General features: G+C 37.6%; 1 protein-coding gene across 3 annotated transcripts; it reads right to left on the bottom strand.

Moving 5' to 3' along the window:
• Positions 1-76531: 76531 nt before the first annotated feature.
• On the bottom strand, positions 76532-140262 carry GRB14 (growth factor receptor bound protein 14). Of its 3 annotated transcripts, XM_030487861.1 has the most exons (14): positions 139690-140262; positions 137942-138074; positions 105669-105825; positions 99404-99525; positions 97404-97478; positions 91376-91513; positions 90223-90333; positions 89939-90034; positions 89275-89355; positions 87001-87117; positions 86820-86877; positions 86641-86728; positions 82782-82875; positions 76532-78762 (listed from the first exon to the last, which is right to left on the bottom strand). In XM_030487861.1, the coding sequence occupies exons 1-14, from the start codon at positions 140193-140195 to the stop codon at positions 78616-78618; spliced, it is 1923 nt and encodes a 640-aa protein (XP_030343721.1). In that variant the 5' UTR covers positions 140196-140262; the 3' UTR covers positions 76532-78615. The 3 variants fall into 3 exon arrangements, 2 of the variants coding, with proteins under 2 accessions (XP_030343721.1, XP_030343722.1); XR_003991635.1 differs by lacking the exon at positions 86820-86877; XM_030487862.1 differs by lacking the exons at positions 137942-138074; positions 139690-140262 and adding an exon at positions 123995-124016 and having other exon boundaries at positions 78301-78762.
• Positions 140263-144179: the final 3917 nt, after the last annotated feature.

Here is a 144179-nt window from a genome sequence, read left to right as displayed (position 1 = left end):
AATAAATCAAATGCAGAGATGAAAACACACAAAAGATAGTAAGACTAAACTTGAAAGAGTTATCAAAAAAATATCTCCAGAAAATGGAAAGGGAGCAAGTGCTCTACATTTCTGTAAATGGATGCTAGCAGCAAACTTGGCTAGGAGTACTTTTGTCAGTGCTATGTATAACAAGTAGTGGAACAAGACAGAATAATGGAATATTAAAAAGAACAAAATATCTACATAAGACTTAATTATTTTTATTCCCATTATATCCAGTCTTCCAAAGAAACTCAAGGAACTGTGAACTGAGTTTATATTCTCTTTCTTAAAGCTGATTACTGGTTTGGTGCTGGTAAATCATGATTTTAAGATTACTTAATAGATATATAAATTTTTAAGTACAACATCCCCCAGCAGTCTGCATCTTCTTTAACGAGGATATTAATCTGTACACAAAGATCTGGTAAAAGCTCTCTCTCTCATTTTGGTCCACCAACTCAGGCATAAATACAGAACAAACTTATTGTGGAATTGCTTCACAGACATAAATGTCCCCTATAGAATCTATGTCTACCTAGCGTTTAGCTGAACATCACCTCTTTTTCATTTTTCTTACTTCCATAAATTAGAAGAAATTACTTTGGAAAAAAAATAGAAAGAGATTAAAAAAAAAAAAAAAAAAAAACTATAAGAGAAAATTCCAGCCCGATTGTGCTGAAAACTTAGAAATCAAGTTCAACTAAATTAGAATGAGCTCTAAGGCATGAGAGGTGAAACAGTTTATTCCACTAAATCCAGGATGACAGGAAAAGAATCATGAGGATAGACAAGATGAGTAGAATCATTTTTCTGTTGGAGCAAGGCACAGATGAAATGATTTCTTTAAAGGACTTTTTTTTTTTTTTTTTTAAAGTTGTAAGTTTCTTCTTAAAAGTTTCTTCTTATTCTTTCCTTTAGATTAATCAAGCTTCTCTAAATTAAACCTTAAGTGTACTAATATATTGGGGGAAGAAAAAGGTTTTTGATGCTCACTGTCAGGAACAACACAAGATACGCTACAAGATCTCCTGTCTGTACCAAGTCCTCTCTTGTTTCTTTGAATTGCCAAGCTATTTTCCTTACTTATGAGCATCCAAATCCTGGGAGCACAATACCTCAAGAACGCAGAATATATAAACTGTGGCATTCATCTGGGAATGCATCTTCAGGATACTGTTGCTATACAGTATCATGGAAATTTTGAAGGTCGCGAAAAACAGTCTCTTTTGTTCCCAACCTCTGCCTAAATCTGGAAATTTTTAGGAAGAACTGAAGAACCCTCTTCGCAAAATTAAATTTCACTATTTCTTTAAAGCATGTTTACTATACAATTTAGCTGGCTCACATAAGGTACATTTAGGGATATTTATCAACTAAATAACTTCAAATTACTTACATTTTAATAGCAATGTAGTTATGTATGAAGGGAACAGCACTGCACTACACTTAAGAGCCAGAGGGAAAATATGGACCACTAACAGGAAGCTTTCTAGCAATGTAAACCAACAGTAAAGCCAGCTACATGCAGCTCAGAAGCACTACTTGCACTGGACTTCTACAAAAGGGGGAAAACTGTGGATCCCTCAACAGAAAAGGAAAAGTTCATACCATCTCTATTCCTTGTAATGAAGGTGATACAGTACATTGTAAAGGATTAACAATATATATGGATACCAAATCCAGATTTTTATGGAAACTCTATTTTTTTAAACAGAGCCTTACTAGACATAAACAAAACTACTAGACATGAGCATCTTGTGAGAGTCAACAATTCAAAGTTTTCAATCATGCACACCCAGGTAGTCTAGATGCAGGAATTAAGGCCTAAGGCTATATCTTTCAAAATGTAGACTGTGTGATGTGTTGCACATTACTAAAATCCAAGATAAATATTTTAAATAACACTTCAAATACTCTCCCTGATTATTTGGAGATGAAATCATTGTTTACAGAACTTGTGGCTCAACTCTTCCTAAAACCCTTTTCCAAGAGGAAAGGCAAAAAAGATAGATTTTTCTTTTCGTTATCAAAATTCCTCATTTTTCTTGTACCCTAATATTTCTAGTAAAGGATCACATCAGCAATCCAGTACTATTTCTACAGTAAGAGAGAGCGAGCATCATTTTCTGCTCTTGACAAGCTCCCCCTTAAATGTGCCTCTTAGATGTGATGCCCTATGTCACTGCCTAGCTCTGTGCAGCCTCTGTTTCCATGGCTGCTTTTAAAGGTTTTAAAGCTGCCTTTTCACCTGGAAATGTAAATTGGGAAACTCTATCAGGAGGATTGCCTAGTAAGTATTTTTAATCAAAAACTAAATTTTAGGGGATACATTTAGAGAAAGCTTCCCTTAATACAACCCACAAAAGTTGCAAGCACATCAGTTTTTCACACATAAAAACTGCATTTGTGCAAATAAACAGGGCAATTTGCAAACGTTAACTTGATCAGTCATCTGTTTTGTGTGTACAAATGCAGATTTGCTGTGTGTGTAAGCCTGAGCTAGCAAATTTCCACCCAGAAGTATAGAAACATCAGTAGTTCTGTACTCAGATTGTTCAGTAAAAGCAAAAACATTTTAAAACTGGCCTTTAACATTAAAAACAAAAACTTCTCACAAAAAATTACATAAGGTTCAATAGGATTTATCACTTTGACAATACCCTATTGTGAACCCATATCTTCCAGAACTTAGGATCTTAAGCAAGACTTGAAATGAACACATTCAACAATACAAAAAGAAAAAAAAAAAAAAAGTTAAAATAAGTAATGCTGCAAAAGATCATCTATCCTGTTGGCTGAAAAATGCCTTTAAACTCTGACATGTTTAATGGATAATCGGTTTGTAGTGCAGGATGTAGCATAAATTTACAGGCTATGGTATGAAACCAGCACTGAAATTGTTATGCCTATGGAATACCAAAGTAGAAGAAAACCTGGATTTGTTTCCAGCCCTGAGCTGAAACAAAGAGGGCTAACAATCCAGAATGGGTATTTTGTGAGGGGTTTTCTAGATAGCTTTTAGATGGCTGGTACAGACCTGCAAAGCCCTGTGTGACTTGTGACATAGTTATATCCTGAGGATCCCAAGCTTGAGCAACTGCACTAGTTACACTTGTGAAAACAGTACTGAGGGGCAGCTTGACACATACTGGCTTTCACAGTGCCTTCAAGCACTCGGTCTCCAACTTTAACCAAATCAACAGGGATAGATCACTCTTGCAGCACTCATCCTTCAGTAGTAATACATGCATCGCTCATACATCCAGGGCCCATGTGCTGCTGGTACACAGGGGGATAAAAAAGTAAAAACGAACACAAACAACATACCACCACACATAAAAACAACAAACACACACACCCTTGAAAAAAACACCCCAACAATATCACATATAAGAGCAAGGTACAATCATGAAAGATTTCTTTAAGTCTCCAAAAAGCCTCTGAACCCTGGACCTGCACCAAAACATATAATCTTCTGTCCGTAATTGTTACACTGATAAGCTGCTTGGGTAATAGCAGCAGTTTGCGTTTGTCCCAAGTCATACAGCATCAGTTGGAAGGACTGGTTCTAGAGGAGAGCTGTGCCTTAAAGAGCTGATGGAGCTTTTGATGCACTCACTGAGCATCAACTGTTCAGATGCCCTCAAAGGATGTGCTCCTGAGTCTCGTGGCATTTGGCCAAAAGCAGCAGGGTTCTCCATCGGCAGCAATGAGAGAGAGTAAACTTTTCTCCAACATGGGCACTGATGTCAAAAACCAGCCAGTCCTCCAGGATGAGACAGATAATTTCAGTGGCATATGTCTTGGCTAATTCTGATCTTTCAAACACTGGCCAAAGTTATGGGGCAATATCTGTGGAAATCTAACCTCTCAAGGACACATGCACAGGGAAACAGATGGCTTGCAACAGACTGTTTAATCCCAAATCAAATAACAGAATCAGCACTTCAGAATGACTGCTTATATAGACACTTCTGTTACAGTGTGGCCTACAGACAGGCAGCTTACTCAACAAGACCCCCAGAAAAGATTATGTGATACATTAAAAAAAACCCCAGAATCTTAAAAAACAATTCTCCGAAAGTATGCTATAGATAAATAATAAACTTTCCTGAGACAAATTACTTCACTTCAAACAATAACTTTTCTTTGTGTAATAATATTTTTAAATATATGAGAAATTCACATTTTACTTTTTCCTACTTCCTCCATAAATAATGATTATGCCTCAAAACTTGTCATTTTTTTCATCTTCTGAAACCAGTAAAAAACAGCTGATAGAAAGTGATCAAATAACAAAACAAAGAAATAAAGAGAAGTTTTCTTAACATTTAAAAGAATTTCATGTCACAACACGGCACACTGGGAAGCCCAGAAACCACAGAGCATAAGAATAGCTGAAGAAGCGATAAGCTCTTGAGAACATACTCGAGAAAAACAACAGCTTCACTACTGTGTGAAACGCAGCATCTCTGATGTTACTGAATGTAATCTTTGAAACAAACAGAAAGTATTAGCTGATTGTTCACATGAATATCAGAGGGAAAAAAAAGTGTTCGTTTTACATCCTACTATTCCATATTTATATTGAAATGTTTAAAAATATTTGATTTACTTGACTACTGAAATAATCATCAAATCCTCAAAGACCCCAGGCCACCCACCTGCCTGCTGTATAACTGCTCACCAGTGAAGCCAACTTGCCCTGGGAGGTGCACATACCTCTCCAGCAGCAGACAATTGAACCAGGTTCTGTACCTTCCTCCACTAAATGTACCTTCAGTTCTAAATCCTCACCATTACGAGGAGCATCTCATACTTTAAGTATTGCCACTCTTACCACAACTCGTATCTTCTAAGATATGAAGTCAGCCTGTTGCCTAGTAGAAATCCTGAGAAATTAAGAAACATTTTAAAAGCTGGTCTATGGAACCAACTGCAAAATGCTGTTGTTGAATTTCAAGTTGTTTGGTGTTGAGCACAATGAAGGAATTGATCTTACCCCCAGAACCCTATACCTTCAATTTAGGGGCAAGGATTTGCTTTGTTTATCTCAAGATCAGGACCATAATCTATTGTGTTAGAAGGCACAAGGTAGAAGTGTGTGATTCATGTCTGGGATGACCTTTTTTTTTATTCAACAAGAAGTTGTAATCTAAATATCTTTAAAACGGTTTAGTGCACAAGGAATCCTGTGACTGGCAGCACCAAGCAAAGTGAATCCCAGATGCTTCTGAATAACCACTGGACCAATTTTTGCAGATGCAGTGATTCTATGATGGCAACAAACTGTTGTAGCATGCCATGTGTACATTGGACATCCACTCATAATTTTTGGAGATTGTATCATTACCAGCAAGGTCTAACTCCTGAATTGTGGAAACCTTTTATTGATCTAAATCTCCTCTTCTAAGGGTTATATTTTCTTTTTCCAGTTCCTTCCTGATAATTATTGCACTGTGTTACTGAGTCATCTCAAAAGCAGGAACACTTCAGCAGTGAACAAGTCATATATAAATAATATAGATCAATAATTTTGAACATGTGGTCTGCAGACTCTTTGGGTTCACACAACCTTGCTTTGAAAAGGAAGGCTACTGCAGTAAGTTAACCTTTGCTGCACAGAGATACATGCCTCCACTGAAAAGTACTTGGGGAGCCACAAATCAAAAAGGTTATAAGCCACTGATGTATGTAATCTGTAAGCAGTTTTAATGCTTTGTAGATTATAAATGCCATTTCCCTTTACTATTTAAACAAACTGCAGAAATTTAAGGCCTCACAAGTTTATACAATGGAACTACTGAATATTCAGAGTATGATTGTACCAAACTGTCATCTGAAGAAACATCAAATATTTAGCCAAATAATATTTGATTAAGTAAAAACCTTAAATTTTGCATCTCTTCTAGTTTTGCGCAGCCCTTCGAAACTTAGCTCCCTTGATATATTAGTTTTTCATTCTTGTTACTGACAAACAAAAGCAGCAGAGAAAAAAAAAATTGTACAGCTAGGAGAAAGAGATTATCTTTGAAAAATCAGTACAATTAAACTCTGACAAAAAGCATACAAAATCAGTAAGCCTGTTAAATATAGACAACACTGATAAACAGTCTATATTTGTTTGAAGAGCTTATGGTTACACACACACACACACACACACACCCCAGCACTATTGAAACGATGTCCTTATCTCAAGTACTTTCCACATATCAGAGAAGTGGTAAATTCCACAAAGCCTGCACTACTACTGTTTTGTATTTCCATTCCAAGTGAAATGCACTTCAGTAAGCAAACATGAGTATTCAATAAAACTGTTGCTAGAGACAATGGAAAAAAAAACCAAACCATCCTGTTTCAAAATGCGTTGATAAGTAAATCATTATAAAAGCAGTGGATAATATTGTGAAACACTGAAGAGCCAAGTTACTCAAAGCTGAGAAGAGGTTTAGTACAATTTTTAGCACTCTGGTTTGGGGTTTATTGGGGTATTTTTTTTGTTGTGTTTTTAGGGATTTTTTTCCCCCAAATTGTTTCCCCCCAATTGTTTTCCCCCAATTGTGCTTGACAAATCTAAACCAAATTGTTTGTGCTGTACTATTTTATAATTCTGTAGATACTTAAATGCATCAGTTGAGAATAATCACATCTCTCTTAAGGACTGAGAGCATGCTAAACAGCATGCACATATTCCTTTCACACAGTTGGGGTGCGTGGGGTGGGAGAGGCGTGGGGGGGTGACTTGCTTAAGAAATGTTTGCATGATTTTGAAAGCCCTGAAATTCATAGTGGGGTGGATTTGAGCACCTCAGGATTTCTATATCCAGAACTTATCAGAAATTCATAGACAAAGTAACTTCTCTTACTGGAGTACAACACACGGGGTCACCATCAAGAACCACAGCCTCCATATTCTAGTCACTAATTTAAAAATATGTCATGACTTCGCAAATGGTGTATGCACATGCCTAACTTCACATGCTACCAGATAGTCTCATTGGATTCAGCAAGGCCATCTACAATAAGTTAAAAGCAAGCAAGTTTTTAAGGCTTGGTGCTGTAAAGATCTATTTATTTTCTAAGATGATGTAAATGAGGAAACAAAGTGAAGAGTGTTAATTCATTCATTAGAATATTACTTCATCTTCTAACTTATTTCTACCCTTTCTTTGCCAAGATTCACCTGCCAAATCTGCAAAAAAATTACACAATGAATACTTTTAAATGAAATTAGTTGAAAAGCTCTGCATAATCTTTCCATACTGATGCATTTCACACAAATCTTCTGAGATAGCAATTGTTTTACATAAAGTTTATAAAAATTGGAAAGGTATTTGTGATAGTGGAGGAAGCGCTTCTGATGGCAGAGTGGCTCACCAGAGTCAAAGAACAACATGCGCTGGTTTAGTGTTGATGGGTTGTTTTCTGGAACAAGCATTTAGATCCTGGGTCTCATTTCTAATCCATCCCTCTGATAAGGACTGTTATTCTTTACCTTTTCACTGTAGAATTCCTAATAAATTATATGTGGTGGGTAGGCAGAAGAGCCCTTGGAGTAAGATTTATCTTAAACATATAAAAACAAAAGAAAAAAAATAAATCTACAAGCAAGGAAATTATAAATGCAGTTCACTGAGCACTAACCTATGTTGTTCTCTCCAATAGTCATGTTCCACATCACACTTCTGCATGCTGCCCTAGCTACTGCTTGTGAGACACAACCATATTCAGCCCTTGGCAAAATGATACATTGCAGCGGTCTGTATTTGTATCTCAGTAGCAAGGTCCTCAACTATAAAAATCCTGATTAATCAAAAATAATAAAACCAAGATGTAATATGTGTCCTGGGGTAGAGAGAATTCGACCAGGACGCCATTGTTTCACAGTATCTTAAAAACCAGTAGTCAGATGCCCTCAATCAAGGCAGAGGTCAGTCTTCCAGCAAGTTTGACTCTTCATCTTGTCTCTCTAATTTTTCATTTCTTCTATTTCCCTGATTTAAAGTTTGAGCCAGTTGGTTTTCATCCTTTTACCTACTTCTTCCAGACAATCTACATTTTTACAGACGAACTTATTCAGTGTAATCAGTTGTATGTTTATCAAACAAAACCTTCTAAATACACTAGCCAGTAATCTACGCTGTGGTCTGCCAGTCAAATTCAGTCTCAAAAAAAAGATGTTTTCAATTTCTCTTCAGCACTCCCATTACCTTATGTTTGAATGGACTTTGCAGGTCATATGGACTAAGTTGAGCCATATGTCAGAAGCAAGAAAAAGGCGGGTAGTTTTTCTAATGTCACTCTTCCAGGTAAAGAAGGGGTGCATTTGAAAATGATCCAGCAATCTACAACTGCTGAAAATGTCCTTATTCCATAAAAAGCTTTAAAATGTTCGCAAATTAAAAAAAAATAAGTGCTAAGTTACTCTTATTTTGCCAAATCAATGAGACTCACCAACATAGGCTGATTATAAATGCATCCAAATTGTAGCTTGTCTTGTTTCTTGGGGCTGAATAACCAGGGGAAATGACTCTAAGAATATTTAACACAAAAGCCTATGGACTAAGATACTTTACCCAAAATTTCTTACCTTACAAATACTTCTGTAATGTTCAATATAATTCTACTTTCTGCAAAAGTTGCTTTCAAATCTTTTCTTTCATATAACTGAATTTTGGTTCTATTAAAGGATGATTGGTAAAATTCTCTATGGCCATACTGTTTATGCCTGTAGCATAATTATCATCCTACCTATTCTAGATTGTTCCAATACATTTACTTTCTGCATTGATAAAACTGACTTCTGTGTACTCTTGTCAGGTACCTGGAACTATGGCTGCTGTAGGCTTTCAGCTTCCTCAGAAATTACATTCTCCTTCTTCGGCCTCTGCTATAGTAATTTTATTTGTTTGCTTTGAATGTAAACATGTGGGTTTCCTTTTTTTTTTTTTAATACTAAAAATAATAAAAAAATTTTATCATAAAGCTCTGGTTACTGGTATGTCTTAAAATAGAAGGAATAAAAAATAATTTTTTTGCTAGCTTTATCCTCTTAAATAGCAATGTACTTTGGGGGACAGAAAGATAATAGGAATAACACAGAAATGCTTGGCATTCGGGTTGCTTGTTTTTCTAAAATTGTTTACTTAATGCTTCCTCCACACCCCTTGGGTATAGTTCTTGCCGAGACGTATAGATTTATATTCACTCTCTTTTCCAGTGCAACTTTTGGAAAGCTAACAGGTACAGTATGCACTAAGAGCAACTTCTAAGCTGCAGGCAGAATAAAACAGATCCAAAAAGTAAATGTACTTTTGCAGAAAATTGTCGAGTGGATTTAAGTTACAACAATAAACAATAAATAATAAAGTCTTTCTGAAAGCTAGAAAAGCACATGTGTCCTCTTCATTGATTTTATCACTTCATCACACACAACAAATCTGTGTCAACATGAGTGGCAAGTCTCTGAGGTAAAAAATGTACAAGTCAAGGCCATAAAAGCAGACCACATGCTTAGGAATTTGTTTATTGTAACCATAATGAGGCGGCCCGCTGTCTCTAAGGAGACAATTCATGATACAGCATATGCCCAGAGAGAAGTGAAAGACTATTTTATGAGTCCGATACAGTCAGCTGTAAGTCAATGAAGATTCAATTTCTTAAAGAGACAGAGAGAAAGAAAGCATTCATGTGAGGAGTAGTTGCAAATAACATATTTATATGTAACTAGATATTGCCCTGCAACAATACTATAACCTACTGGAATCAGCATAGCTATTCATGTAAGTAAAAATTAATCATGTAGTCCTTCAAGAAGAGGCCTTTGATGCATAACATGATCTACCCTATTTATGTAAATAGCATTTTTCAGCACTCTATTAATCTTGACAGTGCTAAGAAAGTTGGGGCTGTTCAGCCAGGAGAGGAGAAGGCTGTGTGGAGACCTCATAGCAGCCTGCCAGTATCTGAAGGGGGCCTACAAGAATGCTGGAGAGGGACTCTTCATCAGCGACTGTAGCAGTAGGACAAGGAGTAACAGGTTTAAATTTAAACAATGGAGATTCAGGCCAGATATAAGGAAGAAGTTCTTTACTGTGAGGGTGGTGAGGCACTGAAAAAGGTTGCCCAAAGCAGTAGTAAATGCTACATCCCTCGCAGTGTTCAAAGGCCAGGTTGGACAGAGCCTTGGGCCACATGGTCTAGGGTGAGGTGTCCCTGCCCATGGCAGGGGGGTTGGAACTAGATGATCCTAAGGTCCTTTCCAACCCAAACCATTCTGTGATTCAGAGGGGTTACCAGTATTAAAACCCATTTTCTGGAACGCACTGAGGAATAAAAAGGCAAAGCAATTTCTTTATGTTCATACTGTGCCTTACTACTCTCCTACAACACAAAGCTCACTTTGGACAACCAAGCTATGCTACGAGACCACTGTACAAACACATAGCATTAAAATGCAAAAGGAAGTTACAACCTCAAAACTGCTGAAAATTAGGGTGGTCTTTGACTGCTGCCTAAAGTATTATTTACAGAAGTCTGCTCAGAGAGGTGTAAGCTGCCACATTTCACCACTATCATTGCTAATAATGAAGAAAAAAAAAAATCTTTATGGAGAATTGCCAATCATCTGAAATGCCATTTCATATATTTAATGAGGTGGGAGGGGGACAGAGAACTAAATGTTCTGTTTTAACAAACCTTTTACTTTGGACACAGGAGAACAGGAAGGGAAGAAGAGCTGACTTTAGAAAGCAAGAACTGCAGGACAAAGAACGGAAAAGCGTGGGGTGCTTGAATGTCCTATGGGAGGTGAACCTATAGCAGAAAACAACATAGCTTCTTACTTTCTGACCTTTAACAGACAAAAGGAGATCTCTTTTAAAGACAGGTAATGCTGAAACGGGTTTCTAATCTTTTTTTTCTACAGAAAGTTATGCAGTAATGAAACAAGTTTTTGTGCTCACATTTGGAGACTTTGTTTCAAATCCTGTGAATAGAGTTCATGGGTACAGAAGACTCTCCCGAAAGTTTATATAAAGTATCCAGTACCTTTAGTCAGCTCCCTACTTTCCTTTTTGTCCCTATTGGTGGAGTGTTATGTGAAATATTTCAGACTTTCCAGTAGCCACTCATGCAAGCACATTGAGTCAAAAAGGTTATTTCCAAATGCTTCCTCTCTCACATGGAGTTGGGAGAAGCCATACCAATATCAACTGAGCAGTTGATTATGGTTTTATAGCCTCTAAATTTGAGGGCATATGGTAAGACTCCAAAATGGATATCAAATGTTCACACAGCCTCACACAGATCATGAAGTGAAGTGTAAAATAGGACACCAGTGACTCAGATACAGTCATTTAGCATCTGCTCCAGCTGTATTAATTCAGGTTGGACATTACACAGTAGCATGATACAGGCATAGACAAGCAACTGCACACATAAGACAGCTTGATTATGTCCTACCCAAAAATCCATTATCATGCAGGAGATCTAGGTTACCAGACAGACCTTCCCTCTCCATTATGCTAGTATTAGGTGGAGCAAAAGTGTGTCTTATAACCCTATCACTCCTGAATGTTATACATAGTCTTTTATCTTTACTTCCTTACAAGTAGGAGAAAAGCTGTTTTCCAGTCATCACATCTAGTTCAATGCATTCATCAACAGTAACTCAATGGACTTCTTGTTGAGAGGTACAGTTGATCGTAAAATGTAAATCAAAGCGAAGCCAAGAGGAGGCACCTTAAACCCTTGAAGTTATCTTCACCTAGACACAAAAAGCTGTGTCTTTGACAAGCATAATCACTCTCTTGGAAAAGAATGCATTGACAGCATATCCAATTTAAAGATCTAGAGCCTTCATGTCAGAAACAATCATCACTCAAAATATAAAGTGAAGGGGAGGGAGATGCTGCTTTCTGATGCAGTTTTACCTTAAGGCTCATTACAAGCAAACTAGAAGCAAAGTAAAAAATTGATTACACAAAGCAAAGGTAGCAGCATCAGTACTCTTCTTGGCAGAGAGTGGAGAGTAATAATTAACATAATTTATATGAACTGTCTGGGGGAAGTCAGAATTTCCGTAGCTTACAAAACTGGATGGCACACAATAATGCTAAATAGAAGTGCTGGTTCTTGAGGGATTGTGGGGAGCACTTAGTATGCTGCACGTTTGTTCACATTAGTCTCTGTAGTCCAAGCAGATGGATGTCAGTCTGTCTCTCTCTCTCTCACACACACCCCCACATTAGCAAGGCAGACAAAAAAAAAGGGAATATTTTAATTTAGTGCTGCAAGTTTACTCTTGCCACCTGTTTTTACTTTTACCAATTAAAATTGATTGTCATCATATCACAGGTAGTTAATAATTTGGTTGCTTTGGATCTACTCTCTCAAATCATCAAAACTCAGGGGCTGAGGTATTCATTTAGTCAAAATGAGTACCAGTAAGATGTTGAGCAAGAATTCAGGGGACTACAGAATGCAGGACCAGTACTGCTAGGCTTGACTGAAAAAATCCTTTTCTTGTGGTAACAAGTTTTTGCTTTGCTTCTTCAGGCTCTTTTCATCTCCTGTACTTTTGTTTCACTGTTTTTAAATTTTCTCCTTTTTTGGTTCTATTCCTTTATTTTTTGAATAGTTGCGTGTTCTCACTTTGTAGTTCCCACTCCTGTTTCTTCATCCAGCAGAAGTTAAATAGTTTAGTTTTTCAGAACTAAATGAGCTGATACAAAGTCAGTTCAGGATGTTGTCACAGTTTACAGGATTAGTAACAAAGCAAATGACAGAAGCCTGGTCACGCGTTATGCTGCCCAGCCCTGTGGTTATATGGTAGCTCCTTGCAAACATCACTGTCAGCTTTAAAACCCAAAGAGCCATTATTAATCTGGGTCACAAGAACATATTGTTGAAAAAAATGCTATCATCCTCACCTATTTTTGTCTGCTCTTTGTGCTGTTCTGACTAATATTGGCCAAGCTGCAGGAAACATCATCTTCTGCAGAATCCAAATATAAGGTAACTGATTCATAATTCTTTGGCTATGACCTAACACATAGAACTCAATCCTCAGCTGTCTCCAGCCTTTAACAAAGGTTTTCATAGAGCTATTAGAACAAAATAACTGAAATTTAGGTCTGAGGGACCAATCTAAACAGAGTTTTATTGAACGTTAATGAAAACAGCAAGTTTTCAAAAAAGAATTAGCAATATCAGAAGATTTTCTACTATCTTACAGGTTGTTCTTGAGTATTTAGGTGACTGAAGGATATTAAAACTTTGAATTGCAGAAGTTTCATGACATCATGAATTAAATTTTATTCCATTAAAATAACTTCATTTACTATTTGTTATATTGGTGTTCAAACATTTCAAACTAGTATATTACAGAGCAGGTGTCACGACTTCGATGAATAATTATGCAATATGAAAAAGAGCATAAGGCTGATGTGAACAATTTACAAAAAAGCATAGAAGTTTGTTCACATAGTCACTATTTTCCTACTCACCAGTCCATCTGCAAATACTCTGTTAATTTACTGACTGCATACTTTTAGAATACTTCGATTATGCTTCTGTAAACTTAATCATCTTGGTTAACAGATTAACATTTAAGTATGTAAAGCATTTTTTCTCCTCCATACAGTAATTTTATTAAAAGACAAGTAGAGTTGGAGTGCCATGGATTTTACATTACAAAATGAAGTTGGAAGCTTCAATGCTGTTTGCTTAGAAGTACATCTTCATTATATCCAATATTGTTAAAAGCAAGTTCTGCTCTGATGAAGCTTGATCCTTGGTTGTCCGACTGCTTTTGCTCATGGACACATACCAATTTGTATATTATAGAGAATCTTCTATTGATTCTATAAAGTTGACAATTTGCCTAATGGAGGGCAAGAATAATTTGCAACTGTGACTTCCCTTCCTTTCCAAAGTGTGCCTCTACCAAATTTACAGATGACGTATGGTCAGTGCACATTAGGTTCAGAATGAAAACATTTGTCAGCTAGATATCTAATGGCCCATTCACAGTGAATAGATGACGTTCAAAATCTGCCAATTTTCATGGGTCTTTTAATTACAGCTTTGATGGATATGGTTTGGTTTACCTCATATATTTACCTAACAGGTACGAAAGGCCTGAAGTCTTTTTTACTTGCATGCTCACCTTGCAAAGTTTAAATTTGAGGAAGCTAATCAAGCATATTTCCTTTCAAATGAGACTGAGAGCTATAGGTCTGAGGCAGAACTTTAATACCTAAAACTTGAAATACTAGACTGAATTGAATACCTAAAACTCAAAGGACTGGAATAAATGAAAAGATGGTTTAGCAATTTTTCTTTCACCTGTTTAGAAAGGCAGAAAGCCTGCACCCACTCAATTTTCAACACCCCTGAGTACAGTATTAAAAAAACCACACTTTATTTCTGGTGACTTTTTTCACCACATATTGTCATATATGAAGAGGATTTAAAATGGATGCAACACTGTAGTACAATTTCCTGTTTTCAATGCCATTTATTAATAGCAGAAAACAGCATGCTGAAAAATTCTTTTTAGAGGTAAGAAGGCAATTTGCAACCCTCACCCCATCTTTTAATTGAGCACAATTAAGCTGCTATATTGCTTAAGAAAACTTAAAATCTCAGCATTTAATTATTTATGAAGTATCATCACAAAGATTCAACCATTTGTGTTTCTCTGCCTTACAGAAAATGTTTCAAAAATGGGAACACAGAGGCAGAGATTTCATGTTGCTTTAGATGCTGTCAAAGAGGTCTCTCTTTCTCTCCCTTTCTCTGTTGTTTCCAGCCATCCTTCTCTCCATTCTCCTTTGTTTGCTAAAGTAGCTTACTGACTGTAATAAAGGGAGCCCAAGTGTCAGCTTGAGACTGCCATGAAAACTAACATTCACATAAACCATTTTTTCCACTTTTGTTCAGCTTCTTATCAAAAGAACTCTCCCTCTCTCTTTCTCTTTTAGTCTCTCTCGTCTTCTGTCCTTTTTAGGATATCTTTCTAATTTTATTGAGACTCCTCTGTTAAGGTACAGCACTATAGTTCAGTAACTATAGGAAAGTGAACCCAAAAGAGCCAGCTTGAGACTACCACAAACCATTTTCACTTCTTATGTTAACATTTCATCTCAAAGGACTCTTTTCTCTCTCTGCCAGTTGCAAGGCATCTCTTTGTCTCTATTGTGCTTACTGAGCTAAGGTGCCTCATTGACTGGAGTGTAGTGAACTCAAGCGTGCCAACTTGAGGCTGGCACACATTTTTTAATTTGGTTGAAGTTGACACCCTAAAGGACTCAGTTTCCAAGCAGCAACGCTCCTCTCCCCTTCACCCCATGCCTACTTCATTGAGGTAACTAACATATATATTCACTATAAAAATGTTTTCTAGATTATATATTTAATTTGACAGAATTTAAGAGACCATAACCCTGCATGTCATTCAAGGATATTTCTTTTATTCCTCACCACATTGTAGAGAACCTGGGATACTGAAGTGAATATCAAATTGGCAAACACACACAACTCCACACCTGCCAAATATGCTAAGAAAACTTAACAGTAAGGCCTGATTTTAAGAGAAATACCTCTGAAAATAAGAGGCCCAAACTTTTGCTGGGAAAAAAACCCACCCAAAAAAATCCCACTTCAGCCTGTGAAGTTTCATGTCAACTGAAATAACCAGCATACATTTCAAAGCTAAGTCCTAACCACTTTGGCTTGACCCTTTTATAATATCCATCATTCCCTTGAGGATTTACTTTTGGTGAAAACCTAATGGTTAAATATAAACAACTAGGATAAAATGAATTATGGCAACCAATCTCTGAGTGGAAAGATGCAAGTCTAAAGATGAGGACCAAGACTGACCAGACTACAAATTCGCAGGACATAGTTTAAGTCAGCTGCTGTCGACATTTATAACCAGCAATCCTTCCGTACCCAAATGTTTCAATGGAATAACACCACAGAAGGAATCCAGTACGCAGTACTTGCCATCTTTTTTTGTTTGCTTCCAGTGATGCCCTTAACCTACTTTCCATGTCTTTAACAATTTCTGACAATGTTCAGTTAGCTCAATTTAACATTTTTCTTGCTTTTCTGTACTGCTAAAACAAGTCATTCAATTTTGAATTGGAAAACAAGAAAGGAAGCTTTTGATAACATGAGGTGTATCTTTCAGTTTATTGCAGCCAAAACCCTACACGTTGCTGGCAAGAAAAATCTATGTGCCTCAATTCCAGAATGCAGCAAAAAGAAACTTATTTTTGCACAAGCCTGAGATTAGCAATGAAGTTACTCTATGCAAAATTAAAACCCAATCACGTTACTCAGAAAAATCTGTGCTGCTTATTTTCCTTCTCTCTCTCCTTCCCTTCCTCCCCCTCCCCCCGCCCCCTCCTTTTTTAAATGTCTGTAGATCACACTAGAATTTCAGGAAAATGCATAACGTTAACAACAACCACTGCAAGTAACAAGGGATTATAAAAACATGTCACTTAATTGTGACCACAACAGAAATTTTGCTTAGATGTTTTACAAGCTTTTATACCCAGTTTTTCTCCAATTAAAGAAAGCCACAACAAAAAAAACAAACAACAAATAGCTTTCTAAAAAAATCCTTTGCTTTAGAGAAAATATTATGATTTCAGGGCATACAGAAGTTAATACTAGTTCTTGTCCACTATATCCGAAAGCAGCATTGAGTACAAAAGTTATTTCCTTTTTAAGTCATTACCAGTAAAATCCTTAATTGTTGTTGCTGCAGTAGGGGCTTTTGCCTATATCCTGCTCCTGAGTATACTACCATGCAATGGTGCTAGATTCACTGATGATCACCCCAAGGGAGCAGCATTCAAAAAGGTAGGTCCTTCCATATCAAAGGCCTTGTTTTTCCATAGCACATTTGGAATTCATTCTATTTGTCTTCTAGTTTCCAAAGCTTTAGAGTTCAGTCAAGTCTATATTTTCAGGTTTTACTCTTCCACCATTTAAAAGAAAAAAATAAAATAAAATAAAAATAAAAATAAAAAAGAAATAAAGCAAGCTGATTGTTCTCATATAAACCCATTGTTATAGAAGTTGAGGAAAAAAAAAAAATAATCCTCCTCTGCCTTTCCTCACCCTCCCAAAAAAGCCCCCCAAAAAAACAGAACTCAAATATTGCGAGACCTGTGAAACAAACAGAAGATCAGAAGAAAGAATGGAAGTCAGACATGTCATCTACGAACAACAGTATAGCAGCCCATTTCCACTTCTACAACTAAGAGATGGAAAACATGCAAGTGACCCTAAAGCAAAAGGGTCAGGAGAAAGGTGTAAGCTTAGAACACCAAATCTAAAAAAATTAATAAAGGAGAAGGGAATAAATGTCTTGTAAACTTTCAGAAAGCTTGAATTCCTCATCAGGCTCTAATTGAAAACATTTAGTAACAAAACTGAGAACTATAATTTCCTGACTAGTCCAGGGACACTGGAAACAAAACCCTAGAAAATACACCCATGACCAAGAAGTGAATAACGACAAAATTTATTTCCTACAAAAGCTAACATGATCCAGATACATAAAAACACAGTACAGAGTTAAAAGTATCTAGCTAATGTCGCCAACAACCACTTGCAAATAGAAAACTGACTCTAAAACAAACCGCATCATCTGACTGCAAGCAGAACAGTTGTTTTATATAGATACTTCATGAATTTTAATAATCAGCTTAAACCTAATTCTCATACTACAACCAAAGTAGTCACTAGTCCTCTGAAAATTCTTAAGGGGAAAAAAATATATATGTATAGATATATAGATATAGATAGATACAGATATAAATAAAAGCATCACAGTTCCTGTTAAGTCCATGGGCATTCTGTCATTGTTCTCAGTAGAATTACCTTGTCATTAGCGTTCTGAGAGGCTTTTGGAAGCAGAGACAGGTGTTTTCTGATTTTGGAGTGAAGGAAAGTTTACCTTGCATTGCACCAGCAGAAAAGTCAAATTTCACAAGCTGTGACCAGATAAACCAACTACAATGTTTTTTCCTTGTGACAAAGCAAATCAATCTCCTGGGTGAAATGATTGGTTGTGCTCTTTAAGTAATATCTGGCACAGATTCACGGGACACAAAAACCTGAGAACTTTTTGAGCCCACTTCACTCTCAAAAATAGTTAATTCACTATTTACCTGCAGAAAATAAAATGTTTAAAACGATCTAAGCCTCCAAACCTGTCTCTAGCAAACAGCAAAATAAATACAACCGGCCAATTTCAATCAGATTTCTTTGTCAATTTTTCAAAGGCAGGAAGAAGCATGACACAAGTACTCTGCCAGGCCTCATGTGTCTCTGTGAATATTCTGTAAACAAAAGCACTCAGCACATCCCCAATCAAAGTCATACCAGCTCTTGTTCTTCCTGCACTTATTCTCTGCAGAGAAACAGAAGACAAAAATCATACTGCCTGAACAAGAAAGAAGGAAAAAGGAAAAAAAAAAAAAAGTGCACAACACACAACAATAAGAGGGATATTAGTGTGTATTTCAAGAAGAAAAATTTTGCTTTTCGGCAGGCATAGATTTGTGTAAATTTCACAGCATTTCAAGAAACAAATGAAAGACATTAACTCTACAGTAGTTCATAGAAACTTTCTATGAGATAGGAAATGTATTCATTTTGAAAATATTGAGTCACTAAGCCCTCAGACTGCATTCCAAAGGTCTACCAGAAACATTTCAATCAAGAGCGCGACTATGTGACAGCCAGGCTATTTGGGCTAAAAAGCATTGTGCAGAATTATGTTGGGCAAATCCAGTGCCCTTTAAATGACCTCATATTATGGCCATGTTGTTAAGTCATGGAGAAACCTGTAAGTAAGATGAATACCTTTTCCCCCCAGAAGGAAAAAAAAAGGGGGGGGGGGGGGGGGGCAAAAAAACCAACTCTCAAGTTCCCAGTAAGAATGTTAGATTACCCCCTCTCCCAATGGAATGCTTCACTTTCATTTCCAAGTAGCAGTAAGCCTATTGACCCCCATGGTGTTATCCTTTTCATTGCTCTTACAGTACTTTCTTTAATCTCTTGGATCAAAGATTGGTCAATAAAAATCATCTCTGTTTTTGTGGGGAGCAAACAAACTGCACCGAGTCCTATGATAATTGTAAATCTTCACACCTTAGGTATCAAATCTAATGAGAATTTCAGCCAGAGGGGAAAAAAAAAAAAAAAAAAAAAACAAAAAAAAAACCAAAAAAAACCAAACCCAAACCCAAAACCAAAGACCCCAATAGAATGTTGTTTTGGTTTGGTTTTTTTTGGGGGGGGACGGGACGGGGAAAGGGGGAGGAAGGGAGGGAGAGTGGGGAAGTCATCCAGAGGTATTATCTCCCTGCTACTTCAGCTTAGAACCTAACTCATTTTTTAATTCTCTTTCAAATTTAACTTATGCCTCCTACATGCAGCATCCATATCCTGAAGTTAATATTCCAGAGTATTTCTAGTATCCGTCAGCATCCTTGTCATCTAAACAGAAATGAAGGGATTCTGTTTAGCAGAAACTCCTTGAAGTCACTCATAATCACTGATCACTGTAGCTTCATCTGCTCTGACCAGTACAGAGCATTCCCCTTCTCCTAACTGCCAAGAAAAACACAGACTGTGGATGGTTCTGGTGATCTGGCTGTGACAGGTATAATTCTGAATTTCCCCCAGGTCCCCCATCCCAAGACACAGTGCTTGAAAGTCTTGACGTGACTTGCATCATGCCTTGCAGACAATCTCTTGCTATCGCATTTATACTGCCATCCTCAAACTGCCCTCTTACTTCACCTATGAGCTGCTCAAACCCACACTGCTACCAAGAAGTCTCCTCATTTCACCCACTGTATTTGCCTGGCCCTCAGACAGGTTGTCTGCAAAGCTGCTAACAGATTCTCACTCAAGCATTCTTCACTAGTAACTCTAATAAAAAACAATGCATGTATATGCCCAGAACATGTTAGCCATAAGAGAGAAATTCCAGCATGCTGGGCTACATCTTCTCTGAGTAGAGATCTTAGATTTGGACCTTGATTTCAGGGAGACTTAAGCCAGATCTTAACTGTGTTATAAGTCATGCCCTTGTTTAGCAGCAATTTCCTACTTTATTTTTGAGCTCTACACCATGTTTTGGCTCACACTGAAAATAATCAGAAGATTCAATGGTGAAGGGGAATGTTTTCTTACTTGTTCTATGTGGTACCTTGTATGCACTCTAGAGTGATGTAAAATACCACTCATAAATACTGCACTGTAATTATTTTCTCACACGTTCATTGCAAGGTCAAAAGTTATTCTACTAGTGCACTAATTTGAAAAAACCAGAACCTTACTTCCAAATCCAAATCCCTCAATTCAAGATGCCAAGGCAGAGAGAACAGTGTGTGTCCACACATCATACCCCTGCATTAAGGATCATGGAAATGTACTCTGCAAATCAGGGTTGGCCCTTTGGTTCCCAGGGAGAGCCAAAGGTGTTTGGAGGACAGGTAAAACTTAGGTGAATCCAAATTAGCCTAAAACAGAAAGAGCAATCTTGCATTTGCTGCATGAACAAATTCCCCATAATTTAAAACTTTGAACATGCAAGCAATATGCAGCTAGGTTTCTTGCCCAAACCCTGAACAGTTTTTCCCCCTCTCTACCAAGGGAAAACATTGTCACTTGGAAAAAGAAATGAAAAAAGTAATTTTTAAGCACTTAATAGGTTGCTACTGAAGAAACAACCTTTTGTTCTCAGATGTAGAAAGGGAGCCCGCTGGATGTTTCCACAATAGTGTCAGTGATATTAGTGCACAGAGAAGCTAACAAAAGGCAGCCATGCTGTCTGCTGCAGCCCTAGAAATGGAGCAAAATAAAGGGGGGGGTGGGGAGAGGTAGAACAAGCTAATTTCAAGATCAATTTTAAAAACAGATTTAAAAATATGAAAGCAGAAGTTGATACTTTAATGATACACTAAGGTGACACTGATTTAGTTACACTGTTACAGTAACCTCAGAAAAACATTTCTTTGTTTAGAAGGACGTCATCATGATTCAAAACCTGTACATAATGTATATTTTTTTCCCCTGAATCTCAGTGCATATGACATATCACACACTGCACAAAGCATAGACAAACACGCATTTATCGATATATTCTTACTGTTACACCGTTTATAAGATTTCCCATACATGATAATAGCAACTCATCTAAAATATCATGGTTTGATTTTGTTTTTTAAATAAAGCACTCAGATACTAAAAATGGAATACTTCATATAGAAAATAGGTTGCTATTCTCTAAAATTGCCTCTAATGTTAGCTGAATATTAATAAAATCCATAAACCATCAGTACATTATAGCTGCTTTGTTCTGAAGTACACAGACCTTTTATGTTTATTCCTCAGTGAAAATGCATTAAAAAAAATTGAAATCCTCTCTAATTGTGCTCTCTGAAGATAGTTGGTAAAATAATTTCTAGCAGCAATAAATCAATTGTAGTATTAAAATGACCTGCCAGGTGCATCTTCTGGGTATCAGACTAATTAAGGGAATGTATTAATTGCAACTATTCATCAACACCACCAGTGTTGTTAGGTAATCCTTGCAATGAATATTTCTACCATATTATCCAGCAATGAAACTGCAGTTTGACCAAATTCAAGGGATTAAAAAAAAAAAAAAAAAAAAAAAAGAAAACCAACCAAATACAAGAAGAGATAATTACATGTGTATATAAATTACTTATACACACCTATTTCAGCAGCGAATTTTACCAGGTTGCAGACCGATTTGGGTTTTTTCCCCTGTCCCCCAAAATCTAGTTCTGATACAAATTCACATACATTTTCTGTAGCTGTGAGCCAAACTTGACAAAACTGGAATTGTACAGAATCAGATAGGCCTTCACTGGAAAAGACCATTTACTTCTGAAAGTAGGTTTACTGGTATCTTCATTATTTTCCACCAGGACTTCTTTATCACTTTATACATTCTTATAAATTCAGATACCATAATTCCAGTCAGTTGTTTTGAATGGCTTGCTGGCTCCCCCAGTGTTATTTTCCCTGCTAAAAATAAAAGCTGTTCTTCAAAACTTCTGATATGTTTTATCACCACCTTCTAGAAGCAAAAATTCTGGATTCACAATAACCTCATACATTTCAGACAAAATGCTGGGAGTCCCAGGATGCAGTAAAACTTTACCATAACAATTTCTCTGCCATAACTTTTAGATTAGAAGATTAGGAAAGGGATATGATTATAGACTATGGGGAGGGGGGGCTGGGGCAGGGGAGAGGAGGGGAAAGACACGTGTCTGAGTTCAGTTAGCAAAATACACAGACAGTAGTAAATACACAGTCCAAATCTAAAAGACACAAGGGCAAAGTTCGGCCTACTATATCAAAGTTCACATTCCTCTCCCTACTGTGCCATAAACACTCATATCTAGGAGACTGGTTCTTGACTCACTCTACACATTTTAGGTATTTCTAACTCACCCTCCTATCAAGTACTAAAATCAGTTAGATATAAGTATGGATTTTCCATTGCCATCCCCATGACTAACAAATCATTCTCTGTCCCAGGTGAACCAGAGATTAAGAGCACCTGTAGATGCATAGGAAGTCATTCTTGTACCCAGACAAAACTTAGCCCTCTCTTCTGGCTGTATATCCCTACATGGGCAGTGAGATAGTGAAACAAGTCATACTTCACACATTTGGTCATTTAGTTGTAAACTAGTGCATGCACACCTATATTAGAACAAGTGTGTCTCTGTTTTATTCAAGAAAGGAGGGGCTGGGGGAGACTTTATAACCCTATGGCTACTGCTTGTGCTTTTGCAAAATTACTTGAGTACTACTTCTGCAGAAAAACCAGAGAACTAGATGGTACTAGATACTGGTAATCAAAGCTAGGAAGTAAGATCCAGAAACATCAGCATTTCATTGCAGATGCCCTGGTAACAGTTTCCCAGATGAGTTTAACCCAAGTGCTCAGTGCCAAGCAGAGGGCGTGCCAGGTACTGGGGCTCACGGCAGCCAGCCTGTTCAGTGCCTACGGCCACGCACAGCACGGTCAGGACACTCCTCTTCACACACAGCTCTGCAAACATGCCGCAGTCCTGACCTCCAGCACTGCTTATTGTGGTTTTGAATGTTTCTTGAACAGCTACTGCCAGAATTGTCAAAATGAATGAAATAAAAAATAGACCCACAGTGAAAACCACACTTTATTTTTTATTTATGACTCAAAATAAGAATATATACCTTCCTACTTTTAAAGTATGCCAAATAATGTGATTTTAAAATTATGTAGATAATTCACAATCAGCAATGAATTTTAAAGCCAGCCACATGTCTCCAGTTTGTGTCAATACGTCTGAAGAAATGCTCTCAATCGCCTTTGGTATTCAAAGAGTTAGAAATAGAAGTTCACAAGCAAGATATTGTTCCTGTCTTTCCCTTCACTACCCAGACTGCTTTCTGATCTTCCTTTTGTCCTCAATCCATTCCTTATCCCTTTCACCTCTCTTTCTCACTTTCACTCCGTCCCCTTGATCCATCAGACATAGCCAAGCTATCTGACACCTATGCCTTAAAGTAATTTTGGACAGAAGCAAAATGCCCTAGAATCCTTAGTAATCCTCCTCAGATCCATGTACTGAGCCCTGGGTTGGCTCTTTTATAGCCACAAACAGTCTTTCAGCTAGCTAGCCTGGAAACTGAAAGCTGTTTCAGTAACAGAGGAAGGACAACAAGTCCTAAAAGAAAATGAGCTTGCTCGAAAAGAAGGGGGAAAAAAAGCAAACAAAAAAAACCTTCTCTTTTCCAGTGTTAACATTAATATAAGCTAGAATGAATGAACCAATCAATAAATGAAAGTTAAGGAACTTTCTAACTATAGGAGGTAAGTGGGGAGACAGCGAGTTCATGGGGGCAGGATCTGTCTTTTCCTTGCAGTTGTATACACTCCATATCCTGGTACAAGACAACGGTTTATAAACATTGGTGGTTTTGTGAATTATTGAAACAGCTACAGCATTCTGTAAGCCCACAGAAAAATGTCTTTCAACCCTTATCATTCCCTATTGAGTCAAAGTGTAGTTTTTGACATACCAGAGTGGGATTTTTCTTTGTCCTTTTCCAGTACAACTAAATTGAAAGCCATATGGAATTCAGAGAGGTAAATAAAAAATAAAACACACACATACACCAAAAAAAAAAAAAAAAAAAAAAAAAAAAATCAATAGACTACTGCCAAAACCCTGTGGATCTTACTATGGTTAGAGTTAAATTACATTTCATGACTAAGCAAGAATTTAGAAAAACTGAAAAGACTACTTGTACCACACTGAGTTACAGAGCTGCTCTCCCCCAGGTTCAGGGTGTCTCAGCACTCACACACCTTTGGTACAAAAGGTAGGTTTCAGTGACAGGCTGCGGGTCTTAAAGTTATCTCATCTTTGAGAGGAAAAAGTATTTTACAAACTTATAGTTACCAGTGTGGGAATTTAACAGATCCTTCTCTTTGCAAGCTAATATAAAAGGTTTGTTGTCCCTCCACCGTCTAATATTTTCATAGAATCACTCAGGTTGGAAAAGACCCTTCATGAGCCAACCCTTCCTATCAAAACAAAATAGTTGGGTATATCCAGGGAGCATAATATGTGACAAAAAGCAATTAAGGATTACCTCGGAATTATAAGTATTTGTACTGAAAGAATGTGGTGATTTTTGGAAGGGGGGATGAAGGAGGAAAGAGAAGGAAGAGGAGGAAACTGAGGAGCCAGAAGCTGCTTCTTTCTACCAAGGCCCACCAGACTTCTCACAAAGTAGCAGGACGTGGATCCAGATACCACACGTGAACTACCTCAGGGTAAAGGCTTAATTCTTCCTCAGCTCTCACTTGTCATTTCCTGGTAAATCCCTAGGGATGATGGATGTTAGAAAATTCACATCAGACTTACTCTAGCGTAACAAGGAGGAGAACCTGGCATCGAGCTGTAGCAAATACAGTCAGATTAACTAATTCCCATTGCCGATGATGTTAGATTAGATTTTTGCAAGTTTAAAACAAAAGCTTACCCATTCTCTGCAATTTAAGTGATCAGCCATTTCCAAATCTACTAATTGGTAGACAACCAAACGAAACAAAGAAAAAAGGTACTGTACAAGACTTCTTTTTAAAGAAAAAAAAAAAATAGTCATCATTGAAGGAAGTGGAACACACCTGTTACTAAGAGCTACAACACAGACATGGCCAGCCCCTTACCTTCCCCCAGAGAAGCAATTTACAACAGTGAGAGGGATGTAAGTCAGGGGATCAAACACAACAGAAGTTTAAAAGCAGGTTTTGGCTGCAGTACTGATGCAACCTAATGGGGGCAAGAACAACTTAATGCCACACAAATCCATTTTTCTGGTAGAGCCATAAGGCTCTGAGACAGCCTGACAGCTGATTCCACCTCTCCGGGATGTCAGTAGGCAATGCTCTTTAGAAAAGCACAGCCCAGACTTAAGAAGCTTTACTCACTCTTACTTCTTCATGATGAATTGCAGTATGTGCCACATTAAGAGGCAAAGACTTTCAGCATTGCCATGTCCAGTGCTCCTAGCATTAAGCTCTTGAAACAGACCTTTTTTTTTTCCTGAAAATCCTGCTTCACTTTTGTCTACAACAGCAGCAGATTCACTACAAAATGACCAAAAAATCCATACCCATAATCTGCATTTTCTCTGAGTGTATTGGTACACCAGCTTCCAGCCATTAGCAATAATTGAGTTCACTAGTTTCTTTCTCTTCCTCTACCTTAGTTGGGGGGGGGAAGTGTTGGGGTTTCCCCCCCCCCCCAAAACCTATCTATTGATTCCAAAAGCATTTCTTCCTTACCATGTTTGTTCCAATAGACTACTGTTCTCTTCACTGCACTATTCTTCTCTTATGCAGTTATACCTTAAAAGGAGCAGTTGTTTTCTTCTACATTTTATATGGATTTTTAAAGTCAGCACTTATGACAGTGCTTTATCCTTAATATAGCTGTAGAATCTACCACATATTGCCTTATTTTTACATTTTTATTTTGTAGCTGCTCTTTTTTCTGAAAAGTGTCACCCTTCATAGAAAATTTTTTTTAAAACAAATATATGCAATCTAACAAACAGCTCATTAACAAATGCAATTAACGGATATCACATGCAATACAGGTACAAGACAACTGTCAATCTGAAAAAAAAAGCCTAATAATAGCATTAAACAATTGTTCATTAACTGAAAAATTTTAAACAAACATTTTATTTAAGCATATTTAAGATGGCTGAACCTCATTTAGCAAAATAGCCATCTGTCTTCCATTGCACACGTAGGTAAAAAAAGCAATTTTTCAGGACTTCAGTGGCCTTGCCCAGTGCAGGAGACAAGCTGATTTTTGCTGAATCAGGGTCTTAGTTCTAAATTATACCAATTTTTCTTTTCACACTTCAGATTTCCTCTCTTTTTTTAGAAAAAAAAGGGGGGCGTGTGGTGTGGAGGGAAGCTTGTTTACTATTCCAAAACACTGGAATAGCAGAACCTCTGCCACTGATTTTTTTCTTTTCTTTTTTAAGAGGAATTAAATGTTTTTATCAGAGATTTCCAGTAGACTTACTCTGATTAAAAGTCATTAGTCTTAAAAAAATAAATAATTTCCATGCTGAAAAAGCCAACAATTAGATTAGCAGCATTGCTACTTCCATATGCTAGAAAAAATTCCCAGCATCATCCTGTACTGTTTTCACTGCTATGATAACAGGAAATTATCTGCAAGAGGGCACAAATTCATATTATTTTTCACTTTGGAGAAAAGTACATCAGAATAATCACGTCAGACAACTAAGTTTCTGTCATTTTGAAATATTCTGGACCACAGAAGCTAAGAAAGTATGGCAATTTTGAATAATCTTTATTTTCTTACTAAATCCTAGACGACTGTTGGTGTTCGTATTTTCCAATTCCTATGGAAGTATTCTTTTATCATTAAAACAATTAATATTTTGCCAAAAGAAAAGTTTACAACAATAATGGTAGTATTCCATTTTATAGAAATTTAACTGTACCCAGTATGTTCTATTACTAAAAAAAACATATCGCCACTGAAGTAAATTATTATTCTCTCATTTCTTTTCAGTTGTCAAGAAACTGTCATTAGAAATGTAGCTTCAAAAAATTTATCACTAGAGATACAGGTATCTCTTCATGTAAGTTGTAGGTACACTTATATCCATACATTTCATTCAAACTACAACTAAACATAAATACTTGTATTCTTGCCTTTTGTCCTTTCTATCCTCATTTTCCTCAGTAGTCCAAACAATCAAGAATTGCACGTTTCATCTGTTGCCAGCACCTCAATAATTATGATGGAGCTATAAAGGAAGTGATACACTCCGTGGATAATTAAAATCAGCCAAAACATTCTAGTCTCAGGATTCATGGTGGTATGAATGAAGACACCATATTTTTGCCGTATGTCTGTCCAGCTAATTTTTCTTAGCTTTCTTTTTTTTTTTTTTTTTTTTTTTGCCTTTTATCTTTGACCCTTCTTTTGCTTCTCCCCTGTCATCTGTCTGTCTTTTTTTCTTCTAATTAGGACACTTCTGGTTTTTTCTGTCCTCCTTGCTCCAGGTATACTTCTGTCCCTGCTCTCGCCTTTTTTCCAGGTTATGCCTTTCTAAGCACAATACCAATACCACATTTTTTTCCCTTTCTGATTTGTAAAAGTCTTTCTTTCCTCTGTCCCTGCCCAGGCTTCCTACCCCCTGCCTAAGCTTTTCCTTTCTCCTCTATTATGAGGTATGGTCTCTCTTGTATTTCTAGCTCTAAAGTTCACTGAGCTTTTGGGAAGAGAAAACTACAGCTGAGGTGAAACAACATAGGTTTGTCCAAAACTACTGCTGGCAATTCAATTCAGTTATTGGCTTTATTTGTTCAGCTTTTATTGCCTACATTTAGAAGTTAAATTAAATAAATAAAAAACACACCAAGACAAACCTCTTTGACAACTACACTTGAAGAAATCCTTTCGCCAGGATTTTCACAGGCAGCCTAAGCTGTGCGGTTGCTTTTTAGACGATTATAACATAGTGAAGCTCAACAGAAATTGCTAGACTCAGGCGATGTAGATTGAAGCATCTCTACTAACAACAAAACGTCACTAACATAATCCACGTGGATAGCTAGTTCTTAAAGTATATAGTTGTATGGTTATAACCCTTGTGTAATATACACCCTCTACATCTATTCAGTTCAGCTTTTCTGACACCTAATATTTCAAATCAAGAAGAATTTTATTATTTTGTTTGCGGTAGTACGTAAAGTGTAAGAAGACTGAGTAAAGTGATGATCAATTGGCAGTCATTTGCCAAGACCTTAGATAAAAGCACACGAAGAAAGAAATGCCATAATTGTATATTCAGCCTCATACTTAGCCTGTCTTGAAGCATGCTGCGTTAAGGCTGTTGTAACATTACCAGTACTTACATTCTTTTGTAAACCAAAATTACACACCTGCACAATTCTCCTTACAAAACACCCTCTTTTTCAAGAAAACTCTTTAAATTAAACATAGGCACTTCTATAAATCTTTCCTGATTTGGGTCCTACATTTTAATTTTCTTGTAGCCTTCTCATTTACATTTTATGAAGACATTCCTATTTCTACTTCCATATTGAGAATATTATCTTCTATCTATACATCTTTTCAGCAGGAACACCCATTGCCACAATACCTTCTACTGCCTTATCTCTTGCTACAAAACAAAAAGATTCTTCTGGAAAACTAAGTAATCATAAATTACTATTAGATTAATGGATTCTTTTAAATGTTGCCTTTAGTATTTTTTTTTTCCCTCCAAAAGGAAAAAGTCAAAAAAAGGCTTTGAAAAATAATCTGTAAATTCAAATGCAGTTTTGTTGGATTAATAGCTTCAGAATTTAGTATCTTTTCCTTCTTGACTAAAAATATATCATGGCAATATTTCAAAAACTAGGCATTTGTATATCCAAACACAAGTGGCAATGTTTAGAACTATTAAACACCTAAAGAAATCTTAACAATTACATGGAATACATTGAAAAGAGGCTAGCACTTCCTAAGGCATAAAAGGTTTACTTGGGCATCTAACTTTAGGCATCTGATATTAGATGTTTTGTGATGTAGAAGTTATGGTAAACATAACCAGGAAAACATACTTGTGCATAAATATAGTAACAACTGCACAGAAACTATTACAGTCAATTTATGGTCTGCCAATCTTCATATGCAGTAGAAACATACTCAAAAACCATTCAAAAGAGCTAAACTGTAAAATGTGACAAAGAATGAAGAATTCAGCCTTACTAAAAGATGGCATAAGTGTTAATGAAGACATAATATCTAACATATAAAATCTGGAAGGACTTTAACAAAGGCTGAGAGCAAGTACATAGAATGTTTGACTGATTATGAATGCTATACACCAGATGAAGTTTTGCCTTCACCCGTAAATGAGAAACAGAATTTGAAATCTTCCTCTGCAGTAAGTCTAGTTGATGCAATTCTACATCCCACTTTAGGAAAACACTTAGTACAAGCTCTAAAAAAAAATTATATTCCACTCACTGCCCCTATACATTTTAGAGTCACTTTAAGACAAATAGTACTGTGATAAGGGGCGGGGGGGGAAGGGGGGAAGGAAAAAAAGCATTAGCACTAGCAGTTCAGCAAAACTATTTTATTCTGAAGAGTTCTGCAGAAATTACGCTATGCCAGTGATATTTAATTGTGACATAAAAATGAAACACCATTTACTTGATATAAAATTGGGATAGTATGTAAATTAAGCAAGTTTCAACTCATGTCTTCTTACTCACATCTGTTGGCAGTTTAAATAGTTTTAGTGTCATTAATTGTTATAAAAGTGCAAGATTTGCTGTATGCTTGCCACTTAGGACCAAAGGCACAAAAGTCTAATTGAACTAAGTAATTAGTAATTTGTCATTTCCTATTGTCAGCAATTACTTTCCATTAGAAATCCTCACTGAAAATTCTAATTTGAAGTGAGGTTTGCATTTTATTGCTGTCCATCCAAATTAGTTTAAAATTGACAGCTACATTTTCATTTAAAAAATTAAAGATATTAAATATGCTTGAAGACACTGAGGCATATTCCACCACATGTGCAGTTGTGATAATATATCTTGACTCAAAAGAATGAGAAGGAAAAACCAAAATGCTTCTTTCTTTTCTTCAATTACGAAGTATGTACCAGCATTACATAGCAGGCCATTCACACTCTTGCTCATGCGAATAGTCTCCTTAATTGACAATTCAAATAGGTCACACAGAGTATGACACAAAATTATATAAGGATTCATAGGATTTCTTATTTGCTTTTACACAGAGAACCAGAAATAAATATTACAATTGCAGGTGTAACAGGAATGAAACTGTATTTTCATGGCTTGTCCTAGAGGCTTTTCCTTGCGGTTTTACTGCAAGAGCAGTTTTTCTTTTGTTATTTTTCAGACTTGTTAAAGCAATCAGTACTGTCCAGTTGTGAATGCTCGGCATGCAGCACGAGGCAGCACTTGGGAGGGCAGGAGTGCTGCAGGTTCCTCAGAAACGCACAGGGCTGATTAGCTGTGAGGAAGTAAGAGTTTTTTAATTAAGAGTTGTCAAACTGATATGTACTATCATTTCAGGTCTCATAACATGGAATTGCCTAGCAAGCAGCAACTTGGTGCTTGATAAAATGCTTCTGCTGCCCAGTGTGACCCACTCCCAAAACTAGGGGAGGACAACTAGATGTTCCAAGGGACAAACTAGTTCAACTTCGATGGCAGAAAGGCAAAAATAATAATCATATAAATTGACTGCTGTCCCAGAGCTCTTTTGCAAGCAAATACAAATCTGAATGCAAAGAGCATGAGGTTTTATTGTTTTTAACATAAAAAAATCCTCAAAACCTGAAATAAGATCACGCTTAGTGCTGGTTGGCAAATGTTTCAACAGTAAAGCTAACAGTTTAGCAGTTTCATACTGAATATGTTCAGAAGATACCAGCTGAATATCAGTTGCTATCCACTTGTAAGTAGGCCTCTCAGAAACACATACAGAAGAGAAAATGTGTATGATAAATTATCATAAAATGCAGAGAGGCAATTTGATGTATAGAGTTGGCCAAGTGCATAGTGATATTTTAATGTATTAATTTATAGAATTAGAAAACTATTAAGACCAGAAGACAACAGAATTGCACAATTGTATGTCTAACAATGGAACAGTTATTAGAGGTAGTGTCAAGCACATTCACACTTCAACTGCAGTTCTACAGTATACTGCCATCTTTCTTTCTCTTAATTTATGTGATATGATAATTAACCTTTAAATCTGGCAATGGTGATGAATTCCCCTTAAATAGTTATTCATATATACATTCATGTTTCCTGAAAGCACACATCTTTCACTGAAACTCTCCCTGATAACTAGTTAATACACATCGCAGATCACTAGCACTCTATATTAAGCACACATTAATTACTGTTAATTTAGAACATAATTCCTATGAAGGAACATATCCACATGCTTGCAAAAAAGCTCATCACAATTAATGCCATGATAAAGAAAAGTGAAGAATTCTAATGATTCACCACTAAAAAATAACACACATTGTCCACAATACTTTTCATAGATGAAGTAGGCTGTAACAGGGAATCTCTCAAACAGACAGTAACAGAGGCCTCTTCCCTTAAACTGATTCAAGCACTACATTCACTCCACACACACCACACACCCCTCCCCCCCGAAGGGGGATCAGGGGTGTGGAAGGGTACAAAATAAAACAGAAGGGGAAAAGGCCAACTGGACTCTCAACACAAGCCCACTGGACTGGCAGAAACCTCACTCCAACCCCCCACCCCCAATCCACTGCAATCAGTTTTACTTCATACTGTATTGGTAGAAGCTGATTATAATTAGATGTTTGATATGTGTTAAAGAAAAAAATTATCACCAAATGCATAGACTGCTTCCTAATTATGTGTTTTCTAATTCCATGGGGTGTTCAAAGCTAAGGTTTTGTTCAAAGAGTAATAAAGATAGTAGGTATACTGCGAACCATTATTCTGCCATTTCTGCAGCTGCGTTTAATTGCCAATAAGGCACTGAACAAAACAGAGAATTAAATTAAAAGTTCAATAAACACTGATCAATATTCTTGTAAATACCAAGTCTATAAAATGATCTTATCTTTAAATGTAGTTATATTACAGGTACTATGTAGATGGTCCGCATTTGAATTTCACGTGTTGCTTGAAAGCATAGTTAAATTTCTTTCCAGTAAAATCATTCAGAATCTAGGAATGCTGTCAGAAAAGATTATAAACCTGCCTTTACTTTTAAACTGTTGCTGTCTTCTGATTTTGCATTAGCTCCCAATCAGCTGAATAAAGAAGTCATCTTCTGTCTAACATGTAAATAAATCATCAGCTTCAGTTACTTTACCACTAGCTGTTTGTCATTCAGAAAAATAATGGTTAATCAATGACTAATCAATGAAGATGTGTAACGTATTAGTTTGCAGTCCTTCATCATCCTATTTCCCTCAATTGCCTGGGGGTTTGTGTTCAGTACTTACAGAATCGATTACAATTGTGAGTGATCATTCAGCTCATGTTGAGAGCTGTCAGCTGTGCTTTCTGCTAGGAGTTTTTACCTTCTTGCTTAATACAAGATGCTAATATTTAGCTGCATCTGACAAGCTAGATACCGCAGTAGAAAATTTTATAAGAAGCGCTTAAGTAACTAATTGCAACACTACATGTCACTTGATGAAACTAAACTTTTCCTGACTTAACAATAATCATAAGCATTACTGGCTTGCTGTGGAAAATTAAAGGAAAATAGCTGTCTGCTTGAGTCTGATCATGCCTGCAGGGAAGGCCTAAGAAAGGCAACTGACAACGATGCCTTTGTGCATAACTGCAGGGGGAAAACAGATAATTCTTCAATTTTCATATAAACTGACATTTTTCACCATATGACATTCAGCGTGTGTGCTCAATTTCCTACCAGAGCCACTAGAAAAGTTGGACCCACAGACTTTTCATACACAACAACATAAATGAGTAATAAAGGTTTCTAAAAAGAAAGTAATGTTTCACTGTTTGACAAGACTGTTTGCTTTGAAGCAGATTTACGCTTGTCACCAACATACGGAGAAAAGATTGGCTGTTATTCCCCCACACACGCCAAATATATTACTGTCAATGTATAGGTTTATTCACTTTAATTATTGTTTTCATACTTCGCTTAGAAAATGCATGTCAGTGGTAGTCATAGGGTGTGATGGTGGAAACTAATAATTGTTAATGTATTTCATTAAATATTTAGGACTGAGCAGTATTGATTAAAACGGCAATGCGTAAGTGCACATTTCTGGTAGTTTTAGCTCCAACAGCTCCCTCTTGTGATTGAAATGTCAAAGCTCCCATGCCTAAACTGTGCTTCGTTTGGATGTCATGCAAGCTTACCGGCACTCTTTTCATAACTTATATTAAGAAAAAGAGGGAGAGCGAAGTCCCCTCACAAGAAGATCATGCTAATATAGCTTTTTAACTTAAAACACTGCCATGCAATTCAATAATCAAGGTTAATATCCAAATTTAACCTAGAAAAGTAAAAAGAGTAATTTCTCCATTAATTTAAGCAATCTAACTCACCTAAGATTTTTTATATATACATATATATATATATAGAGAGAGAGAGAGAGAGAGTACGGTTCAGTTGCCTTCTTTTTAGCTGATGTAACAGGGAAGATAGCAATAGATTTCAGGAAACAAGCACTTTCCTACTATAGAGGCCAAAAGCTGCAGTGATACAAATGGTACTGAAAATAATCAGTGCCTGGTTTTCACATAGTGCACAGAAACAGTCCAAATACATCCTCTAATTCAAAACAATAAGTGACCCATTAAATATAGCTACAAAGCAGTATTACCTTGCTATAGAGAAGAGTATTCCCAGTATTAACTCTTATTTTGTTTTTATGTTTTTGTCCCTCATCTGTATTGGAAATAAAATTGCCTTTTGTAAAGAAGCTGATATTCAGAACTTCTGGGGTTTATATGCAGACATATTGATATAAACCACCGATTTCTAACATACCCAGAGAAACCGCTAGTGTATTTAGTATTACTTCATACAGCAAAAATAAAAGCAATTAGCTATTGGTTACATGACTAGTACTAGACAAAAAAAGATATAAGGACTACAAAGAAATACATATAGCAATAATACCCCTTCAATCAAGTAACAAGAAAATATTTTACAGGAGTAAAACTTCATGTAGCTATGTAGTCATATTATCCACAACAGCTGTAAAAGCACGACAACAATCAGTATATTTATTTAGCCTCCATTTAGGAAGAAATTGGTGTTTTAATTTTAAATCACAGGGCAAGCTGCCCCCAAGGATCTGAATAAAATTCCTAATGATAGCATGGCTGTTTTCTCCCTAAAGTTTCCTATAGCACACAGAAATATTTAGACATGGTCAATTCATCTTAACAACAACTTGAACACCCACCCCAGCTCCCAGCCCTTCGGAATGACAACACAAATAATTGCTCTGAAATCACAAAGTAAAGGAAACAACACTTTGAATCACGGATGGCATTTTTAGTGCAAACTCCTATTGTTTCTCTTTTCCCAAGTTTCTGCTGAAGACTCAAAGAACATAAATAGGCAAAACCAGATCCATTCCCTCTTAGTTATTTGTTGTTTACAGTAGAGCCATATTTTGTTTGGCCAGTCAAGATAAAAACAGAAATAATTGTCTGTTTACATCAAGTTCATTCTCTGAGTTACCTTGCTTTTTCAGCTGACACTTTCTTTTTTGGTCTGGAAGGCCCCAGTTCATGGCAATACTATTATCAATAAGAGCCAGAGTCTGGTGACTATGTGGTACTAAAATCTTCTCATTTATGACTTTGCCAGCCAAAGTGTATTCTGACATTTCATGAAAATGAATTTCTACATCTCAAGTGAAACTGCTAATCTTTGTTTAAAATGAAACATTTACACCAAAACATCTAAGTAAATTATATTACATAAGAATAACAGAAATGCTAATTTTATCCAAACAATTGATAAGAAAAGTCTTATGAGCTATGTTACAATTCCTGATGCACAGAACACTTTTTTTTTCCCCCCAAGATATAATCTTCAAAACTATGACAAATGAAAGACTCAGAAAAGGTTATGACTTGACAAAGCAACATTTTTAAAACTTGGACACCAATCAAATTGATATAAGCATCAGTGATGCAACACTTTCTGACACTAAAGTCTTTACCACTGTCTAAAATATATAGAATAGCCTATTGTGATTGCTTAATGTCAACTTTTGTTCATAAGCTCCTTCATAAAAGTGAAACAGGGAAAAATGATTTAAAGCAGTTCAATTTGTCTATTTACCTTAATCTTTAACTATTCCCATATGTCTCAGCTACATGATGTATGACTCGCCATAAACCAATTTTTCAAAGATATACAAGACAGGAGAAAGTCAGGCTCCTAACATTTTATGCACTGAACTTTCATAGACAGCTGGCAAAACAAAACACTTCTAGACTTCAGAAAAAGCTGAAAGATTATTTTGCTCTCTTGCTTTTACAAAACATTTGCATCCGTTAAATAAGATACAGTTGAAATCTCATTGTGGCAAACAATCTCAAGGGAGCAAGTCTCTTTAAAAATCTGAATTAAAAAAAAAGTTGATGTCTGCTATTTTAATAGAACAATTGGACTTCCAAACACTAGAGTTGTGTGCTCTTTTTTGAAAACCAGCTTGTGGCACCATACAAATTCTGACGTTAAGAATTGCAAGTGGTGTAATCTCACTTTACGGTCATATGCATAACTCAAGGCATTAAGTCTAATGAACATTTTTTTAAGCATTTAATAGTAACACTCAATTTAATATGCATCACACTGAAGCACAGGGCAATGCAATACACACTTTTGCTTTAGTTTAGGCAAGACCTTCAATGGCAATTTAGAAAATAAGAAACAGCATAGAATAAAAGTGTCTGACTTACCTAGAGCAGTCAGTAGACTAGAGCAAGTGAAGATGTTTTCATTCCATCCAACAATTCACAGCATAGGAACCATTTGGGCATTAGGAGTAAGCAGAAACTTATTACTCCTACTCTATAAAAAATTAAAAACAAAAACAGGAAATAAAAATATGCACAGATGCAATTGGGTTTAAGTTTTCTTTTATACAATAAAAGATATTCATAATTGTGTGCTGTGCTAGACTAATTAGAAATATAAACTTCAACCAATATTAAAAAAATGTTCTTCTTGTTTCAATCTGAAATATTTAAATAAACTTCTATATTAAAGAACAGAATCTGTGAACTTCATACCTCAGGACAGCTTCTTATATCACTGAAAAGCTTTAGCTCCTGTTAAGTCTAGCAACATACCTATTGTCTGTGATTTGGTATCACTATGCATTTCAAAAACATTTGATGTCAGCGACTCACCAGGTAGAGATATTCTGACAACGGCAGGGGAGGGGGAACAGACGACACACATGACACGACTGTGTGTAAATTTTCTAAGACTGTATTTTCAGAAACCTCCCTGTCATAAAATTCTTTTGTGCTAAAAACAAAACAATAAGAAGGTATATATACAGAAGGCGGGAGCGGAAGAATGCCTCTTAAACTTACAACTTTAGAGAAAGAAAAACAGTTTAATTCAAAAATTTTTTTTTTTTTTTTTTGAATCCTAGAATTAAAATGGCTGTTTTATAAACTTCAAGTAAGCTTGAGAAACTGACTGCAGATCACGTATACAATGTAGGGTCAATGCTGTATTGAATTTCTAGACCATTTTCAGACTACCTTCTGGCAATGGAAGCATTTTGACCACTGACACTCCCTATGGGTATATCTGACTATCCTGGTACAATGCACCATTCCCCATTATTGAATCTACAACAAACTGCTGTAGGTTATTCATTGATTGAGTGTTTAAGTGTATTCTTTGGGAGCAAATGGAGAACGAAATCTGTAAACAATCACTCACACAAAATCAGCAGAATTCTTTACAGAGATGGTTTTCAGTTTCAGCACTTAATTATCTATATTCTTTGATAAAAGCTCTGTCACTTTAAATAAAGATGTACCAGAATTTTGCTTTTAAAAGATACACCAAGCTGCAACGTGGAGCTGCACATTTTATCTCAAAGAAAAATTAAGCCATCATCGGCCAATATGACTACATAGGGACATAAGGTTTAAGAACATCTGCCATACTTTATGCTAACATCTTTATCCAGATCAATTACAATACGCACTATCACTGTTAAATAACCAATATAGATGCAGACTGCAGCTCTATAATATTCCTAATGGAGGTTAGAACAGATATTAAGAGCCACACTTTCATAAGCTGAAGTAGTAATTGTGCATGCTTGTACGTCTGTGCATGCCTTCAATCAAGCTGTATTTTGGTATCACAGAATAATGTTCCTTTTTCCACTTTAACCAGCGCAAAAAACCTCTTTTTCTCATATATATATATAGCTCATAGTTCATTTGCACAGTTTGTCTGCCACTATGTATTTATAGCTATTGCCTGAATAAGTGGTTCATACAGTACTAGGGAGAGTTTTTAAAAAAAAAAAAAAAAAAAACACAAAAAAAAAAACCAAAAACAAACAAACAAACAAAAAAAAACCAAAAAAACCCCACCACACAACCACCAAATAAGACATTTGAAGCTTACTTCATCCTAATTTCCACCTTTGATTTAACAAAAAGTAAGAAAAGGGGTCATCCTAAGAATATATACAAATTATTTGTCTTCAGCTTGAGAAAACTGCATTTTTATGTGTCATTGCAAAAGCACAACAGAAAGTTTACATCTCTTGTAGTTAAATCTTTAAGGTTTATTATTCCCTCCCATTTTCACTGAAGGACTGTAACTACAATGGCATTACTTTCTGTTTCAAAATAGTACCCAAATGCCAGGGATGTAGGAGTCTTCATCTTGTGAAGTCCTTTCCATATATGTAGCAAAGATTTGACTGTGCTCCAAAGAGCTCAAAGCTGAGTAGCTTGGAGAAAAACACATAACATGTTAAAAGTAACTTTTTTGCTTAATGAGCCAAACTTCAAAATACATTATGACCCTGTTATACTAAAGTATTGAAGAACCTGCATCCCCTGTGCACGAAGACATTGCTGTGTAAGCTGAGCATAGACTAGGTAAAAAGTGTCTGACCTATCTATAAGCAACATAGGTATGCGTATTTACAGACAAGAAAAATATTAGGGCGCAGCTCAGCAGGGCTCTACAGGTATCATAATTCAAGCACTTTAGCTGCGCATGCACTGCAAGACAAAGTTCCCCTGTGCTTGCTGGCACCAAGACGTGTGTGGCTGTGTTCAGACTGCAGATTCAAGTGAGATCTTCAGTAGGGTCCCCCTGGAGCAGTGCTGTCAGAGAAAACCTTAAGGTCACAGTCAATCCAGAAGGGTTCAGTTTAGGCTATCAGGGAGTAAGACCGCAAGTTGCACTATGAGAGCATCTGTTCTGCAAGTTAGACACTCCCAGTAGGTGCTTTTGAGCGGATACTCAAGTGTGTTATTAAATTGTGGTAAGGTATCAATTTTCTCTGCTGTCTGACAAGGTTCAAATCCATACCTCCTACTTCCCCATGGGGCAGCTCAGCCATCTGCTAGAACCCCAGCCTATGCTTTCCCTTCCACTTTAGTGAAATCACGGGTACATAGTTGACAGACTAGCGTGGTACTGGGCAGCTTCATATTCAGAAATCTAACAGTACTAGTCTCTAGATGCTTGCTTAATCCCATAGATGTCCAAAGCTCTACCCAGGAATGGGATTCAGTTACATCTCATTACACTTGCAGGAATTCTAGAATATTTTGTCTGTTCTCCAGCTGCTACTTCAGAAACACGCAGGTTTCCCATAGTACATCTTCTGGCCACACGCAGATATATTGACTGCTCCAAGACTGTCTGAAATAGCACAAAGTATTTACATTTTGACACAGCAATAGCCCATAAGTTTCCCAGGGCATTTCAGATACCAGGAGCAGTCTAACCATATTAGCTTTCTTGCGATGTGAGGATTAGCATAGCTAGGGTAGCCACAGTTAATACAGTTTGGGTTTTGGTGGGTTTTTTTAGCCTGTAATTCAGGCATTTCTTCACAACACTCATTTGACTATAGAGACTTACTCTTTTGTTCTGCCTCTAAATATAGCTAGAATAAGAAGCATCTTATTCTTGAACACTGAAAAAACATGTATTCATATAGCCCATTAAGAAGCTGTATTTTGTATGAAACAGTTAACAGGTAAAACACAGTCACTGGAACAAACAGCAGAGCACAGATCCTCCATTCCTAGCAGGCTACTCCCAGCCAAGAGTCCCGCTTGTTGCCTTCAGGCCAACACATCTTTCCTGAAACGGAGGGGGAGAGCAACCTAGATATAGTGTAAGGTAGTAAGGCCTTACACAGAAAAGGAGATGGGTTTAAACCTGATGAAGGTTCAAGTCTACCAGCCTGACCAAAGGTCCTTCTGCTGAACACTTCATAATGTTCAGCAGTGTTCATAGTGTTCACCAGTGAAGAAAAATCCCTTTCAGGAAAGGAACATCCTGTTTTGCTTTTCTGTAAAGAAACAGCTTCTAGGATCAAACACTAAGAGACAACTTAAGGTTATAAATATCACATAAAGATAGATGTTTAAGCTCTAAAAAATTAATGCAGTGCTTTAGTACCACTTGTAATCATGATTTCTTATTGACTAATTTAGATGGTTGCCTTGTAAGTGTCTTTGCATAGAAGAGATCAGTAAATCTGATGGTTTATGCTATCAGTAAATCTCTGTCAGTCAAAGAAGCCAAAGTAGAGGTTTCATATTGCAAATGAGGCCCCTAAATGTCAGGTATTGCTGCATTCAGTGTCATAACAGCTGTCCTGTGACCCTTAAGGGCATTTATACCTGCAGGCCCAAACACACAACTAAATCTGTAGGCTCTACAGAGGAGTTGGAAGCACTTTAAACGTCACCATGAATCTTGTGACTAACTCAATGTTAATTCTGTTACATCATAGGGCTTCCTTTGGAAAAGGGGGCTTATGTCATCATGGGAATTTTCATAATTCTTCAAAGCAAGACAATCACAAACCAGATATAACAAGGAGCGGTGGTGGGTGGTCAGGGTTTTCTTATAATCAATAAAGTTCTACAGCACTGGTAACTATGCTTTCTTTATAAGCTCATCTTGTAAGGTTGAGTAAACCTAGTAACAGCAGTATTAAAAAGTCACTCTAGAGTTTTGTATTCTTGTATTTTTACTGATAGGTAAAGAAGAGAAAAAGGAATTTCTTCCTCTGCATACTAAACATGTACAACAAAGCAAACTATCTTCATAAAGAATTTTTCATTTGGGACATACCTATCTTTAAATTATATTAACATGAAAAAACTAGGGCATTCAGCACCTTTCTGCACAAAAAACTATGTTCTATTTCCCATACTGAGGAAGACATCAAGACTGCATGTAATCACCTTGTCACTGTTCCAATTTAAGTGTGGTCAAAACTTGTCTGGGTCAGAACTCCCTGAAGTGGGGCTTAGTCATTTGACAGCAGATATTTCACTCCCCAAGTCAAGTTTGTTGATTTGTTGAAAGAAATTGGCCCTGCTGCAGTATTCATTTCGAAGTTGTTTTGTTTTAAACATAGGGATCACCTTCTGTGTGATTACATCAAAAGGGCCGTATGAAAGAAGTCTGAGCCCGTTTAGGTGAACAAGTTGAAGTCTAGCAGGGATGCAGCACTTTCCATTAAGGCTGTGCTGGAAAGACCTTACAATCAGGAAGCGACAAGGCTTGAGACTGCACACACCACACAAACTTTGCTCCCTGATGCATACGTACTACGACACAGTCTTAAAATATATGGTTACTTCCCTTTTCAGTCATAATATGTTCTTTCTATAGGTAAACACATGCAGCATCCTATGTTACATATTCCAGGCAGAGAAACTCTTCTAGAACACCCACAATATACACGTACAATAAGGAATATCACACTAGAGTATAGCAAACCAAGTGCAAACAACTGGTTTATGTTTTCATTCTGCCAAATGCCTAGTTACCTGCTCCCACCTTTTTTGTTGCACATAAGGGAGCCCTCAGTGACAGCTGAAAAGAAATTTGTACCATGGCTGCTGCTTAAGTCCATAAGTTTCCCACAGGAGAGAAAGACTTACATCTTTAGGGCATACCCACTGTCACTGCTAAAAATACATTAGTAGGATCATCCCAGGTTTTACCAAGCATGTGTTAGTAGGCACTGTTTTAGGAACCATGAGGTAAAACAGATTAAGTTTACTTTTCAAACAGTCACAGTCAAGAGGGATAACTATTATTATTTTTCTTTCTTTTGTTGGGACAAGAAAAGCGCATGACACAGAAAAATTCTTTGACGATTATTAAGAAGTCCAGCTTGACTCCCTAGTACCTGGAAGTTATCCCCACCTTCTTATTCTCATCAAGGAAACCTTCTTCAGTTCCAATTATGATGACACAGTATTTATCTATTCTGTAAAAGTCTGTAGTAAGGAAGGCTGAAGGAACAAGTTTTTAAAATGACATCATATTACTGCTTCTACTATGAAACTTAAGGGGAATGGCAGAAGCGGGCACAAATCTGGCAGGCAGCTTGCCAGAGTCTTCATGAATCGTTGACTCACCTAGGTTGGAAAAGACCCTTAAGATAATTGAGTTCAACTGTTCACGTAATGCTAGCAAGTCCACCACTAAACATGGGGATATATGTATAGCCTGGTTCTCTGCCTGGACAACTTAAAGTATTACGTTTGGAGATAAGACCTGAGAATTAAGTAAAAGTAAGAATAACCTCGGAGTCCTATACCAGGAAATCTGAAGATCAAAACACCTCAAACAGCTTTCTGAAATATAATCTGATCCACCCCAACCCCAATAAGAACAATTTCCTTCTTAGGAAACTATTTGAAGAAGAAAAAAAGTAGTAGTTAGAGGGAAGAGTTCTATATTTTTGAAACTTTATTACTTGCAATTAGTAGATTTTTCTGGGTACAAGATAGTCTCTTAATAATTTGAGACTCTCTTCTACATTAAAGGTTTGTTGGTCTTGCACCTTGATGGATTCAAAAGGCCCAAATTAGAAGCAATACAAACATATATCTTTAAGTGTTATGTGCTACTAAAGAACAAAAGTGATTTTAGAAACTAGACTTCCACACTTGAATATAATCAACTTCTGAAGGTGCTACATTTCTTTTGTATAGAGTATAAATGAGACAAGTGCTTTTGATTTCCTGAGCTGTGATGTAAAAAGTGTTGATCTAGAACAGCTGGAAAAAATTAGTTATTGGCACATTGCTTTAGAAAAGGCTTAATGCAGAAGGACAGGGAAAGGGTTGCATGTTTAACATTAGCATAACAGAGTGACACTTACTGCAAATTTAATCACCTAATATACATATTTGAAAGTTGTCTGAAAATAATCACTGATGACTTATTGTAGTTACTGAAAAATTACCAGCTCCAACTGCTGAGGACGCTAGAGGCTGACAGACACAATGCTTGCTCCTGTCAGAACAAAGGGAGAAGCTGGTGGGAGCGTAAATACATTTTGTAAGGTAGTATTTATTATCACTAAGGTACCTAGTGCAGATGGTGGGCAAATAGTCATAGAATAGTCAGGGTTAGAAAGGACCTTAAGATCATCTAGTTCCAACCTCCCTGCCATGCGCAGGCTCTGTCCAACCTGGCCTTTGAATACTGCAAGGGATGTAGCATTTACTACTGCTTTGGGCAACCTGTTCCAGTGCCTCACCACCCTCACAGTAAAGAACTTCTTCCTTATACCTAACCTGAACTTCCCCTGAATTGGGGGGAAGCCTCCCAGACCAGACTGGGAGGAAAGCTGTATAAATTTTATCCCATGCCTTTTGATGAGAAACGGCTCTGATGATGGTGTATCTACCTTGTTGTCACAGAGAGGTATCTCCCACGTAAGCACCATCAGCCACCAAATTCACTTGGTCAAGGCCAAAAGGCAACATAAAAACTCAGCAAGAGCTATGTTAGTCTCCCCACAGAATACTTGAGTACTTCTGCATTGGTGTCAGCTAAAATACCACTGAGAAATTAAACATAAACATGAAATTATACACATGCTACTAAGCAACAGAAGTCAAGTTTAATTACATTTGGCTGCTTGGTTCGGATATTGCTTCCAACATCAGAGAGCATAATTCAGAAATCAGGAAGTTTGGATTGTGATATTTACCCCATATAAATACCTGCAAAGATTTTACTAGGTCTATTTAAATGGAAGAGTGATTGCTACTACAGTAATTTATTCTTATCTATTTCTTTCATTATCTAATACTTGCCAAGTACCAAGGCATAAGGTAACATCTAGACAGTCATACAACAGGGTTGTCTTGCCCTCCTTTCCATTGACTAGGATATATGTTTGTCCATACTAGGATAAGAGAAACGAACAAGGGTTGCATGACGCAATCTTACTTTACCTTATTTTTTCAAATGTAGTATAAATAAGGTTGTCTCCTCTGTAACAGAGACTGAACAGGAAAAAGAGCCCATCTGAGAGTTTTCCTTAATTCAGGAAATTAAATTGGGGCCCTTTATCCCACCACTCTTCAGCAAAAGGGAGCCCAGAAAGGAAGACTGGTGAATTTGCAAATCAGATTAAAAACATGCTTGATTTCTTCAGGATCTGAGCTAGACACTGTCACTTAGTAGGAAAAAAATTGCTTGTGAGTGATCTACTGCACAGCAGGACTTTGGTTGTGGTTACTTGCAACCTGCTCCCTGACAGCTACTCATCCATTCTGAGCCCAGTAAGTCCCAGAGCAGAAGGAAACGCTGTCCTGAGCACTTGCTGTTAAAATTAAACTGCTCTTAACAAAATAAGAGGACATCAAGCATCCAGCCTTATTAAAACATACGCAAGAGTCACTTGGCACCTTCAAATGGTATTTGAAACACACTGAATTTCTGATCAACAGAAGATTGGTTTTCTTCATACAGGCACAACTGCAAATGGAGCATTTGTTCGAAATTGATCTCCCAGTGCAAGTTTTAATGTGTTGTTAAACTTGACCATTTAAACCAGAACCAGTGAAATAAAACTCTGATGACTCTTCAAGAATTTAAGATTAATGCAGGAGGAAATTACCTTGCCTAGTCATGCCTACTTTTATTAGTACCCTGCAGTTGTGTTTTATTTTGGATGTGGCAAAAGTATGATCTGAAAGTCAAGAAGGCAATTTCTTGAATTTTGTATTTAATTATTGAACACAGAACAGCGCTAAAGCTGCATTCCCAAAGTTTGTGGTGTTGCATTTTGGAAGTTTTACTTAACAAAACTGCAGTCATGGCAGTAAGAAATTATGTCTTCCCAGGATCATGCTGAGAAATGGCAAATGTATTTTTGAATACATATATCCAGCAATCATTATACCAGTACTGCAGAATTTGACAATTTGCTTTTTCTTTTCTTATTTTTAGACTGAGTTTTTTTTGGTTTTTTGGTTGTTGGGGTTTTTTTGTTTGGTTTTTGTTTGGTTTTTTTGGGGGGGGGGGGGAGGGGTTTGGTTTTTTTTTTACATTGAAACAGATGCAGTCTTGAAACATCTCAGTAGGTTCCACTGATTACATACATGGGGTACAAACTTTGAGATTATTCCCAGTATGTTACTTTCAATTTTTACGGTGGTTTTAAGGAGAGCACCAATTTTAATTTATGGTGAAGTTGGTTTTATTTATAAAGCTACTGTGTACAGGGAATTCATTAGCAAAATGGAAAAACAAACCAGACCAAGCAGGTTAGAGAAGTTCTAAAACATTTACTAAGTTCTTCAGATGAACTGTACTCCTCTTGGCACATCCCAGCACACTATGCGGACTTCTCCCCAAGCCTCTGCACACAAAAACTACACAGCTATACTCCTGTGCAAATGTTTCAGTGCTTAATCATTAGCTACATAGCTCAAAAGCTATTCAATATATTAATTCAATTAAATTAATATAATCTGCTATTTACTTAGGCCTGCCTTTAAATGCAAAGCTGAGCTGAAGGAATGAATTTTATCACCTCCCTTATATTCTTATCTTTTCCTTACCCACAAAAATAAGCCTCCAGAAAAAGCTTTATCGAAACACATGTATACTAAATAGCAACAGGCTGATGGAAGGCAGTATACTGGTGAGAAACACTGTGGAACAACAATTTTTGTTTTAGCATTGGTCAATACAAGAATGGCATTTGGTGCTCTGTGATTATATTTTGATGGTTGTTCACATAACCAAGAAAGAACTGAAAAAAACACACCAAGTAGTAGTATTAGATTTCTAAATATTTCCTAAATATTCTTTTCTTCTTTTCCTGGCCATAAGAGAGAACGGGGAAAGAAAAAAAAAAAAAGGAGAAGAAACTTTACAGAAAGAGTAGCAAACATTCTTAAAAGTGCTTTGAACACTTCATAGAGAAACATGAGACAAATAGTAAAAAGCCTCTGAGGTACAAATGCTTTCATCATGAAAGCAGCTATTACATGCTGAGATTCAAACTTCAACTATGAATTACGCAGAACTCTTTAGCTAGTTGTGTGTGTGTGCAAGTGTTTAGCACAAGGTCAACAGCTCTATAGAGAGTTAAGCAAACAGTGACTGCCTGAGTCTATGCTTAAACCTGTCTGGTCCACACTGAAGGTCTTACAGCACTCATCATCACCAGACAATATTTTTAGGAAGAAAATGTAGATTTTTCCATTTGAAAACAGCAAAGATATTTTTAGGAAGGTAGAATGTAGTTACCAAAGCTGGAATTTGGCCAGGTTATTGGCATTAACTTTCCTCGTTTCAGGGCGGGGGGGAAGTTTCATGAAGTTTTTAATGACCATAGGTGGTCAGGACCTCAAATTTGCATCTTGTCTGAAAGACCTGAAGTGTGTTATACAAGTATGTACGGGAAAGTAAAGTCTTGAGCTGGTAAAAGGGTAGTTCTTCTGGTTAAATTCAAATGTCAAGAAAGATTTAAAATAAAAAAACCTAATACAATCTGATCCCTGAGCCCCTAAACTCAGCAAACACTTTTCATTCAGTCATATGTGAAAAGAATAAACAAAAACAAATTTTAGAGGTTTTAATTTTATGTCATAGAAAATTTACATGCCTTCACTGCAGACGGTACTTTCTTATCTTGGGAGTGGGAAGGGAGGACAGGGACAGAGGCCGGAGGTGTGGAGATTGACATACCACTAGCACTTGAACATATACTAAGCACGCCAAGAAGGAAGACAGCTGACCATGCCAATAAAATGTATTTTTATATTCAGAGCCATTCATTTGAAGGGAAAGGGGAGGGAGAAGCTGTGGAGGTTTTTCAGTTGCTTTATTCAACACATCACAAGGTATAACTGAGCATGACACATCATTACAATACCCAGGCAACCTCTAAATGATAAACCAATCCAGCCTCAGAGTTAGAAGAGACTCAAACTCTTGAAAACAGATTTTGAACAAGAGCAAGCCTGATCCTCAGTCTTTTTTTCCTGCCTCACCTGGAAGACATCTAACAAAATTTAACATTTTCTAGTACACCACAGTCCTGAGCTCAAAAAGGCCAATAGATCAGTAACTAGCACTCAGACTTTAACAAGGGATCTGTCACACCACAACTGTTTGAAAGCATTAGAGGTATAAAAAAGTTTGTCACCACAAGCCACCCTCAACCTGTTTGTGCTGGAGAAGACAACAGTCAGCAATTCCAGGTCACTCCACAACAGTCGTCTTGTTCTCAAAGAGAGGAGACAACGTACACTGGAGTGCTCATCTCAAGAAGCAGCTGTCACACACCAAAGCAATTCCTGTCCCAAAATCTGGCAGTAGTAGGGACAAGAAAGTTTTCTACCCCACAGCTCCCTTTGGTATCAACCCTTCCTCTCCCTGTAAGAAAAGCTAACTCTGTCTGTCCATCTCAGCAGTACAAGAAGGTGCCAGAACTTCAAAGTGAAGAGGTGCTTACAAAGTGAATGTAGAAGTGGAGGTAAGCAGGTGTCTGGCTGAAAAATAGTTAATACACATTCTGAGGACACAGTGAGGGATAGCTTCAGATATCCTGGGGGGATGCAAAGAGAAGAAACCTGTTCCCCCAACAACTGCATCCATCTCAGGACCTCAAAACAGCCCTTCTCCCCTACTCTCCCTCAAAACCTGTCCATAGTATTGCCAAAATTAGTTAAGTAGATTATACCACTACTTTCACCTGAGTAATTAGATGATTCTTAGGTTCTTGAAGATAACTTCTTTACTTCTCTTTCTGATGATTTCTGGTCATATTCTTTTTCTTAACAGCCAGCAGGCTTATTACACAGAACATAATCCCATCTCTGAACACAGCAGGACAAAATCAGACAAGGAAAGTTTATCTCTTCATAGTGGAAAGAAGGAAGTGGAAGGAAGACTTTCTAGTCACATCTAAACAGAAAATTGTCCCAGTTTAGCTGATAGAAACAGGCTATGCTGTTGCATCTGTAGATTCAGATTTTCCTCCTGCATTTACACACTACTACATATAGCTGCAATAAAACTGAATTTGTACTGCTTACCTATGGCATGAGAAAAACCTCATTACACCACAGTTCATGCACAATCCTGAAAAGCAGCTGATTTGTTTGGCCAATGGTTACACCTCCCTTCAGACACCATTAAATAAGCATTTAATCATTCCCTCCTGCAGCCTGTCATAAGACAGCTTGCACAACCAATAACTCTGAGGAGATGTTAACATTGTATTGCCAAAGGCTGGGCAACACTGATGTGAAACTGCTAAACTTTGTGGTGTTTCTGCTTATCTGTGTGATATCGAAGTATCTCTAGGGTTCTCGCCATTGCTATGTGTAAGCCTACACTTAAAAGCTCTCTCTGTACTCTGAAAAATCATATTCACTCTACAATGAGCAGGAAACAGCTGAAAGCAGTGAAAGCACAGTAGGACAGGGTTGGGGACATCAAAGGAGGAACAGTTGTGTCACCAGCCAGGTTAGCAGAGCCAGCAGGGAAGCTGCACAGAGGATAGAGGACATTAGATGTAATGTATTTCAAATTTTGACAAGTGCTATAAAAATTCAAAATCAGTCAGAAATAGTACAGTGTAAGGAAAAAGTGGGGAAAAAAAGAAAAAATAAATCACCACCACACAACTATACCACAAAGAAGAGGAATAAGTGTTTCCAAAGAAAAGAAGAAGAGTCAAACCACAAAGGTTGTGGTAAACAGATAAAGAACAGAACACGGCATTTCTCCAGGCACACTAATAGTATGACAATATTACTATATTATTATTATTACTACAGGCTGTCCAGATGCAAAATTTCCCTGAGCTCGTGCATAAGACTAAACACTCAGGAGGAGATCTGAGTCTCCAAATATCCTTATGCACCTCTGTTCACTAACAGCAGGGCTGTTGTAGTCATGATATTCTACAGTTCTAAGTAGAAGACAGAACCTTTCCTTCAAAATTCAGCTTTAATCAAACTATGTAAAATTGGATTTTTAAACATGGTGAGAAGCCAGACAAGCTTCCAAACACAGAAGCTCTCCAGGTGTTCTGACTTGGTTTTAAATTGAGAGCTATCACTCCAAGCTTCATTTAATTTAGAAGAGATGATCTAATCCCTCTAACAGTTTCTTTTCAATAACAGTTTTTGAAACAGTAGCCTCAAAAGCGCAGTCTACCCAAGCTGTAAAAACAGCTGCAGACCTACTTCACAAAAGCCTCAAGCCTCCAAACACATTAAAAATTGCCAGAGAGCAAAGACAGGCTCTTGAACACTGCCCCACTTGCTCTCAGAACACCTTGCAGATACTCCTTCAACCCAGACTCTTGGGACTTTCCTAACTCCTCTAGTCAACACGTGGCTCCTTCAAAGACGTATTACGTACGTACTCAAGAAGCACCCAATGCATCCATATTCTAGATTGCCATCTACCACCCTTTCTTGAAGCGTCATTAAGCCATTACAATTTATACTAGAAGAAGATCACACCTCAAGAAATTCACTGACAGTGGAAGATCCTGCTTCTACTCTGCAAACCCCATAAAGTCTAAAGCAAACCCATCGCTGGAATCCAACACACCACGAGCCATCCACTACCTAACAGAAGCAGGAAAACACAGAGCAGTCAAGACAGAAGATGACCATTAACTGCTATAACTACACGATGCTAAAATAATTTATGCCTTTTACAAAGCCACCCATGGTTTCAGCTAACATAATTCCTAACAGCCACTGTGAATTCAAACGTGAATAAAGAAGTGATAAAAGGGACAGATATACTAATAATTACTGAAGAATATTTTCCACAAAAGAACCATTCCATATCTAACTTCTCAGCCCTTAAGTGAGGGAGAGCTGAAGAAACATGTAAGAGATTGGACTAGAACTAACATTCATAGCTATCTATACACACATAACTGTAGTGACAACACAGTGACAATGTTCTTTTGGAACATTAGAGTTTATTCACCAACCTTCTACACCCAAATATTTGCTTAATAATCCACAAATGATAATTATCTGTCTCTTTCTCTGTGCCACAGAGGTTAGTGACCTTGTCACCCCTCTCCTTGTTAATACTTCCCCTTTGCTCCACAGGTCCAGGCACCTTTTCTTTCAAATTGCCTAATTGATGAACATAATCAAGTTAAGCTCAGAGCAATTGTTCTCAACCTATATTTAATTCTGAAGGGTTTTTTTGCTTCTATTTCAGACCTAAGAATGGCTTTGTGTTCAAAAGCTTGTTTGTCCCTCCCCTCCAACCCTGCAGTCTATCAGTTGTTTTCCTATCAGTCTTATCAAAGAGTTTGAGATAGGGAATAAAATTTGTTCAACTAACCAAAACGTTGAAAACATACTGTTATTACCTTTCTTCAGCCTTCAGATATATGGAAACTTTACCTAAACAGTCAATTTATATCTGTAACCTGAATTTCTGGAAGAAGAGAAAGGAGAGCACCACATAGTTTTCTTCAGTTATTTTTCATAGATCAATAAAAAAAAAAATAAAAATAATAAAAAAAAATGCTAAGAACAAGATGTATCTAATGCAATGATAGTAGCCCTAAGACTGATGCAGAGTCCCATGTTAACACATTTCCATCCACCTCAATCTCCAAACCAAACTTAACACGGCTGCAGCAGCAGGCTTTATGCCAAGAAAAAATGTGTCAGTGGTACACAGCAGAATCTTAAGCCTTTTTCCACCTTATTTCCAACAAACCTTGGGGTCCTCAGGTATCTCAGATCCTTTGAAAAGACTCATAAGATTTCTGTTGATGTTATCAGGCGCTGCTTTAAGCCAAACCATCAGAGGCGCAGACCTTCTCTTCTGAGTTCAGGGAACTGATGCCAAATAATGGTAAGTGTCCCTCAACTGCATATTGTTCTAATGTTGGCCCATCAGGAACACTGGGTCAGGATAATTCAGTGATGGGGTCCAAAGAACCAAGCTGAACTTGGCAAGTCCTAATACGCACTAGTATCTGCTGGAAAGACACATGTGCTCTGTAATATCAGTGTCACCTTGGCAATAAAAACCACTGAAGATTAAGTATAATTTGGAAGTTAATCATTGTATCGGTTTTTCATTTTGGAGCTTTATTTTTCCTTCAAAGCAGCACTGATGTTTCAGGTCCTTTCCCCACACAAAGTGACTCAAGTTATGCACATGTCATATTTCACTGTTATATACTTAACCAGTATACATTTTAATAGTCCAACATTATCAACATACCACTCCAAATCCCTTCTGCAGCTTTCAGTTTTAAATACCCTGGAAAGAAAACACAGCTATTTTGCAGCTGAGGCAAGACTAAGCTATTGCTTCCCTCCTTCTCAATACTTTGGGATTTTTTTCTCTCTGCTAGCAGCAAATATCAATTTATGTTTGCCAACTTGCTTGTCACTGAATAGGCATCCTCATGTAAGCATATCAAGCCATTTGAGAACTGTAGTACCCCTGCTTTCCAGCTGTCAACACACTTATAATTGAAGCTGCCAATAGGACTGAATTTTATGGTCTTAGATGGCAGCTATACCAGCAGCAAGAGAGAAACCACTAAACTCTGTTCAGCACCTGCAGTATCAGTAAGATTTGAACTCAAGGCTCCTGAGGTGAGAGTGTATGAAGCCCACCATGCCACCTAGCCCTCAGAATATTAAGATATTAATTAGTCACTTTCCTTATTATTCAGTCAAAATATGCTGGATTGAAACAAATTAGATTTTTAGCACATATTTCACACATTGGATCAAGTCTTGCAAGGGTTTTCTTTTATTATTTATAAGTTCATGTGCTGTCTTCCTGCGGAAAATGAGATGGTCTGCATGAGGAAAAAGGTAAAAGAAAAGCAGAGAAATGAAAATCAGAGATTCCCTAATGATATTTAAAAATAGAAATTTTGCTACTGTTACATACAGCATGTTCCATCTTTTGAGATTTAATGGCTCTCTTGTGGTTTAATGGAGAATTACTTTCAGTAATTGATTATTAAAATTTAAAATTGCTAACCATCTTCATTATTAGATGAGCGAACTTGTTATCCTTGTAATTAAAAAAGCTTGAGATTCACTTTCATCCTGTTGACAGAATGGGCAGATAGGCTCAGCACTCCAGTGTGATGGTTTCAGGGTTCTTGTTTGACAAAAATATCCAGCAAGTTATTTGACAATGAAAATACAGCATAGCCACAAAACTAAGCAAAAAAATAATTAAAAAGGTAAAATAATAAAAAGCCCTACAAACTAATTAAAGCTTTCAGTCCAAACTATCATAGACAGAACACTATATTTTCCAATGAATTTAGGTAAAAAAGAAAATGTATACGCATACTGTTTGTGTTACAAATAATATCTCATGTGATACACTGGAAATTTTTTTCCTAGATGCAGGGCTATTTTCACCTTTTGGAATTCAGTGCTGGCTTCCTACCTATATTAATACAGAATTATGTGTGGAATGAATTTGAAGACTGTCGTCCTTCCCCTTAAGAAAGCCTTACAGCTTCATGAAGGGAAGTAGATGAACCTGTTACATTCAAGTCATCTTAGATCATAAAGAAGGAGAACCAGTTTTGAGATAACCTCTTAACAAACCCAAAGGCTGAAGGTGTGCACAAGAAAAGTAATTCTTTGGCCTTTCTGTTGAGACTACCAAAAACATTTTAGGTCCCAATTTTAATTCTAGAGGCAGCAGACAAATTGAAAACATGAAATATTTAATACAAAATTTTACAGTTAAAGTGTACCAACTTTCTAGAACTGCCTGTATTATGTTGTCAATTCCCATACTTTGCAAAATGATACAGGACCATTGAAAGTTCATGACTGTTGCAGGCTTCAATCAGCCTGAAAAATCATCTTTTCATCCTGTATATTTAATAGTAGTTTCTTTGGCAAAGACATTGCTTGCATGAATCTTTTGGTATATTTTCTTCAGTTTCTTCAGTGAGATGAGAAAATTACCACCTGCATTGCTTACCCTGAAAAGCACAAACAAATTTCCAAAATATACTGCAAAGATGTTGAAGAACAAATTTCACATTGTAATTAAAGTCGAAAATATGCTCTTTTTACCACCATATTGTGCAATCTCTCTAACCAAATAGTAATATCAGTGTCAAATCCCTGCAAACTATGTCAGAAGCACAGTCCACAGGCCTTGCAGTGTTTATAAACACTTGCTCCTGGCTATTCCAGGTTCTCTTTTCTTCTACTCAGTTCCTGCTCAAGATGGTTCTTTTCACCTCCTCCCAAAGCACAGGAATGCTACTTACTGTGTGTGTGTCAGTATAGGTGCATCTCAGCACAATGCAATGGCAGATTAAGAATAATTAACAACAAGCATTGTCACATCATTAACTAGTAATACCCCAGGACTTAACGTCTATATTACTTTCAAAATATGCCATGAAGGGAAATCCCAGATCCTTAGCAGAGTATGCTCCAATACATAATGTATAGAACAGTACCAGTTTTCCTCCATATAGCTACTAGCAAACAAAGAACATACCTGTAATATTCCACATCAAACACACCACTGCCCATTTCACATCATTGTGCCTGCACTTCGCACCAGGTATTTAGTACCTTAGCAATGCTATGATGAGGACCAGCTTGCACCCTCTTTGGTCACAGGCAAATCCATGTCAGAGGTACCCAAATGCTGAAGAAGCAGATGCAGTTGGGAACATTAAAGAAAATCCTCAATAGCTCTGTTTTGAGCTTTATTCTGGGAAGCGCAGAGCGAGCAGAATAGTGGCAGACATCAGCAAGGTCTAATGAGATACAGCTGCTTTTGCACACTCAAAACAGCAGCAGATCACCCATTAGGCTTGGATTGCAGCTGAGATTAAGTTTAAACAGAAGGACATGAAAAATTAGATTTGTTGCTTCATTTGAGCAGGCTGTTATGGATAGCAGGAAGTATTTTGCAGACATCCCCTGGATGTGCTCCCTTTTCATCGTGTGCTGTTCAATCATGAAGGCTTTGAGACGCTAGTGTTGAATGGAGTACTTTCGGTAATCTCCAAATTGTCCCACAACTACAAGTACTTTGATAGGTAGAGGGAAGCAGAAAGGGCGAAGTGGAAGCAAGTCTCAAAAGCTTTATATAAATAATAATCCCAGTATGGTCCACAAGGCCTAAAACCTGAGTCAAAGAAGATGGTGAAAGAAAATGCAATTTACATTTGCTGTAACCTGCCTTTTCCTTTAAGGGCATTGAATTCCTGGTGAACAAACTCTACTATAAGCAGCGCCAGCATGAAACATTCTTTTCAGATGTCCAGATGCAATGACCACAATTCTAAGTTTTGTTCGGGGAGAAGATGGGGTGAAGGCAGAGGGTGAATGATCCAAAAAGGTACAGACACAGCTTGGCACACGAGCCTCAAGACCCAGCTATCCGAGATACGCAATCACACAGAGCTAGTGCAAATATCCATACAATCACCCAGCTACATACAGCACACGTGAAAAACAAACCCCAATACATGCTTGTGCTTTTCTTAAGTAACTCGTCGCATTCTCCTGTACGAAAACACTAAATCCTTGAACTTCCCCAAAGGATCTATTTCCATAAGGCACTTATTAAAATTACAGATTGCTCTAATTCAGTATGTCATTAACTAATGTAGTTGTGGCTGCATTACAAACGCATTGTCACCCCTACACGTGATACACTGGGTATCGGCTGGATGTTTGGCTCTGTGCCTGGTTGCAGCATGGGAAACCCACACCTTCAAAGCTGGCCTTGTGTCCTTCTACCCTCCTGAGAGAGCTTCTCCTTGTCCTTACATGGCTCTGCTATGCTCTTATTATAGGAACAGAATAGCTAAAGCCTAGTGCAAAGACAAATAAATCTCTACCACTATGGACAGAGTAGAAATGAGCTAATTGGACAACTTTTTTTCCAGAAGTCCATTAACATTAAACTTACATCTTCCTTCACTTACATTATGTAATGTACATACATACCTTATGCATGCAGGAAGCCCTTTTTCCTCTCAATTTGGTAACTGCATACTGAGTCTTGGGTCCAACATGCATCATCCTGACCAAACTGATTTCCGTTACATTGATATTCTAAATAACTAGCTCGCAGTGAGCATCTTAGGGTTTATATTTTACATACAATGAGACAGCCAAGAGAACCAATTTTTTTTTTTTCTTTTTCAAGTGAATCAGCTGAAACCACATGTGATTTAACGATGCTTTTTCTCTACGTTTTGGTTAAAGAAAATTGATTCTTAAAATTTGCTTAGGAGCAGTATCAGAAGTCTACTTGTACTGACTACAAAACCCCTTGGAGTTTTAAAATACTGAACCATTTACAATGGTAAATTCTACATCAAGATTCACAGGAGAAAAAAAAAAAAAATGTATGAAAGCAGAGAATTTACTTTCAACTCTCTAATTAGAATCTCAAAGATCTGAGAGAATACCCCCCAAAAAAACACCACACCAAAAGCCCCATACATTTTTTTTCTTTTTTTTTTTTTTTGGCTTCTTCTGGATGCAGATGAAATCTGATGCCAGTAACACATATTAGTACCATAATGGGAGTGCTTAGCAGTGTATAATCTTTCATTCATATCTACATTAGTTCAGGTAATGAAGGAATCTTACACATGGCGATTAACACTTCATTTACAAAAGGATGCACAAGTGCTTAGGTACTGCATTTGGAAGGGGCAATTTAAGACATTAGTATGTTTTTCAATAGCTTAACTACCAAGACATATCAAATTCACATTACAACTGAAGCACCTGTTTTGACTATTGTCCCAAAAAGGTAAAGGGGAAAGGTGGAGTACCTTGAAGACCTTTTTCCAGACAGTGTCAGTGACACAGACAAATACAATACAGTTTTATTCTATTGACACCTTTCAAATAAGCCTGAAAAATAGTATTCCAGTTAAATTGATAATTTTGTTAAAAAACTAGTAACTTCAGCTGATAATTATAACAAGCCACCACAAAAGTTTTCCCCCATCAAGCTATAGTCTATATGTGCTGTAGATTTAGAAGCCTACACCACAACCTCTGCAAGTATAGTAAAGCAGAGTATCACCAACTGAAAATAAGATTTCACTGAGTCATGTTTTAGTTTATTATAAACTATTAAGTGATTGAAATTTTACACTGTTATCTACATCCAGAAAATTTGATAGGCTTTTCTTTATTGTTGTAACCATGACAATTGCTAGCTACAATATAGCTATCCATTTAAAAATATCTTCATTAACATAAATAGTATCAACCTCAGTCAGTTTTGATCTTGCTGCGGGGAGCACAGCCTTCAAAAGATTGATAACTATCTCTGCTAACTAAATTTTCATACCATAGCAAACCAAACAATTGGTTTACTGATACATTCAAACAGCATTTATGAAATTCCCCCAGTCAGGTTTTTATATTGCTTTAAATCTATACCTGCTCAACTCGCAGGATCTGTTTTAGCTCACCAAACTCCTGCAAATCCAGTTCTATTACAGTGCCAGAGGGATTTATATGTGGTTTTGTTTTATAAACCACAGGCTGAAGACAAGCAATGTCTGACACTTTGAGAAAGCAATCCTGTCTGGCACACTAGCGACCATGAATCAGAAGTGGGTAGATTTACTAACATGGGGAGCCTTCTCAGGGTATTTGGAGCTACAGCCAGTCACCTATCCCCACCAGCTCCAGGGTGCTCAAAGCTTCACACCAAGTCCCACAGCACCCACATGGCAGAGGACAAGACAAGCCTCAACCGAAAAAGCAGCTCTTGAATTTCCTTACTTCTATCAGCTCCCTGACTTCCTGCTACCACTGTGCAAGGAGTTCTATGCAACCCCACTAAGGACAGCTATCAGATATCATGTCCCTCTCTAAATCATTACTGAGCTGCAAAAAGCAGTCTCTTGGGTCTTAGAGCAAAATGCCATAAAATTCTCCATCCTATATGCTCCCATTCCACTGCTTTTGTTCCCCTTTCCCATCAGAAAAGAGTCAGTCTTCAGCTGACAGTCAGCTTCCATTAACTAAGTTGTTTACAAGCAATAAACAAGCTACTAACCACACTTTGATTTTGTGAAGTTATAGTAAGGTGTATCCAAAGATCCAATTTCAGTTTTATCATTTAGCAGAGGGGGTGGAAATAATAAATATAAAAAACCACCACACAGGCAAGTCCAGAAACAAAGAATACCACATACACTCATACCAGTGTTTTGCTAATTAAACAGTGAATCCACCAGCTGTACAATCATTAGCTGTAGCATCTAGACCACAAGACTTAAGCAAGTTTCTTACCTTAAAATAAATGGAAAACCTAATGTACATGCATACACAAACAAAATATTCTTAGCTCTTTATAAAGATCGTACAACACACTATCAGAAAATAAAAGCATCAGAAAACGCAAACTGAGGACCACGTTCTATCTCATAGCACGCCCAAAGCAGAGCATTTGCCTCCATGGAAAGCAAGATGATGGGTGTACAGATGTGCAGAATCTGACCTGCATGGTGTAGGTATCAGATTTCATTTCATGGAAGGTATAGTGAAAGCAACAGGTTTTATTTGTTCTCTTTGTGAAAATTCTTTTCCTCTCTGAAATATTTTATGAGCCTTGTCACTATTCCTTTTGCACAGAATCAATGAGCGAGTTGTTTGCGGGGTTATTTGCTTGTTTGTGGGGTTCTGAGAGGGGTTTTTTGATTGGTGTTCTGCTTGGTTTTTAATTCAGAGTGGTCACATGCACATACACCTACTCACCACCTCGGGAGCCACATACCCTTCATTACAAAATGTTCTTGGATCAACAGGAGAACTGCACAGCAGCCCTTATTTAGAGCCACAGGAAACAGTAGTCAAAGGAAACAGTAGTTAAACTATTGGTTTTTTTAACTAAAAACAGTGCATTGAAAATAACTAATTTTCCATTGCTTATACAATTTATATTTTTTCCATTCCACACATTTGCACAAGTACTGTGATTGAAGCATCCAAACTGTTGCATAGAACTCAAAGCTTATAATGTAAGAGCATAAGTCATAAATACACATGGAATACTGAGAAAATATTAATTATCACTACAAAAAAAAAAAATCAGTGCAATGATTATAAAAGTATGCTGACCTCAGAACTTACTATTATTATTTAGTCATGCACTCCACAAGCATTTTGTTGTTGCTTTACAACATACCAAATAGTTTAGGTTACAAATATTTGGTTTCTCAGTTGTGCTTTTGCAGGAAGAGTGCTGAAAGCCTGTAGCCAGTCTCAGACTGCAGATCAGCAGCAGAGTGTGTTACAGTTCCCTGCTGTGCTCAACACTGATGTGAGAACTGCAAGAGAACAAGGATAAAGCTTTGCCTCTCCAGCTCTAACAGTTCTGGAGCACCCCATTTAACAGCCAAGACAGCGTGGCTTTTATTTAGCTAGACCAACCTAGAACCTAAAGTACCAAATGACCAAAAAAAGGATACCATCTCAAATTAACTAAGACAATGAATTGAACTATCATGTTTTATCTAGTAGTGCAATTCAGTGGCTGCCAGGAAAAAAAAAAAAGTGCTGCTTCCAAAACTGATTAGGTAAAGAATCGCAGTTTTAAGAGATGTCCTGTCTGCTGTGTGGGGCAGGAACAACAGACCAAGAGACATTTTAGCATTGTAAATATGCGTCTTATTACACACACACTCCCCCTGTAAAAGCTGCCAGCTCAAATAGGATGTTTTCCCCTTTCTGAAGGTTTTTGAAAGGGGTACCATTTTGATTAAAACCCAGGGGAAAGTTGAAGTCGTAAGAGCAGAGGGAACAGCTCCTGCTCAGAACGCTGAAAAACAAAGATCCTGTTGTTCATAACTGCTCTGATCCCAGGTCATGTTAGCTTTTGTGGCATTAGGCAATGGCTGCTTAAAAACTGTCTTTCTGCAGTCCAGGGGACAAAAACAGAGCAGTGTAGATCATTACTTCTCTGATAACACTAAAAAACCTAGGGTACAGTTGAGCTGTTAATAAAGCCTGCAAAATCCATTTTCTCACACCCCACATACTCTTCTGGTGTGTCTTCAAGGCATAGTTATTCCTTTTTAATCACATATTACCTGTTAGCAGCTCTTCGTCAAAAGATCCCCAGCCTCTCCTCCTTTGCTGTGTAGGAGGTAGCTATCACCCAGTCTTTTAGCTTTCTCCCTCAATTCCTGCAGAAAAATCTCACCCTCCCATCCTTGAGTCACAAGTGTCCCTCTCTGCTCAGGGACCGTCACCACCTATCTTCTCTTGTCTGGTTGCCCAGCGTATTTGATTCTCCCTCTCTCAAGGTAGAGCTGAACATGGGCTTTTACACCTGCCTCCTTAGGGCTTACAGATGCACTGCTCAGCCAATCAGGAAGGTTTCTAGTCTTCTCTTCTGGTTGGTGGAAAGGAAGTTGCTCTGTAACACCTGCTTAAGTATTAGTAAAGCTCATGATCCTTTTGGTTCTTCACTTCTACAGATTTTTCAACAGTAAACCATGTACATATCTGTGACTTTCCTCCAGTCTCTTCTGCACTGGAATTCCAAGTGCAATAATTGCCACATTTTGTTTCAATAGGATTTTCACTGCTATTAAAGTTAAACCAAGTATGAGTTGCAAACTGCTTCTAGCCTAGGGCAGACACATCTTACTCCAGGGCTTAATACTTTATTTGACCCTAGTTTGACTTCATATTAGGATCTACAAGACTAATCAGACAGGTAGCTTCAAAGAAGCTTCAGGCATTAGCTTTTTAGGCCTTTTCCTTAGAAATTGCTCCTCTAAGAACCACCACAATATGAATAGTAGTCAGTGTTAGAACAACAGGGAAACTGTTTCCACAAGTTTTTCCTTTTCTTCCAAAGAGGAATGCAAGATTCAAGGACCTGCAAGTCCTCTATATACAGCAGTGACCTTATCTAAGAAAGGTTACACATAAGGCAGTAACACAGGTACTATGAGGTAGAATACCAATGTGCACAAGCAGCTTAATATGTGCAATACTCAATTTATCCTCTTCAGGAATTCTGACCTCCTACAAACAGAGTCAAGAACAAACACAGACTGCACCTATAATAAATATGCCTATAAGCAGCAATAGTCATATTTGCATTTACAGTAAACTCTCTAATGGATGCAGATATACAGCACTTAAAAGGTCTGAAAGCTTAGGATCTTCTTCTTCAGTTCATTGCTTAGCATCTAGAAGGGCTACAGGAAATCTTTCCCCACACATTTTTGACCCTTTTGCCAAAATTCATACACTTAGTATCTTATGTACTGTGATAGATGAAGCTGCTTTTTCACCTCTGTTTGCATGCCATCCCTGAAACTCATGACATTATTAACCTCTGTTTTTCAGCATCTAATAGATGTCACCAGAAAAACAGTTTTAATAAATGTATCCTGGAAGATTCAGTTTGGAGCTAAGGTACCATATGTGAAAAGGAAAAATAATGATAAGTGATAAATGGGATAAAGATTTTAGGGAAATTTTATTGTATTTAATTAATCTACCATTTTTACTAAGTTGCTTTCAAGTGAAATGGCTTTTTACCAACTCCTTTTGAAAAGGTTAGAAGGGTATTCCCTGAGCTACAGTCATTAGCATATAGATGTCTCTTAAGTGTTAATTTCTGTTTTCACTGAATGAATGTAATTTAAAATGAGGCCCTTTCAAATCAGTTAACTTTGGCCATTTGAGAAAGATAAGAAAAATAGACTCCAGCATAAACCCCAGCAAAACCTGCTTCTTAAGGATAAATATATGTCACTATTTAGAAGTCTCCATTGCCACATGCTGCAAATGCTAGATTTCAGGAAAAATACGGGAAAGGGTGGGTGCTGGGATTAAAGTCCTACCACTAGGTGATAGAATCCATTAATAAGGTTAACAATAACAAAAAAGGGTTATTTTTATAGGGTTTGGGGTTTTTTTAAATGCTTGAAACCAGCCTAGAAATTAGAGTTGTGGCAATTAGTTTTATACCTACAGCAATTAATTCTTTTTCAGTTTTATGCAACAAAGGAACTCAGCTCCTAACTTAATGAATGGTATACCAACTATCATCTTCAGCTGGATCAGGCTCAGGAGTGTTTTGAAGTTTTCATTTTAAAATAAGCTAATACAAGTTTACTATGTTGTCCAATGAACCTCTGACACAACTGCCCATCCAGACATGCCACGTTCCCACCTTCATCAGATAATTTTCCTGAAATTACATTTTTCCCAGAGTGATCATTACTTGCTTGAACATCTTTTAGCTCCCAGTGGCAGGGGAGTGGGGGGGGGGAGGTCAGGGAGAGGGGGAAGAAAAGAAACAACCAATCGACTTCAATCTTGGAGAACATATTTTCTCATGAGAAACATGAGATTTGGGAAAGCGAGCTGCCCTAATCTATGCAGGAATTCCACCTGTTCTGGCAAAGCTGCAAGGCTTTTGATTATATCTAGTTTGCATATACTGAAATAATAATTACTGCTGTATTTTGGCAGTCAAAGTCCTCTGAACGTGTGTTTGCTCTGAACATATCTGGATCTGGAGAAATCAGGCCCAAGCCACACTGTTTTCTGGGCACCAAAAAAAAAAAAAAAAAAAATCGCTAAGATGTGGCAGGCACTAGGAAGGAAACCAGGGAGACCATTCTTTGTTTTTCCCTATACAAGTTATCATTATATTAGGGAAGGGAACAGTGCAATGATTAGAAAGTCAAAAACAAGAGTGAGAGACTAATTCCTTGTCAGCCTTCTTTCCATAAAGAGAAAGCAACAGCAGCTAGAAGACCAAGTCTCATAAATGAAAATTGAAGGGACAAAAAAGTCACACTATGAATACACCACGCACACCAAAAATATCAATAAAAACCATCCCCAAAATCCAGGTTCTACATTCTTATTCAGAAATTAATAGTATTCTCCTTCTAAGTTACTACTTTTTGCCACTTCTACATGTTGCTCCATCCAGTCAAGCAAAGATTCATACTGCAGGGTATACTAGATGGATTGGCCAAGAAAGAAGTAAATGCTTTTCCTTACATACAAATTCTCTCTTTTTCCCTACTGTAAAATCAAAACCAACTGATTACACTGAAATAGCATTTAGGTTGCAAAGTCAACATTCGACAGGGAAGAAAGACTACATTAAACAAGCATTGACAATTACACATATCCAACCTACTGTTTTGAGTTCAAATGACGTTGTCTTCCTGAGACAGCTAATGTCAGAGCAAAATTTCCCTTCTAAATGCTTTAGTCAACGTGTCTCAGCCACGCTTAAGATGAGTTCTCTTGTCTCAGCCTTTCCTCTCCTCTACCAACAGAAAAAAGGCAGGCCAGCTAATGTCAGCTGTAGTACGGTTACAAGTCCATTTTGACCTGGACTAAGACCAGCAACAACATATGAAATAAACTGAAGAGATGGCAAGAACATTCAGCTTTGACATTCTTTTTTACCCCAGTCACTTTTCTTCATCGGACTTGCTTGAAATATGCCAATTACGCAAACCCTGAAGATGAGCTTTATGGTCTTCAAATAAGTATATATGCATTACTCAATTTAATATTGCAACAGCAAATATATAAACAGACCAACCCCTAGCTGTATTACAATGAATCCTTGCTAATAAATCCAGCTTGTTTAAATAAGTGATGCAATGGCACTGCAGGTACTCCAGTCTCTGATCTTAGATATGAATTGGCCACAGAGGGAGGGATTACCCACCCACAAGAGGTTCCCCAAATTTACTCTCTGTACAATTATCTACACTCCATACTGGTTTCAGCAGCCCTGTTCTATGAATAAGGAGCATTTACATGTAAAAAGCCAAGTGGAAGTTATGAAATCACCTTCCACAGTCGCAAGCACACCTATGCCAAACTTTGTGCAGCGCTTTAAACAAACTCCAAATGGGACTTTTAATTTTGTTTCCATTCTGGAAGATATTTAGGAAAAGCATGATAACTTTTAACTGTTATTTAAATCCCTAAGATTCTATTTTGCATTTTGAGTTGTTTTTTTTTTTTACATATAGTTCCGGTACAGTTTTTAAAAAATTCAATAGCTAAATTTCTTCACATTATCTATTCCACAACAAAAATGAAAACATGTTTTTAGCAGAGCTATAAAGGCATGATGGAATATAAAAATATGCCATCATATTCTGTATTTTTGATAGGCTCTTCATGTAAGCAGAATCCTTGTGCTCTGTTCTTAGTGTGTATGAAATGTGCATAGTCTTTAGAAATGCACATAATCAAAAAAAGAGCCACTAGGGAAACAAAGTAATAACATTAGCTAATGCCACACAGTAATGTTTATTTAACAAATCTGTGTTGCATGCCTGACATTTCCCCTGGCATCAATTTATTTTGTTTTGCTTTTCTCTGATAGCAGCACAAATGCATTTAAAATGTAAACTTATTTTACACCTACCAAAGTGTATACACAATATAATAAAAACATATACATCTTTTTTAATATCTTATGGGAATACATACTGGAGATGTGCAGAAAGCCCAGCCACCAAAGTAAACGATCTAGATTATGGAAAATGTTCATTTTTAGCTTTCCCAATAGCTACTAAAACTGCAATTCTCAGTGCACTGTACATCACTGCATTATGTTATTTATAAAGTGTCATAATGTGACAAAATGATGCTATCCATCAGGATCCAATCTTCACTGAAAGTGGCAGGGGAAGTGCAGTGGATGGAAAGATATCTTCACAGCCCATTCAAACTGGCAGTTTGGAATAGTTACAAATGGCAATTTTCAGAAGTTTAATTTACTGGTCATTTGTAAAAGTGTACACAAATGATTCTATGAACCAAATTAGAAAAAACTTTCTACTTTCAAACTTCTCTGTAACCAAGCTCTCTCTTCCTCCACTTTCCTTCCAGCCAAAGATCATACTGTTTCATTCATGCCATTCTTGCTTTCTTTGGTAGAGTCCTAGATTTGTCAGCCTCTCTTTTCAGGATCAGTACCTTTCCTCACTTACAAAGCCAGCCCAGCCATCTGTTTCCAAGAAAGCCACTTTCTCTTTCCTTTGTTGTCTGTCAGTCTCTTCTCTTTGCTGCCTCACTGGACTTTTCCAGAACACTGAAATCCCAAATTTTATGTCTTCTCTTCTAAAATATTCAAGTTACATCAGACAACACCAAGGACAACATCAGACAACACAGCACCCAGGATGACGTCTCTTTCATGTATACCCACATGCTACTTTCAAAGTAATGAAGATTTTTTTTTTTTTAATGCAAAACTAAAAATGTGTCATTGAATTCAAAGTAATGGGAAAGAATAACCCGAAGCCCACACATGCAATGTTTGGCCACAAGTTAGATACTACCACTCCGAAAACACCAGTTGAATGCTCAACAGACATAAAAAATAAATAAAGTGCAGTGTACTGTGAGGAAGTTCTCTAATTATAGACCAGTTGCAGTAGGATGAGCACCAGGAAGGGTTCCTCCACATAGTTCGTTTCCCACTCCCTCTACCAGCATTTTACAGTTGACCACTGGTAGGAAGTTAATATTGAGTCCATTTGACTTAAATTTACTTGGAGATATTACCAAAAATATTAATGAAAATTTCCTCACCCCACTCAGCATTTGGGGGATGAGGAAAAGAGAACTCTTGCTGTCAAAGTAGCTATTCTTAGAGGGGAAAGGGTACTTGTCTTTTTCAATGGTTTAATCTCATTTCTTCAGTATTCTGTTGTGCTTTCTCAATCTCCTATACAGAACTAGCCAGCCTGCATTTCCACCTCTGAAAATCATTAGCAGTTAGCAGTTTTACAGGTGCAGGAATTTGGGGCAGAAGGTTTCACAGAAGAGAGAATACATCAAAATCCTTCCTTGACCCAAAGGAAATTATAGCTTTCAACTAATCTGCATGGGCTCATACCTCCAGTTACAAGCTAAAGTACTCAGGAACTAAAGAATGGAAGTAAGCTGACTGGAAAAGGAAGTTTAATAAGGAACTGTACACATCTGGGTAGTTTCGACTAGACTATGAAATCAATACTGCAAGTTTTTGTTAAACTATCTTTAAGAAAAAGGCCTGGATATAGAAGCTATTTTATAACATGAGAGTCTTACTGCTATTGCTGCTACAGCAGAACCTGGAAGGATACACTAGGATATGCTGCCAAATGGTTATATTTGCTCAGTGGCCCAGCTCCATCTATTTTCTTCTCCAATACAAGAGCAGCTTGTGTTGCACAGAAAAATACTCCAACCATTAAATGAAAAGGTATTCTTCTAGGTAAAATGCATCATTTAAAAACCTGTTAGCCCAGTGTCATGGTTTAAGCCCAGCCAGTAACTCAGAACTATGCAGCCGTTTGCTAACCCCTCCACCCCCATCCTAGGTGGGATGAGGAAGAGAACCAAAAGAACATAAACCCCATGGGCTGAGATAAGAACAGTCCACTAACTAAAGTATAATATAAAACTACTACTACCACCAATAATAATAATGGTAAGGGAAATAACAAGGGGAGAGAATATAACACTAAAAAGGGAAAAAAAACCCACCAAAACCAAACAAACCAATAAACACAAGCGATGCACAATACACTTGCTCACCACCCACCGACTAACACCCAGCCCGACGCAAGCAGCAATCTGGGCCTTGCGGGTGACTCCCTCCAGTTTATATACTGGGCATGACGTGCTGTGGTATGGGATACCCCTTTAGCCAGTTTGGGTCAGGTGTCGTGTCTCTGCTTCCTCCTGGCTTCCCGTGTCCCTCCTCACTGGCAGAGCATGAGACCGAAAAGCCCTTGATCGGAGCAACAGCTAAAACATCAGTGTATTATCAGCATTGTTCTCAGACTAAAACTGAAACACAGCACTGTACCAGCTACTAGGAAGGAGAAAAATAACTGTTACAGCTGAACCCAGGACACCTGGATATAAATGTCACCGTTTACTTATTCAACTGATAAGTCCTTTACCTGGCATAAAACCAGAATGCGAATGCTTACCCAAAGACATCATATGCTGTGCATTACAAACATTTTTTTAAATGTCTGTGTGCAGTAATAGTCACAGCTGAGTGCCATTAAATGTATTAATAACACATTGATATATTTGGTACACCACTATTCACTGTTAGTATGTACACAGTACATAGGTTAGACTTGAGAATATTTCCTGCTAGGTACCAGTAGTATAACACTTGAACATGTTCTGTGCACTTATTTTGAGTCTGCCATCTTAAAATGTTCAATAAAGAGCAAACAACCCAAAACACACCTCCTTATCTGACCTCAGCGTACCACACCAGCACGACTTTTCCATCTATCACCAGGATCAACACTGTGTAAATTGGCAGATATCTCAGTTACGAAGTGGAAGACACGTTCGGTGTCAGGCCCCTAGATCGTTGGTACTCTCTTCCAGTTTCATGCACTCTTGCTCTCTAATACATCTGCAGAACACTCTAATCTTGTTCAGTCAGCAGAGGAAAACTGAAAATCCTACACAAGAATTTTAGTCACTATATTTATTCTATATTCAGCAGCTTGATATAATGAGCCTTCATCATTCTTCCTTCTAAAGATGTTTTTTTTCCAGCACAAAGACTGGGTAATGTACAAGTATTTCAGAGACTAATGTGTTACTGGCTGTAGTCTATGTTGCTTGCTTTCTCTTCTTCAGTGCTAGTGCCATTTACTCTCATATAGCATCACTCTAGTCCATTCTCTGCCACAACTGTTTTTCCTAAATTGTTAGCTGCCCATGTCTGGGTCTGTCATTAGCTCTATCCTACATTCAAAAGCCTTAAAAAGTTACAGGCAAGATCTCCTATTGGAAGTCCATGGTGTAATCGTTATATGATTTTGGAAGTGTCAGCTGTAGATAACGTGCCAAAGCTGCTACTACTTAAAGCCTCGCTTTCTCTTGGGTTTCTACTACATAAAGCATCTCCTATGCATATATGAATCCTTTGGTTTGGATGCATAAGGGCTTTTGCTTTTTAATAGTATTCATCACCTAAAAAAGATTTTTATACACTCATGTCGAGGGTTGTTTCCCTGGCCCTGCTTATGTCAAAGATGTCAAAGATACCAAAATGTGTTACAAAACGTAAAACTGAGGCAGAAGTCTAATTCAATACAGAGGAGGCTAGTAATGCCCTGGGACTGACAGAACTGTGGCTGACACACTTGATTTAGACAAATTTACTACTCACTACCCACAAATGACATACACACGTATTATAAAAGAGACGAAAATCTGTTTGAGACCACTAGTTAGAAATAAAGTAGTACTTTGCACAAACAGATTCTCCTTTACCAGATAGTTTCCACTAACATTCACCAATCAAAAGCCTGTTGGAGTAGCTCATGTTCAGCTAGATTGGAAGAGGCCAGCAACAGCACAGCTACATCAGCAATTAATTTCATTAGAAAGATTCTGTGACAGTTCTGTCCGGGAACTCTGTGGCTTTTACAACTTCCTTTACTCTGTGCAGATTTCATTTCTGCAGTACAACATACCTGACAACCTTTCTGTAGCAAAACTGTATTTTTTGGCTGTTAAGCATTCACTTCATAGTCCTATCTTGGCCTTTACTATAAAAGTAAACATACTATCTAACTACCAAAATTTTGAATCACTATAATATGACAGATTCCAGTCAACATATCAAAACCTTTATCATAAATACTGTTTCTATTGGCAAGTTACTAATTTATCTCAAGAGTCATCAAATGATTTTTGGCAACAGTTCTTTGCCTCTCCTGTTCCTTATTACATCACCACTCAGGAAGTCAGAGGAATATATTTTGTATGAAAAATATTTTAATTCAAGTAGTAGTGAAAACAACACTGGCCATTTTCAGAAGATCTAAGGTAACGTGCACCTTTAAACATGAAATGCAACCCCTTCCCAAGGTATCATCATGTAAAACCTAGAAGCTGCTAAATATGGCAAAATACAAGTAAACAGATTGCACACACACATTTTGGATACGAACAGTAGCCACAAAACCCCTACCTACTGAAAGTGAACATTACCCCCAAAAAAGCCAAACAAACACACACCAAAACAAACAAACAAATCAAACCATTGTTCCTTCCATTCCAACCATTCTACCATTTCAACCCAAGCTCTTGTCCCTTGCTCAGCTCCTCAGTTACTGCTGACTTTTTGCCATCTTCCCATGCTCTTTGTGGTGGGATTTCTCATTCCAGATCTTCATTTAAAATTATTATTCTAGTTTCTGAATACCATCTTATCTCCACCCACACAGAGCAGACCAAGTGATTTGTTCCTCCTCCTCCCTCCCACACTGACAAGAAAACAAGCCTGAGGTCATGACTGGTTGTTTTTGGTTCCTCAGACTCTGCATCCACAGGCAGACTACTCAAGTCTCTTTGCACCAATTACACTTCTCCAAACTGGGTTAATACTAAGTCTCTGCTTTACTAAAACCAACTTTACGCATGTACCTTAAATGTACTCTGACAGAAAGGCACCAAAAGAAGAGATTGTCCAAGATCTTGTTTTTTCTGTGAAGACTTTGTTATGTGTCCAGGTACACTCTGAGGAGAAGCTCCTCACCAAGGCCAGTGTTGCAGCCAAGAGATTTAGACTTGCATCCCTACTCCCAGGAAACAGAGCTTCTTTGCAAGAATACTTTACAGAGGACAGGTAACTGTTTCTTTAAAAAGGACAAGAATGGCATTAGCAAGCTTATTTGACACTTCAAGTCATTATGTAATGTGTGCATTTTTAAAAATAATCTGCATTATGAAGTTTGTAACATCATGAAAGATTCTTTAAAGTACTTTTTAAACTGTCCCAGTTATATATGTGAAAAGAGACTATAAAAATCAGAATGAAAGAACAATTCTTAAATTAGTACAAGGGCAGAGCAACAGCTTTTTTTTTTTTTTTTTTTTTTTTTTTTTTCAAAAATGGCTTTTATGCTGAACATGTTTGCAGTTTTCAAATTCATGGGTGTAGCTGTCAACATGTATATTCACTTTTAGAATATCGTCCTGGCTTAATGAGGTCTCATGGAATGATTTCTTTTAATAAAAAGTTAACATGCTTACATATGTGGTTTCCACCTTTCTACTTTTTTTACATCTACTCTTCAGAGGAGACATCACAGCAAAGTTCACTTCAAAACCTTATAGTGCATTCAAATACTTTAATGTGAGGCAGCTTCCAATGAAACGTTCAAGTAACAATTGTTTTAGGTAACCTTTAACAGGTATAGATCCATAAATTCAGCATAAAAAAACCGAAGACAGAAAAAAGTCACAAGACAATCACATTTTAGTTACAACTACATGCCATCAGCAAATGGTGCCACATTACCTTACACTAAATAGAAATAAGATTTCTTATTAGTCTCTCCATCTTTGGTCAAGCCTCATAATTGCAGCATACACCACAATTATGCATCTACGTCACTTCTTTGTCTCATCATCCCTCATCCTGTCTCCAGTTTGTTGTTGTTTCTGTTAAAGCATTAGATTCAGAAAACACACACCCGCCTCAGAACAAAGCTTCCCTTGCAACATGAGGCTGCCATGTGACGAGTTCAGAGTTACTCGGTAAAGGTACTGGTGTTTCACTAACTCAGAATTGCTCCATGAGACTCCACAGGTGACTGACAGAGCTGGTGACAATTTTCAAATTCATACACATCCCTGCAAAAATGCCTCATAATTATGGGTCAACAGATTCAGACCCCACCCCTGCCCAAGCAGCTGAAGTAACTGCTGTTCTTCAACTTCTTCCCTTCTATTTTGTCTTATCATTCATTTCTCCATTTTTCAGTGTTTCTCAGAGTTGAAACTGCCACAGCCTACTTGGCTAAACTGCCACGGTTCTCTAGCTTTTACTTGGAGCTCATTTCCTCCAACCTCTTAATCATCACAGTTTTCTTCAGGAGCTCTCCATTTATTACATTTTTCTTCTCTTGAGCTACTTGCAACCAGTTTGATATGCTAGAAAGGCAAACCACTCCACTATGAAGATGTTCAGTTACCTCAAGTCTGGTTTTATTGGCTGTACAACCTAGTATAGCAGAATTGCTCCACCACCACATTTCTCTGTAAGGAGTCTGCATGACATCAAATACATTTTTCTCCCACTGTGACAACTTTGAAAGCATCCTTGAACAGTACATGTGCACTAATCCGTTCAGTATCAAGCTTTCAGCACTAGATTTAGCAACTGCAGATATAGAACCAATGCTACTTCCAGATTATATCATAAACTTGTTAAAAAACTGCAAACCAACAATGCTTTTCATATAGCAGAGGGGTTTTTCTTCATTTCTATAGAAGGATAAATTCTAGGAAGATAAACAACTGACCAAAAAGAATTCAAAGAGATGAATTTTTGCAAGTAATAAAAAAAGTATAATCTAGAAAGAATTACATACAGAGGGAAAAAAGAGTTGAAAGCCTAGAAGAATGTCAATAGCTAATGTTCTTGAAGCTCCTTAGACCAACACAATGGCAAAAGCATATTCATTCTTCCCTCTGTTTCTAAATTCACACCGAGTGATATGGTCTTATTTCAAGTGGAAGTAGGAGCAGAAATGGAACACATTCCTGCAGACAAAGGAACACTTCATCACAGAACAACCTAGAATTCATCTGTTGCAAACCCCTATTATCTTAAGCAAAGGGGTAATACAATTCAGCTGTACTTCTTTGCCATGGGGAGACCCTTTTAAGGGCCACCTGTACTGCTGATACTCTTTGAGTTAGTGTGTTAGTTTTATTTCTAGCAAAGAAACAAACAATTAAATCATTCCTATAATGCTTTTCAGTTCCTAACTACAGTGCTGAGGAATGAGTAACTTTTTCTTCAGTATTGTACATCTCACACTTTCACAAGGCCAAGGCCACTTCAAATACAGATTCCTACTGCAAATCCTTTATTGTAAAGAAGGCTTTGGGGTTTTGGTGGTGGTTTTTTTTTTTGGTTGGGTTTCTCTCAAACACACAATACAGGGTAATAAGTGCAAATAGCATTATCAATGTATAAGTGCTAAGGAGGAAAAACATTCTTAATTTTTAGTTCAACTTCATATACTGCTCTTCATTTACCTCAAAAATAGAAATGGATATTTTTCAGTCAGAGTGAACCCAGTGACCACAGTCCATCATTAAATATAATATCAGCTACAATTTCCACTTCAGCACCAATTGAAGTATCACCTTATAACACTTCGTGAATTTCCACAAGCCCTCCAAGTTATTTTTGACATCTTTGACTCTGATCCTGCCAACACTTACACACATTATCTTAAGCATACTGAAATCCATAGCATTATGCACAGCACACAAACAAGCATACGCATAATTTCAGAGATGAGGACTTAATTGTTCAGTACAGAAGCAAAAAAGCCCTTCAGATATGATGTGTACAGGTTGGGGAGGGGGGAGGGAAAATCACTCCAAGAGCATACCTATTGTTGTTCCAAGTGTTGATATCTCTTAACATTCCTTCCCTGCCCTTCCACCCTCCTACATATATCACCTCCTATACATTCTCATTAAATGCCTAAAAATAACTAACTATGCATATGGTCTGAGTACCACAGCCCTATACCATGTAACTGGGAAGAAAGTATTTTAGTTTGAATAGCTGACCTCACATCCATCATCAGAAGCTATCTTTCCATCAGTTATTTCCCAGAACTTAAACATCTAGCATAGGTGGTAGAGCAATTGCAGAGTGCCACACAATTCAATAGAATAAGGTTTTCTTGGTTAAAAAAATACCAAAACAAACTACAAATAGACAAACAAAAAATCCCATCCTGTGAAAACCTCAAGTTTTTGGTTTTTTTTTTTTCTCCCACCTACATCTTATTGCATTGCAAAAAGATTTGAAGTTACCTTTTTCCTTTCGTTCAGTGTAAGGATTTTTCTTCACATTAGAAAGCTTTAATTGGCATTAAAGATAGATCTAAACTTATGATCCCACTTGGGAAAACATCACCCTGCCCCATATTCAGGAATGCAAGATTAAGGACTCATTCTTTTGTTCAGCTTCATTCACAACGAGGAAAGCCAGAAGCGACACATTCAATATCCTCTCAATTTCTTCTAACAACTTGCTTACCCTAGTTAATGCTCTTTCCTCTGCTCCTTCTCTTTCCCCCAGTAGGTAGCTGGCATAATAGAAGGGGAAGCTGAAATAGATTTGTGAAAAAGCAGTGTTTCGACTTAGTTCAGAGCAAGAAGCAAGCAGGAAAGGAAGGTTGTACATCTGAGTCAACGCACCTCCCAGAGAACTAAAGGAATGTTTCCAGGACTGTGCTCTGGTAAGGAAGTTCCTAGGTCACAGCCTAATTTCACAGCATCCAAAAGGCACACCTGCTATTTTGGATAAAGAGAAATCATTTTTACTTAGACTTATCCTCCACAGCAAGTCCTAGCCTGCAAGTTCTGTGATGATAGCAATACAAACAACTTCCTCGAGTCTCACTCTAGACAAGGTTGCACTTGTGTTCTGCTGCCTGCTATGGTCAGGGCCAGAAACACGCACTAAACTTCACATTACTGAAGCCTAAGAATACTACACAGAGCTGCAGATTTGAAAATAAAGGCTCTCTAGTTTATAAATACAATAGGAAAAAAAGGGCAACAGAACAGATATATAACAACCTCCCCTCATGCTTTATCCCTCCCCACACCAAGCTCCAGTCTTAAAAAATACACAATTTCACTTACCATTCATGCTGACTCCAAATTGATATATAACATGCCTCCTCTAAACACCCATCACACATATTTGTTAAGGGCAACTCATTAACAATCCCAGGCTAATGGGGCTCATCAGCCTCACCTGAGCTGTGACTCCTCCCTTTCCAGGAGGCAAAGGGCACAGCAGCAGCTCTGGGCTGTTCACACCCTACTTTGCACAGGCCCTCACCTTCTTTCAAGCCTCATCCACAGCAACTAACTCCCACGGGGTGCTGGGGCCATCAGCCGTGGTATTCGGTGGCGCTGCACCAGGCACACTGGAAGCAGAGCAGCAGCTCTCCCTGCTGCAGAGTGCAGCCATGGAGGGATGCTGCCTACCATCTACCCTCACTGCCCCGCTGGGTGCCGGCATAGAGGGTTGGCAGCACAGAGCTCACCCCACAGCCTCACCCACAGCCCTGGCCTGTTCCAGCTCCGAGTATGTAGCCAGGTTTTGTCGCCTCTCACAGAGCCATTACAAAACATCTAACACATTACATGTGCCCACACACAAGTAAATGCCAAAAGCTGTGCCATGCCACCAGCACTGGCTAACATGCAGGCTCCCTCTTTGCCATGGCTAGTGGCTGCTGCCGTTGTTTCCCAGGCTGCTGCTACACTGCCATGAGGGTTTGCTTCTCTCAGGGAGGTGGAAAGCAAAAAGCCAGGCCCCCTCCTTTAATGGGCAATAAAGTCACTTATCTTCTTTCCCCCAGGGGAGGGAGGACAGGCCTATCTCCTCCAAAGCCAACCCTGCAGGTTCAACAGCACCGGCATGCTCCCGCTTGCCTTGGGCTCCAGAGGATCCCACTGCCCCCACCCCCAAACCTGCCTAACTGTGCCTTGGGCCCCTCTCACCACCCACCTCACATGCAGGGACAGCCCCCTCTTCGGGACCTTTGCCTGGCATTTACCACACTGCCCGACTGCTCCCTGGTGGCATTAACATACCTGAGCGGCTCCCATGGAAACCCTGGGGTTACTCGCACACCGAAAATCCAGCATATGCTTAAATGTTTGTTGAAACCGCATCTTCATATGGTTTAGTTTCTAACCGTATGGTTTAGGGGAATTGTCCGCAGTATCAGCATTAATCGCACAAAGTTCTGTTTTGAAAATATGACTCACTAGTTGATAGTTTTCCCAAATTGCTTAAAAGATTAATAAAATAATCAACTTAGCAGAGGGGAAAAAAACCCACAGACTGTTCCTGTAAGGAAATCGCTTTATTGCCCATACATGTGAATGAGCTGTTTTAATACTCAGGTTCACTGCCTCCTCTGCATTTAATCTCTTCCCTTTTATGTTCTACTCTGATTTTTTTTAAAAGGCTTTCAGGCTTTTTTAAAATTAATTATACAAATCATTAGTATTAAAAAGGTAATATAATGGTTTCAAGAACAAGCTTCACAGACTATCTGCATATTTAATCATCTCTGCTAATAAATTTTTAATCACTCATTGAGTTCAGGTTCTTGTCTTGAAGCTTAACTTGATAACAAACCTAGCAACTGGTAGAACTAATTGGTACAGAGTAAGTGAATAATTTATAAGAGGAAAAAGCACTGGGTGTTCTGGAGGTGTGCAGAGACCACAAGTCACAGATATTTTTCTGGGAGGAAGCAGGAAAACAGCGGCTGATTACAGGAATTTCGTGATACACTGCTGACATCCAGAGGCTAACAGTCAATACTGTTCACATATGTGAACCAGGCTGTAAAGCATGCTGTAAAGCCAGATTCATTAAGTTTTAAATATTCATGCATTTCATTAAAGTTAACATTAATTGCACTACCATACACATTGACTATGCATAGACCATAAGTGTTTAACCTCTGAAAGCTTGCAAGTATATTCAAGCAATGGTGTATGTCCCATCTTTGATGATTTCAGTGAAAGCTTAAGCTACAAAGCTGAAATTAGAAATGGAATGCATAACAGCGCTGAGGAGTAGTAGTCTGAAATATCAGAACGGTAATAATTATTTTACTAACCAAACAGAAACGCTGATGTAAGCTATAAGTTGCTTTGTATTTTTATAAACTAAAGTAATATAGGTAACAAAAATTCTGTGTAAGATTCTTTACAGACAAATGCTAGACTGATTTGCAAGCTGCATTTATTAAATAGGTTTAAACAGTTAAAACTAATTGGTGGCTGAGTGGCTTCTATTTAGATGAAGATAAGTAGCTTTTAAACAATGTAACAACAGAAAAAAAGGCCATTCTCTTGAAATAAGCCGATTTGTGTCTTAAAATGAGACACCCCAAACCCACTTACACTACAGAATAGTTCTACCCCCACGGAAGCACAAATTGCTATAATTCTTAAACCAGGATGTAACAGACAACATTTGACAGAAATTCAATTATCCTTGAAAGATCCCACTTGTAGTTAGTTTCATATGTAATCCTCTTTTATTTAACGGGTTAAAGCTCTCTTTCAAAACATTTAGTTTGATGAACTGAAGACCTGCTACATTTCAAAAAATTCATTAGTGACTTAATAAGATTGTTAAGTAAAAACATTCAGAAGTTTAAAAATGTCATTTAATGCTGCCCATGAACCTTAATTCCAGCCCTGTATGTATATGCATTATGAAACACCAGTGAATTAACTTTTAATCTCCTTTGAGCCAAGAAGATTTTAAGATTGGAAACTAAGGCACAAAGGGCATGCCAACAAATACAATGCTGAGCTGAGGTTTAGAGCAATCCCTGAACTAGCTCACATCTTCAGAGCTTACTCCTGCAGGGCTAATTACCCCAGATAGAAAGCTGGGCTTGTACAGTTACACTGCTTCTAGTACCTCTGCACGGCAAGCTTAGTTCTCTCTTCCTGGCACTGCACTACACTACACAGTCAGACTCAAAGAAGTATAAAATTTTAAACCTGAAGAAAGTATGCTGTGTTTTTAAAGTATCATGCTTCAAACCTAGGTGCTTTGACACTTGATTTCCCAACAAGTTTAAGACTGTAGATTCTAACCTCCCCAAAGTAAAGGTAAAAACAAATTACTTCCTTACGTATTAAAAAACCCTCTGCAAACATGACCAAATGAAATTATGGATGTTTATTGTTGGTTTTGTTTTGCTTTGTTTTTTAAATCGGACCTTAAATTCTCTGAGGTAGATATAATATTGTCCACATTTTTTAGAGAAGCAAACCATTGGAAACATGTAGACTAGCTTGCCCAAAATAGTTCCGATTTCTCCTTGAGCTGTTAACAACTCCTGATTAGCCAATTCTCTTTGTAACAGTGGGCACTTAAGTGTAGTATTCCTAATCAGAAGTGTCAGTTAACACACAGAAATTTTCTTTTAAACAGTATTGCCTACACCCTCTAAGAACTTTATGGTCAGACATATCCTGGCATCATAAAAAATCTTGCAATTTTTCTGACAAGAAAATAGTGGTTGCTAGCAAGGATCTTGCAACTCATACATCAACCACCTGTACCATTTAGCATGTTTTAAAGTAGTCTGGGATATCGAAGCGTTTTGTTGTTTGTTTGGGAAGGGTGTGTGTGTGTTTGTTTTTACACATTAAAACTACCTCCCTTCATGGTTCTTCCTTCAGTAACATTTAAACAAGGAGGTAACCTGTTAAGTCATTTAAACACCAAACTAGATTTTATTACTTTTACTGGTTTGGTCCTCATGGCATAGTCACCATACAGTTCAGGAAAAGTATGCACATTTGTAAAAGAAGATTTCATATTCTCAGCAAAATTCCAGTCCAGATTTTGAGAGCTGTCAAAATGCAGGAGACAACACTTTACAGAGTAAGAATGCTTTGAGTACTTGCCAGTTTAAAACTTGAAAAAGCCTAAACCCCATGCTCATTAAGCAGTTGTTTTACTTGGGGGCGTTTGGCTTGGGTGGGTTTTTTTGTTTTTTGTGGGCTTTTGTTTGTTTTTTGTTTCTTTTTTTTGAGGGGGGTGGGTGTTTGTTTTGTTTTTTGTTTATTTTGCTTTTGCAAAAAGCTGAAAAAAGGCAGGCAAAGATTTTTGGATGGTTGATGTCTCTCCAACACGTAATCCCCACATTCTTTTTTTTTTCTGATAGGTCCAAAGGCCCTCACTCACTAAGCAGTTAGGCTCTCTACCAAGCATGCTAGCAAACATATAAATAGAAATAAAAATTATGGCAAAGCTTTCACATGTCCAAGTAGAAATGGACTACTGTAGACAATTCATTTGTCAGATGATCAAAAAAACAGGGATGCAGAGAACGTTTCTTCTTATTCTATACCCGTCTCTGAAATACTACTAGGCCTGAGAAGTAATCACATTATTAAACTAAATCTGAAGAGGTTTTAATTAAAAGTATATTTTTGTAATTTCAAATTGTAATTATATTCAAGGTTTAAGTGTTAAATTTATTAGACTGTGAAGAGTTTTACAAGGCATTCCTAATGTAATGAGCTTAGGCACCGCATATGTTGCATCTTTGGTACATGTTATGAAGAGTTGCTTTTTTAATGAGCTTTAAAAAACACATTTGCATACCAGAGGAAAAGGTCAGTGATGTGTGGATCAAGTCAGTAAATTAAGTATCACAGTATTATGTTATTATGATTGCCTTCCACAGACACACAATAACAAAACCATAGTTACCATATTATTATAACGCTTCCATCTACATGACCTTGTCGGCTAACACACACTGGCACTGTGTGTCTCGGGTCCATCTTACTCCATCCCTTGCACAGGCCTCCTTTACCTTCTTTTCTCATCAGCTCCAACAGCAGAACAGCTGGGTTGTCTGACAATCAAAGCAAGCACAGGCAGGAGGGGCTGGATTCAGTGTGATGGTCCATCTCCAAGCACTGGTTTGCACTCCAGCCTTTACCCCAAGTAAAGACACCCAGGGCTAGGTCCTTGAACCCTCATAACAAGATAAAACCTATTGGGCAGCAAAGCATCATGACAGGGATGCCTCTTTCAGTCCAAGCCCCACTCCATTCCAGTCTTTGTTCAAGGATGCAGCAGCTCCATCTCTCTTTCAAATCACAGATACCAAAAGTATTTCTAACACTATGGTCCAAAATTTGACTTGCTCTACCAAAACAGTTCCTTTTAGCTCAAATGTTACCTGTTTGGTAATCTCTAAAGACTGGTTGACTGGTAGCTATGTTGCAATTATTACTCTGTGGTAAATAATAAAATGAGCTAGGAACTGACTGCAAATACACTCTCACCAGGTTCTCAGCAAAGAGTAAAGCTCACTGGATTTACCTTTATTTGTAAGTATTGTAAATATTGTAAATTCATAAATATTTTAATGGTACCTTTATTTTTTAAGTGCAATTAAGTTGATTCCCTCCCAAACTCTGCAACAATCCACAGAACAGATCTCTCTCCCTCTATGTTAGAGACTGTAGGCATATACTAAACTATGTTATGCACTATATGATACTTTCTGCATGCTTATACGTATCACAGCCAAGCAAGTGATGCTTCAGCCCTGTATAATGATGTAGATTTAGTCATTAGAGAAAAAAAGTCCCTTACAATATTACAATAGTAATAGCACAACTCAATACAACTGATCAGCTAGAAGTGGTTTTAATGATTTTTCACTTTTTGGATATGATAATCTTCAAAGTAGCATTCAAAAATATAGTGCAAAATATTTACTCATTTTATTTACAAATAAAATGTGCAGTTCAGCTTCTTATCCTCACCACAGTAAATGTTATTTTTTATGTGATGAATAGAAACTGAGAGGCATTCAGAGACAAAAAGTTAATTTTAAACCTAAGAACAAAGATCTTCCCTTCAGTTATATTTTTGTAGAAGTTACACAATATCATTTTTATTAATTGTTTTTAGTTGAAAAAGAAAACCCAAAAGAAATCCAAGACAACACTAAAGAATTACATAGGAAAGAATGTGGTTTTTTTAAACCATAAAGTTAAGTTTGTTGTGACAATCACAAAGCAAAATTCTTATCTATATAGAATATAAATTTTTTTTGCAACTTAAACATAGAATCTTTACAATGTAATGCTTTTTACCCTTCTTACTATACAAATTGCCTTTAAGGGAAAAGGTATTCTAGTATCTTCCTTTCTCTTTGATGAAACAACAGGTGCTTTGGTTAAAGAGCAATTCGTGCACAATAGTGCTTTAACTTGCAAGGCAGTACTCCTTTATTAAGTTGGTAGAATTCCACTAGCTGGATGAGATCAGTAAATCTGGTATGACCATCATCAAGGGTATAGAATAGCTTCCCATCATCTTCCAACTGTAAAAATGGAAGAAAATAAAAATAGAATAAAATTGTCCTTTGCTATGGTATTTCTTCCTGCTTGAAATACTTGAGAAGTCTTCTTTGTAGACCAAGATATTTTAATCTTATGACTACTGAGAGAAGGAAAAATACAGTGATCATTCACAGCAAGATCAAAACTGCACAACAGAAAAATAAAGCATTCTTCAACTTCCCTTTTAAGTTAGGTATGTGCCTAAAAGGAAAGAACAGTTAAGTAAATATAGTTATAATATAAATAATATTCTTTCTGCATTAACAATACTTCTTTATGCCTTTGCTTTGGAATGATAACTGGCATTAATATGAACACTGAGTTTTCACAGAATGACAAGAAACAGCCAAGTTTAACAGTCTAACTACTACATTTTACATCATTTATTTTGTAAGGTGCACACTACTTCATTTGCATACACGATGATATGTGTTACCCAAGAAACTGCCCATCGCAAAAGTAACATGCTTCATGTAGTAATACATTCTTTGTTGTAGGAGAAAGAACAGCTGCAGCTCCAAATGCATGCATTAGCATAAATACAGGAAAGAAAGAAGAAACTGCAAAACATAGCTTGAAAGGTTACTTTTGACTTTCAGATGCTTAAAAATTTACAATCAGTATTTCCCTATTCTAGGTTACTGAACATTAGCTCTTGCCCAATTTGCATGGCACTGCTGACTTATTTGCTCTACTGCTGTTACATCTAGTATCAAGAAGCTTCAGTACAATAGTGACTACCTAGTACTAATGTAAATAGAGGATAAAAATCCCTACTTAAACTATCAAAAAAAAAAAAAGGGAAAAAAGAGACTTTACAAGATTTAGACAGTAGTGAACAGAAGATCCTGAAGTGGGGCTAGCGTAGAGTAGCAGATGGTATGCAAGGGAATGATGCAACTACCCTACTTGAGTACAGGGGAAAGAAGATATAATTAGCTCTCTTACCTGTAATTAAGATTTCTCATCTGAAGCAGCTGTTGAACTGCTTACAACTTATGGTTATTCTACCCCTTTCTACCATGTCTGAAGTAGTTTACAATTTTATTCTCAGACTTGGTCAATCGAGGTCAAACACTGCTAGTTAAGGAATTAACAATGTGTGCATGTGTAAATTCCTGTGCTCCAGCCAAGAACCTGAAAATGGATTATCATCCATTGGACTTTCCTTATGCATGCAATTTTCCTGTCAACACACTGAAGACAAGGAAGAGTTGACAATTCAGATGTCTGTTGGATTTAATTTTCAGCTTGTTTATCCCCCCTCCAAATTAATCCCAAAGCTTGAACTGAATACCAGATTGCTAATTCTAAAGCACTGAGTATTTTGCAAAGGAAAAATTCATATCAAAGCTATGCTGCTCAGGAACCTAACATTTTCTGCAAGCTAAGGCAGCTATTATGAAAGAACATTTAGTGGAAAAAGTCCCAGAAATGTATATCCATTCTTCTTTCACATGGACTACAGAACAAGTAATTTCTACTGAAATTAACTTTTATCAGCTCAGAGTAGTAAGGCTGCAAAATACATTTAAGATATCAAGTTCTCCAGTTTTCACAGTATGTGATCCTAGATGTATCCCAAAGGATTTCTTTTCAATTTTTTACAATCAGTTCCCTGTCACCCACCTGCAAAACCTGTTGCACATGTTACCAATGTTAACATGATGCACCTGTTAATGTGCAGGAAGCTTGAATTAGTAAGGCTTCATGCCCTATCTGAAAGGAGACATTTTTTAATCCAAGATTTTTAAATGAAGCAACCTAAAATGTAAGAGAAAAGTAATTCATTAGGGACTGAATTATTTTTAACTTGTAAAAAGACCTTCTAAATGCCATTTATTTATTTACGTTTAGTAGGAAAATTTATCTTCTCTTCCCAATGAACTGGAAAAAGGCAAGAGATTAGAAGAACAGTAGAATTTGAAGTTCAAAAAGATAACCTTGATCTCCAACTAATAAGCTACCAACTTACTGCAGTAACACAATATGCCTTGTTTCTTAGAAAAATGGTAACTTCACTTAGAAGATCAACAGCAACTTCTCCCCCTCCCCTACCCCCCTCAAAAAATGCTTTTCTGAACTCCTTGAAGAGTATTATCTGGCAATAAGAGAACACGCGGTAAGTTAGGGTATTGAGAATGCCATGAGGGTACTGAATGCAACGGCAAATTAGATGACAGAAAGGAATTGAAATATGCCTATGTTTGGTGAACTAACAGGATCCATATTTACATTCTCTCTCCAGATTAAGTTGTTCTCATTGCAGATTTTTTTTTTTCCCCTGGTAACTAGCATAGGAGAAATTGCTTTACTTTAAAAACAATTAAAAAAAAAATCCTCTCAAGTAGGACAGGTTTTGCACTGAAGTGGAACAGGTCACCTAGACTATCAGCATGGAAAATTTGACCTAAGTCTGTATGTCAAAACAAGGAATTCCTGGTTCCTGCAAAGACCCTACAACAGGAAAGCAAGGTTTTAGCATGCATGTATATGATTAACTCCTCAAATGCACTGCTTACATCTGCAGAACATTAGAATTGACTGGACAATTTTTCTGAAGAGAAGAGGGGAATCATCCAGTTCAGGAAAAACTGAAGATAACTGCAGCTTCTGGCTACATCTGCTCTTACAGAAGAGAGGGTCTCTTTCCTGATAGGGAAAGAAAAAGTGGTCTCTTAAAATTGAGAGTTAAATGACATCCCAATGCAGTAGAATCATACAGTATCTGTATGGAGTTCAGAAGGTTTTCTAAGCCACACAACAGTTATCCCAAAGTAAATAACAGAAGTGACCACAGTCAGCAGCACCAAGATCTTACACTTGGGATTCTGATCACAGAGCATACACTGATGCTCACAAGGAATCCAGGACATAGCTATCACTTTTGGATGAAGGTCTCCTCCATTGTTTATTCCTAAACACAACAAAAATCCTGGGCAATTCTTGTAACTAACATTGTTTCACTCCTTTCCTCCCCTGAAATAGTGCTTCAGTTTTATTCTGAACTTATATAGGAACTTTTTTAGGGCAGGATATCAGCTACAAGCCCTAGGTAAGGCATATGGAAATTTGGTGAATGATCATAGTGGATCACCAGATCAGAAATAAAACAAATGCCACTACACTCATTTCTACTGAGAAACAGTGAAGTATCACAAAAACTTCAGTAGGAAGAAACATGGAGGCTAGAATGTTATGTGGTCTGGAAGAAAGGTTTTTGTGAAGAGAGAAGAAAAAGCTATGGGTCTGCTCAGTTATGTGGCTAAAACACACAACATTGAAGTGTTTTTCATCTCGACAGAGGCATCCTGTACAAAAACCAGCATAAACCACCTCAGAAAAGAGTGGAAGAGATGGGGAAGGCTGGCCATTCCAGTAGGATAACTGGATGACATCTTCGATGAAAACTGATGGAAATACAATCTCAATTTAGGAAATTTCAGCTTACCTATAAGTAGCTGGACTAAATAAGGATATCAATTTTTTGCTAAAATTGTCCCTTTGAAAAGACTTGGACATCCATATAACACGAATGAAGAAGAGAGGTCAGAAAAAAATGTTTGAAAAATATTGACAAACTATCCTGAACAGATGAGTCACATATATGAAGACACACACGTCATAGGCAGGCCACCTAAACAGATGACTAAAAAGAAATTGTGCACGTATCAAAAAACGAACAGGTAATATGACCTTTATAAATAAAAGATTTTCTGCCATTAGGGTTGCCTCTGTTACAGTTCAAATGGATTTGTCTATTTCTTTAAGACACATTTTAGGATTTCATAATATAAATCAAGCTTTATAACAGATCAAACACCAAAGCTCACAAATGTTCAACTCTACTCAAGAATACTAATTATTTTTACAGACACAGGTTATTATGCTTACATCTTCCATATGACAGCAAACGAAAAAAAAATCCATCAATATTCTATCACCATTATTCAACTGTTTTGTTTTACAACTGCATATATAAACTGAAATATTTACTTACAGGTACAATCTGAAAATGCTTTATTTTTAATCCATGACTCAATGACAATACAAATGTTTTGGGGTTACTTTGGCTATCACGTACCAGGAATACCCTAAAAGAGATTGAAAATGTTCACAGTAAGGGCACTCTGGAAATCCTTTTGTAAACATCCACTTAAAACTGTTGTAAATTCATTACAGTAAGTATTAGCAAAAAGCAAAAATAACATTAATTATGTACGTCATGCTTTTAATCAGTGTTTCTTTGCAAATGTGTCACTTGAAATACTTTTTCTTAAATTCTTCTTCACCTTGTCTTATTATGTGAAAAATATGCATTCTTAGAATGAATGACACTGTAGACGTTAGTTTTTACACTGCACTGAATTACAATGCATCTCTTCAGACAGAAAAGCATCCTCAAAGTTTGTGCTTTGAACAAAATTTTTATTTGGACTCTGACCCAAATATTGTATGACTGTGTTACCTAAATCACAAACGTTCTACGGAAAGTTCAAAACGTAGTTTAAGAGGAAGTTTACAGAAAGGATAATGCAAGACTTGCAAAATGATTTTCTCGTCTGGCCAATATTCATAAATGCACACTCACTTCTGCACATCAGCAAAATTCCCACTGAGACACAGATACACTCTGCTCACTTTATGGCATCATTATTCAAATCACAACACTCTCAATGGTCAACAGTTGTCACTGCAAATAGTTCACTGAAAACGTATTCCCACCAGGTTATAGACAGACATAATTTTGCCATAATCCTGGTAGGATAATCTGGTATAGGCTAAGGATGATTACCAGTAAGACACAGCTGGCTTTGGAATATCGGCTGAGAACAGTTTGGAGGACAGAAGGAAGTACCTGATTCACAGCTTTGTAGTGGACAGAGTCCAAACTGTTTGTACTGTGTGGGTCTGGAACAGGTACAGCTAATGAATGTACCAAAGAAGGGAAATACAGGGACAGCCATTGGAAGGCTTTTTGCTCTTTCAGGACACAAAAGAAACAGGTAAAATGGACTTGCAGGTATCAACCAAGTGAGCAGTAGTGGCCACCTTCTTTTGCCCGACCATGTACCAGGAATGAGAGCATAACTTCTATATGAGACGAAAGGATTTCAGGAGAAGAAAGCAGACAAAGGCTTACACTGGATCTTCACTGACTAATGGCATGGATGCAAACTACTAATTTCATCCTCAAAGTTTTTAAGAGTTCTGTTTTTACAAGGTAAGAAAATACCTGGAATTAAGAATTTTGGAGTCCATAATCATTACCATTTCCATCAAAATCCCCATCCATTCTAATTCAGAGCTCTGATACTAATTTAGTTATTAAAGAGGGATACTTGCCAACTCAGCATTTGGTAAGAGCACATAGCAAATGTAAGGACAAATAAGACTTCTCTATAGACTCAGGCTCTTTTAACAAGCTCACTCTCACCACCTAGTGGCCTTTCACCCTCTGCAGGACATAAAAAATTTTCAGAGCAGTTAAAACAGATCCTTTGCATAAACTTGAATCTTTTATATGTTTGTCATTAAGGACTGGCATTTTATTTTCTTCAGAAAAATGACACTATAAGAACGTGCCACTTTGCAGATATCCAAAATGGAGTCGCCAAATGCAAATACTGCATTTGCGATCCACATTAAACAGTACACAAAGTAATCACATCGGGTAGGAAAGAAAATTCAGGTCGATTAGGATTTATGTTCCCATTCATCAGTTCTTTTAAAGTTCATTTTCTTACTTTTTTCCTTTTTTAACAGCAAAGACAAGCAACATTTGTTCTCCTTCACATAAAAAGATCTTTACTCTTTTCTAACCTTATCACAATAGACCTATTTTAGTTGTCAAAGCACCTTTAATAATTTTATTATGAAGAAAGGGTTGTAGTTCACAGAATCTTAGAAATGTTAGTTGGAAGGAAGATTTTTAGACATGCTGGATGACTCCAAACAACTACTCCTTCATAAACTTATACGGAATTCTCTGAATGATCAGTTGCATTTTGTCACGGGCCTTTTGGTAATGCTTTTATCCCATTCATCAATCAGATGCCAATCAGTCTGCAATCCTGTCGACCATTTATCACTGAAATGTCTTCAAATGCCCTTTAGGGGGTGAAGTATGAAATCTATAAAATTGCTGTATAAACTTCGTTAAGAAATTTGGTTTTACACCAGAACAGTAGATCCAAAAACTTTATTCCTTCATAGCACACCTTAAGACTGTTGCTGTCCCTGCTATTGGGTTATCCAAACACTGATACTACTGTATATCCTTTCTATAATAGTCCCTTCGACTTCTATAAGCCACTGTGAACAGCCTATTTGGTGGTACATATGGTATTAAAGAGGTCCTATGACCTCTGTCATATATGCAGGAGATCTCTCTGTGTGGGATCACCTCAAAAGGCTCAACAGGGATTATTTTCTCTGCCCCACCCTCTGCCCACAAAGATTAAAATCTTATCATTTCCAATAAAAACTTTTGTATTTCTGGTGATAATTCATTCTTTCAGCTTGTCAAAAAGCACAGCATTTGTCAAATGCTGTAATGTATTCATGACTTCATTGTAACTAACTCCTGAATATGTATCTGACAGCACGAGTGCTCGCAGTACCATGATCTCATCAATTCTAGACATTCCATACAGGAGTATCATCCTCACCAAAACCAAAATGCGCACCTATGAATAGATCCAATAATATAGCATAAAGAACACTGTACTAAACTAATGTTAGCAAGGTATTTGTTTGCTTATCTCGAACACCATTGCTCTTTACTCACCAAATCTACTGGGTTTCATTTAACAGTGTGTTTGTGTGTACCCACAGAAATACACTGGAAAATTCATCAGCCCTGAAATTATACACTGCTCAGAAATACATGTCTGAGTCATCCCCATATCCTGTCCCTCTCATGTAACAAATGAAAAATGAATGCAGAGTACAGAAGCAGCTTCAGGATCATTAGACAGACTTAAAAATAGGAACCCTTAAATGGAAAAAGAAGGGAAAATACAAAAAGGGAAGTCCAATTAGCCATCCTTACTGAATAGGACTCACTTTCCATCACCTTTTTTTTTTTCCCCCCTAGAGCCCTTTCTGCAGATGTAGGAAACAGTATTACAATGTACTTAACTTAAAACTGAAGGAATTTAACCAGTAATCTGATGTTACAGGTACCTAACTGGAAACAGACTCAGAGAAACTTAAAGAGTTCTACGGAATTACTCATTGAATGAAGGAGGTCCAAGTTTACATTTAAGACAGGAGTAAGGCTAAAAACATAAAAATGAAAAACTGGAGAATTTGAACATAAAATACTTCCTTTGTCATTTTTAAATTAATATTTAAATAAGAGAAAAAGAAAAAAGTCTTATCCTAACATTTATTGTTTACCATTAAGGGATAATACGAGTTTTTAGTCATTTAACGAGGAAAAGCATTCTTTTTTCAATGGCTGTCCCTGCACAGTTCATCTCAGAATAATGTTTTCAGGCTTTTTTTTCATTCTCTCATCACTAATAAGAGATACAAAAGACACTGGTGCCAAAGTTGACAGTTCCCAGAGAATATTGTGCAAACACAGAGCTCAAGTGCCTGGCTCTGAGCGGACATAAGTAATCGGTCAGTGACAGAATCAAAGTGTTAGATCACCACTTTATCGCTTCCAGAAGATATAAAACAGAAACCAACTGATCCCCAGATAGCCCTATACAAAATAATTTTTACTTGTATCAGGTAAGTGCAAACTCTTTCTTCTTCCATTTCCCTCCCCCAATAAGCAGCACATTAAAATAGCAGCTGTTGAGTAGAAATGTGTCTCAGAGGAGTTACGTAAAGAATTAACTTACCCATCTACAAGTCCATGCTGCAAAATAAGTCTCTGAGCCTCTTCTCTAGATATTTTATGATGAAACCACGACTGAGATCTGTGTATAGCTGTAGAAATAAAGATCTTTAAAAAATGTTTTGTCTTTATTGAAGGAACCAGCTATTGCATTTCTCTGGCAATTAATTAACTCACACATACCCATGTTAGACATGGCAATAGGACTACCATGTGAGTTGAGTCGTAGACAACCTCTCCTCTGTATGAGAGAGAAGTAAAAACATGATTCCAAAGCTTTTTTTTGTTAGAAAAACAATCAAACAAAAAAACCCCACCAACAACCCCAGAAAATACTATTCTGATAAAACAAAGGTGTTTATACCCGCCACGCTAATCCTTCTTCAACTGCAACTGACAGGGCTTCTGTTGGATTTTCTATAATTCTGCTTCTATGTCCTGAGAAATCCATTGCTACCAAAGAGTTTTCTGAAATGCTCCTCTGCAACAAAGAAAACTAGATTTAGTTGGTTCATTTTTTAAAACATCCATCATTTAGAAGTCAGCTTCTGAAAAAACACTATGTTTTGTAAGTGGTGTTTCAAGTATCTGCAGTGTTTTCCATCAGAGCCAAACTCATTTAACCCGAGGGAGCATTTGTAATTCCAGTATGCTGCTGCAAACTGCAATTTTACAGTCTGGCAGGACAGATCATCTTTTTGCATTACTGCAATGGATGATAAGTGCATCAATTTACCTGAAACTCTATTTATATATTTAACTATAACTAGCCCTTTGCATGTCAAAACAGGTCAGGAAACTGTTATTAAGTTGTCCAAGTAACAAAAAAAGGAGAAAATACAAAATTCTTATACATAACCATCAAATTAACAAAGATTTGAAATATTTCATTATAAATTTCATAAATTTATGTATTTTTAATATAAATTTTCACTCAAAGTTTACTGGGTTTTACAGATTTAACAACTGTAGGATCTGTTATACTTTTCTTTTTCTCCTAGTGAAGATCAACTTTGTAGCAATAGAATAAAAACACTGAAGTTTGACAAAACAGTCTTAAAACTCATCAAAATATTTCTCAGAAACCAAGGTTTACAAAATCAATATGGATTGTAATGGTTCAAATGTTGGCGGGCACTAGAATATCAAAAGATTAAAAGAACATTCTAGCATTGTGTAAATTAAGGTAACATCTGGAACACAAGAGGCCCAGATTTCTGTAGGGTTAGCAAAGCTTCCCAGTCTAAAACCAAAGCAGCTCTGTTTCGTTCCCGTTTGGTTACCAGCATGAATGTAACTAAAAATTACAGTTCACTGTAATTCTTGACACTGTAGTCTAAGGTCTGCCTGAGTAACTGTAACCTGTAAAGAACTTTGCAAAAGTAAAAAACAAGGGCAAAATAAGAGAAAACATTTGCTTCTGGGAGAGCAGAGGGAACTCCTTGTAGCTGACATGGTTGTCAGTTATTGAGGAATGTGAAACATGGAAGTGGTTCCCCTGTGAAGTATGTTCATTAGCTTGTGCACTTAATTCCCACGTTTATCCAATTTGCTGTTTAATTCATGAATTATGCACAAGTAGAAAAACAGTGCCATGCTTAATGTTGGTTATAGATTCTGCCTGTGTTAGAAGCTACGTGAGTTAAAAAGCACGCAATAGTGTAGGAGGAGAGAGAATCAGTAATGGCTCCCAGATCCATTATAAAAGCAGCAGCTGGCTACTGTAACAGCTTCATATAACAGAAAGTGTAGACATGGTCCATGTATTAATCACAATTTTGAAACCATGCTTAGTAGCAATATCACTGAAAACTATTTTTTTTAATACCTGTAATAGCAAATGCATGTTTTAGGCATTTTAACAGCAAGAATTACAGTAAAAGCTCAAAAAATCTACCATAAAATCACTGTCATGAGTCCTTGCAACAAGTAATTTTCACTCAATTTAGCCAACAAAACCCACAAAAGTGATATAAATCATCCATGAAAAAGTCTGAAATCAAATGACTCATAAAGAACTGGGATAACATAAGATATCAAAGAAAAAGACAACCTGATCCAATCCCAACTATCTGACTGAGAAGATGGACAGGGCATCTATTATAGGCTGTTGTTCCTCCAAAACCCAGTTCTGCCAAATTACAGTGTTCCTCTGAAGTCCAGTCAGTATTACACTGACTGAAATTCACCTCAAGTACTTAATGTTTCATATTTAAAAAAATAAAATGGAAGTATTACTGTATACCAGAAAGGATTTGTTACAGCTTTCTTATTCATCACTTACAGCATGTGTAACCTTAAATACTTTGCTTCTTTTTTAATGCATTTATAGTTCTGCTGCTCTGTTTCCAAAATCCTCTTTCCATTCTTTTTGACTGTGATAATAAGCCAATGAACTCTCAAAATACTCATGATTTGACAAAGGGAAAAAGCCTGTTAATTGGTCTGAACTACTTGATTTGTATTAAGTAATTAATTAGCTCTGTAGTCAACCCTGACAGCCCTAAATATTTCGGCAAGCGTTTGCACATACAAAGATTTCCAGGATCAGGTCAGTAGTATAACTGACACAAGTTACTTAAAAAAAGCATGATGGCAGAAACAATGTATTTATTCATGGAGCTACTGTGGGACATACCATAGGTGTTATATTCAAAGGGCTGCAGCCACTTCTACCTTGATATGGTTGCATGTAATTCTGATACAGCTGCATCCCATACTAAAACCAGAAAATAACATGGTTAGCATTTTAAATTACAAACCTAAGCCAAGTAAATTGTTTTTCCCAGATGTAAAAGATAACACATGCTTTTCTTTACCATTAAAACTCAGGGACAAGTGCTGTTAGGATAAGGAAATACACATTATCATCTTTGTTGCTGCTGCCTTTATAAATGCACACTCTGCATTAAATACTACCCATTTAATACAACAAATGACCTATTCCTATTTTGTCACAAATAGACACATTTTAAAAACATACTAAAAATATTCTTGTGTATTCCTGTTGTTTTGTTCAGTATTACTCAACAATCTCAGCGACTTCAACATGGTTACTACAAGCATATGCTTACAGTTCAGCATTTGCAGGACTGAAGCTTCAAGACATCGTCCCATGCTCTACAATGATTCCAGTAATTTGGTCTCCGTTTATTGGGATGAAATAAAATAAGCTTTCACATTTCAGAGTACAAAATTGATATTGCTATTGCATGGGAACCTAGATACTCCTCTACCACACAATATCAAAATTTCACATAGTAAACTTAAGCAAGAAGTTAACTCCATACAGAAAAAATTACCTTAAGCAACCTAATTGCTGTCATCCAACAGGTCCTACTTTGCTCATCATCTGCACAGAGCTGTTTCAGGTCTCTGGTTCCTCCTGATTTGTTAGGCTAGAAGGCCACAGCACATTTTTTTAGCATTAATGCATATCTTGAAGATAATACCTGTTGAAATAAAAGCCACTAATTCTCCTATTTTATAAGAGACAGCTGAATATTGTTTTCAAAAACCTTAAAGAAACTTCAGCTTACCTAAAAACTGTGGCTTACTTTAATATGTATCAGAATAATAATTGTACCTTAAAGCAGAATCCATAGTTTGTTGGTGCTCCAGAAATCTTTTTGCCTGTCAAAGACATGTACATATCACTATTGCTGAATTCACAGAAAAACTGCAGATGCCTTGGCTCCTAAAAAGAAGAGCAGTGTAATACAGTTAGACTACTTTTAGCCAGCCTCTCCAGATAAGAAACTCAGGAGATATAGTAGTTATCCTGTTCCAAAATACAGTCTTAACATACTGTAGTTTTAACTCTGACATCATGAAATCTAGAAAGAGACAACTCAGCATTAATTTCATAATGCAGAGAAAAAATGCATCAAACTAGTCAAAGAGTTCATTCTTCCAGAGAGGCAAAAAAACCCCAAAGTACAAGTGATGATGGTACTTCTGGGAAAACATCCACTAAATTCAAGCCACAATAATATTAGAGTAGCAGTTAAGTTTTGAGAGCTGTATGCATTTCAAACATAAAAATAAAATATACTTCGATAATTTCAAAACTGTCTGGTACTATTTCTAACCATTATCTCCATTCTCTAAGATAAACTAAGTTAAGGAAGAGAACAGAAGACATTTGCTGAAGGACACAAAACCAGCTCGACGATTACTCTGGCAGTTAACACAGAAAATTCAGAACAAGAAAAAACTTTGGTTTAAGTGGTTTACGTAAAAGGTGTCTCAACTCCAATGTATCCTGTTTAACATTATCAGGTTTAAAGTACTGCCACCAAAAAGCTGAAGTAGTAAAATGGAAAACTGTCCAGTGACAAAATGTGAGAACTCTCAAAATCTTCCTGTAAAATCCTTTTATACATAGGGTTTTGTTTATTTTACATAATGAGGACATCCACTTTTCAGAGCATCTACTTACATTTCAGCATTTTAACTACTAGTTGAAAATTCATTTTAAAAGGCTACACTGTTAACTGACTGGAAAAATATTAATCAAAATGAAGCAAACTTATCAGGCAAAAAGAAACTACTGTTTCTAAGACAATACTTTCCCAATTTTATATCTCTCTAGATTTTATCTGTAATAAATAGATTTTTTTTTTCCTTTTTATGATTGTAAGTTGAAATTCAAATTTTTGTTATTAGAACAGATTTCAAATATATATATATTTGCTCTAACTTCATAGTTCTCTCTTTCTTTTTTTTTTTGCCCTTACCTTAGATGTACCTTTAGTGGAAAAATAAAGCCCAGATCTTCGCAAAAGAAAGTACAACTTTTTCCAGGATTTTTTTCCCTGCTCCTTTGCATGCAAATAACCATGAATCTCAGGATACGTGCTGGAGCTTAGGAACATCTGAAAGAAAATATCAGACATGCATTTTTCTTTCCATCTGAAACCAGCGGTCTATTTCATTAACATACTCAGACAGGACTAAGGGGAATAAACCCCTAAATCCACTATCACACAGTAATTCAGTTACGATTGCATATAATCCCATTAAAAGTACCTCTGATTTAAGGCGTGTAGAATGTTACACAACTCCAAGGTATGCTAAGCAAGTCACATATTTATATGGAACATATGGTTTGAAATGAGAGCATTAGTTATGCAATATGTTGACTTCAGCAACAAAACCAGTGCTAAGAAGTTCTGATCCCATGCCTCAGACCCTATTTATATAAAACTGCAAATGAATGCTACCAACAGAAGAAGGAAAAGAAAAAAAAAAAAGCCACCCTTTCTTCCCCCTGTGTTACAAACCAGATAAGGGAACCAATGTGAGTCAAAATTAATTCATCAAAGAAATCACAAAAACAGAATCATAATCCCATGCAGGTCAGGTAGATATTACCATTTTCAAAAGGAGGGGACAAAGAAGGGACCTGAAGTGGTGCCTAAGTAAGGAGCTTTAGGAGCTTTAGTTGAGCCAAAACCAGAAGCTGGGCCAATCACCAAGACAGCTCCTGCTCAAGATATTCAATGGCTTCACTTAAGTCATTTCAACCAGACATTGTCAGCGTGCAACACAGTTGTTATCTTGCTAAGAACAAGTACACAGTTTTACTCAGTCTGCAGAAGTACCCATTAAAAGCTGGCAACCATATTAACTTTATACTAATTCCATGAAATGCATTCATTTTTATTACTCTTCTTCCAATAAAACTGCTCAGAACTATGATTCGCATCTAAGCATACTAACCTAGAATTCTTCAATTTCCATACATGCAAAGGAACCAATGTTATTACTAAGCTTTTCAAGGAAACTTGCCCCAGGTTGGTCTGCAGTATCATAAATACTATCTAGACATACAGAGGTAGGGAACAAATGGTTTTCTGGTAGACATCTGCAGTTTCCACTGCTGCATTTTTCTCCTGTCCACTGCCACTTCCAGAAAATCTGATTTGAGGATACAAAGCAACAGATTACCAGGCAAGAGACAGAATGGCCAGTACAGGACTGCAGCAAAATGATGAAATGAATGTGATTTTGGAAGTACACCAAGTTCTTCAGCCACTAAATAATGCAGTTCAACCAAGAAACACAAGGTTGCTTTCACTTTTATTGTTTTCCTATCTTGCAGTCAGACACATGACTATACCACCTGTAGACCAACCTGAACTAACTAAATTCAGCTGGTGTGAATGCAGTAACACGGGCAGGCTTCACTTGACAGGGGAGTGCCCTAGCCCACAAGGAATGCATTATGAATAGCTTCACTGCTATTCACCTGAATAGTTAAATTACAGTAAGACTAGGCACATCTATCTACACGTGCTACTGGCATGCAGCTGTGTGCAAATGCAGTTTAAGCTATTTCAGCCACACTGAAGCAGATGGGTAGGTTCTGGTAGGTGTGTTCCAGCCTGTTAATCTCCCTGTTTGCCACGAATGAACAGGTTCACTAATGGTGAATATAAAGGCTGAGTTGAAGAAGTATTTTAACTCCATAAACAAAGTCAAATGGAATCTAAACGAGTCAATCTACATAAAAACAGAAGAGCATCTTTTTAGGCTTTAGTAGCTCTGCTTAAGATGACAGGAGTGGTTGGCTCACAGCCTGCACAAGTGTCTTTCCCAGGATTTCTGTCATAAGAGCTTCCAACCAGAAGTGCTGTCATGAAAAACACTTTTCTTACTCAGCAGACCAAAGTGGAATACAAAATACAAAGCTCAGCTTCAACAGCCATTGTCGTGCCCATGCTATCAATTAAAATAAAGTAGCAATAATGCTAGGAAAAAGGCAATCCCAGATCCATCTTTTTCTTTCTAAGACAGCTGAGGACTGTGTGAGAAAATATAACATGAACAAGCTGAAGTTAAAACTAGTAACTGGCAGAAGGAATGAGCAGTAAAAATATTTCAGAGTCAGAACTGAATGTAATAAACACCTAAAACTAAAGATAGTAGAAAAGATAACTTCATTGGGATTTTTGTTCTGGGTTGGTTTTGGTAGGGTTTTTTGTTGTTGTTTTGATTGTTTGTTGGTTGGTTGTTTTTCTAATGGAGGTACATACAAATTTATTATTGGGGGAATGGATCCCTGTTCATGCAGATAATCAAAATATGACTAAAATTAGAAAAATAAGAAAAGTCCTTAATATAGGAAGATGAACAGCAGAGAGTTAAATGATGGTATGCTGCAGACAGGGATTACTGGTCACGTGATACGCAGAAATAAGCTTGCACCCTTTCTCCCATGCAGTGAAATACGTAACATGATTTGTAGGGTGGTGTCAAATGTCACCGTGTCTTTCAGATACTAGCATTTGACAGCACCAAGGACTCGATTATGATTTGCTTAGCTGTAAAACCAACCAATTTAAAACCAATTTGAACAAAAACCAAAGCAAATAAATGCCTTTTGTTGGTAAAAAAACAAATCAAACCAAATCAAATCAATCAACAGGTGAAAAAACAACAGGAAAAAACATTGCACTGTCTCAGATTAATATAATAATAAAAAAAATCAGAAATTCTAGATGTCACCAAATGCAATGAAGTTTGAGAGCCATACTTCTAACTATAAACCTTATTTGTCTGCACCATCAACATTTTTAATGAAAGACTAGTTGCAGTAGCAGAGAAAATATTTGCTAAGGTGGATGCTTCTTGAGCACTTACGCACTATTTTGGAGAGTTAAAGCAGCAATCATTTTCCTAAGGCTCTGTGAATCAAGTCTAAATTTGATGACTGATTTCTTCAAAGATGCGATGACAGTTGGCGATGATCCAGCCCAAGGCTACTGAGAATGAACAGGATTTTCCCCTGAACCTGCTGATAAATTCTAGGGCACCAAGTAGTTCCAGTGAAGAACCGATACTGATTCTCAGTATTGTCTCCTATTGACTTCAGTCAATTTGAGGGTTTTAGACTGGGAGGAAGACCAGAAAAACCTAGAATGGAAAATGGGGAAAGGCAATGGGCAGACTAGAACACATCTAGGAGACTGACAAGAGACTGAAATTCTATGCATGGCTATTTCAGCCTGAAGACTGGAACAGAGTCAGATGGGAAACTGCTCAGGGAAAGAGAGACTTTCTGTGGCATATGATTAGAGAAAGAAAGCTTGACTCTTAAATCTGTGAAGGCAGAGAATGGGAACAACTAAGAACATGGGGGGGCAGGGCAAGAGATGGCAATGGAGAAGGGCAAAAGGAAAAGTCACTATCAGTAATTCTACCTTTCACAAAATGACGAGTGCCTGTCTTGGTAACCCTGTTGTGTCTTTAACTTAATTTTTGCATATATAACATTTATTTTGTTATGCTTATTTAGAAAAGAACTATGTTCTCTTCTTTAATATATCCTACATCAGGTGCAAGGTTCTTTTCATTCCTCTAGAATGGCTCAGAACAGCCATACTCTAATCAATATAGTGACACGCTTCTCTTTTTTAGCCTACAAGTCAAACCTCTCTTTGGTATACTTCAGACCTAGTAATTTTACTTAGCACATGCTAAATGGGTAGGAGACAGGTAAATTTTTTTTTGGTCCTGAGGCTATTCAGATGTTCTGACTTAAAGTCATCAGCCAAAATATTCACTCTCGATTTCAATGAAAGTCAAGGAAAACATACTTGAAAAATATTTTACTTGCTTACCACTCAATCCACAAAAAGCTATAAAAGTATCAGAAGTGATTTTTTAATCACTTGTAAGCACTGAGTTGTTAAAACTAATGTCTCTCTTGATACTTGACCGAGCACATCACAAATAAAAACTCAAGACTATTAAGTTGTCTTAATGAAAGTTTCCAAGGATATAGCGACTGACTGTAAACAATTTACCCAACAGCTTCTGCTGAAACATGCGTGACGGCTACACAATTCACAAAGGTGTTGTCTGCTTTGTGCCTCCTAAGTTTTATTGGTCAAAATACAATTAAACAGACAATACAACATAAAATAGCAACAGAGGAGTGTTTGCAACAAATTTCTCCAGCTATCAAAATGGGATGTAACCATTACCTATTTATAATGATTCTTAATCTTACCCACAAGCTCTGCACATTTGTTATATACCACATATGGGCAAGAGTATCTAAATCAAATGTTTATGTTAGACTGCAAAATCTATTTGCTATTTGGGTAGCAAAAGTGAACCAATTTTCATTAGATATGCAGCATCTGTAGAAATTAAAAATTTTTTATTTAGGTTTGTAAAAATTATTTACAGAATCTAGCATGTGTCAATTCAATTTAATTTGAAACTTTTACTGTATTTGGGGTAATCTTAACCTCCTGACTAACATCCACTTATATAAGTTATATAAGGATATAACTTTTTAATATAGAGGAATGTTTTGAGAATTAGTTGTTGTCCTGGGTTCAGCTGTAGCAGTCATTTTTCTCCTTCTTAGTAGCTGGTGCAGTGCTGTGTTTTTGACTTTCAGGCTGGGAACAACACTGATAACACCGATGGTTTTGGTTGTTGCTAAGGAATGTTTACTCCGACCAAGGACTTTCTCAGTCTCATGTTCTGCCAGGGAGGAGGGGAAGCCGGGAAGAAGCAGAGACACGACACCTGCCCCAAACTAGCCAAAGGGGTATTCCATACCACAGCACGTCATGCCCAGTATATAAACTGGAGGGAGTCACCCGGAAGGCCCAGATCGCTGCTTGCGTCAGGCTGGGTATTGGTCAGCGGGTGGTGAGCAAGTGTATTCTCTCCCCCTGTTATTTCCTTTATCATTATTATTATTGGTGGTAGCAGTAGTGGTTTTGTATTACACTTTAGTTTCTGGACTGTTCTTATCTCAACCCGCGGGAGTTACATTCTTTGGATTCTCCTCCCCATCCTTCCGGGAGCGGGGGGAGGAAAAAGCGGGGAGTGAGTGAGCGGCTGCATGGTTCTGAGTTAAACTACGACAGTTGTTTAATGTTTTTCATTTACTGTTGGATGCTAAAGTAGAATTTATTATACAATTCAAAAAAAAAACCAACAAAACAACAACATAGTTTCCATATTTCTTTTAGTTTTATCTTAAATATCATGTTATTATGTTGCCTTTCCAATCAGTCTTTATCCCCAAAACTTACACATAGGCTTATTGCCTTAAGACCAGTGAAAGTTCTATTAATTAATTTTTCTAGTGACAAGCAAACAAGAGTGATGAGTATGTTTCCACCTTTATTACTCATTTTTCCCCTCTGTGGGAAGTAAGACGATGATCCCTGATATGGTCATTCTGTGAAATTACTCCCACTGTAAATTAAAATCTTGTGTCCGCTTAAAAGATGACTAACACTGAGTGACCTACTATTTTTTTTCCCAAAGGCTACAGTAGCCTTCAAGCTAACAAATCATACTAGTCAGTCTAAATTTTCTACTCATTAACTATTTAAGTCTTTTTTTGTATCCAGTTGTATCGCATTACCATTTCCTCATTATTCTACCAAGGCCTGCTGTTAAGTATATGCCGCAGCACTCCACCTTTTTAAGGAAACAAGGTCTTTCTCCTGAAATACCCAATAAAGGTATTAACCATTTTTACTCCATTTTGTGTTTTGACACTCCATGATTCTGAAAGAATGTGTTAAGTTTCCAAGTCCAGTCATACAATAACTGTCTGGAAGGGACACACCACTTCATATCTCATAGGAAAAAAAATTATTAACCATGTTTTGAGTTATTCAAAACCTAGGAATAGATCCAACAGTGACAAAGAATTATGCTCACAAAAAAACAGGCAATGGGAAATTCTAACATATGCTGGCTTAGCGTCATTCAAAGATTACATACCTGTAATATCCCAGAGTGGCTTACAGCTGCATGGGTCTCACTTGGAAAAGATATCATATGATCTGGAAAAAAGCTCTGTAACAATAATAATTTGTATCAAAGTTCAATAAAAATAAATATAAAACTTCCTATCTCTTTTGGATGTAAAATTAAAGTTCTCCATGCCTTGCAAGACACTGCACATTCTCTGATCTAGTAATTCACATTTACCTTACTATCATTCCTAAATTTGTGGCATCCTCGATATTATTTGCTGAACACCTTAATTTTGAGAAAACATCAGTGGTCTCTGGAAGCAAGAAGGTTTCAATACACCAGTGCAAGTCACACTGCAGTACTTGGCCCTTAGTGCTGTTTTTCTAGTAGTAATTTCTGTTGCTGCTGACATATAAGAGTTGCCTGGGTGTTCAATATGCTGCAAAGTAGGGGCAATACACACCAACATTGTTTTCTATTGCTTTCCTTACACTAGAAACCTAATAAAATATTTTGGAATAACTTTCATTAATAGAAGAACAAGTCCTCTCAGTTTTTATCTAATTATCCATTTTGTGTATGAGTATCAGTTAAATCTGACTACATCAATATGGTATGGTTAAAAAGTTCACACTTAAAGTGCCAATTTCATTATCAAGGAAAGCTCAAGGGGTAATTTATGGACAGACCTGCAGCTGGGGAGTTCAATACAGTCATGCAAATATGAACCAGCCAAGAATTTTATTATTACTTACGAAGTTTTCTCAAGGCTTGGACAAGTTTGAAGCTAATATTCCCTTGACCATCCAATGTCCACTGACCCTCATTTTTAATAAAACTGAACTACTGGTAGGGTTGATTCATATCAACTCATTTCTGATAAAGCATTCCTGCTACACCTGCGTCCACAGTACCCAGAAGAATGACTCAACAGAAACAGTAAGGTCTCTGATCAATCACAGTTGCTTATGCTAGTCATAGCTGCATGTCTGCCACACTCCACAGCTGGTTCCACTCACTGGTTAACCAACGCACTTCTTTGAAAGCTTCTCAACTAACCATAAAACATCTCAAGCTTAGAATTTTTCACTGGTGCAATGGTACCTCTATGTCAGGGGAGTACATGATTTGCCCAGAGAAACACAGGTGGAGAAAGAAAAAAACCTCAGATCTCTTGGATCTTTTGGTATCTTAATATTTACCTTTTCATCCTTTTCACAGGTAGATAATTTGAGTTCCCTTCCACTTTTCACCTTTCAAGTCCTCATACATTTCTGCTATTTCTCCCTTTGACATCTGAAACAAGCTGGCTTTATAAGAGACAGCATTAGGCGTGATCCAAATACACCATGCATTTGAGCAACCAGATGGTGAATTTCTTCAGCTGAGCCAGGACTGCTTCCATGGCCTTTGCCATCAGCCACGGTCTGAATTAGCAGCATTAACCTTTGGCAACATCCTTGAGTTATGAGTTGTCTCCTTCCATTCCTTACATACACTAACTCTGGCTTCACTTCCACTTAGTCATAATAGGTTATGGCTGCTCACAGCCTTTTGTGTCAGCTATCATTTAGCTGCAGCTGTGAGAAGCTGCCATTGGGCAGCACTGGCCCATAACATTCGATTTTCACTTTAACAATAAAATCCACCTTTGCTACAGATGCCCCTCCTCACACTGCTTCATTTTATATTTTGTTGTCACTTGATGGAAACTTCACTCAATTTCAAAAACTTTATTTTGTTGCAGGTCTGTGGGGAAACTTCAATAAAGTTAAGCCCATGTCTGCCCCCCTCACCCTCCTAAAAACTAAATGTATGAACAGGGATGTTTTACAATTGCAACAAAGGGACTGGACAACAGTTACATGGCCAACACGTATGTTCCTATATCTCATATATTCCCTCCCAGTTACTCCTTTTGACTCACTAACAGCTTTACACTCTGCCTATCCATGTGTAACAGAAACAACTTTCTTGCAACTACAGCAATCGCACAGCTTCACAGATATAATGTTAGGACTTACCAGTGGATTTTTAAAAAATTCATACTTGGCATAATTTTTTCTAAAATACAGTTTATTTTCTTCTTCCATTACCCAATTTGACTGGACTTCCATTACTAATTCATGGTCCTCTATAGCTCTTCCTGTAAAAAAACCCAAACAAATTTAAAAAAACCCAGAAACCACATAACCTGCACCTTAAGAACCTAAGAGTAGAATGTGAAAACACAAAGGTCAGGTAATAAAAATATTATTGAATCAATTTAAACAAATACAAACAATGAAACAAGCAATCTGAACACAGTCCACTACTTAGGTCCATGTTACACCAAACTGCTGCTCCACCTCAATAGGGCCAAACTTCTGAGCTAGGTCATACATGGGTTATTTTTGTTTGTGCTTTGTTTTCTTTTAAAGGGGCAGCTGAGGGCTTTATTCTATCTCATAGCCAAATCCATGTTCTCCCTGCAGCAGCCAGGCAGCTCTTGCTGCATGATGCGTCGGGCAGCAGACCACTTCAGCCATCACTCAGCCTGTTGGGGGTTTCAGTTGGAAATGTCTTCCTAGCAGCCGTAGAACTAGCGTATGCAAACGGAATGGTAAAAGTACGCCATGAAAAAAATAAAAAACAAACCAAAAATAACCTACAAAGTGAACCCAAATGTGTAGTTTGGCTTTGCAGTGGGGCAAGGGAAAGAAAAGGCAACAAATTCAGCTACTTGTAGCACCACACTGGCATACGGAATAGGTATTCTCGCTGCTTTAGACTGCTTCTGCCATTTAGATTCTTGAGTGAGTTTTTCCATTTTACAGCAATATGAAATGAACTTAGAGGAAAGACACAGAATTTAAGAACTTTGCTGTAGACGTGTGGTGCATGTTGACATGTTGCATACTTTGAGTAATGCAACGGGACTACGCAGTGCAGGAAGGTAAGCATAAATACTCAAGACTATGCATATATCCATAATTTGTGTAGAATCCTATTTACCTCCCCCCTTTTTTTTATACATTTCATCAGCTTGTGAAATCATGTTACAAAAAAACCACAAAAAAACAAACCAAACCAAACCACAGTGGACATGCTTCCAAATGAGTAAACAGTTTTTGTGGCCGCTTATACTTTGTTGTGGACTCAAACTAATGAGAATAAGATGGAATTCAACAAAGTTGTAGATTTTATTTAAATTATCACTGGCACCTCCAAATTTAAATTACACTCCAACAATGAGTTACAGGTTAAGAACAGGTTTGACATCTAAACTTATGTCTCTGTGCCAGTTACAGGGTTTTAACATTCAATTCTGGTCATGGTTTCAACAGGAAAAAGCAACTAAAAAATTCATTATAAAAACCATGCAACTCACAATTTTCTGATCCTAATTTTCTAATCCCATTTTCTCCACTTAGAGAAATTTTATTAGAAATTGTTTTTAAACATCTTAGCAGATAATAATATTTAAAAAAAATCCCAAAACTTAATTAACCATAACATTAAATTAATATAAATGGTAAGTTTTTGCAAGTGGTCCTGGCTAAACAAATAGCCTACTTTTCATAAAGCGTAGCGTGGACAACCTTCTAAGAGATAAAAATCAAACTTCAAATTTGAAATCATTAAAACCTCTTTAGAACCACAATGTCTTTCTATTGATCTTCTCTTGCCATCTTAGTCACTGCTTCATGCTTCCACACTGTCCACTCTGGTGGGTAACAGCTTTATGGTAGCCCACAAATCTATAAGCTTCTTCAGGAAGTTTCCAGCTAGCAAATTTAGAGACACTACACTCATACAGCTGAATATCACCTCAGTGGGAAAATATCAAGTTCACGACTGGCATAAGACAAAGCACTCTGATGATCAAGTAGGGCAAAGTTAAAACTTCCACTGAATTTAACTCATTGCTGAGCCCATAAAGACAGAAATTAAGGATGCTACATGTAACTCACATTTTGTAAATAGATTAAATGAAGCACACAAAACCAGAAAGTAATTGAGAAAACAAAAAATACTCCCAAAATAGAGAAAGTGAGTGTTTCAAAAATGTTGTACAGGCTGCTCTACTGCAAAACACATTCTTCAGATGCAAGAGTAAAGAGACACTAAAGAACTGAAGCTCTTACTCAAAACCAGCATTTTTTTTATTTCCTTTCAATTTTATATAGAAAAAGTGCTCCTCTGGGATGACATTTAAAACTCTTAAATGCTTGGCATTGTGACATTTAAGAAAATACCATTTCCTCAAGACTTACTTCTTGGTACAAAAAAAAGACATTCTGCATCACCCCAATGGATGGGTAAGGCTGCTGGTATTTCTTTATTTTTAAGGTGACATATCACAGAATATTCTACAATTTATTCAACTTACTTTCTTGAAGGAACCAAAACACTGAGTTAGTGTCCTCCAAAACACAGCCCTGTAAACGGATCCCTAAACATTGCCACGAAAAAGCCACACTGGTTTAGTTACATCATTTTTTCTCTTCCAGCCAGATTGCAGAGTTTCTACCTCCTTCTCTACCATCTCTTTATTACTACTACCTCTAACATGAGGACCACCTTCTCCGAAGCAGTTTCCTTAAATATGGAAAATAACTAAAGCACACGAAAGAAGATTTAATATTGAAATCCATGACAGAACGCGTTTCAAATTGTCTCCTCTCTAGCCACCCAAATCGGGGAGGGCAATCGGGGAGGGCATTAAACTAAATAAAAACCAGAAAAGCCATTGCTCAGTACTATTGCAGATAGTGCTTTGTGAGCCTTCCCACAGGCTACCTAAAAGAATGCAGATAGTGAAATCAAAATGAGACAGTGAAACATAATGATGTGCCTGGCCAAAGTACTATTGCCTACTCACAGAGGAATCCTAGAATACAAGTCTATTGAGCTGCAGAAGCAAATGGAAAACTATTTACAGTCAACACAAAGATTTCTCACTAGAGAAGGAAAAATTTCAGCATGAAGATAGTACTTTCTTTCAAAGGAGAACAGCTATGGAAAACTTCTGTTTTCACAGCCTGCCCTGTTTGTACAGGGGAACTGCAGTGGAACTATGGGACCCAAACACCAAGGTACCTGGTGGTAGGGATGACATGGCATTATCCAAATCCAGGCATACCTCAGCAGCCTTCAATAATCTCAGACAAGGTGAAAAACATCCATGCATTTCTTTGAATTCAGTAGCCTGGGACAATGGGACAAAGAGGGAACATACCAGAAGCACACAGTTCTGAAATATGTTGAGATTTATAGTGCTGTAATAGTTGTCATACTTCAGATATTTGACATAGAGCCCAGGCTACTGCAAAACTTTGAAGGTGGGTAGGAAGACTGAGCATCCCAGGTGATGAGGCGGAGGCAGTGGGCTATAATGTGTGCCCCAAGGCAGGCAGATGGAGTACGCTAGTCAGTGCCTCAGGGAGGTAGTGCAGGTGGAGGAACTATCTCACCTGCCCACTTGCCCTGAGTCAACACCACATGGTCAGTGCTTGCCATGCAGCGTAGTGAGGACATGACAATGCTTAATGTCCAACAATCCAGCTCCACACTAAAGGGCATATAGGATTGTGAAAACAAGAATATACAAACTGTGGATTTATGTTTTGGTTTAGGTCGAAATTTTTTTTTTTTTTCTTCTTTTTTAACTTTCACATGCAGGTACCTCCACACAGCATTGAGCGAACACTCCAGTGATGTAATTAATGTCTGTCTTGATTAAAAGCAGAACACTGTGCTCAGCTCACTAAGATTCATGCAATTATATCTAATTCAGGAGTATTCAGACAGCTGTTAGATATTAAAGAAAATGTTCACTAATTGATGAATGCATTATTAATCCCAATAATACTGGAATTTATACAAACACACACAGTCACAGTATTTCTCTTTTCTATATCCATTTGTTTAACTTGGGAGCAGAAAAAGACTATCCAAATTTCCAGGGGTAAAATATACAACAAAATAATAAATAGCAAACAGTCCAAAACTAAATCGTCATTTGAAAAATATTTGTTCACACTACTCATCCAGTGCTTATGAATATACTTAATGCAAGTCAAGATCAATATGTTAAGCCTTTCAAACGAAACCAATCTAACACTGTCATAAAAATAAATCCATTATTATTCAGTATCATTAAAAAAATAGAAGAAATCTCATGTTGTTCTTAGTAATGTTGAATTGTCATTTTTAAGGGGAGGTTTAGACTGGATATTAGGAAAAATTTCTTTACCAAAAGGGTGCCAGGCACTGGAACAGGCTTCCCAGGGAAGTGGTCGAATCACCATCCCTGGAAGTGTTCAAAAAACAGCCCTTAGTGGCACGGTTTAGTGGTGGACTTGGCAGTCCTGGGGTAGAGGTTGGACTTGATGATCTTAAAGGTCTTTTCCAGCCTAGTTGATTCTGTGACTCTAAGAAATTGTTATATTTTAGAAATTATGAGTTCACATCTTTCTAAAATTATGCCCTAAGCACGCAAGCAATTCTTATGATTTCAGAATCTCAAGAAAAGCAACTTCACTAATGATTTGGTATTGTAATCTTCCAAGAAATCCTTCAGATTCAAGAAAGCACTATTTGACAAAAAGTGTATTGCGCAAATAAATAAACCCAAGAAACAATGCCACTATTGCTCTGGCATGGTTTGTCAAAAGTGTCTTCTTCAATAGTTACTACACTACTTAAACACCAGCCGCACCATAAAATACAGAAAACACTACTACTATCTATATAGTAGTACTGTCTAAAGCCATTTTTTATACCTCCCCTTCTGTAGCAGTGCTCGACCCAGATTTAACTCTGACCTTACTCTGAGTTGGAAGCATCTTACAACTGATAACATTCAGTGCAAAAGGTTATAAATATCTTTGAAATGTTACAAAGCAACAAAAAACCCCAGAAAATGTTTGTGAGTGCCTTCATGGGATAAAGGACCAAAAAAGGGCAGAAAAGAGTTTTAGCTTTTGTAGTTCATCTTTAAAATACGGCTGCTCAACATAATACAGTCAGAGCTGCACAGTCAAGTTTATTTTAAACAAATGCACGAGTCCAGATTCCCTAGATAAATACACAGAAAGGGAGTTTAACAATAGCTTTTAGCCATATATAAATCTACATGGTGGTGGAGGGAGGAGGGTTGTTTCGTTTTTTTGTTGGTGGTGTGTGTTTTTTTAAAAATCTACAGTACTGGAGTTGCCAGGTACCAGTGCAGTCTCTTCTGAGAATTAAGGACTCCAAGGAGTTTCCTATGTGCTTTAGGATGCAGGAAGGCCCCAAAATAACTTCTTTCTTAAGCCATGCTTTGCACTGGAAGTGGAACTGCCTTTAAGGCTGCAGAAGTACTATCTTTGGTAACTCTAGTACAGTGCCAAAGTTCAAGAATAATATGGCAGCTTTCAGTGACATGAAATTAAAAGCAGATTTTCTTTATGGTATTTCTCTTCTAGTAATTTTTTTTTATATAATTCCCTATCAAAACCAAACACAATACAGAACAAAATCACATCTCTACACTTGAAAAAGGAACAGAGACCAGAAGGCGAAACTATAGTTGTAATCTGAAACCACAGAATCCACCTTTTAAACTGTGTAACAGAAAAAGAAGGAATACTGATGACGTGGAAGGAGTTCAGAGTGTTTCATTTCCAGCAACTTGAAATCCTAAGCATAAAGTCACTTCAACACAGCTCACTGGTCCATAATTGGAAGTTCAGAAGAATGGTTTTGTTTTGCCTTTTAAGTAGTCCTGTCCCAGAGATCACAATAAATCTAGCCAAACTGATTGTATAGAAAGAAAATACTGACATCCTACTTTAACGTTGTTTCTGAATACTGAGTCCTATTGTCCAGATATAATAGCAGTGTGTAACTGCTTTCTGTCTTTGATGTCAGAAATTTCACTCAGGTGTGTTGAAAACAGCAAAGCTTTTGTTGTCTTGCTAAAGACAAGCAGGAAATACCAGTAAAAGATGAAGAACTGCCAAAGAAAAGCAAGGAAGAGTGAGGGAGAATTTCAGTGAGAACCTTCAGTGGGCAGCATCTTCCAAATCACTGTTACAGATGCAGATCAAGCAGTATGAGGCATATGTACTATGACAAAAGGTACTTTATAGCTATCCTTTCAACAAAAAGAGAAACAGAAGCAACAAATCCCCAAAAGAATAAATTCACAGAAGCCCTCCATCATTTCGCTTCCAAGCCTTTCTATAACCATTGTACTTCTATGTGAAAATGAAAACCAAACACCTTATTTACTGCCATACAATTGTATGTTATTAAACTTACCTAAACCTGTGTGGGTAAGTTGTTCAAACAGAGTCCAGCTATGGTCATCAATGTAGTGGTTCTTCAGTATCAAGAGCTGACATACATCCCTGGCTGTTATATCACCTGGTACTTCCAAAGCTCTGCTTGTATCATCTTCACTATACACTTTAATTACCTGCAATAAATAAAAAAGCTAAAATATCCATAAGTTTAACCTTTAATTCAGTTAGTCCAAATACGTTCCTATCTCATCTTCATGACTGAGACAAGAACCTATATACATAGGATGCAATACTAAAGACAGCCATTTCTCTCTAGTGCAATGGTGTAATTGAGAACGAAACAGATGAGTAAAGCATATCCCACTTCAAAATTTGGCTACTGGACATCTTTTGCCACAGGATACTGGAAAGATTGTTGCATTCACTTAAAAAAAAAAAAAATAGAGAGGTAAATAAACCTGGTGAAACCGTACATTCTTACATAAGCTAAAGAAGAAACCACAGAGGATAAACAGTGAAACTCATGAATTCAATGACTGCAGAACTGTAAGATTTGATACAGAGTTAGTTTAGAGAACAATCAGATTCAAGATGCTCATAATTCTATAGACAACAAAAACAGGAAATGCTACAGACGTGCTTCAAATTTGACAAGCAAGAACTTAAACTATGAATTAATAAAGAGACATACAAACATACATAAAGAATCAAAAATATCATACATGGGAAAGAATTACCATCATATGAGGACCAGAGAAGTAAACAAAATGTTATAGAAGATGCAGATGCAAAAAAACTTATTACAAGTATACAATTTTTGTAATGTTCTATCAGTATTTTTTCCAAGTTCCTTTATTCTACTGGGGGGGGGGCGGAGGGGAGGAAGAGGAGGCAATACAAACTTTCATGAGCTATCCTGTCATTTTCACTTTTAAATGTCAGTTTAAAAGTTATTTTTCTCCATTGGTACATATTTTAAGAGTCCTGAAGAATAGGTGTCCATTAAGTTCTTGAAGAGGTGAAACTAAACTTGCTGATGCTTTGTTTCACATGAAGAGGCTGAGGAAGTCTTATTGCATATTGACTGTTTGAAAGAAGGCATGACCATTTAGGTATTTTTTCTGTATCTTCTTTCTCTGAAGGAGAATTAATCAAACAAATCAGATCAATCTGTGAACTGGATGGAACTGATGCAAATCACAGTGACTAAACCTATTAAGGTCAACACAGATTTTTTTTTTTTTTGGTATAGGAGTAGAAAATAATCTCATATTCCTCACAGTAGTCAGGAAACACAACACTCCGTCAGATTTCCTCTATTTTGCATTTTTTAAAAGTAGACAAAATACAAGCAGTGAAAAATACTGAAGCTCCTCACACAAGGATCAACTCCTATCTGTGGTATTATACGTGGGAATAGTAAGATAGTTCCCAGAATAAAAGAGATGTTTGAGATTTTATTATAAACACAGGCAGGTAAACATGAGCAGTAGGTATAGAAGATCTGACGCAACATTAAACATGCCATAAAGTCTTCCAGGTACTCAGAAACACGCTAAGTGATCAGGTCTGGTATGCAGTACCTTGTATTTTCAAACAAGCATTTTCACTGAAAAGCCACTCAATGTCATGAGATTGGAAAGTAAATACATCAATTCATTCTCAAGAATCAGATTTATTCCCCAATATTTACATTTTCCAGTAGTGTGAAGTAACAATGTTATTCATTCTCTACCAAAACAATGAGAGTCTGAATGCCCATCCCCAGTGCAGTGCCTGCTGTGTACTGTGCCAATGGAAACAGTAAGCAGCTCACTTGCTAGTGACAGTGGCCATAACAGCAAGGAATTCAGCACAGGTTAAACTACCCTGCCTACCCTGTCTGAGCCAAAGCACAGACATCCTCAAGACAAAGAGCATCCAAGATGTTTTTAATTTATCCCAAAAATCCTCCTCTCAGCTTATTCAATTCATCCATATTCATAAGAATACATCACACACCTCACCTGAACTTTATACACAAAACCTAACATCGTTGTAAACCCTTCATTAAACAAGACACAAATTCTTAAAGACAAACAAACATGTTATTGTCAGTCAGTCCTTAATTTCCTACCTTACTAAACACATGCTGATTTCAAGCATCTAATGAACAATCAGCAATGTACTGTTGCCCTAACTTGTTACAGTAGCTCCTGCTGTTTTGTGCTGAAGTTGGTACGTAAGTGAGCAAAGAGCTGCAACTTTATCTCCTGCCACCTCTCTCCTCCACCTTTATCTCCTGCTTCTCTCCCATTAACTGCAAAAATTCTCCCCTGACCTCCCCCCCAAGTTAGGTCAGCTCACCCATGCTTTCTAAACATCAGAACAAGGAAAAGGGACTCCATTTGAAAACTACATAGTGATTAAAGCACCTTGATGGCCTTACTGCCCTTCAAAATCCTGCTTTTCTCTATGGAACTACATATATGGCAGTTCTGTTACAAGCTCTGGCCCTGTGTATAAAATCAGCATGAAGTCCATGATGATTTGCTTTAGTATTTCAGCTAGTAAGTGATGACAGCTCAAGACTTCCACACAAGGTTCAGCCACCCTTGTCATAACACCAATCTCCAGGATACAGCAAACATTAAAAGTGGTGAAATCTCTCTCTACTCATGAATCAACCACATAAGAGCAAGAGTCTTACTGCAAAAAGAGGCAGACCTGGAGAAAGTAGATCCAAAGTTTCCACAGGTCTAAGCTACATCCCACTACTAACATTCAATACAATAGGCAAAAAGACCACATCGATATTGAATTGAAGGACCAATATCACAAAAGCCACCACAGTTGATGGCTGTGGTTGGATTTCTAAGATGTCTATGCTTTGGCAGCATTCCCAAGTGGGACCAGTTAGCAATGCAGCCTGCTTGCAGTAGGGTCTTGTTCCACACACACAGACACACTGAACTCCTGCTCAAGTCTCACAGGACTGATGTTTTATAGTCCAGGATATACCAGCATGAATTATTTAAAATCCTGTAGTATTTACAGAGATTCAAAGATGAAATTAAAAGAAGTGTCTAGCATGCTGTTCTGTGAATGAGGTAGAGAGCTGTACAGGTGAGCAGACAAAACAGCATCCCATCACCTTAAAACATGTCATACTCTGGGCAGCACTGAAGGTCAGGGACAGCTTCGTTAGCCTCTTCAGTAAGTCTGTATGAGGCTGAATATAAAAGATTTTGCAGGTTAAAGTGCCAGAAAGGAGGGAGGCAGTATAGAAGGGGAAAGAAAAGGAGAGAATTAAAGCAACTTTCCTAGTATTGGACTAGATGATCATGGTAGGTCCCTTCCAACTGAAAGACTGTATTTCTCAATCTTCTCTCATAGACCCAGAGTAAGAATCCATGCCAGCGCCCTGGCTAGGGACCCTGCCTAGGGACCCTGCCAGAACATACTAGCCACTACAGTTTTCTCCAGGTACTCAAGTTAGTGTGCTTGTTTTACAGCAAGAACACATACAGCCCATGCTGAGGCCCCTGATGGACGATTTTTACAGAAATTCTTTTTAAAAGGCTTAAGAGTTGCAGTGGAGATGACTACACTTTTATTGCTGAGGAAATAGAAAAAGACTTTTTAAAATGCTGAAGACAGCAGCACAAGTCATGATAATGAGCTGCCTGTGGCCATTCAACTCAGGGCGTGGGAAGCCTTGGAGGTGGCCTTGGACTACAGGAGCACAGCTAAAACAAAACAACACAACAAAGAAACAATGGGAAAAAAACCACCCGGAGTTTACATTCTCTGTGAGTATTTTCACTTGGCTTTCTCAGTACAGTGAAATAAATCCTGCACAAGTCTAGGACAATGGATCACCCCAGATCACAGCTATGACATGTTACCTTATAAAACACAAATGCTGTGCCCTTTGTCCCTTCCTTCAAGGGATTCAAATACAGCTGAAGACAACAGTCATCTAATAGACCCTTCTGAACTTCTGCTACAATTTTAGTTTAATGAATTGAATGTGATGGTGTAAATTTCATCAGTTAGAGTGACCTTTGAGGGGTTTTTAATTAGAAAATGTTGCTCATTCTGTGCTTTCTGCTATGTTTGAAGCAAAGTCTCCTATAGGATTTGCTGGGAATGTATTTGTTCCAAGGGGAGTGGATCAGACGAAAAAGGATCAATTCAAAATCCCATTTTTCCTTGGAAATATGTTGCAATAAATACTTCTTTTCTCAAAAATAGGGGATGCTCCAAGAATTAAAGGGTGGCAGGATTATGCTAAAGATGCGGTTATGTCACCTCCCATAGAGATGAGGAAACCTGAGTGACCACTTCTTTATTTTTATTAGCAGTTACCATCATGCATTGCGGTGTCCAGTCATCCCCACTCTCTTCCATTCTTTCCCCTGAAAATTTGACTGAGAAGTAGCACACATGAAAAGACCTGCTAATTGAGAAGATGTCATCGCCATTTTCATTATTGCACACTCTCAAGCCTTATTCAACCTATTTAACTTCCCTTGACTACATCTTTCAGGAGAAAGTTTGAAAAAGTTGCCTCAGTAGTGTTCAAATCTTCCCTTTCCTGTATACTTTATAAATACAAGGAGATTTTAGTTGTTCCCAGAGCCAGAAAAAGAAACATCTCAATAGCTTCCATTTAAGCCAGTGGAAGTAAGAAATTAGCAGCTCCAAGATCTTTTTACAAGAGGAAAGCACCAAGCTGAGCATGACAAGCATTAATCACATTGCCTATCGAAGCAGGCAAGGAAGTATAGCCTTCCTATACATCCTCTTTCCATTTTTCAGTATATTAAAATTCAGCCAAGATCCCAGAAGTATGTGCAATGCATCTTTATCCCTCCAAAAAATTATTCTGTTAAGAAATGTTGCTTCAAAATAAAATATATTGTGTTTCACTAATCGTCTGAACTCAGAATGTAAAATCAATGTTGACAAATACAACCTAGTATTTAACACAGAAAAGGAAAAAGGAGACTCTAGCTTTTATACTAGAAAATAATCAGATGGAGAAAAAAAAAAATCAGAAACTGCTTAAAAGAATAAGCAAAAGAGCACACGAGGCAATCAGTGTGGGAGGAGGGAGGAGCACTAGAAGGCTGGACTCCCCCAAGTCTTCTTCCACACTCAATCATCGTCTCTACTACAATAATTAAATAATATGTTTCATAGACTTTTAAGAGAGGGTGTCCAAGTCTGATTCTTCAGAATCTTCAAGCCATCTGTTTTGAAAGTTCCAATCTGCAGAAACAGCACGAACATATGGAAAGACCATACCCTGCACTGAGGAATTTCAAATTTCAAACTAATTCCTAATATGTGAAAGAAGCCAGGTAGATCCAACAAAATAAGAACCACATGGAGTCCATATTTAGGTGCCTACATCAAAATGGCCTGACATTTACATGATTCTTAATGCTCCCTTACAGCCATTAAGACAGTATGCATAACCAATAATCGGCCGCTTAAAAAAAATAAAAATCAGGCCACTTTTACTCATAAAGATACAAGCACCTAAGTTTAGCTTATAATTTCTACAATTATTTTTCCCCCATGAATAAAACACAGCACATTTTGTACTTAGATTACAATTTCAGTCACATTTATGTTAAATGTAGAGTTATTGTATGCAAAACCAGACCTTAAAAAAGTCTTACACTCCAGGGTGCCATACTTCCCCTGAGATCCTGCCTGATGGTATGCTAACCTCTGTCTTTAGTGTTAACTAACAGGCTATTTGCCTGAAGCATTTGTTCTCCAACTTCCAACCTTGCTCCCTGTTCGACAAAGTTTTTTGCTTATTGATATTGGCAGAGGATAGGGGAATTTGGAGTGTACTTGAACTACAATGGAAGCACTTTGAAATTTTTAGCATTTTGAAATTTTTAGCATTTTGAACTATTTTATGTCTTCTAGCAATAGTCTGTCTTGATTTTAGAGTGAATCGGCAAAATTCTGCATTCATAAAAATATTTAAGGGCAGTATAACTCACAACTAGTTAAAAAAAAACAGTGTGTTAATAAAGTTATAAAGTTTACTGTCTTCACTACCAGGTGTGAATGCAAGCTTCTCCTTTAAGCATCCCTGTCTACAGTTCAAAGGCCAGCTTCCAATATTTCCGTCCAAGAGGAAGATTTCTGGGCCAAAAAAACCCCAACCCAAACCAAAACAAACTCACAGTGCATATAATGGTAAACTGCAGCTGCTCATTGTAAAGCAACTATTTTCTCAATCAACTCAACAGGAGCTTTCCAAAATTTGTCCTGTACATGTCTCTGTGAGCCTTTATTCACATAAGACCACTGACAAGCTCAATTTCTCTAGCAGTTCATTGATTCCTTGACTCAAAACACAATGATTTTTTTTAGACATAAATACTCTGTGAGAAGGTATTCAAATAAATAAGTAATTTCATTGTAACAATATGCGCACATTATCAACTGAAACAATTTCTATTTATTTTCTGGGCACTACAGTAGCTGTCTACATTATATAGCTCACACAGTTACTTCCCTCCCCCAGATGCTTAGTCCTGTCTCTGTGCCCTACGTAATCCAGCACAAGATTGACCATCCCATGAAAAAGGAACTAAATAGCAATGTGAACAAGTTACAAAAAATATTTGAGATTAGCTATAGGAAAAAAGGTCCAATCCTCAGTTTTAAAATGCATATTTGACGTCTTTGTGCAAGTCAATATTAGTCCCTCAGTTTCCTTTTTGTAAAATGGGCCAGGGGAACTGAAATGTGTTTCTGTACAGCAGGGTAAAAGATTGAACTCATTAGGATTTATAAAGCACTTAGACTTCCTCATAGGACTACTGCTTTAGATGTGTAAATATGCTGTAATAAAAAGCGAGGTTAAATTATGCAGATCTCCAAATTATAATAAGCTATGTGCAAAAATATACCACCGAATTTCTTTCAAATGAAGGTTATGACAATCACATTACGATATTAGAAAAAAACGGCAGAAAGAGGACAAAGCTGACATGCAATCATCTTAAAGGCAATGTCAGTAAAACTGAAAAGAAACAAGGTTTGAAAGACAACAGGAAAGTTAAAATATAAATATTACTTAATTGTGAATTTGATACATTCATTTTTTCAATAGTGGCCAGCAGAAACAAAATGTAGTTATAAACAGTAATCAAAGAGTTATAGATTTCATTTCTCTGTATAAAACTGAACAAAAGGCAAGGTCTAGAGAAAGCAACTTCCACGCTTTGGACACTTAACTCATAGTACAACTACTTCTGCATCAGAAAGTGAGATTATTATCAACTACACAATAACTACACTATAATTGGAAAAATTAAATAACAGGTATGTTGTGAAGTTCAACATCCTGAAAGAAAGAACTGCAGTAATAAACATGTAGATTAAACACAGAAAGTGAAAGTTCCATCACCATCAACAGCCATTACCACAACAAAGGACCACATCAGGAGTAAGAAATGCAAAGGGATCTATAAAAGTAAAAACCACAGTTCATTCCTTAAAAAGAATGCACACTATTTATAAGAAAAGGCGAGGGTGGATGCAACAATTTATTTAAACAGTCTCAAATTATTTTGCCTTACAAGAGATTTTTTTCAGACTATGGAGATTCCACACAAAAGCAACTAAGGAGGTATTTCAAGTACAACTAGTAAGATGTGTATGAAAGCTGCAGGGAAATTTAAACATGATTAGCAAAAATTTCAAATAATGCAATTGCATGGAATAGCAGAAATGAAAGGAAATTAGCAGGTTTGCCAAATGATTAAGCAGTCAAAGGATCACTTATACAAGATAAACACACTGCTACATGATTTATCTGCATTAATTATTCACAATGGATATAGAAGAACATGTTGTCCCAAATCTACTCTTTACAGGTGAAATAAAATGGCCAGTTTAAATACGCTGGAAATGAAAAAGCAAACACCAAATAGTTATCAGAAGGTTATACAGTCTAAAATTTAAAGAAATGTAAATGGCAAACCTCGGTCTATCCTAACATCAACAGAAATGGAGGCCTAGGCTTCATCTATTATGTCATCTGATGTACATAGGGTATAAACATCTGTTCAGTTCTGAGAAAGAGGAAAAGCCCAAGGGCTATTGCAGCAGATTTTGGGGTATTGCATTATGAATTTGTGAGCCACCATTGCCAGGCAGATAGGTAACAATCTACTAACATTACCTGAATCTTTCTCTTCCTAGAAGAAAATCCACTCTTAAATTTATGAAAATTTTTCCCCATCTTGTTCATAGCAGTTACTAGAATGGTTTAGATTAATCATCATAGTTCTGAAAAATCTCAGCGGGGTTATGCAGTTCACATTGATTAGTATCAGTAACTTTTCCCAAGTCCTCCAAAAGAAGAGCTATTATGAAAATTAAACAGTTATGGAGTGAAAGACTGCAAAATAAAGATAAACTTAGAATGAACAATTCATTCTTAGAACAGCTGGCTATAGTAAAGTAATTTCAGGCTCATACTCATACTAACCTTTAAATCAGAGTGGAGAACCTATGTCTTAGAAGCCATGATAAAAATAAGTCTTAGTTATTTTTTATTACATTATTGAGTAATGCTAAGTGTGTACATTAACATCTGACACAAAGCTATCTGAAAAACCTCTTGGCCCTGGGAAAGGTAAAAGGATGCCTATTCCTGTTCTCTATGTACTATCTACTTACAGACAGCTAATCAAATATAGGTCACTTCTCAACCTCAGTGCACAGTATGCGCAGCTCCCTGTTAATCTAAACCCAGTACACAGACACGTAGATCTCATCTAGGAAGGCAAGATAGTTTTACATCTTCCTGTCCACTAAAAATAAATAAATACAAAAATTATGACAGCAATCTAGTGAAACATGGGTAAAATTCTTGAACCAAGGGAAATTAATGTAAAACCCAGTGGAGAACATAAATAACCCAACTTATGAACAAGTACAGTTAACAAGCTATTCTCCCCTCTAGCTATGAATCACCATGTCTTGGTGTCAGAATCACCACACTTTTTAATACAGTTCAGTTTGTCCAACCAATACAGCTCACAGTACAAAGCTTACATAATTCAGGCTAAATGTACATGCTGCATGACCCTTAATCTTTACTCGGAGCTACCTTTTCTCATGAAATTGATAGAAAATTGCTAAAATAACTAGCAAGGTATAAAACTCATTCTGGTAGTGGCTAAGAGTTTCAGGTTTTGCCACCAAACGAAGTCCTTTAAGATAAAGTTGAAAAGCCTTATTGTTGAATTAAAGAGATCAATATTCAGACTGGGCTTGATTATTGCATTAAGGTTAATAAGAGTACTTTCACATGAACTTTTCTTCATGAAAAGTTAATTTAGTGGAGATGAACAGCTTATTAGCTTTATTAGTAAATTTATAGTATTAGCAACTTCAGCCCTTTGTTTCCAGACTGCCTGCTAAGTCTTAACTTTACACAGCTTTTACATATTTAATAGTAATACACAACTTTACAGTTTATTATACTGATCTTTATTATATTTTATTATGCTTTATTTTTATTCTATTTTAAGATTATATATTATATCACATTATATGATATGATATGTTATTATATTTATTATTTGAGACCCCACTTGGAGTACTGTGTGCAGTTCCGGTGTCTTCAACGTAAGGACATGGAGCTGTTGGAGCAAGTCCAGAGGAAGGCCACAAGGATGATAAGGGGGCTCGAGCACCTCGTGTATGAAGACAGGCTGAGAAAGTTGGGGCTGTTCAGACTGGAAAAGAGAAGGCTGCGTGGAGACCTCATAGCAGCCTTCCAGCATCTGAAGGGGGACTACAAGGATGCTGGAGAGCGACTCTTCATTAGGGACTGTAGCGATAAGACAAGGGATAACGGGTTTAAACTTAAACAGGGGAAGTTCAGGTTAGATATAAGGAAGAAGCTCTTTACTGTGAGGGTGGTGAGGCACTGGAATGGGTTGCACAAAGAAGTGGTAAATGCTCCATCCCTGGCAGTGTTCAAGGCCAGGTTGGACAGAGTCTTGGGCGACGTGGTCTAGTGTGGCATGTCCCCGCCCATGGCAGGGGGGTTGGAACTAGATGATCTTAAGGTCCTTTCCAACCCAAACCATCGTATGATTCTGTACACAATAGCAACATTTATAATATGCCTATCATATACTGATGAAAAAATATCCAGTTAGACTAACTCAACTTAAAAAGACAAAGGGTATGGAAAATCATACAAGAGGATTCAAAGAATCTGACTTGAAGGAGGAACTTCAGCATTCATTAAAAAAAAATAAAAATGTTTGTGAAACAGAAAAGGAACAGAAAATTAAAAAAATTCGTAGTGTACCAGTACTATTTATCCCCCAAACTGGAAATATGGTAGAAATTATCCATATACTACTCTGCTTTCCAAAGAAGTCATGTACGGAGATCAGGGGAGAAATTTAAATACAAAGCCACTAAAACACACTTCTGTTTTTTGGGTTTTGTGCACAACAAAGATAAGGGCAGGATGTTATCAGCCTCATGTTTGAATAGCTTGTCCTTATTTATGTCAAAGCACAAACATTATTTAAATGAGGCTTTCTGTATTTAATAGTGCAGTTTGTCCAACATATCCTTTGCTTGTCAGAGATAAATAGAATGCTGCATTCCAGCACAAGAGAAAGCAAATCTGTTACTGCCACGTTCTGGCTGCACTCTATGTTTCTGAAGAGATATCAGCTATAAAAAGAAGTACCTATTGTTTCTACTGGGTTTTCACACTGTGTTGCTGGTTTCTCCGCAGATCTCTTGCTAAACTAAGACCAAGTCTCTGAATAACACCATTAAGAGACCAATTAGTTTCTCATTTCTTTTACAGCAGTCCTAAAATATTTAAGTTAAAAAGAAAATAAAAATTTTTTTTTCTTAAATCCTTCTTTCACTTTTACAATTTCATATAAAAGTTCTGGCTTGAACTACAACACAGCTTCAAAGCGAAAAATGCCTTTGTCACCACCTTTATCACTGATGTATTCCCATGGAGGTCACTAGAGGAGGAAAAGAATACAGACTCCGCAAGACCAAACAAATTTTAGATTTTTAGCTAAAGAAGATACAGGTTGGAAATTTCCCAGGATTTCTGGAGTAGTACAAGGAATGTTCAGAGCAAGTATGACAAAGGCTATGTACGTTAACCCACTATAATAAATAGTTGTTTCAGAATGCTGAAGCACTTTGCCAAAAAAAAAAAGAACCAACAAAAAAACCCCCACTTTGCAGACTCAGACTACAACATCCTTCCAGCTCAGTACTGTCTTTGGGCATCTGTTTCTAGTCACTGGTGGTATATAACAGCAAGGTTTAACTGCTTCTGACAGAACATTTTACCCCTCAGCACTTTTCAACTTGGCTTTCATTTTGTTCACATAGCATTGTTCCCTCCAGCCTAAGCACAAAATCCAAATAAAGAGTAAATCCTGCAATAAAGCTAGTAAGCCTACTCAAACCATGTAAAACCTTCAACTATACACTGTCACATTATTACAGGTTTGTCAGCAAATTTTGCTGACAAATCCAAACCACTACAGGAACAGAAAAGACCAGGAGCACCCGGGCATGGAAATCAGGCCCTGAAATTGTTGGCAAAAATGTAATAGTCATCTAATGCAGAAGTCACTCACTAAACAAGTGAACAAAGTGGAACAGAAAAATAATGAGAAGTGGATGATGTAGTAGTAAGAAGGGAGTAGTCATTTTAGAAATTCAGTGTATTTTGACGATATTTACCTCTGATGATTTGTTCTGAAATGAAAATGAGGTATGTAAACTGAACATCCTTCAGTCATACAGGAAAACTGAGAAGTCAGTAGCACATTTCTCAGCTATACACATGCTGTGATACCCTACATTCAGAGGCCTTCTGAGCTGCCTGGCTGCTGCTTCTCTTCCCCACATATAAGCCATGTTCACATCATCATAAATGTATGTATTTTATTTGTGTTATGATCATGCTGAAAGACTTGTCAAACAGAATACCCAAAAGGATGGTGACAAACACCAATCCAACAAGTTACAATTAATAGGATCAAAAGAAAAATAACAACATTGAGGGCTTGCATATGCAGCAGGTGAATAATTTGATGAGCTAGTTAAGTCTGGCTGTCAAGCTAATATAAGACAAGCAGAGGGCTCCAACTGCTATTCAGTCTAAATACCACTTAATTGCTAACCTCTTAGAGAATGGAATTAACTGGCTCAGAAAAGCAGTCTAAGTGGTCTAAGAAAAAAGCACAATGCTAAGTTAGGGCAAAGGTCAGAGATGGAAATTATACAATGTAAAAAAATGATCAGAAAGACTGTGAAGAAATCAGAGTACACTGAGGAATAGTGAACAAAGAGGATTCTAGTGAGGAAGTGAAGGAAAAGCATTAATGGTGTCAAGTGAACACTTCCTCCTAGGCCTCAGTCCTTCATAAGAAGTGGTGCCAAACAGAAAAGGTATCAGCAAAGACAAACAGCAGGAAGCTGTAACAGCAAGGATGCGGAAGGCATGGGTAAGAAAGGAACCAAAAATGTCTCTGCCAGTTAACATTTTTGATACCTGAGCATGTGTATTGGTAGATATAGGTCAGCAGTCCAAGACCACCATCAGGATCTGACAGAAAGAGGAGATGAAATATGGCACTGCACTGTGCCAGAATAAATCTGTTCTCATTTAACTACTTTAAACTATGAAAAACAGGTTGCCTTGAAATAATGTAAACACAAATAAAGGCTTGAATAAGGAAAACTTCAAAACAGAAACTTTAGGAGGTCACTACCCAGTGTAAGAGACTAAGATGGACTGGAACCAGGGTAAAATTTCCAGTGTTAAAATAGAATTATATTGGTTCAGAAGTTTTGATTTGCAGTGGGTTTACCCTGGCTGGATGCCAGGTGCCCACCCAAGCTGCTCTATCACTTCCCTCCTCAGCTGAACAGGGGAAAGAAAATATAACAAAAGGCTCGTGGGTCAAATTAAGGACAGGAAGATCACTCAACAATTACCATCACAGGCAAAACAGACTTGACTTGGGGAAATTAAGTTTAACTTTACTACCAATCAAAATCAGAGTAGGATAATGAGAAACAAAAACAAATCTTCAAATCCCTTCCCCCCACTACTCCCTTCTTCTCAGGCTTAACTTTACTCCAGATTTCCTCTACCTCCTCCCTACTTAGTGGTGCAGGGGGTCAGGGAACAGGGGTTGTGGTCAGTTCATCACACGCTGTCTCCAGTGCTCCCTCCTACTCAGAGGAAGGACTCCTCATACTCTTCCCCTGCTCCAGAGTAAGGTCCTTCCAACGGGAGACAGTTCTCCATGAACTTCACCAATATCAGTCCTCCCAATTGCATGCCGTTTTTCCACAAACTGCTCCAGCATGGGTCCTTTCCATGGGGTGCAGTCCTTCAGGAACAGGCTGCTCCACCATGGGTCCCCATGGGGTCACAAGTCCTGCCAGCAAACCTGCTCCAGCGTGGGCTCCTCTCTCCATGGGGCCACAGGTCCTACCAGGAGCCTGCTCCAGCATGGCCTTCCCACAGGGTCACAGCCTCGTTTGGGAATCCCCCTACTCTAACGTGGGATCCTCCCCAGACTGCAGGTGGATATCTGCTTCACCATGAACCTCCACGGGCTGCCAGGGCACAGCCTGCCTCACCATGGGCTGTACCCCAGGCTGATGGGGAATCTCTGCTCTTACACCTGGACCACCACTTCCTCCCCTCCTCCTTCACTGCTTTTGGTGTTTGCAGAGCTGCTTCTCTCACCTGTTATCAATCTTCCCTCCAGCTGCAGCTGCACAGCACACAGCAACTTTTTCCCCCTCCTTAAATATGTTATCCCAGAGATGCTACATCACTGATGGGCTCAGCTTTGGCCAGTGGTGAGCCAGTCTTGGAGCTGCTGGCATTGGTTCTACTGGACACAGGGGGAAGCTTCTGTCAGCTTCTCACAGAAGCCACCCCTGTAGCCCCGTGCTACCAAAACCTTGTCATGCAAACCCAATATATGATAATACAGTCGGAACTTCTTTTTTAGGTCCTTAAGGCAGCTGGCTTTTTGTTGGGTTGGTCCTGCCTCTGTTCCTGACCCAGAGGCATGAAAAACAAGGAGCAGGGGAGACACAGGGCATGGCCAGTACCCATAGCAACAGCATGAAAATGAGGAAGAAAGCAAGCTTAAATATGAAGCATTGCTTGATGCAAGGTGATGAATTTAACTGGTATTTATTAATGTATCTTCAATTTATCAAAAGCAAATAAAATCTAATTTTTCAGGTAGCTGCTGATGTAGCATGTTGAAAGCACACAAAGACGACATGCAAGGAAGGAAAATTTGATTTTTCACACAGGACTGACATCAACACCTTGTGTACGGTTTGTTGAGTTTCTCCCTTCATATATAGCAATGTAGCATAATCAGTATGGGGTTTACTATCAGCAGAAATAACTATTCAGCAATAGCTCTTGATATACTTCAAGGCTAGATAACACAGTCTGAAGGTCAAGTTTTGACTTCTTGAAGCCTAATTTATTCAAGAGGAGACTAAAGTACTAGAGCTAGAAAATGGCCAAGCACTTTCTTCAATTGATGAAAAAGCTGTTGTGGTTTTTTTTTTTTTTTTCCAAAGGATTTCTGCCAACAGAAAAGGATTATGAGCAGAATAGGGCACTAAACACTGCCAATTTCCTTGGTTACTGTATGAAGAATGTTAGATGTTCAAAGAAGGCAAGAAGAAACTGAAAAAAAAACCATATCAAAGATTTGTTCAAGAACTGAAGACAGAGAGGAGACAGAGTGCAACGTTAATTGTGCCACTAAACCTTGTCAAACTATACAAGGTGCAAGTAAGGACCAAGTGTATTAAACCATTCAGATTTTAAAAGACTTTTTAAAAAGCTCTGTGCACTTATTACTTACCCTCTCTCACACACACACACGCATCCCTATCTACCTTTCATGGCAACTATGCAGCATAGTGCTATACATTTTAAACTCCAAGCTCATTGACCATTTTGTGTACAAAACACGTAAAACTGGACTGCTTGTAGAGACTGGAATGTTGCAGGATAGAAAAAATCCTCCCTCTCCACCCGAGCAGCTGAACCATAAGGACTGCTACAGTTAGTCCCACTTTGATTTCACTTATATAAAATGTGGGCTCACTTTTATACACGATAAAAATGGTAGTAAGTTTTACTGGTTTCATGTTACACAAAGCAGGAGATACAACTGGCGAATTGTATATGACTGCTATACCAGAATCCATTTTTAGGTGCCTGCTTGAGCATAACGAATAGATATTCAAAGCAAAAATTGGACCTAGAACCCTTCTCAAGTACAGTATCAAATCTAGATCTATTTCGCCAATATCATCAGGGAGGGGAAAAGTCCTGCAATAACTTCCCCTGAGGAGGCCCTGTCAATAGCGCTCTCCTGAACAGCCCCTGGACCTAACCAGACCTCTTCCACAATGACAGAAAATGCCAGTCTGCCACCCTCTTTGTTCCCTATCATCCACAAACTGAACATCTAGCATTATGTCAGCCTCTATCATGAGTAGGTAATAATATCTGCAAGTACAGTATGACAGATGACTGAATTCTAGACAGTTTATGAATCCTTTCACAGCTAACAGGAAAGTTGTATGCTCCCTTGAACAACTCTCATCTGAGGTAGACACTTGCAAAACTAGTTTCGCGAAGCTTTAGTGTATTATCAAGAGGAAGTAAAAATTACATACCAAACCAAACGCAGCTATCTTAGCACATGTTAGATACAACAACAGTGGCAAGACTTTCCTTGAGCCTACATAGCAGCTTGGCCTTCTAGCAATTTTAAACATAAACTTCTTTCAAAAACACACTACCAGTCTCCTGAATTCAGCCTGGGTCTCTGCCTATTCCCATATATATATTCCTCCTCCTCAACCTTCCTCAACTCTTGTTCTGGCTCAATACCTTTACTATATGTATCAAACTGCAGATCTGGCAGCAGCATATCCTGATGCTTTATCCCAGTAATCTATCTCTATGATTTAACTCCATACTGAATTTCCAGTTAGGCCCATCTTACCACTTTACCTGTGGTTATCCCCATTGTCTTCTCTCAGACCCCCCAGTAAGCCACGAAGCAAAACATTCCATTAAGAATAAGCCACTACAGTGATTCAAATACTTCACCTTGACAACTATAGGTTTTCTGAACACTGTTCCTAAAGTCTTTAAAGCACACTCAAGTCTGTCTCCCACTTACACCTCTCGTTTGTGTTCAAATCATTGTAAGATGTTACCCTTTCTTTTATTATTATATTATAATTGCATTTATTTCTCTTATTTTTATTACTGTAAAAAAAGACAAAAAGAGCACAAGTCTTGTTTATGCACCTTTAAATGACTGTTTTTAAAACTGTCCTTACAAAGAGATATTTCATACGTGAATGCTTTGTCTGCTTCCAGTTATTTTATAAAAGGTATCCATTTAATGACACCATTACCATGTCACTTAGAGCGCCTTATGTAAAATTCCTGGATTAGCACATTGGCCTTTCATCTCAGGGAACCCAAATGCAAAACTGAAAAATTACTTTCACGCTCTTAGCCTTGCAGACATTACTAATTCTCAGTACAATTTGGCTTAAGTGACCATTTTTCCTTGGGGGAGGGGCAAGTGTTGATTAAAGCAGCGTGTGATTTCAGGCCAGAAAAATAGATGGAATAAAGATGCAAGAGAATCTTGAAATTTGCATGCTTATAACACTCCTAGACTTCAGCAATCTAAATCACATCCTCATTTTCTAATCAATATTTCTTCCATTTAAAAGACACTATGCAATCTCTTGAAGAATCACTGGAAATTATTCAGCTGCAATACCTACCGCCCATGTACACAAGGCTTTTTACCACCATGTAACCTAGTATGCTATGAAGTTCCCAGCTGCTGTGGAAAAAACTACAACCCTCATTGTTTATACACCTTGTGTCCAACATCAGGTGTGTAAGTACTCTTCTATACTATCACATAAACAGTCACAAGTCTGCTAGACTTATTATCTTGAGTAAATGATTGGTCTTTAACTGACTGTAAAACAATGTTTTGAATTCATTATGACCTTTAAAATCCAATTAAAAAAACCAAACAAAGAAAGAAACCAAACAAAAAAAAACCAAAACCACACACACATTTTTAGAAAGTACACAAAGTTATTCACACAGAACATAAAGATGACATTAACTCTAACTGTGCTGGATTAATTATATGTCTAGTCTATACGCACTATAAATCTGGTTGCAACAGTACTCAATATGCAGAATTCCCCATGTTTATTAAGCAAGTCATTTTTCTGCCTGTGCTAAAAAACCCTTGGAATCTAAACGAGGCCCTATAGCTTTAGTTAAAATATATATTACGTAAGAATAAAACACGACAACTGCGGTAAGTACCTATTTTAAAACAGTAGTATGAAATAACTTTGGACAAGGCACATCGCATATGTGGAATCAAAAGGAGAAAACCGCATACATTCGAGAAGCTGGCAGAACAGCCAGATGAGCACACTGATAATGCAAACTTCTATCTTTTGCGAGGGAGGGGACGTACCACAATCAAATCAGACTTCTTACGCAATTACCCATTCCATGAATTTAAGAAATAATGACTGGGGATGATCGATAGCCTAAAACAGTTCTTTATGAGCTAACGCTTAAGTTTTTCTTGACCATGCAGTGCTAACATAACATTTTTACACTACCAGATTCTTCTTGCATTACAAAAAACAGAAGTTGCACTACTTTAAGTTAAAGGGGACGTCTAAGGTTCTAATGCCCATGAGAAACAAAAACAAATTTACACATGCACATGCATGCCCAACTATCAGCCCTTACAAACAAGGCTCTTCCTTGCCTGCCTTCCTACCTTCCCTCCCTGTAGTAGCCTCATTTCAGAAATCAGGTTATTGCTACAGAAATAACAAAAGCACCTTCCGAACAGAGAGAAGATCCTTACAGGAGGAATTCTACATGCATAGATAAAAATATCACAAGTATAAACAGGACTATTAAATCTGGCAGTGAGACCCCAATAAGGACACACGCCTTCGAGAATTTTTGTAACTGTGTTTAACCCAATACCTACCTAAGGCAACATCCTGTGCTGCTTCCTCCTGCTACTGCCATTATTTTTATTTTTGGCTTACAAAGTGCACAGAGAAAGAGAAGTAAAGCCAGTAACTGTTGACAGCTAATTTGATAGTAGTGTGAAAATATTTGTGTTTTAAAATAGGAGAGAATGCACAGAAAATGATCTTACTCACCATGCATTTGTCAAAAGAGAAAACCCCTTAAGTTTCCTTGCAGAATGATGCTCATCTCTCAACAGCAAAAAAAGAAAATGAATCCATTAAAATACACAGTACAGTTAAAACAGAGTTTCCTAGCCTTAGCAATGCTAGATTGAGCAAAGTTATACATCTCTCCCATCCCACATAGCACCAAGTACTGCTTGCTGCATGCATATCGGAGGACTTCAACACAACTACATGCTGCAAGAACAAAGACCTTCATTTCCTAACACGCAAATAATCAAAGAGTAGCCAAAAATAAAATAACTATGACAACTGAAGATTTGAGACCAGGTGGGCTGTTAGGGGGAGGGAGAGAGGCAGGGGAGGAACCACAGCGTTGAGAGGATGAGAACTGAGAAAAAAAAACCCCTTAAACCACAATTTTAAAAATTGTGAGGAGTGTAACACAGATAGGCCAAATTATTAGGATAAAACTGCGTAAAAGCATATCTTGCACACATCTAAATCTGAAAGGGAAGTTACTATACCAGAAAAGTAGTACATGATCATGTTATTAAGATAATAGTATAATCTAATCTGTACCAATCAATCACACTAAAATTGTATGTTCACAGGCTTCCCCTCCAACTCAAACAATGAAGTAATATAGAAGAATAACATATATCTCGAATCAGTAAGACCTACATGTTTATACTACTTTAGACCTGCTGGACTTACGCCAATACCATAAAAAGGGTATGCTGTGTCCTGTGAAAATTGTTCATGAGAACTACTTAATACAGTGAAATTTCATTTTTCACACTGGTGGTATATTAAAAGCCTCTGAGTAACAGAAGCATCTATTAACAGTGCTTCAGACAGATTATGCAGCACTGAATTTTTGAAAAATATCTACACATTTACAAAATAAATTGAACTAATGAATTAGTTTGTTACAACCAACTTCTTAGAAGTTAATATATCTGCCTTAACAGAGAGTCATATTTCCATACTTCACTTCCGTGTGTATTTTTAACTTCACAGATATTCCCTAATGCACAGAGTTACACTAGGCAAGCGTAGTGCATGTAGGTGTAATGATTTTGCATTGCTTCCACTTCTTAGCGAGATAACAAAAAAAGGGAAGCTACAGTGGCTATGGAGAAACAGTGTGCAGTGTTACCCTGATTCCCAAAACGCATGACAGGTCATCCACCATTAACGGGCTAGCCAGCAGGGGTAAGAAAAAAGTATTTTGTGTTTAAGGCTGACACAAAGCCTGTGAAAGCAGGCTCCAATAACCCTCCATTAGAAACCATAATTCAGTATTAGTAGTATTAGAAACCATTAGTACCATAGCCTTCTACAGAGGCATATTTTAATATTCTGAAATGCCATTATGATACTTCATATTTAAAAACTACATTAATCTGTAAGCAAAATCAACTTCTTGTACAAGGCACAGAATTATAGTAATAAAAAAGCACAGTAACAAATATTCATTTATGTACACATACATTTATGTATGTTGTGTAAACATGTATTTCACATATATAGAGAAGAAATCTACAATTACCAGAAAAGAAAAAATTTATTACACTAGAGAAATAAAAAACTAATATTAAATATATTTAAAAGATTATTTACACTAAGCAAATGTATTACCAACCCATACTAAAGTCAGAATTATAAGACTCATGTAAATGCTGTACCCCTTTCTGCAGAGTTATTGGCGTATCTGCAGGCAGTGTTACTCCTCTTGAAGACAAACTCATGTCTGCTTTTCACAGAATTCACCATCCGTCAAAGTGATAACATGAAGCAGAACAAAGTAGTTAGCAATATTTCTTGAAGCTTAACTTCTCAAAACCCAAATATTGGACAGTCAGTACAAAGAAAAGACTAAGAATGTAGTAAATGTCACTGTTTATGTGAATTCAGTCCCACTCAAAGCCAATTACAAAAGACACTGGGGCATGACTAACTAGAAATCAACCAACCAAAAAGCTTGAAAACTCACCTTCTGTCCTTGGAAAAGCCAACTCTGACATCTCTGGCTATAAAACTAAGCAGAACAACATGCATTTATATCACTCAGAACCTTATCTTCACTGTCAAAACAAAAACTAAATCCAAATCATTAAAGACTGTATTTTAGCACTCTACACTGAGTGGTTACAGTGCTGGGGCTTTTTTCCTGTCTTTTCCCAGTCAACAAAATACTCTTCAGTGCTTCTGATCTTCAGGTTTAAAGAAAGTAGCTGAGCATAAGAATAGATGCACTGAATCCATGAAGTTTCATTCTGATTCTTAGCTACCTTTACTCAGAGCAGCTGCTGAACCCATCTTTTACTTAAAGTAATACAATTCCTACCTTTGTCGTCCAACTAAGGCCTGAAAGCGTGGTACGTTAAATGTTACGAGTGAAATTTAAGACTGTTTTATGAACTCAAGTTGTTGATCACCCCGCTCACATATTTACTTTCTGTATCACGTATCTGCATAAGCCTGGTTTCATTAAGGTGATTCTACGGAAGTAATGTTTTTTTTCTTTCCTGCTTTGTGAAAAAGGGTAGAACTTTGCATTGCTTATATGATAAAGCAAGCTATAATCTTTTTTAAAGGTCTCATAATGTGCTCAGTAGCAGAAAAAGTTTTTTGCTTTTATGCAGCATGACTAAGCAATAATCCTGTTGTAAACCAAACTGTTAAACAGATGCTGGAACTGTGATATTGGATATTTCTTTTGTAACTCTTGAACAAGCACTCTGCATCAGAAACATTGCTCATCACCAGTGAAGACTGCAGACATTCTGCAAAAATCATTTGTATTAAGTATTCATAACATCTCAAGCACTAATGTATCAGATATGCAGACTACTGTAGTTTCATAGGAAGTTACTTTAAGTATATTATTTAGCACACATCTAATGTATATGTCCTAGAATCATTCATTACTGACTTAGCAAATAGTACAATAATCCATGCTAAAATTCACTAGATCATATTGATAGTATTTTTCCGCTCAGTCATTAGAAATGAGCACATTCTGTAGTAATCCCAAAATGTCTAGGAAAAAAAGTCTCATCTCCAAGACACAAGAAATGGCTATATACTGGCAAGTTAAACAATGTGATTCCATGTAATTTTCCAAGTGACAAAAACTTCGTAACAAGTCACTGGCACCACTAAGATGCTTCAGAATCCACGAATTCAAAGCATCTATTTTCATGCTAAATCACTTTCCTGAAATCCTAAAGTCAGTAGGGTTTAGGTAAATTCTGTTGATGAACAAGAAGACCAAACACCATAAATAGAAAAAGAATGAAAAAGAATACAGCTCCCTCCCAAAAAACTAAAACCTTCAACACGCTAGAATTTCAACATGCTGTAGTTCCCAAATAGTAATAAAATACTCCTAAGAAATAGGAAGTAAATACTTTCCTAAATTTTCAAAACCTGTTGTCCTTGATTGAGACATACAGGGTGGAAAAAAACTGGTAAGAAACTGATGTCAAGTCACAAAGAGAACTTGTTTGGAGACAGACATTTGATCCTTGTTCAGTTAGCTTTAAAACAAGAGCTTTTAACAAAACCATAAAACCAGTTAAAATACAGCAGATATTATACATTTCCTCGGCTCGGTAAAGGTTCAGTTTTAACTTGACTCACTTTACATTGAGTATATAACAGCAACAGATCCATAGCAACTGATCTTCTAGGTTTAAGGTATATTTATTTACTTCTATCTTTCTCTTAAGCTCCAGTCCAAAAATTTAATGACTAATTTAAGAAATCAGAAGAATCAAAAGCTAGAGATCAAGCTTAAAGCATTCATTCCAAATGTTACAGAATTAACATCCTTTTCTACTAGAGACAGTTATAATAAATGTCAAGTGTTTGCAATTAGGTTTTTACCTTTCAGGCACACATTTTTTATTTCCTATGGGAACATGTTCTCAAAATTCTGTAATATAGCTTCAAAATTTTGCTGTAAGAAAACAACTTGTGGTACCAGAGCCTGATCCTGTAGGAATTGTACTCACAAGAATATTAGACATGCATATGTTGCAGCACATATAGAAGCATTTAATAGAAATTTAATAGAAAGACTAACACACCACAAAAAAGAACCAGCACAATTCACAGTTTCAGTTCTTCCCCTTCTAGCCTTCCCATGGATGAGCTAGGTATTCCAAACAACACACCTTACCAGTGCAGTTTAAGGGCAAAGCAAGATAACCCAAGATCCCAAATCCTGCACTGAAAAGTTATCTCCAAATACGTCATTTCATAGTTCTCAGAAGATCGCTGTCCTTTTGCTGGCCAAGAAACATGTGCCACATGAACTCTGAACTCCTTTTGAATGTTATCCTTCAATTTTACCCATGTGTCAGCTTCCTTCTTCCCCCTGGTTATAGCTATGATATAACTGGGTCAAACTGACCCTTAAATACACTTAAAACCAGATTGTCAAACTCAGTGACTGCATCCGGAAGGGGGCTTTGAGCAACTTGGTCTAATGGTTGGAACTAGATGATCTTTAAGGTCTCCTGCAACCCAAACTATTCTATGATTCTACGATGAATTCATCATTCAGCTGTTCCAAAGACCTCTTAGTTTTGAGTATCTTACATCTTCTGTATGGCTTGGTTGATGCATCAGTTACATATTCTAATTTTCCATTAAGTCTACTCCTAATGTAAGCTTTCACCAGCTATCTCCAAATGGTTAACAAGAACATTACAAGAGACTGACATTATCTTCCATACCTATGAGTATTCTATGTGTTTGCCCAATACCTGCTAAAAAACAACAAAGTTAGTTACAAACCTCCTACTGGATACTTCACTTTAAAAAAAAATAAATAAATGTATTAATGCTTAATCTTCAGTGTTATTTAATAAGGTCATTGTCTCATGGGCAGAAGTACAAAGTACAAAACTTTATAAGAAAAAACTTAAGAGGTATCCTTTTCAAAAATCCTTTCAACTCACTTCTGATCTTACGTTTAGGGGAAAAAAACCCACAAACAAACCACCACCAACAACCACCCAAACAAAACCAACAGCATAGCCTTTTCATGGCTGCTCTTCATGTCCATGAATGACAAGGATATTATCCTAACATCATACTAAGGATTAATTACGTAGACACGGGAAAAATGGATCTCATTGCTCTGTGAGTTTCCCAGATCAGACAACACACAAATGTACTTTGAAAGCTCCATGTTCTGAAGTTACCTGAATACAATAAACTGAAATTACTTTACTATTAAAGTCACTAATCATGGACTAGAGCCTATCAGAATACTGCCAATTAATACTTTTAGCTGTGAATCTTTTTTTTTTTATATTAGTTTATTAATATTGCTCAATTTAGAGCAATGTCTTGCTATCCAGATCACCTCAAACCGAGGCAAGGATTTAAACCTTCTTCTCCGGCATCACAAGCAGGACCCTTAACTTAATCTTCAATTCTGTAAATCACTTCTTTGCCCCTTTTTGATAAGTCTAAACGACCTTGCTTTCTCCCAGGTCTATATCTGAGTAAGTGATACTACTTTTACCCGAAAAATTAACACCTTAACACAAAATTTAACAAAACACTACATCAGAAGTAAAACAGCTTTCCATGACAATCTGAAATTAGACAGCTGTTACCTCCTGAACAAGTCACACACACACACAAATACCCTACGCTTTCGGGGGGGGGAAAAAAAAATCACTTTAAAATATAAATTCATGGGAATAATCAGATATAAAGTGCAACCAGTCAAAAATTACAGATATGTGAACTAAGTTAAAGTACGAAAAATCACGATATGATAATTTTCCTTTAGCCCAAATAACTAATTATTGTACTAGAGAGAAACTAGGCAGATCCTGCTTGCTCACTAAAATGGAAGAGACTATTCCTAATGCTCCAATGCACTAATCAGAGGGGCTGATGTTAGAGAAAAGCCTAATAATGAAAATCACACGAGCCTGGACAAAATCTTCTCTTTCACCAGATCATTCATCTCCCCTCCAATTATAATGGAAGGGTTCGCATTGCAAGAACAATGGCAAAAAGCTGAGCACTGTTCTTTAATGCAGGTCTAAATTTTGCAGTATCAAAGAGCATGATGCAGGTTTCCATCCTTTTCCTTCCAATTCTCTTCGCAAACTTGTGGGATCTTAAAGCCTTCTTATGCACACTCCTTGCAAAGCTTTTCATCTGCCTATTTTCGCCATCAATAGGTTCAAGCCTGATTGAAAAACACACTGATAACAAAGCTCTGTCAATTGAGTTGTATGAAAACCCTGATATTGAGGGCTTCCCCCTCACTACATAGCAGTAAATTCTTGCAAACTTCCAGCCTGTTTCTCAACAGTTGATACCATTTCTGTGTCATTATCAAGTGCCTGCAGCTGTTCATAAACTCCAAATCTTAATGTAATCAGTAACAGCAGTTATCATAACATAACTAATATAAAAAGGTTATTTATATCCTAAGAATGCAGTCATTGAAAAATCCAATTCTGCTCCCAAGGCAATCTACTGTATCTTGTTTTTCTGTGCATATAATATCAAGTTAAGAAGCAAAGAGATAGACATACTGGTAAGCAGCATATACATGCATACCAGAAATAGGCAGGAACGATCCATCTGTATCCTAATTAGAAGCACAGGCACACCTCTAAGATAACCGATATACATTTCTCTCTTGAGACTTCAGTATTAAATATCATGTACACTATTGGGCTAAAATATGAGCTGATTGGCTGCAAATGAATATTCTGTGACTGAAACAGGAGGAAAGAAAGTTTGCACTCTTACTAGAGCAGAGGTCTAATTTCTTCTCCCTCCCACAACTGCCCTTCTTGAAAAAATTTCTCTGGCCTGATTAGTCTTTTTTTTTTTTTTTTAATCTTCCCATTTGACGTGACTCCCATCAGGACTCTAACTTGCAAGACATGCTTAAGTATGCCGTCTTGAAGGTTTCCCTTCATCTTCATTCCCAAATTAAAGGCAGTCATACATAGAGGTATGAATTCCCTCAGAAGTAACAGCTTTAAATATGCTGAAGACAAACAAGAACATGGTCAGTGATCTCCCACTTACCATTGCAGGATTTCACCACTTGCTAGAGATATATCCCATCCCAGAAATAATCAGTTGCTAGAAAAGTTTAGAAATCCCCAACTGGAAGCTGTATCAGTAACAATGTCAATCTAAAATAAATTATACAAATTATGAATGTTGCTAAACACTGCTCTGATTTACCTAGACATGTCCCTGGAAGTCAGATGGGAATGTTTATCTGTTTTAATCAAAAGACAGTTCAGACAGTGGTCAGTAAAAGGAAGATGACAATAGTGTTCCGTTGTTACAATACTGGTGTCTTGCATCCCACACTTACCACAGTATCACTTACTGACAATGCCACCAATGAGAAGCCACCTGAAAAAAGATCTGTCAATAAAATATTTAATCATGCACCTGTGTATGGCAAAAATGGAGCTGCTACAAATGACCTTAAATTCTCAGTTCTCCAGTCTAATCCTAAAGAAATGCACCCATTCCTGGGAAAAATTATGAATAAAACCAGTGCTAGTATCTATCACATCTAATTCCCTTCTGAAAATTATGAGGATTCAAGCTCTGTTCATCAGAATTTAATCTTTTAAAGCCAAGCTCAATAAAAGTGAATTATCAAAGTGACTCAGCAACATTAGAGCAGAAGTTCCCTGCAGTTTCAGCTGGCTTTAACTGTAAAATCTCCTGTATATTCAAAGAAATTGAGACTGATTTTACCATTGTCTGCTCTAGCCACCTCTTACTTACAAAGTACTAAAGAGGTGTCACAGGACCAAAATACTAGGTAGTCAACTCAGAATTCAAGAGATGAATATTAAAGAATTGCTTTTGGGAGAATCAGGGTTTCCAAATTTACAGAGGTTTTCTACATAAAGAATTAGATCTACTGCAATGTACCACAGGTTTCTTGTTCAAAATATAACTTGCCAAATGACACAGAAGAGGCAGTTTCTTGTATTGAGAAAACAGTCCTAACAAAAAAGATAAGAAAATTCAGTTTTGACTTTCAGGCTGAGGAAGCCCAAACCAATCAAAATCAAAAGGATGATAATTCAATTAAATTATCAAATTATTAAAATAATTCAAATTTTTAAAACACTGGCTAAACGTCTACCAGAATCTTTGACAGTACTGATGATTTTTTTCAATCTTTTGTAGCTACCAATTGTAAAAATTTAAGCCTAACATTTTCCTGATGTGAATTAAACGACGAGCTTGCAGACACAATATCTTAGTAACCAGAAAAGTCAAAGTGACCTTGGTTTTGTGTTCATTTGAAAGGGAAAAAAAAAAAAATACATGCTATTTTTGTTAAATTAGAATGTTTGGACTCTTTGCTTGGGTTGTTTGTAGACAGTAACAAAGTACAAGGTTAATGTGTAATAACACTGAGGGTTGATGTGAAGTTTGACAGAAAGCAATTTCTTGTCTCTGTAAGAAAGATACACTAATGAATGACACAATGTAAAGTTGTTAAATACAGAAAGAAAAACAATAGTCACAAACAGGTGATTAATCTGAAATTTCCCCAGGTTGATGTATCACATGGTTTGTGCTAGGCCACTTCAGAATAAACCAGGTGATATTCCTTATTGCTAAACTGAAAAACTGTTCGACTGCCTCCAGATTTTTACTATATAGACCTGTGACTTTCTGCCACAGCGTTAAGGTGACTGGACAAAGCACAAGGTACATGCATTAAACCAGCAACTTTTAATAGGGCTCTAAATAATTTTAATCTGCTGTAATAGCAATAAATCTTTCCTGGGAGGGCAGGTACAGCCATTTAAATGAAGAACAGGGGGCAGAAACTGAAGAGCAGAAGACCACCAGGTAAGATGCCACAAAAAGGAGTCCAACTGAATCAAGTCTTTATATTAGAGACTTCCTGCAAAAACCTTGAGCTCTTTAAGCTGGTTCTGTACAGGATGCTTTTTCTATTCACCTGTAAACTGGTTGGAAAGACTTTTTCCTTTCCCTTCCTCCTTTCGAACTCTAAGGGGTTTTTTTTGTGTAATCTAGGGAAAGACATGGGAGAAACATATATATGCTTAAGGACTGGAAGGAAGAAAGATTGAGAACTGATAAAAGAGGATGTGTGCAATGCTGTCCAACCTGGAAAGGATCTGGTAAGAAACTGACAGACTGGAATTACAGAGTAAATTTAATTAATGCATCTTTGGTTAGAAAATATATTTCAACCTTTGGAAATTGCTTGAAAATTCATTAATTATTACATTTAAATAAAAAAACCTTTCAATTTTGTATTACTTAAAACTCAAGAGAAAACTGGTATTTCAGAAAAAAAAAAAACTTGCCATAAAAACATCTAAATACCAGATACTTAGCTATTTATGCCTGCTAATAGAACTATGTGAAAAATGTGGAAGAATGAGGTTTCAAGTGGGTACACTAGAAGACCCTGAACTATAGCTGTAGAAGAAAATAAATGGTACTCCAATTGCAATAGTCAATGCTCAATATTACTCATAAACTTAGAATAGCACACATTTAAAGAAATATCTGTTCTTTTTCATGAAGTTGCTTTCCGTTGTTCTTCGCCAAAGAGCTTTACATGAAGATCTTTGTTAATGCAAAAAGAGAAGTGATGTTCCACTACAATCAAATATGTATTTGAGATCTCTTTATACAATAGATTTCCTGGAAAGAACACTGTGGGAGTATATTTGGATTCTAAATGACAAAAATATCTACTTGTTTAGAACATCAAGACAAAAGAGGCAAGATAAAATTCCAAAGATTGGAGTGTTCTTCACCTTGAGATTTACTTGAGTTTTATTTTTGCACTTCCAATTTAATTTAAAGACACAAGGCACTAATTACCTTGAACTACTTTTGTGATGAAACACTTTCTGGCTTATCCTTGATCAGGGCAAGAACTATCACTCCAGTGCAAATGATTCAGGTTTTGATTTCAGAAAGACTTCAAAACTAAGCCTTCATAAAACTATAGTAACTTCTTTTTAGTTCATCTGACCAAAGAAAACCAAAAGTATACTAAAGAACAGAACATGTTTACTTACAGTTAACATTTTTCCCTACTAATACCCATTTTGATCATAATTAGAGACAAAAGTACAAAGCGTTTTATCTTTTAAGTTCCTTGTCACTTCTGGGAGAACACAGACTCTGAGACACAATTAGATATTCCACATGAGTTCACAAACTCCACCTAGTAACAGCAAATGATCAATTCCTCCAAAGAAGGAAACATTTCCTACCATGCACCTAGCTGACCATGCTGTGCCGAACATGAGCAAAAAGCTGAGATTTTGTTCTTTTCAGATAAAAGTCTTGCACCCTGAAGCATAAAATTCAGTTTACCTGAACATACAGAAATATAACATAATTCATGCCCAAAGCACCCAAGTCCCTCCTACATTTCTTCCAGGGATACCAAAGTTGATGATTTCTTACAGAATGGATTATGCAATCCACAAAGTAGTCTTGCCATCCATACGTTGAGTTTCAGGTTTCATCTTCACATCATTCCCTTGAGGATGAGGACATTAAATACATAATCCCACTCCAACTTGTGGAACGTCTCAAATTTCCACCTTCTCAAACATGGGTGTGATACCGTAACATCAGGTCCACAGGGTCAACTCCATGAAATGCTCCACTGAGAACAGCTCATCTGACGCACGAGCCTGCAGTTCTCAGCAGCTCAGGATGGGCCTGTTCTTTCTATTCTCCCAGCTTCTAAACCTCCCTCTAGGATAACAACATTTGTCACTACACTGACTCTATACTTTTACTCTTTATTTTGATCCCCACCACTCCCCCTCCCTTCGTTTTTTAAATTACAAGAGAAAAAAATAGTCAAGGTTGTCTCTCAAGGTTTGTTCTAATTACTCTCACCATGTCACGATTATGAGTCTGTGAGGATATAATATAAAACTCTTCCAAAACTGCAGAGAGGAAAAGAAGATGGACAGCTGTGTTGATGAGGCAGACCAAATAATGTTCAGACACACAGATGTCCTGCTTCCCAAGCACAGAGGCAACTCACTATTCTGCTACATGGCTTTTACTAATTTGCTTTTATAAACTTACTTCCAGTAAGTCGACCCCACAAACAAACATGCTGTTCAAGAAGCATGTTCAATGTTTTGAGCGGCTTATGATAAAAGATCATCAGAATACAGAAAGAACTTCAGCTTAGAAAAACAAGAATTCAAAATAATGTTAATTATCTATTCAGAAGAGAAAAGATTTCAGATGTCATAGGTGCTATGAATAAGAGAACAGATATTTGTGACAACTTCTTTTTTCCTGGGAAGTAGAAAATCTTTTCTGGAGAGAAAAACAAGACAGAAGAGGCATAACTTCTTTTTTTCTTTTAGAAATGCCTATTTTGATAATAGTTACCTATTAGACATAAGTAGAAATTCACTCTGTAATTTTTATTATGCCTGAAAAAAAAAAAAAAATCAGAAAAAGAAACTAAATCAGAAAGAAAGCAATCCAAAAGAAGAATCACTGAAAAATATGTAGATCATGGGAGAAGCAACAGAAAAAATTATGGTAGCCGTCAACAATATTAAAATAAAAAAACGTGCTTAAATGTAGCTGGCTTCTCTTAAGAGTTCAGAAACTATCAAACTGTAACAGTAATATTCATGACCTTGGGGGCTGTATACAATGAAATTTTTGTATATGGATTAAGTATTTGCAGATAGAGCTGTTACAAAGTTGGCAAAATAAGAACATGGGGTGGAAACATGGTATTTCCAAGCACAACCTCCACAGCCAACTGTGGGAAGCCAAAGTCACAGCCAGTTCACTTCTCCTCTTTGCACACCTCTCTCCTTTTCAAATGCAAGTAATTTTATAGACATCCTAGAAGACTTCAACCTGAATTTCAAAGATAAAAGTTTAACTCAACAGTTGCCATTTGGCCTTTGCCTTTAATAACTTTAGATGAAGAACATAACAGTCCTGCTGAGTCTGACAAAAGGTCTACTTAGCCGGTATCATTTATCCTGCAGTGGCCATAAACAGATACCTCGGTGAAAGACTTTTTGACAGAAACCATGGTCTTGCTAAAATGCCTCCATTAAGTAACAGGAAGACTCCTCTCAATTCTTCTGGTAACTGGAAAATATATCAGGTCCTCCATATTATTTTAGTTCCATTATTATTTTAGCTCACTTCTGTCAGTAAACGAGTTGTTCTTAATCCTACTTCTACCAGAGAGAGCATTACATTCTTAAATGGAAAACCAAGAGAAATGGAAGGACTGTGAGCAGAAATTGTCACAAAAGGTATGACAAGAGCCTTCACAAAGAAAGAGATGTGAAATCAGCGAAGCTATGAACTCCAGCTTCTGAGAGACTGAAGGTAACACTTAGCTAGCTTAACCGATCAAGCCAGCCAGTAATCTTAACCATGACAGGCCACAAAACAGATAGTTGACCTTTGTGTGGTAAACCTTGCTTGGGAAATCTACTAACCAGTTGCAAGCACAAAGGTTACTACGGTAAGTGCAATTTAAGCCAGCAACATGCGTAATTTAAACTAATTCTTTTAATGTGACTTCTAGTCCTTATGTTCAGAAAGATGTTACCAGTACAGTGTTTTTCCTGCCTCTGCAGAGACAGTCAATGCTTTCCACCTTGTCCAAGCACAAAACTATCACAATTTTGCCCCACTGTCTCAGCAACATTTAGATACACACTGACCAGAAATGCTTCAGGTTAGTATTACTATCGTAAGAAAGAACTAAAAGCAATAAAAGTACTCCGGAAGGACACTACAGCTATTTTTAGAGAACATACAAAATATGGCAAGATAGAATCAGTACAGTTTCCCAGACACATACATGTTTTTCACTGGAGAAGCAGGGAGAAGGTTCCTCCTTAAGGTGCCAGCCAGGACTTGCTAGTAAAGTTCTCTGGCACGTGCACAGAAACAGCCATGACTGGTCAGCTTCAGAAAAGTTACAAGAAACTTCAACTTCCAGACAATTTCTTCATGCAAATCTAAAAACTGAATAACCAATAGCAGTGTAAGTTCTTACACCTCCAATATCACCCCTAAAACTGTTAAGACAGGGTCTTGCAGACCACCGAGAAAGAGAATGTGAAGGAGGTGGTATCCTTAATTCTACAGGTGTTCCTTGTCAGAACTCTTTCCAAGCTCAAGAAAAGAAAAGAGAAATTACACATGTAAGCTTTTAAAGAGTGAGAGAGATCTTCAACACCAGTAATTTCCATTAATTGGAAATTTCCTCTTTAATCTCTACCCCTGCTCCGGATAACATTTAAACTGTGCATGAACAGTACTAAGATGAAGCACTTCCAGGTCTGTCTGCCCACTCAGAACTTCCCTTGGCTTACACTTTTAGGTATTTATGGAAATATAGTAACATCAGTTATGGACAAATAAACACACATGCACATTAAATATATGCCATATACACAGCATTTGCTCCTTCCCCATCAATTTTGGTTTTATTCAATTATCCTACCAAAATTAGACCATCAGACAAAAGAAGCTGCTCAATGGATGTTAAAATTCTCTGCTCTGCTATAGCACTGATGACAGTAATTGGAGGTGGGGAGGAAGGGAAGAAAGACATTAACTTCTCGTTTAAGGACAAAGTACTGCCTGCCTGCCCCTGCTTCCGCTTTACCCGAAAAATTTTCACAGTCACATGTAGGCTCTGTGAAAGCACAGTCACATCTAGAGTCACAGGTTCCAAAACCTCATTTTCTACAATCATCAGTGACCTACAGAGAAAATTTCACCAAATTACTGAAATATGGAACACCTTTATTAGAAAAATAACTTAATAGGTAACTGAGCTTTTCCTCAAGCTTTCACGAAACCGATCTATAATTCTGTCAAATAATAATTTAGAAATCTTACCTGCTTTTTTCTTGAAGTTTCCTTGGACAACAGACTGGCTGACAAAACTGATGCAAATGGAGAGCAACACAGCTCAGGAAAAGGGTTTGGAATTGATGAGATCTCCAAAATATTGTCATCTTTCTGTTTTCTCCTATTTCAACAGAATACATAATATCAAATGATAATTGTAACTACTGCTGTTAAAATGGCAGTATCCAACCACAATGCATGAAATACTAAGGCATTAATACCACAATGCTTCCTGGTTGCAGCAATTAGCTTCTTTATGCAGTTATTTTTTTTGATCAGTAGGCTGAATCTATTAACATACAGTGCTTAACACTACTTGAAAGCAATCCAAGTATACAGCTCTGAATATAAAGTTGTTTGAATATGTTTAAGTCTTTGCAGAGCAAGCGCACAGTTATATTTATATTGGCTCCTAAGGACATTAGTAAATATTTTGTTGTCCCTGTGTTCATGCCATTCCCTATGTACACATATTACAACAGTGGATGCATGTAACTTCTTGAGTACATCACAACTGTATTTTAAATACATGGAAACTTTTTTTTCACCAGGAGTCAAAGTGACTGACATGGCAAAATACTGCAAAGCAATACACTCCTTTCTGTTTCCAATTACTTTTGTGTTTGTATCTATCTCCATAGCTCCATCATAAAATAAATGTCTCAGCAGTTGCTGACTCCTTAAATCTGATTGTGTCCGAAGTATCACCAAGCAGCATTTGCAAGAGTAGTGACGCTAATCACTCCTGTACTTGCTGAAGAGCTCAGTTATGCACTGATTTAAACTATCACCTTAATAACATGGCTGTTTCAATGGCTGTGTACATTACAGGGCATGGTTTTCTCACAGAAAATACTCAACAGCACTTTGTCTACTTGATTGCATTTGGAGGGCAGCACCCAGTCTGCCAACATATTTTCTACATGTGTGAGTTGATGACTCCAAGTATGTAGCTTTATTACCTTATTATTATCATTCTAGATTTCACATACTAATTGGTACAATGTAGGGAAAACCATCAGAGTAAGATAATGATGCAGAATGAAGACACTTTACTTTCTGGAAATCCTCACTGAATATTCACTTAAAGTGCTATCTAGCATTAAGAAGGAGTGAAAAATCCCATATGCAGTATTTTAAGATTCTGCAAACTTCAGTCTACCAAAACTGATCAGACGCTTCATGAAAAGCCTAGCTCACAGTTTCCCTTACTAAGAATAGAGACCAGTGCCTTTAAGAACAGCCTCAGAGGTAGCAAACGGTGCACATCGCTGACAGCAATTACAGCGGCATCGCTAACGGTGAAGCCGTTTATCTCACGAACACTGGAAGACAAGACACTGTAAGGAGAAAGTAGAGGCTCGGTTCGGTGTGACAAGGCAGGCTCGCCAACGTCGTCTCTTTTCACCTCAAACTGGGAAACCTCTAAAAAAAAGATAAAGGGGGGTTGGGGGTGCGGACGACACGCATCCGCAGCGCACGGAAGTGTCTGCGGGGCCGGGAAACAACTTTGGAGTTCCAGGGAGGCGCGGGCCGGTCCCGGGCCAGGCCGCCCCGCTCCTGCGCTTCGCCCCCTCCCCACACCGCCACTACCAAGCCGCGGGGCACTCGCACCCTCAGGCCCCGCCGGCCCCGCTCCCGCCCGCAGGATGCCGGCCAGCCCCCCTAGACGGCGGCAGGCGGGCCCTCGAGGGAGCGGGCAGGGCCGGCGGCGCCCGCCCGGGCTCCGGCCTTACCTGTCGGGGGGCGAGGGCGGCGGGTCTCCCCCGGGGGGCCGGGGGAGCGGGCACGGGGAGCCCGCCGCGCCGCGGGGGCTGCCGCCCGCGGGCTCCGCCACCGTCCCTGAGGCGCGCGGCACACCGGGCAGCGGGGCGGCCATCGGCGGCGGCGACGTCCTGGCTAGGCGGCCGCCCGCGCAGGAGGCACGTCGGCGAGCGGCCCCGGCGCTGCCGGGCGTTTCGGGCGGAGGCTGCTCTCCGCTCCCGCTGCGGAGGGGGGGAGGTGGCGGGGAGCGAGGGGAAGCGCCGCCCGGGCGGCGAGCGGCACCGAACGCCTTCCCCGGCACACGTGCGCGGGCGGCGGCGGGGGTGGGCGGCCGCCGGCTCCACGCTGTGGCGGTCGGGTGCAGAGCCGTGCCCTTTCGGCTGCCGCCGCCGCGCCGGGGCGGGAGGTGCCCTGCGCTCCGCTCCCTGGCGGCACAGCGGGGTGGGCCCCGGCAGGTGCGCGGCTCCCCCTCCCTCATCCCGGGACTCGAGGGCGCGGTATCACCCAGCCCGTCCGGGGTGTCGAGCCGCGCCTGACAGGGAGTCGGGGCGGCCGAGGTCGGGGGGTGCTGCCCCTTGCCTCCTCAGGAGTTGGCTCGGGCCTGGCCGGTAACCTTCTCCCCGGCTAGGCCGGCCCCTGGCGCACGGGTGCGCACCGGGGCTCACACGCGCACCACCGGAGGGGCCTGGCGCTTCTCTAAGCGCCTGACAAATCATTAACGAAGCTGCCCCATCCCTCTGTGAGGTCGGGGATTTATGGTTGTGCCTTAGAGAAATAAGGAATGAACAAGGCCGGAGGACAGACCCCTACCTTCGTGCCAAACAAGCAGCTCTCGGGAGGAGGCTGGGTTGCCAGCCGGGCCCAGGGATCGCGTTCAGCTGCAGCTCTGATGAGAGGGGAAAGTGGTTTATCCTTGTGCCTTCGGCTCCACCCCAGCAGCCTGCGCCGCTGAAGAAGCCAGCTCCTGTCCTGCTTTATGTACACAGAATCCTATGTGGCAATTCCACAGCCACCCTTATCAGCGTTCTTGCTATTGAAAAATAAAATTACCCCCTCACTGTATGAAGAACAGTTTGACAGCATCAGAGTGGGTAAAATTGTGTAAATCAGTCAATTTGATACAAAGTCAAATAGTTGGAAGTCCAGCCCCGGTAAAAACAGCTGTAGGTAGAAGCCTTCTGACTGTACTTGGCGTGCTCAGGGGCAGTAGCTGAGATGTCCGACTGGTGAAAATACGTGGGACGTGTGCTTTGCTGTTTTTCTGAAGCCACCTAAGAAATTGTCACACACAAGCCAATTTTTCAATTTGGAAGAAATATTTTTCTGATTCAGAAACAATACTCAGAGTTTTCATTTTGGCTGAGTCACAGATGATTTTGCAGGACGTTTATTTTCAATTAAACGAAGGATTCCTTCTCAGAACAGCTCATTCTCTATTACACTGATAGCAGCAGTGCAAGCTCAAGTTGATCAACAATTCTTACATACAGAGACTGGCAAACATACCTGGGATATTACAGTGTCAGATGCTTGACTGGATTTGCTCACTGGTTGTGAACAGCTATGTTTTTACACAACTGCACAGATCAGACCACTGTTTTTTTCCCAATTGATTCACTGCCATAAATGTGGCATGTTAAACCTCACTGTCTTCAAAAGAATAGAAGGAGGGAGAGCTGGCCTGGGTGCTCTGGGTTGAAAACAGGTCGGGAAGAGATAAAAACCTTCAAGTGGCAATTGTGTGCTGATGTTAATCAGCATTATAAAAGTTGAGCCATGAAAAGAAAATATGCTTTGACTTTTCACCCAGTCTGTGCAACTAACTGTTGCATAGCTGCAACCTGACATACATGGTACGTTTTTCTGTCTCTGGCTTAGTCATTTAATTGTTTTAAAATGGCAGGCAAATAAAAAACGCAATTAGAAGGAATATTAGCAAATAAATACTTCTATGTTTCAAAATAACTTTGCTAGGATTCTAATGAGTCATGACAGGAAAAATGCCACTTGTAGGAAAGAGCAATAAGAAATGTAATGCTATTATAATTTTACTTGAATGTAGTAATTTAAGAAACAGATTGTCTTAAAAATATTTCTTTTCTTATCATCTGTCCTGATGCTTGTTGCTTTCAGTGCTTTCTGTGGCAATAGCATTTTATGAGAAAAATACAGTCATTGGGAAACTGAGGCAGGGAAAGACCTATACTGGCTGTTCCAGTGTAGCATTGGAAATGTTGCATAGGTGAGAATGCGACATTCAGGTTTCTCCTGACTTACTGTCTCTCTTTGCAAACAACTGCAAGGATAAAAAAGATTGTTGGAGCTTGGCTAAAAATACCTGAGAGCATTTGACCTAGACTCAATTCAGGTGTAACCTTTTTTAACTCTTCCTTTGAACAAGTACAAGCCCTGTAATCTGTGGACAATTAATAGTGTTGATACTAAAACAGCTTTCTTCTAAGTCCTGACACCAGAGTATTTGTTGAGCTGTGTCATTTGGCTTCCTTTTTGTCTTAAGTACATCTAAGCTGCCTAGTCTGGTTTTGAAACTTGCTATGCTTCTGCAGCACAGTGGTCCTTGTTCTAAGGATTAACATTTCCCTAAAACTGATTTTCTGAGCATTCTTCAATCCTCAACTGAGGAGTTTTGTTTTCTATTTAACTTAATAATGTTTGTTAGCCCTAATCATGTCTAGGTGTTTATTAGGTAAAATTAAAAATATATATTGTGGAAAACCCCAATGGATTCAAGGTATTCAGGATGCACCCCACTTCCAGGAAATCAAGCTCTCCAGGTCTCAAAAGCCTGTGTGCTATTTAGAACCATGGCACTTGATTAATGTGACAAAATTATGCTTTTAATTAGAGTAAACTTTCACTGTTATTACTGACAAAATGAAGGTTTAAAAAATCCAAACTATCTGTGATTATCTATGAAAACAGTGGGGGGGTTTTGTTGGAATTTTTTTTTTTTCACCCTTTCACACATCTCCCCTTGCTTTTATCAAGATGTCTTCAGTGTGGTTTCATATGTATAATGGCTTCACCATAAAAAGCTTCACTGTAATTGCTCAAAGATTCTTCTCACTAAGAAAACTAATATCATACCCTTACACCATCTTCTGTCATAGGTGCAGTAGCCATGAAAAGAATTCTTTCTACTGAGTACTAGACTGAAGCTACAGAAGTAGCTAGTTTTTCTAGTGCAAGGCTATAACCAAACCTAAGTCTTGTCTCCCAATACATTCTCTACCAGCACTCCAAATTAAATTGCATCAAATGTAATGATACAAAGAATAACCTTAAGGAAAAAAATAAAACCCCAAACTTATTTGTCCAGTAAAAAAGGCATGCCCCAAGACATAAGCCTGAATTTGTAATTCATGTGTATTATCTTAATGTACATAGAACATGTTGAACACATATATATGGTCCTATTATGATGAGCTGTGCAGCCTTGCTCCTTCTTGAGCATTTCAAAAGCCCATTTTTAACTTCAAAACCTGGCCCATCTCTTGGGCAGTACCTCATGAGGGCCAAATTTCTCTAATAAACATAAATAGAGGCATCACTAGCTAGCTGCTTTGGAATAGTGCATAACTCTTTGAAAATTACCCATGGTTGAATGTTTTGTGAGGAGTCTTGCCTATTTTTATAGCTCGCAGTTTAAATTACTGTTAAAATGTGTATCTTTTGTTGCAGATAAGGAAAAGGTTCCAAGGGATTAAATCAGTAACACCAGTCTCAGTCATTTCCAGAAGCTGCTTTTCAACCTAATATGAAACTCCCTCTGTGTGCACTTGCACAGTAATACTCTGGTGTTTCCCCCAAATTAATTTTCCTTTTATGCACTTAGTATCAAGAAGCAGATTTGCACTGTTTTCTCCTGTTGTTTGGTTTGGGCTTGGGTATTTTTACCTAACAAAAAACATGAATACTTTAGCATGCTTTGGTAAGAAACTTGAGTAGAGGGATGGATTTTATTGCTAGCTTTGACAACAGTTTTTGCTATTTCAATAGCAAGTTCTGTGATTCCCTGTGTCAGCTTTGTCCTCTGCCCAGAACATCCCCCTGCTGGAATTTTGCCTTGAACTGTAACACAAGAACAGAAATTCTGTGCATGGTTTTTAGAATAAGAATGATACCTTAAAAATCAATCAAATCAAATCAAGAGCTTACAATTTCTGAAAGGTCATTGTAGCTAAAACCAAATAATTAGGTTCTGCATAGGCTTGAGTGGATGGCATGAAGGGCTTGTGAGATGCAGGTCAGACAATGTGATATACTGGCTTCTGCTCCCTTGCGCTAAGGCTGCATGAAATCAGTTATTCAGCAGCATCTATAATAAACTGCATTAGGTGATGCGATCTGCACTGGCCAACCTTGAACTTCTATAAGGCACAAAGTTCCTTCCTAGAGAGAACTGTAATAGTCCAGGGTGAATATTGCATATGTATGGATT

Source organism: Strigops habroptila, chromosome 5 (genome assembly GCF_004027225.2).
Source record: "Strigops habroptila isolate Jane chromosome 5, bStrHab1.2.pri, whole genome shotgun sequence".
In the NCBI taxonomy this organism is placed as follows: Eukaryota; Metazoa; Chordata; class Aves; order Psittaciformes; family Psittacidae; genus Strigops; species Strigops habroptila.
Note: the sequence above shows the minus strand (reverse complement) of the source record. Positions and strands in the feature narration are given on the sequence as shown.

Coding starts and splice junctions, on each gene's coding strand:
- GRB14 (XM_030487861.1), bottom strand. CDS start 140,195: ATGAGGGAGGGGGAGCCGCGCACCTGCCGGGGCCCACCCCGCTGTGCC. Junction 91,514..97,403: donor GCCACTCTGGGATATTACAG/GTATGTAATCTT, acceptor ATTTTCTTTCAG/ATGTTCCTAAGCTCCAGCAC. Junction 87,118..89,274: donor CTTTGAATATAACACCTATG/GTATGTCCCACA, acceptor TCTTTGTTGCAG/AGGAGCATTTCAGAAAACTC.